This window comes from Accipiter gentilis, chromosome 26 (genome assembly GCF_929443795.1).
Source record: "Accipiter gentilis chromosome 26, bAccGen1.1, whole genome shotgun sequence".
In the NCBI taxonomy this organism is placed as follows: domain Eukaryota; kingdom Metazoa; phylum Chordata; class Aves; order Accipitriformes; family Accipitridae; genus Astur; species Astur gentilis.
This window is the reverse complement of record NC_064905.1, coordinates 21,195,830-21,310,568: the sequence shown is the minus strand read 5'-3', so window position 1 is coordinate 21,310,568 and position 114,739 is coordinate 21,195,830. Positions and strand designations below refer to the sequence as shown.

General features: G+C 46.3%; 2 protein-coding genes and 2 long non-coding RNA genes across 6 annotated transcripts; 1 reads left to right on the top strand and 3 right to left on the bottom strand.

Annotated features, from left to right (window-relative positions):
* Positions 1 to 5,369: 5,369 nt before the first annotated feature.
* Positions 5,370 to 29,051, bottom strand: RAD50 (RAD50 double strand break repair protein). Of its 2 annotated transcripts, XM_049829611.1 has the most exons (26): positions 28,984 to 29,051; positions 27,780 to 27,959; positions 27,292 to 27,375; positions 26,898 to 27,049; positions 26,073 to 26,258; positions 25,709 to 25,913; positions 25,160 to 25,288; positions 24,222 to 24,387; positions 23,319 to 23,512; positions 22,534 to 22,740; positions 20,411 to 20,593; positions 20,049 to 20,206; positions 18,980 to 19,155; positions 18,042 to 18,279; positions 16,950 to 17,139; positions 15,895 to 16,021; positions 15,463 to 15,656; positions 15,157 to 15,267; positions 14,492 to 14,584; positions 14,293 to 14,406; positions 13,370 to 13,497; positions 12,326 to 12,550; positions 9,213 to 9,298; positions 8,646 to 8,788; positions 6,198 to 6,331; positions 5,370 to 5,844 (listed from the first exon to the last, which is right to left on the bottom strand). In XM_049829611.1, exons 2-26 carry the CDS (start codon positions 27,906 to 27,908, stop codon positions 5,658 to 5,660), a joined length of 3,939 nt encoding a protein of 1,312 aa, XP_049685568.1. In that variant the 5' UTR covers positions 27,909 to 27,959; positions 28,984 to 29,051; the 3' UTR covers positions 5,370 to 5,657. The 2 variants fall into 2 exon arrangements, 1 of the variants encoding a protein (XP_049685568.1); XR_007509697.1 differs by lacking the exon at positions 8,646 to 8,788 and having other exon boundaries at positions 5,709 to 5,844.
* A 28,788-nt stretch (positions 29,052 to 57,839) lies between these two features.
* Positions 57,840 to 60,613, bottom strand: LOC126050939 (uncharacterized). The gene is made up of 4 exons (XR_007509688.1): positions 59,323 to 60,613; positions 59,088 to 59,208; positions 58,588 to 58,692; positions 57,840 to 58,145 (listed from the first exon to the last, which is right to left on the bottom strand). It is a non-coding gene; the product is annotated as an uncharacterized LOC126050939 (long non-coding RNA).
* Positions 60,614 to 62,505: 1,892 nt separating this feature from the next.
* Positions 62,506 to 101,308, bottom strand: LOC126050828 (uncharacterized). 2 transcript variants are annotated; one of them, XR_007509660.1, is made up of 5 exons: positions 99,806 to 101,308; positions 99,016 to 99,368; positions 89,840 to 94,636; positions 65,837 to 66,016; positions 62,506 to 64,560 (listed from the first exon to the last, which is right to left on the bottom strand). It is a non-coding gene; the product is annotated as an uncharacterized LOC126050828 (long non-coding RNA). The 2 variants fall into 2 exon arrangements; XR_007509661.1 differs by lacking the exons at positions 62,506 to 64,560; positions 65,837 to 66,016 and having other exon boundaries at positions 92,192 to 94,636; positions 99,806 to 99,914; positions 100,013 to 101,308.
* On the top strand, positions 70,898 to 76,966 carry IRF1 (interferon regulatory factor 1). Its single transcript, XM_049829235.1, has 10 exons — positions 70,898 to 71,004; positions 72,213 to 72,304; positions 73,232 to 73,331; positions 73,528 to 73,704; positions 74,057 to 74,106; positions 74,232 to 74,367; positions 74,547 to 74,672; positions 75,470 to 75,513; positions 76,114 to 76,249; positions 76,746 to 76,966. Exons 2-10 carry the CDS (start codon positions 72,218 to 72,220, stop codon positions 76,844 to 76,846), a joined length of 957 nt encoding a protein of 318 aa, XP_049685192.1. The 5' UTR covers positions 70,898 to 71,004; positions 72,213 to 72,217; the 3' UTR covers positions 76,847 to 76,966.
* Positions 101,309 to 114,739: the final 13,431 nt, after the last annotated feature.

The window sequence follows — 114,739 nt, the reverse complement described above, 5'->3', positions numbered from 1 at the left end:
TGCACCCACCCCACCTTGCCACCCTGCCCTGCTCTTCATGCCTGATTTAAGCATGTTGGTCCTTAACCAATTTGGAAAAATGACCCAAGTGGTTAATTTAGGCGTTGCAATTTTCCCCATCAGGCTCCTCTTGCCCTCATATCGGGGCAAAGTGCACACTGGGCTGGCACCGGTCAGGCCTTTCCGTAGCTGAATCTCTGGATGATGACACCAGAAAACAGAGGACCCAGCTGAAGAGACCCTCAGTGCAACCAAACCCAGAAATTTTGCTTGGTTCTGTGTCCAAAGCCATGGCCTTTTTCTCTTTTTTTCCAGCAGCAAAGCCAAGGTTGGTTGCCCACAAGCATCACACACAAATGAAGAGCACGGTGCGGGGAGGCTGGAGCCGTGGCCACCACCAGCACAGGACGGCATTGGTGGACATGGATGGAATCAATGGAAATCCATGGAAAGAAGGAGATATGGCCGATGGCTAAGTCAGATTACAGGGCTACAGCTCTCTACGGCAGTGTCCCCTTCACTTTCCTGGCTCTGCAGAAAACAAGGGGACTGTGGTCCATAATTTTAGATGGGCTGAATTGGTGCCTTTCCAGTTAAATAGAAAGTAGCTTTGTCTCAGTACTGGGACGTCACAGCGGCAGTCGGGAGGAGCTGGAGGTTTCCCACCCAGCTGCATTTGGCCATCCCCGGCTCAGGATGGGGAGAGGACCCCGGCACCACAGGCAGCGAGGACACCCACTTCTCCGGGGCGATTCCCAGCACAGGGACGCCTTTTCTCCTCCCGCAGTTTCCCGGTTCCCTCGGCATCCCTCTTCCTGGCTGTTTTAGCAAAAGGAGGCAGCCGCGCCGCCTCCGCAACTTTGCTTTAGCCCCCGAGTTCAGCGCTACGGCAGTCCCAGCGGCACTGAGTCGTAGGTTTTGTGGAGGGACAGGATGGGATCATGCAATTAAGAAACAATGTCAGAACTCAAAAGGTCCAGTGGACACTTTAACTGAGGTGATATAAACAACTTCAGGTCTCTTCTATCATTTCTGAGGGCCTGATTTTGGACAACCTTACTAACCATTTTCTTGTTTCCAATACTACCCCAGCTTTGCTTTTTATTAAATCAGCACTGAGAAGCCACAACACCTTTTCCAGGCCATTTGCTCGTGTGCTGTTCCTTACTTTCAGAAGATGGTGGAGAAGTTAAATAAAACATTTTGTAATATGAAAAAAACCCCAACCCAAATGTGGGTCACTGTAATGTCTAGCATCAGCACATGTAATATCTCTTGAATCAGTGGCTGAGTTTACAAACTGTGAGTGTTTCAGACCCTGTGCTGGGATGGCACTGCAGCCTGGCAGGTGTGCTACAGCTACAGTAATTTAGTTTTTCTGCATAAATCAAATTACATGGAATAGGATGAAGTCGGATGAAGAATTTGCAAATTGCATCACACTTCCCGAAGGTGTCAATCTTGCAGTAAGTAGAAATAAGTGTTGGCTCCTGGCAGCTTGCCCCAGGGGGCTAGTAAACAAACTGTCATACTGAAATAGATTAGAAATGATATTTAGTGTGACATTTAAATGCTAACAAAGATACATGGAGACACTAAATGATTAAGCTTTTGAAAGCATCATCTATATTTATTGGTTTGGTTTGTGGTGTTTATTTGTAGATAATCACATCTCTTTGTTGTTTTTTGTTTGTTTTTTTTTTTTTTTTTTTTTTTTTTTAATTTTTAATCTTTAGGGCATGCAAAAGCTTTTTGCCTAAATATGGCATGCAGCAGGAAAACTGGACCTCCACCATTATAACGTTTATGGAGAAGTTGCTCCCGGAAGGAGCAAGTTACATGTTCTTTAAGTCACTTTTTTTACTTCAGGCAGGTCAGAAAGCAGTTTTGGTTGAAAAAAAAATAAAAATAAAACCCCAATGAATCCATCTTCTCTGAAGTTTTAAATACCCAAAGCACATCAGGCTGAGCAGCTGTAGCAGTCTGTAAGCAGACAGCACACTGTTGTACTGAGTAGTAGTGAAGGAAGCATCAGAAACTCAAAGTATTGGTTTTCCACTGCTAATACAAATTCCACTTAGAAACAAGACTGTTCAGACAGGGATGTCTTTAAGGCTTTTTTTTTTTTTTTCCCTAGTGAAAGTAGTTGCCACCTTGCTTACTATGTGCACATAAACCAAAAATAAGTTACATTACTGAAGAACTGAATGATGTGGCATAGAGGTGGGAGGAAAGTCATCTGAGCAGTGCATGCTGGAGCCCTCGATCTACTGCAGATTGCTGGCTCTAAGAGCATTCACCAGGGCTGAGGCTGCAGTCAGGCCCAAATCCCTTGGAAGGGATTTATACCCAACTAACCCCTTCCCGGGCTGACCTGCCAATGTTTGCCTGTACAGGCATGGGAAGCATTTAGTGCTCTCGGAGGGGAGCTGGGTGCCTGCTTGGGTATGAAATTCCCATCCCAAGCAACTGCCCGATTCTTGGCTCCTGAGCCTGCTGCAATCACGCTCACTGATAGCTCTGTGAAAGCATTTAGAATTATTTTTAGTTGTCATTTTTGGCTCTTAAATCATGGCATATCTAAGTGTCTGCCTGTGGCTGTGCGTTCCTTGTGGAGATGTGCGCGTGTATCGCTGTGTGCAGGATGGGTGCTGTGGAGCCGCTCTCCCACGCTGGCGTTTCTCTGCTGGCAATCCACCTCAGCTCCAACCAAAATGGCAAGCGGAGAGACGGTTTTCTTCACCGCTTTGTCACCTGCCCAGTGACTTACTGCAATAAATCTGTGCCTCACTTGCCTCAAAACATCTCTGCTTGGTTCTGCGCTAGAACTTTGTGTAGTACGACGTACGGGCGACAACCCCTTCCCCCTGATATTCCGCTCCTCTCGCCACCCTCACCTGCAGTCCTCCACCTGCACGATACAGCGGGAGAGGAGGCCGAGCCCGACCGAGCCGTCCCACCGGGACCGGAGGCAGCGGCCGTCTCCGTTGTGGCAAGGCAGGAAGCCGCGGCGGAGCAGGGATCCCCTTGACGCGGTGCTGGGGGCGGCTGACTGCGCCCATCTGCAGCAGCCCTGTTTCCTGTGGGTGCAGCAGGAGAGGCGGGCGGCAGCGAAGGCTCCTCCACGGCCGGTTGGAGCCGGGGCCCGTTTCCGTCCCCGCTCTCCCTGAGGTGCCTGCCAACAGCAGAAGATCATGGAAGTGTTGAAAAGTTTCTCCTACACTCGACTCACACAAGTGCGTTTTTTCTTTTTTTCATTGCCTGGTCCGTGTCAAAACCAGGGGGCTGGTGGAGTCTTTTCTACGCTGTTAGCTCTAGAGGAACCTATGGATTATTCAATATGTGGATTATTTTTTGTCATTTTAATACTGACACTTGACACAGGAGACTACATTTTCTGTATTTTTTCCAAGTTCTGGCAACAAGTTTAATCCCCAAAGTGTGCGTGAAGATAGACTTTGCAGCTGGGGAACAGAGAAGGGCTGATTAAGGCAAAAATGTGCCCAAACTACTTTATAGAGGAATTGCAAACCATGGCTTTAACTTGGGGCAAAAAAAAGGCACAGAATTCACAAAAGTTGGGGAGTTGCTTCTGAAGATAATGTAATTCTTCGTGAGCTGGGATGTATGTGTCATGCTAAACTAAACAGGTAGTACAGGAAAATTTGAAAATTCAGAGTCATTTTTTTTTCCTGTTGATTATATCTTTAAGAAAATTCCCCTTCAGGAAGTAGTACTAGAGTCAGTGAAGCTTCTTATTTAAAACTGCAAACGTAATGCACGTTAGTAGCATTTTCCTTTGCCTTCTCTTCCCCCTCCTCCCCGGTGTGGTGTTAATTGCTTTTTCAGGGGATTAGTGAAAGAACGTAATTGCTAGGAAGTCCCATTCATTCGCTTATCTTTGAGTGGTTTCCCGATGACTGGGGCCAACCTGACTCTAGTGACTTGCAGTTTCAGAAAATTCAGGTGGAAATAATCCTTAGTTCAAGCGCTCAGTTTCTGGCATTACCCTTTAAGGTACCTTCTGCCAAGTTCACTTAACTCTCCAGCCACGTAGAAGGCAGAACATCAGACCTGGGTTTTGTCTTTTTTGGTGCAGATGTCCAGACTCTTTAGCAGGTGGTGTGGGTGGTTGTATGATTTAACCAGGTGGCTCAGCAGAGCACAGCCCCTGCGCGCAGGCAGGGCCACGCTTCATCAGCCCCATGGGCAAAGGCCTCAGGGCCGGTCCCAGGGCTGCCTCTGTCCGTGGTGCTTAACCGGCCCCAGGCCCTGCCAGCACCTGCCAGGTTTGCCTGCACTCCTACCCCTGTCCTCACTTGCTTCGTCCCTGGGAAATTAGTAAAAAAGGGATTCCCGCATCCTGAAGCACCAGGAAGGCAGCATGCAGCTTTCTCACGCTCATCCCCGTATTTGCTAAAGACAAATGTCCTGAAGTTACAGAGATTAACCTTTTTTTTCATGGTGGTTTAAAGATTCTTCCTCCAAAGTTGAGCTTTGGTCACACGCTGTCTGCTAAGGAGGTTCAGCCTATCACTGCTGTCTGCAACGATTTAAGGAGCTGTAAGTCTGGTTTCTGCTTGCGGACGTGTAGCCAGTAGCCAGAGTTCAAGGTAGAAGAGGTGCCCCCTTACTTAGTTATGAAGAAACAGAGACCCAGAAATCGCATCCCTCAGGGCGTGCATGGCTTCAGAGGCAGCGAGGCATGTTGCTGAGGAACCCTTGTCTGAAATCTCAGGACTTGTGATGATTGGGTCCTTTGCACTTTGAAGCATGCCATCGCTGTTGGCTTTCCATTGTCATTCTGAGTGGCAGGTTCCCTTTGGCCTGCGTTCTGCCTGTCTGTCGGGTGTTGCTGTACCAAGAAGAGCTTCAGGAAGAACTCCAAGTGGTGCAGGTGAAGCTCAGCATCCACACAAATTAACTCTCTAAGGCATTTTTGAATCATTTTCACAGAACTTGATTGTATCTCGTGGAGAATCAGAATATGACATAACTCTCAAAAATGTCATCATCTTAAAGCAGCAGAGAGGTTACAAGCAAAGAGAACATGGTTAAAATATGCTTCTGTCATCCATTCACTCATTCACTTCCTCAGAGATGGGGCTTTCCTTTGTTCTAAAGAAAGCTTTTATACTTTGTGAAGATTCTGTCTTTGAACAGCCAGAGTAATGTTATCTTGTAGAGAAAGTAGTAAAAGCTCTCTTTGAAGCTTGTGAATTTTGTGTGGATGAGGCGGGTAGCTACAAACATGCCTTGACTAGAGATACAAATCAGTCCTGAACTTGCCATAATGCAGTGATGGAGAGTAAACCCTGTTCTATCGACAGAGCTGCAGCTGTTCCAAAGAACCTGTATCTGGACCTCCCTGGCAGGACATACACAAAGAACATTGCAACTTTATTTTCACTTTTAAAGCATAAAATACATGTAAAAGTTAACTGTGTTGTATTCATTTCAATTCTTCTAAATCATGGCAATCCTTAAACCCAGGCACAGAAATGCATAGAAAGATAGTTAGTTTAAAAGTCTAATAGTTTCAGATTCTAGCTAAAATTATTACAAATCTTCAGCAGTATATGATAGGAATGCCTTCATTTGAGCTCTATCAAGTTAGGCAGCTAAGCCAGTCTAGAATACGTAAATTACTTGAAATTCTAATGAATGTATGAGCCTAGGGAACTGACGCTGCATTTCATGATCTCAGAGCACTGGTCAACGTTCTTCTTTATCCTGTAGAATGTTTCCACGTATTCAGAACGGCCCAGAAGTTCAACAAAATCTTCATCATGAGTTATCACCAGAAGCTGAAAGTTACGCTGTTGTGAGCGGCTTTTTATTATCCTACAAAGAGATACAACTTAGTGTATGTTTATCTAAATTGCATTCTAGTTTTATAGAACTAGTAAATACACAGTACAAAAATATTTAACTACTGACAACAAATAACAGGAACTGTCAGGCAATCTAATGCAGATTAGCAACTCTCTTTACCCACGTAAAAAAATCCCCAAATTATTTAAGAAATATTTTTCCTCTTCCAGATAAAGGATAGGGAATCTAAAGCTACTACTTGTCATGTATATTTGCAGATGCCAACAAAGATATGCCATCTTAAAATATAATTCACTTCTGCCAACTACTTTTAACATTTGAAAATAATCCATCTTTAAGCTTCACAAGAAGAGATCACTTACTCCATAAGGGCATGTGCAAGAGACTCTATGTTTTCTCGATCAAGATTGGTAGTAGGCTCATCTAGTGCCAAAATGCCACAGTTGAGACAGAATGTTTCTGCTAGAGCAAGACGAATAATAAGAGAAGCAAGCACCTAAGAAGAAAAAAAAACCCACATCAAAATCTCACTCTTTGAAGTGTTTATAGAGGAACTACATGTAATGTCCTATTTTTAATGCCATTACAAACCATGACTAAAGTTTACATAACTATGTGCTGACAGTTCACAAAATGACAATAGCTAATTAGTTACTGAAAAACTACATTAAAACTTCAAGTTTGAATTGAAAGACCCATTCTACAAAATACCGTTGGAAAAACATCAGAGAAGTCAAATACTCAAAATTCAGGAGATATTGGAAGTAAGGATTCCATTCTGTGGTGAAGATGCTACGACATTGCCGTGTGCGTTACCCCTACTGCAGCGGGGATGGTGGAAATTTGTACGTGTACCACTAAGTTTTGAGTTACTGAACTCCTGACTACTTACTAAAACTGAAGATAGTAGGATTTACCACCTTACATGTTAGTTTTGTATTAACATGCCTAACCATATTGTTACTAGATCTCCTGAACTAGTGAAAACTACAGAACACTCGATGGAAACTGTGCTGCCAAAAATACTTTCCAATTATCACGACTGCTGGCATCGCAGTTCATGATCAAAGAATTCTCAGAATATAAGCTAAGAAACTGTGAACAAGTTTCACTCTCATTTACATAGGACTCAAACGTAACATCCTAGACTACTTTAGGAGAGGACATATTTTTTGCCTATACTGCTGTTTTATAAGAAGATTTGGATTTCCCCCTGAATTAGTATGGAATTTTCAAAACCAAGTACACATCTACACTCATGTGGGAATTAATTTGACAGCATTTTTCATACTCAAGCAACAATACAGTATTCATCTTCTCATGAAATACCTTTTCATGATTCTATTGCTGTACGCACTTAGAAATATTGTGTATCATTTTGTTTGATTCCTTGATTTCGTTTTCTACTATTGTCTGTAATATCTGGTTGTGGACAAGGCCTGGCTGCCAATGGACTAAGCAACAAAGTGGGAAATGCTACTCTGGAGGCAAGGAAGTAGGCAGTTTGTTCCTTCAGATAATGGCAATTCTTCCTCAACATCAGAGAGATCTAAATCTGTTGCCATCATAACCCTTTCAGCTACTGCAGAAGAAAGGGAGCCAGAAAGCTCCAGCTCCCACTGCAGAAGAGGAAGGAGAACATATCTCCCTCATACAACTGCAGTGTCCTTGGGCTAGGTTGTCACTGGCATCTTGCACAGACAGACTTAAGTGTCGGGAAGAGCTCTCCAGGTCTTCTATTTACAGTGCAGCAGGCACAAAGGACAGGCAGAAAGTGTTCCAGCAGGGAAGAAATAAGAGCAGCCTTGGCTGTATTTTTTGTCCCTTTCTACTATCTCTGCATTTAGGAAGATCACTTGTTCTAGTGGAAATGGTTCATCTAAGGAAGAAGCAGAGCTTCCTGCTGTAATACTGCAGGTAGGTTTGGTTGCCCAAGCTGCATAACCAATATGCCAATTGTCAGATGGCTACAAGTATTATGGTTTTTTCCCCATACCTCAGCTCTTCTAAAAAAGAGGAAAAAAAAAAAGTACAGATGGTGATTTTGGAAGCTGATGGTCAAGGCCAGTTCTTTTCTCTTGCTTAGGAATATTTTAGATGCTCTGTCATAACATAACAGACAGGTGGAAACAACTCTCAAGCCCCAACATGTGAAACAGAAGTGGTTAACTATGACAAACCTCTGATCACTTGTACCTTCAAGGCAGGTGTGATATCAGGCCACTTGGCCAGTGTGCATTATTAAAGTACTGAGACAGCTGAATGGCCAGACTGCAGGGCTGCTGGCTGACACCGATCAGACAGAATGATATGCAATGCCTGAAAGTGTGGCATGGTATATTTGGTGACATCAACTGAAAGGTTATATTCAGCAGCAGGGGAGAGTAGCATAGTTATCATCACACTTAGAGGTAGACGCAGTTGTGAAAAAAAGACCAAGGGCCAGTCCTCAGGAAGGCAAAAATATAGGAGCAAGTCAATAGACCCAAAGCTATGGGAACCTTAGTGGTAACTAGCAAGAGACAGACTAGGAGGATTTCAACTTGAGGAGAGAGGGAAGTTGCATCCTTCTCTCCTGCAGGCACTCAGATTGGTCCCCAACTGAAACAATGGATTTTGGCAAAACAAGTTTCAGAAGCATGTATTGCATACTGTCAGCACCAGGTATGGTGAAGGGAAGTTGTACAGAACTGTAAATCAGAGTTGGAGCCACCTGTTCTTCAGGGTCACTTCAGAACACGTTACTCTTTTGCATTCACCTGAGTCAGTTTTCAGAATCCTCTTTACTGCGTACTAAAAAATGCTATTACCTTTTGCCCAGCACTACATCTTCCTCGCATATCCAGTGCTGTATCTCCCTTTATCATTACTACTCTATAATTGTAACTTCTTCTTTTATCAGAGGCCGAGACATTCTCATCTGCATCAGAACGGATTTCTATATATTCAATATCTGAAAATGGGAAGGAGACAGTTTTCACATTATCAAAAATCTTTAAAGATATCACAGGATTAAACAGAGCTGAGAGGTATAATATGCAGCATCCATCAAAAATTCTCTTCAGAACTCCCATTAATAGATACTACTTTGAAATTAATTTTTCCAAAACTGAAGGAATGAACTTATACAGTTCCCCTGTCTCAAGGAAACCGTAACTTTGGAAAACATAGAAAAGGGAAAATTACCTCTATCTATCCTGTAACTAACTACATAATGTGTAATAAAGATCATAGTGGTGACCAACAGATGTAGCCTTTAGGATGGAGCCAACTGTTTTCAGATCCTGGATTTTCAATATTTTGAACAAACACTTTTCAGTATGCAGTGCTCAATATCAAATGGATACGTATGGGCAAAACTACAAAAAATTACATACCTTGTCCTCTGTAGGTGCTTCGCCAAAGGTCACGAATTATTTTGTTGATTTCTTCCATCTTCATGCTATGAAATGTCATTATTGCTCTAAAGAACAAAAACAAAAAGTGCAAATTGTCATAGGTGCAGCCATGGACTGCTATGGACTACAAGAGCTTTAAGGACAGCAGCAGCTCCCTTTCCATTCCCTAAATACTTTTACTAGAAACGTACTAGAAAGTACCTGTAAGTATCTAAAGATGAAACACACTATTGTGTTAATAATTCTACTCTCACAAACAGCTGCGTCTCAAGAAGTAGGAGAGTAATGAAGACAAAAAGATTTGCATTCAGTCACTCAATGGAGAACAAGTTTACCTGACTTTTTAAGAGATTTGTAATTTGTGTGTGAGGTGTATTTTCAGACTGACACCAAGAAGACAAATCTGATGTTAAGTCTTCCAAAGCAACAGTAGTGTTACTCATTGGCACAGTCTCCCAACAGTGATCCCAACAGCAGATAACTGGTAGGAAAGGAGAGCCTGTGAATTTTCCTCAGAGCAAAGAATTCTGTATCGAGAATATAATTTATAATTACCCAAACAGATGTTATGACTAGAACTACCTTTCTCTTCAGCAGCAAGAGTAACACAGGATGTCATTAATAATTTTCAATTTAATTTCCCTGATTAATATACTGACATGACTTCAGATCAATAACAGATGATTCCTTATGAAAGCATTCAAGAAAGGACAGGATGCTACATGTCTAATTTGGCTTTTTAAAGAAAAAGTACTCTAATGAAAAAAATGCTTGCTCAATTCATGCCAATGTCTTCTTTCAAAAAACATATGATGGAAATAAAATATACTTCTGAAAGGGACAGTTACATATACTCTTCCTTTCTCCCCTCTTACAGGAATTATTTCCACCTGTTCTGGGGAATGCTTAAGTATCAACTCTCATAGGGTTTGTTAAGTCTGAAGAAAGAAGAAAGTGCTTTCAACTATTTATTTAATTAAACCTAAGAATGCATTCCTCACCAATATTTATCATAAACTTCTAAATATTAAGTCAATAAAGATCAACTATAGCACAGAACACCCAAAATGTTGGTCTTCCCAGCTACAGATAACAGCTTTCAATCTCTGGCCATTAGAGTTAACGTTTCGTCTCACCGATTTTTCAGACGATTACCAATAAGTGATGCTTATCTATTTTTCTTGAAATTACAAGACTGATTTCCTGTTTTGCCTTAAATAGAAACAATAGATGATTTGATACCACACAAAAAGATTCTGAATTCTAAAAGGGAAATTCTTGGAGTGCATTTCCATTTAAGCTGAAAGGGGAGAATTATATATGCTCTAAAGAATTTAGATCTCCACAAAATAAATTTTGGATTAGCTTACATTCTGGTATTATGTTTAATTTTATTTATTTTATCATTAAAACTGCTTAAAACAGGGTTCCTCTAGACAGTCCTTTCAACTTGGAGAGTTCTCATCTATGTAGTTTCACTTCTTGACTGGTATGCTGTACCCTCAACCACATTATTGCTCTTCTGTGCTCCTTTTTCCAGCACTACTAGACCCTTTTAAATACAGGAGACCGAAATTCCATACTATATTCAAGACATGGATCCATTGGGAATTCATACAGTGGCCAAAATGTTTGTTTGTTTCTCTTTTTTGTTCTTACTATTCAATTTATCTTTCTGTCACTAAGCACCAGTTTCAGATTTCCTGAAACATATCCACTGATTCCAAGATCCTTCCCCATTGTCCATGAAGTTGCAATAGCTCACTGCAATTCAGTCATTATAACTGAACATACAGGGTTTTTTATGGAGCCATATGTTTTACTTTGTACATATTTACAAATTTTGAGATGCTATTTTTGCAGTCAGTCCAAGACTAGAAAACAAGCTTCCAGAGGAAGCAGAAACTATCACAAAGTTTACTACACTTTCCATCAAATGCAAGACATGTTTCTTTTGATCTTGCCTTCTCTAATACAAGCACAAATTGACACTCACTGGAAAAGGAGAAAAAACCCCCTCTATATTGTAATATTCTTTAATGAAAACACAATTGTTTACCCGAGAAGATCATCATGGGGAACAAGAAATCTACCTGACATATCTTATCCATGTTAAGATACAACCAGAAGATGCTAAAATATACTAATACAGAAATGAAAGTAGTATGAGAGACTATGCAAGAAAGACCTGGGTTAATAATGAAGAATTTAAACAGAGATTTCACTTTTCCTAAACTTGTGCTGTGGAGTTTATGTATTTGGAGATAATGAGAGAGACTTTTATGAAACACATTCTCCCAATTATGCATTGTGTATCCTGTAATACTTTCCTCTACTTCCCTCAAAAACCATCAAAATTACAGGAAGAAATGAAAACCATCAGCAGTTTTGGGAGACACACAAAAGCTTCCTAAAAATGCTTTCATGTGGAAAAAAAAAAGCTACAGAGGAATAGCGACAGAGGAACAGCCTGCAGCTCCACTGGCTTGTCCACATGTTTTCCTATGAAAACCAAAGTTAAATGTGTTTATCACCTGGACATTCTCTAACCGGTACAGGCAACACAGCAAAAGATTACTTCAGACCAGGAATTCAGCACAGAAGGTACAGGTGGATGATGTGTTGGGTTCACTCACTATTATCTCTTGACTTGAACTGTTGCATTGCAAATATGAGTCCTAACACATACAACCGTAACTGAAAATAGGCCCTACAGAGAATTGGGAATAAAATTATAGTGATCACTGGACTTACCTATGACTATATTAAACTCCAGTTATTAACATCAATACACTTACTGTATATATATTATATACATTAACTTACAAATTTCCTACATCCTACCAATCCTGTGCAGTTTGTAGTATATTTTCATTAGTTTATTTAAAAAGGCATGCCTTGTTATGTTATGTTAACATTTAAATGCCTGATTTTATAAAGAGAAATAATTATATATCTCAAAGAATTATATCAATTTACTATTTCTAAGTTACCCCCAGAAGTCTGAAATTGAAAGCTGCTTTTGCATCAAGGTTATCAATAGTAAAAAAGCCTGAAACATTTAAGAATTACCTTCATATGACAATACTTACTTATCAAGAGCCTTGTAATAAAGGTCCAGATCTTTGTTCACTAGCTCTGTTGTTCTCATAACAATCATCATCTCCCTGTACTTTTCCTCTGCATCTTTGAATTGTGACTCTCGAAGTTCCTTTTTAAACCGAACAATCTCTTCCTCAAATCCACGTTGTCGACCAAGTGCAACATGATGGTTTCTTTTCAGAGATTCTATTTTCTCCTCTAAATGTTTCTGTTCACTGTGAAACCATAATTGATATACAAGTCTTTTGTATTTAATGTTTCACAATTTTTTAATCAGGGTTCTAATTTTGGCTTTGTTAGACAGTAGCTCATTATATTGTAAATATAAAGTCTGTAACAGTTAAAAACATAGTACTAACATCACTGAAATTAAGAGATTATTGAAATAAAAATATTTTTAACTTTCTTAAGAACATATTCAAATCACTATTCTGAGAGGGAGAAGCAAGTTATCAAGTTCAAATGCCAAAGCGCTGTATGCAGAGACATGGAAAATAGTGAATTTCGTAGGTGGAATTAAATTAGGACACTGAGCAAAATAAGATGAATTAATTAGGTAACCTCTAGAAAACTAAATAAATAGTTCACACATAAGAACCAGCATAGGGCTAATTCCTTTTCAAAAGTGTTTATTATCAAAGCAACTAATATTAAATGACTGAAGTAAATACAAAATTTGCTGCTGAGACCTAAGTGAGCAGACTGAAATGGAAAACTAAATATTCTTATCCAGAGAATTATTTTTTAAACATGGATTTAGCAGGGGAAGTCATAAAAAAACAGATTAGATTGGTACAGGTATTGGCAGACATGCACATATATGTATTTCTAGCTAGAAGCACTATATAATTTCACTGAGTCATTTATGTTGTCGTCATGGGGATATTACGCAAACATGAGTTTGAAGGAGGAAGTGGTCTACAAGAATGGGGAGAAAGGTGGGCCAGGAAACACACTAAAACACAGTGAATATAATACTCAGATATTCGTGAATTCTTGTGCAAAACATGCTGTTCAGTTTTGAAGGTACTTACTTCTTTATTTGTGGGACTTTCATTTCTCCCATCTCCTTCACAAGTTGTCTTATATTGTCTTCAACTTCTTTTAGCTCTTCATTCCGTTTCCTCAAAGTAAGATTATCCTCTAGCCACCTTTCCTGTATCTATCTCCACAGAAAGTGAGAAGTTGTATGTTTCAGTATATTGATTCTCAATTACAAAGTATGAGTTCTGCAAAACTCCAAAACATGCTGCAATCATAAAATAATTGACAACAACGAAAATTATCACAGTGAGAACTTATCTGGTGCTAGAAATAGGGTATAATGGAAATCAGCAGTATTATTTCAGATTGAAATCTGAAATAATACTTACAGTATTTATTGTCACAGGTGAACATAAGAGTGATCCTGTGTGCAAATATTAATCAAGGTTTCAAACAGGGCAAATAATTTAGGGTGAGATTTAACAAAGTCCCCCATCTCAGTTCTACAAGTTAGACAGTAAGTGGTGGGGTAGAATGGGGAAACACATCTTTCCTATAGAGAATGTAAACAGTATTTGAAATATATACACAAGGATTTAAAGTACGTGGCAAAATCTGGAGTAACCAGCAACTTTTGGTATCTGCAATTTGGTACCTTACTTCAGAAGGCAGGTATTCTCCACACAAAGATACTTTAGAAAATGCTGGCTACTATCCCAACAGACTTAACCCTTTTGGAAATAACACAAAATGATAGTTAAAATTTTTTTACAATGCATCTACTTTTGCATATACAAACCTCAAGACTTTCTTCAGCCTAATGCATGTATAGCAGCTATTCCGACTAACAACTGATTAAGTAAATTAGGAGGAGGCAAACTCTGCACCACTATGGACCTAGGCAGACTTAAACCAAAACCAGAAATTATTTCAACTGCACAAAATATACTTTACTGTAAAATAATATATCTACCTTTTGAGTGTCAATATCTTGTCGAATCATTTCCATCTCCTTACTTATCTTTTCCTTCTGTTTCTCACAGGCAGCTAACTGAGAATTTACTTCATCAAGTTCACACTCCTTTTGCTAAAGAAATAATAATAATAAAATTTCAAGATTTAAACACAAGAGTGCTTTTAATGTCAAATTTTATCGACTGTTTTTAGGTTACCTTTTTATAGTCGTCTTTTCCTTGTTGAATATAGTTTTCAATTTCTTTCACATACTTGTTTATATCCTTAACTTTCTCTTTTATGCCATTTATCTGCAGGGAAAAGATTTCAAATGAAATGCAGTCATATGTCCAAGAACTGATACACTCTGTAGCAACGATTAGATACTGGATAACACTATTGTCAAAGTACAATACCTTATCATAACTGCCTTTAATTCACTAACAAAACCTTCAGCTTTTGAAATCCAGATGCTCCTTATTACTATGAAAATGTTTTCCAAAACAAATGGTAAATCACTCATTTGTGCTTACACAAGAAGGCCACTTCACCTGAGAAAAACAGGTTTGTTTCTTGGCAAGGACAGGTTACAGTCATCCTTGCTATTTCTTTTAGATCTATTGGGAAGGGCTTTTAATACCATTGGTCACTAAATATTGCCAAATGTCCCTAGAAGCCTTTTGACAAGACTGTCAAAGGTTAATAACAACCGAGTTCATCTCCTAACTTGGTTATGTTCCTTTTCTTCCCCTAAAGTTGCACCAATCTAGAGTGTCTGCTGAGGTCACTGTTTCCTAAAAGCAAACTCATTGCCATGGCTTCCAGCCATGCCTGAAAACCAATACATAATCATATCTCCCAGCTATGCCAAAAGCAAACAAACCTTCTCTTGGGTTTCTTTATTACTTGCAGTCCTTTTGTTCATTAGTTCTTCCTTCTCCTGCTGCAGTTTTTCTAAAGTTGCATTCAAAGGAAATACCTGTTCTTTTGCTTCCTGAAAAGTAGTTGGAGAAAGTCCTTTTTTATTTTCCCATTCTGTTAAAGATCAACAATTTTTCATGTGGTAAAAAAAGTCATGTGGTTATTTGCTCAGATTACAGACAATGTTAAAGATTTATTATCCCGCCCCCCACCCACCCCCAACCAAGGACAACAAAGCTAAGGGTTAACAATTAAGAGTATTTCCTACCTTGATCTCTCTGCATAAGGACTGAACCTCAGTGGTTAATTCCACTGTTTGTTCCTCCAGTTGTCGACGATGCTGCATGCTGCTGGAAATCTGAAGTTTCTCTGCTTTAAGCTCATTAACTGCACTCTTTAGCTGCTGAATCTGATTCTGCTGGTCTTGCTTGAGTTTTTGATTTAACTCAATTTTACCAGTAACTGCAGATGAAAACAAACACAGAATGAAATAGTCAATCTTTTATTAAAAACATTTATTGTCTTCCTTATGAAAATTTAACTCTAAATTAAGCTAGTATGACCCCCCAAAATCAAAACAACAAACTATTAGAATACAGTTATTTCAGAATGTAAAATAGGTAAACTAAAATTTTAATGGCAGGAAGTTTGGAACATTATTTTCAATATAAAAATGAAATACCAGTTTTGTATGACCTACCTGTATCCCACAAGTGCTTTTTCTCTTGTTTTTCATGGCTTACTTGTAGAACAGTTCTACTTAAATCGACCCCTAGCAGCTTAGCCTCCTGCTGAGCAATTTTTCGTTCAACATCCCTAATATCAGTCTGAAAGTATGAGGGAAAGTACTATTACTTTTGTGTTGGTGTTTAATAATGTATTTTTTATCTTTGGCACACAAGAATAAGCTTGGGGCTTGAGGCACACATGATTCAAAAGACCTTCAAATTTATCTCCTCTGCTGGAGCAATGTCACGTCCTTAGCAGTAAGGTTATGTCAGCCCACAAGCTGCTATAAACTGGAAAACCTAACTGGTATACAGGATATCACTCAATATGGACGGATGGGCTTTTGACATCCCCAGCCCACCTCAGAACAGTTAACATGTGCTACCTGTCCCTGTGACAATGGAACTGTTGAAGCCTCAGTAGCTGCTGCCATCTCCCACCCATGAAATGCTCTCAGTCCTTTGCCTGGCCCCAGGTTCTCTGCATAACTGTCCCTCTCACGGTTCTTGGTCAAGCAAAGATTTTATGTTGGTAATAAAGGCATCAAGACTGTTCAAAATGGCCTCCTATGTCAGAATAATAAAAAGTGTAGGATATCCATTCCCCTTTACCATATATTTAGATGGCACAGAACAAGGAAGCACACCTGACAAGATTCCAGAAAGTACTCAGAGCAGCTGCTGAGAATACACTGAGCTATAATGACTATGAAGACTGAAAAACACTTTGGTGCACCTGTGGTTATGCTCAAGTTCTGGATTATACATCTTTTCCTAGTTACTATAGCACAGAATTGAATGAGAACTCAAGGGACATTGTGGTCCCCAAAAGAAAAAAATCATTACATAAAACTTCAAGTTTTGTTAGTACCAAGATCACCTATGTAATGCTGCCTTTTAAAGTATTTTTACTTTTCCTGAATAGACTTAAGACCTCAAAGTTTTGTCGTATGATTGAATAACTACATATTGAAATGCTAGCAAGTAAGCATCACTTTATATATTAAAAGAAATTACCAAAGCATACCTGGTACCTCTCCATTAGTGTTATATCCTGTAAACATGCCTTGGCACCATCCTCCTGAGACAAAGCTTTCTGCAAGAATGATTGCTGTTCTTCTATCTCACTCTTCAGGCCTGTTAAATCCCTGTTTGCATTCTGTATCTTGCTCCTCAAGTCTGGTATGTCCCTATCTTGGAGTTCAACTACAGTTCGCCTTAAATAAAATAGAAATCCGTAAAATTTCCTTTGTCAAAACCAGCAGCATGAGTTCAAGACATTCAAGATAACAAGATCTGTAATATGTTTTAATAGTGGAAGACTAAATTTAGCCAAAATTGTAGCCCCTTAACCTTGCTCACATTCGATTACACTTATGTTGTATACCCAGCTAAGGTAATACATCCCTCATTATAGACAGGCGAGATGAAACAAACAAGCAGACAAAATCTCTTTTGGTTTTTAACTTAATTACAGCAAGTGATCATGAGAGGGTCTAAATCCATGGTACAAGAGTGCCCTCTTGTGAAGGAAAGGTCTACCCTCTAACATACTTTCACCAAATTCAGAACAATGGTCTGCAAATTTCCTGAGACTAGAGCCTCTTCACTACTGGCAGGAAACCTGTATACTCTAGTCTTACTTTTAATGCTGTTTGTACACTACAGAAAAAAAACCCAACAGGACACTTGACAAAAACTCTTTAGGTCTCGTGTTATTTGTTAATGTTTTGGAGGGAGGCAACAGGTAAACATTTCGGTAACAACAAAACCAGCCTGTCCATTTTAAATTACAATGATAAGCAACAAGGAAGGGAACTGTGCCTGTATAGTGTAAATTATCAGTAGAAAAGTAAGTATATAACCACTTTTTCTGCCTCATTCTCATGAGAAGCTCCAAAGGACCAGAAATACCAAAAATATAAAATAGCTAATATTAAAGTCCAAATAAGCAAAGAACAAATGCTAGCAAAATATTTATCTCCACAATAAGATTTTTTAAATGAATTAGCTAGCCCTAAAATAAAGCCTCTTTGATGTCTGCATTATTTTTAATAATCAGAAAACAAGCATTTGAAAGAAAACAGCTTGCAACAATATGGTTAACTAAGTACTTTACCTAAGTGGTTTAAGACTCATCATTTCATCACGTTTTTTCTCTTTTCTTTTAAGCTCAGACTCTGTTGACTTCAGTTTGTCTGGAGCAAGACGCAGCTTAGACTGCAGATCACTGATGACATCTTGCAGTTCGGCCTCTGTTTGAAAAACTCTTTGACAAACTGGACAACATGACTGGTTCTCCTCTGTCAGTTGTGTAATAAACTGTGAATAAACTGCAGTGGCTCCAGCAAGCACAGCTGGTTTAAAAAGAAACAAAAAACTTTGTTATATGAATAGTGCATAATCAGTTCTAAACTAGGTATGTATTTACCATAAATAAAGCAAAGTTACAACCCACAAAATCACAAAGATAGGAACCTAACATGGCCCTAAGCGACCTGGTCTGAATTCAGTGCTGCCCCTGCTTTCAGCAGGTTGCCCTTAAATCACCTCCTCAAATCCTTGTCAACCTGAATTTTTCTACAAGTCTGTTTTTTAAACCATGCTCATCCCTCTGTAATTAACAGTGGAAGCGAGTACTTCCTTCAGAAATTACTTTCTTTTAGTTAGTAGTAGGCCCTGTGGGCCAAACCCACACCGAACAGCTGGTTCTGTACTTGTCCTCACACCTGGCAGATCCAAATACTCAAAGCATTTCCTTAGGTTTGAGAAGGTCATGATCTGCATACACAGTAAGCCAAAGCAGAAACTTCACTTACACATAATAAGAGAATTAGCTGAAAGAATTAAAACCACTGATCCTGCTTAAATGTAAGACATAAATAGTAGTAAAGATAAGGAAAATTTATTAAAAAATAGTAAGATTCAGTAATAATCTCCCTTAAGTCAGTTTCTGTGTCTATTGTTTGTCCTGCACAAGCAACAGACTGTCTCAGTATCTGTGGCTTACATTTAAAAAAGCTTTAGGGAAAAAAGTAGAGCTATAGATAAATTTACCTCGCTGTTTTGAACTCTTTTCAATTTCATCCTGAAGCTTGTTCAGGTCACTGTCAAAATCTTGACTTCCACAAACATCAAAAAGTTTTGCTTCATGAAGGGACAACTGCTCTTCTTTTTTTTTTAGCTCATTACCGACATAAGTTTTATGATATTCTACTGATGCCAGTCGTTTGCTGAAACATCAATGCATAAACTCTTTTATTACAAAAACCCAAAGATTTCAAACTATTTAAGCAAAAACAAAAATATGGGAAGTTAATCTGAAATTGATATTACAGACCTGTTCACCAGTTCTTCTTTAATGATTTTTCAGGAAATTACTATAGAGTCAAGTCTTTATTTCTTTAAGTACAGCACAAATTGTTTAATTTTAATTCCCTTTTGTTTTCTAGATGCTTACTGACAAGAAACTAATTTCTAACGACAAAGCCATACAAAACTTTATAGAATAATACAATCAACTTTTTTCCCCTACAGCAATTATTGCTTAGATTATTGAGCCTCTTATGCAAAGAATGTTAGCATACTTCTACTCATGTTTCATACTTTTGATTTATGCAGTATTCTTATACTTAAAATCTTGGGTTTTTTTGTTTTGTGGAAGTTTAATGTGTATCACCGTGTAGTGTGCTGATGTTACCTACTCCTTCTAACAACTTGTTTTATATAATCAAATGAAATCAGGAACAGATAATCACATGTGAACTTGATACAGCCACTAACCACTCTGTGACTTACAAGAAAGTCAGAAGACCAGCAATTTCCACCCCAGAAGCACATTCATTCAGCTAGGATTAGTATAAACAATTAAGGATGTTCCAAACCAATATTTTGCTATCTTTTTTCATGCTGCCTTTGACATACTACAAATGTTGTGATTTTATTAACTAGCACAAACTATGTCAGCTACACATTACATAAATTCTGCAGGATGCTTTGATTTTGCAGATACCCAAATAAACAATAATGAATTAAATTAACAAGCATGTTAAGCATATTAACCTTTCTAACATTTAAATTCATAATTGCATAAATACTTATGGTGACATAATCAATTAATACTTACTTAAGGTCAGCAAGATTATCCCTTGTCTGATTAATCTTTCTATTTTGAACATGAAGCCAGTCTTCAAGTTGGTTTTTATTTGGAAAGTATCCCAACAGTGACTTCAGTTCATCAGAATGCCTTGATTTTACTTTTCTGATCTGCTCTTCTTTGTCTGCCTGGGAAAATAAAGCATTTTAAATTATTTTTTTCATATCTTCAAGTTTATGTCACTCAGTGCGTTCATGGAGTTAATGGCTTCTATGGAATCAGACAGAAGCTTTACATATGATTGTTGATAAACACCTGAAAAATACACAAATCTTGAAGGGACTGTATTAATTTCATGTCCCTCTCTTATGAGATGATGATAGAAAAATTACTTTGTCTTTCTTCAGCATCTCCATTTGGGTAATTGTCATAGTATGTAGATTCAACTGTTCCATCTCTTGATCCAACTTCCTAAGAGCTTTGTCCAGGTTTATTTTCTCATTTTGCAGAGTTCGTACTTCTACTTCAAGTGTTTCTACATTGCTGTTCTTCTCAGCCTTCTCCAGCTCATGTTCCTAAACAAAAATAAAAGCCCAGAAGACTTAAATGATTACACTAATCAATAAAGCTCTAACTAAAGGAAACAGAAGAAAGCTCTTAAGCTGCTGGTAGCAGTATTGTTACCTGTTACCGGAATGACACAGGATTTGTAAAGAATACATGAAAAAGGACAAAGGCTGTGATGTTGGCATGGCAAAAATAAAGCAGATACTGGATGCACTGTTCTGAAATGTAGTACTCCCCCAACTTGCTCATGCTTCTACCATAAGGCATAACCACATGACTTAGCTTCAGGAGGCTCACTCGTATTGAGTTTGCGTGGCAGGTTTTGGTAGCGGGGGGGCTACAGGGGTGACTTCTGTGAGAAGCTGCTAGAAGCTTCCCCTATGTCTGACAGCCAGTGCCAGCCGGCTCCAAGACGGACCTGCCACTGGCCAAGGCCGAGCCCAGCAGCGATGGTGGTAGTGCCTCTGGGAAAACAGATTTAAGAAGGGGGGAAAAATCCCTGCACAATGGCAGCTGCAGAGAGGAGTGAGAATATGCGAGAGAAACAACTGCGCAGACCCCCAGGTCAGTGAAGAAGGAGGGGGAAGAGGTGCTCCAGGTGCCAGAGCAGAGATTTCCCTGCAGCCCATGGGGAAGACCACGGTGAGGCAGGCTGTCCCTCTGTAGCCTATGGAGGTCCAGGGTGGAGCAGATATCCACCTGCAGCCCATGGAGGAGCCCATGCCGGAGCAGGTGAGTGCCCAAAGGAGGCTGCGACCCTGTGGGAAGCCCGTGCTGGAGCAGGCTCCTGGCAGGACCTGTGGCCCTGTGGAGAGAGAAGCCCAGGCTGGAGCAGGTTTGCTGGCAGGGCTTGTGACACCACGGGCAACCCACGCTGGAGCAGTTTGTGAAGAACTGCAGCCCGTGGGAAGGACTCATGTTGGAGAAGTTTGTGGAGGACTGTCTGCTGTGGGAGGGACCCCACACTGGAGCAGGGGAAGAGTGAGGAGTCCTCCCCCTGAGGAGGAAGGAGCGGCAGAGACAAGGTGTGATGAACCGACCCCAATCCCCATTCCCCGTCCCCCTGCGCCACTAGGGGGGAAGAAGTAGAGAAAATCGAGAGTGGAGTTGAGCCAGGAAGGAGGGAAGGGTCAGGGAACCTATTTTAAGATTTGGTTTTATTTCTCACTACCCTACTCTGATCTGATTGGTAATAAGTTAAATTAATTTTCCGCAAGTCAAGTCTGGTTTTCCCATGATGGTAATTGGTGAGTGATCTCCCTTTCTCTTTATCTCAACCAAAGAGCCTTTCATTACATTTTTTCTCCCGTGACCAGCTGAGGAGGGGAGTGATAGAGCAGCTTTGGTGGACTCCTGGCTGCTCTACTGTACATTGAATTCTGTAATGTACATTTACTGTACATTAAATTTGGGATTATCCTAGTGAGGAGTCTAGAAGAAACACTGTCCAGCACTGAATTCATACACAGCTAACAAACGTAAAATATTTGGCTACAAAGGCATAACCAGCTGTTCAACTGGGACGTAAAATGCTTGTAACTTTATAATAATTCATCAGATAAACTGCTTATAACCAACTAGCCCATCTCACACACAAGTTATCTCGAAAAAATACACGTAGTATAGCACTTTAGGTCACATTTTTCTGGCCCAAGAATTTAAGGCTGACTAATCTTATGATATCACCAGCTGTGGTTATTACCCTATTTATAACTCACCAAGCAGAATCGGCATATTCTGTGCATGCACTGTCCAAAAACAAAGAGTGAATAGTCCCTGCCCCAAAGGCTGCACCATTTAAACAGACAAAGCACAGAAAAGGTATTAAAAGGGCAAAAATGCAGCAGATGGAGTAAAGGTCAAGGGTTTTCTTTGGTTTTTCTTTTAATGATAAAGCCAAAAGTTTTTACTTCAAACTTCTATAAATTTTTCAATAACAGGAACTTACTGTCTTGACAATCTCCTGATCCAACTCCAGAATTCTGTCTGAAAAACCCTCCAACTGCTGCAATTCACATTTTACATTCTTCAGCTCAGCTTGTTTCTTATTTTGAATATCTAATTTCAGGTCAATGGTTCTTTCTAATCCAGTTTTCTTGTCTCTTATTTCATCTATCTGTTTTTGTTTCATTGCTTCTTTTTGTGCAAATTCTCTCTGAAAGAAGTCAGCAATAATATACTCATCATTTTTTTCATAGGAAAACAACATTTAAAAACACTACTTCACAGTAGCTTACAAATATTTACCACTGTAGTACAAGACATTGAGATACTTAGATAACTAGAACTTGTCAAAAATTTTCTGCTGAAATATTTCAACAGGAAAATGTAGATGCATCATACTGGTAGTGTTCTGTGAAAGCAACTCCATTTTGAAGATGACTTCAGCAAAACGTTGCTTATTTTTAAACCAGTTGCCCACTGTAATTCTTCCTCAGGCTTTTTAGCTTGTCAGTGATCCACCTGCATGCGAGGGCTGCTGAGAAAAACCTCTCTGAAGAACTGCCTGTTCAATAACTTTGGCAATTCAGATCACTTGATGACCACTCTTAGTTCCAAAACTAATTTCCATGGAAAGATTCAGGCAACCCATAACAAAGAATTCTAGATGAAAAAAAATGGCATTGGTTTCCCCCACAACATTCTTCCTCCCAGCACCATAAAGACACATATGGACCAATAACACACTAATAACCAATACTAACTACATGACTAAACCAACAAAATTCTTACCATCAAACGATTTGCAGCTTCTGTATCTCTTTCTTGTCTCTCCTTCAACAACCTGTGAAAACTGGTAACGTGCCTTTCATTAAAAGGTGCTCGCTCAAAACCATCTAATTCCAGCTGTGCTGCCAAAGACTGAATTAATGAATCCCTCATTGTGATGTGTTCTTGGTGACGATCTGCTTGCAGTTGAAGACGACCTTCACAAAAAGAAAATGTGACATTTAAAATGTGAAATTAAATGTGAATTTAAAAGGAAGCCTCTTAAAACACTAAAAATATTATTCTGATTAACAAAGAAAGCCCAAACATATTTTATGTAAGCATATACTCTGTCTCAACTACTACAGCTTTACTGAAATTCCCATAGTCCATCGAAAAGAGAATACACAATGTATGAAAGAATATTATCCTAAAGCCCTCTGACTAGTCTCCAGCCCCCACCCGAGACACCGAGCATACTGAGCATTCTGCTTTCACGTTTTTCTTGGTTAAAACACACTTACACAATCACATCTGGTTAGCAGACATTTTCATCACCCAAAGCAGTACAAGCTCAGACAGTGAAAACAATGGTGGCGTAAACTGCTAGGCTGATGTTGATCTATGCCACCGTAAGTTATCTATTTGGAATATCTTTATAAAGAATGGTCCATTTACAAACAAAGGTATTACATGTTGTAATTATAGCTCAGAACAACAAGTGCACATTAGAAACTCCATGAGAAGAACGCTAAGACCTGTCCACCTGTGAGAGTCTCTTAGCATACTGTGCAGCCCACTCCAAACTCATACACTTTTCAGGGGTTTCGTCTAGTTCAAATCCCTTAAACTCTTATCAGCAGTTCCATTTCAGATCTTAATTACGTTAAAAAATAAATACAAGGTTATAGATGAAGTCTAAAATACCTCGTTCAATAAGTAGTTCTGATTTCTCACTGTTAAATCTCTGGCATTCTTTAGTGGCTCTATCTAATTCACGCTTACAGTCTGATAATCTCTTCTCTTTCTCCCTCACCGTTCTCTGGTGGTTCTGGTATCTATCCCTTAGTTGTTCATCTGTTCCTTGAAAAACCTGTACACCAAATAAAATACAGAATAAAGTTAGCTTTTTAACTAATTTATAAGCTAATTAATGATGTTTTAAGACAGAATCGTTTCTACTGTAACAGAATTCAAGAAATAAGACATAAACACCTCCCACGTGGAATTTCTATATTAAGACACATATGAAGAAAAATTAAATATGCTACAAGCAAAAGTGGAAAAAGAAAAATCTATTTTTCTTAGGCTGATAAAACAAATGAATTTAAATTTTTACCTTTAAGGAATTTCTTTCCGTTTTTCAAAATAGTTTTAAATGCCTTGTCACAATCACAACAGAAGACTGACAATTATTTCTTATTTTAAGAGAAAGAAATAAAAAGTCTCCAGGGAGATGAATAGTATTAACATCAAGAGCCATCCCATACTGGTCAAAACAAGTGCTGGCTATCATCAACATACAGCAAGAGGTTGATATTTTCAAGTTGCACACAACAAGGCATTGTTACCAATAATTATCACTTTTATGAAAACTTCTGTCAGTATTTGCCTTCCTGGCAAGCTAGTCTATGGTGAAGGGAAAAGTTACAAATAGCAATTTAACCCAAATTACATAGAAACTAATATAGCTTTATTGAGCCATATTTGCCATATCTGGTAATATCAAGCAAGCTACATGGGCTATGAAAATGTTCTTTACCAACATCTAATGCGTAATAAAATATATACGTAGTTCACAGGGTAGCAAAAGACAGACTGCTTTTTCAATAGAAAGGATGTCAGCATGGAATTTAAAAGGCAACCTTTTCCATCTTCTGTTGCAAATCTTGATTATCCTTCTCCATCTGCCTCCTCCTGCTCTCCAAGGCTTTTACATCGTTGTCCAGCCTCATTACTTTCATGAGATTCTGTTCAACTGCTGCCAGAGAACTCTGCAAATAAAAGAATGCTGTAAGTGAAATATCTCACCAGCTTATGAAACCCATAATCAATTGTTCTATAGTTAGTTTAGCTTTTGTTTTAGTTACAGTTTATAATAGTTTTAGTTACCAGCTAAGTTTGAGAGAGATTTTTAAATTAAGCTACACAACCCCAATGCTGCTACAAGAATTTCACAACCTATGTTCTTAAACCTCCAATGACTGTTTACAGATTAGACCACCATCTGCCAGCTTTGTTGAGGTATGCTTGATTCCGCTTCAGAGCAAAGGATTAGATAACACAACAAAAGTGTAAGATTGTAATCAAGAAATTCGTCTAGCTTTCGCATTTTGCTGCGTTCTTTAGTACTCATGTATTGTTTTGTACTAAAGTCTGTATTAAAGTCTTAACATAATTGTAATGCAAATTACCTTTAGAGGATCAAGTTGACTCTCAATAGATTTTACATTCTCCTTAGAAGCAGCCAGTTGAGCCTCTCTGTTGCTAAGATGATTCTGGATTTCCTGTGCTTTTTCTTTATTCTGTTTTAGGTATTTCAGTTCTGTCTGGCACTCTTTTACTTTCAAGCTTTGTTTCAGTCGTACCTGACGGAGAGTTTCGAGTGCTTTAATATACCTTAAAAAAAACCCAAAACCAACAACGTTTCAGATCCTATTGGCAATATAGCAATACTGATGTATGAAACAATGCCTTAGACATTTTTATTAAACCTACATTATAAGAGAAGACATTTTCTTACTTCTTTTTTATTTAAACTACAGTAAAGAGAAAAACCTTGTTGCTGAAAAGATCTCATCAAATTTTTGTTTCAGGGCCTTCCCTTCACTTAATGGCCAGTTGGATTCTTCTTGGTGGCAGAAAATGACATTGTTAATCACTGATTTGGAAACACCAAGGGCGCTGATCATCTCTCTATCAATTTCTGCACACTTGGAACTGAGACTGACCTTCTCGCCATGCCTATGTAGCACAGATAAAGAAAATCCACAAAGAAGTTACTAGCAAGTTCTTTTAAAAGAAGTAAACTGCATTTTTAACAGTATAATCTCATTATAACATACTGAGTCAAAAACTTAACGAGTAACCATTTTTAAACATTTAATTACCTTGTTCAACACATGCATTCAACACTGTCAATATTTGTAGTCAAGACTGTTACACATTTTAAGACTATGCAGAATAACCAGAGGGAGCAAAAATGATCTTGAATGAAGTTAAGTGAATATGACTCTTACATAGTGGAGATTGGAGTTAAACATGGGCCAACAATGATCTGAAACTGAAAATGGTGCTAAAGGAAGTAAAGCCTACATACTCCACACAATGCTACTTTCAAACCATGTCATTATTAATACAATTTTCAAATAAATGCAAGTTAACAGATATAAGTAGTTCTTAAAGTAGTGGCTATCAAACGTAGGATTTTTGAATCAACTAATAGATAAAGTGATGAAACTACATAGCTTTAATCTAAAAGCACTGGTAGCTACTTCAAGGAATACATTATGAAGTTTTCTCTTGTCTTATACTTAAAAATATACAAAACCCAAACCAATCTTCATGCCAAAGTAAGAAAAAAAACCAACCATGACAACTTACTTTGTTCTAGTAATGACAGATTCAAGTGTTTTAAATTCTGTTTTCTTGCCTTTCTGGGTACACACCATGGATCGCTGGACAGCTACGAGCTCACCGTTTACATCACGAAACTGTAATCGAATCTGAGCTCTAACATCTGTTTCATTGGCAACCTTTAATAGAAACAAAGAAACTGAATAAGGGAAATTCTTCGCAATGTCCAAATGAATATGTGCCTTCCCAGCTGTAGGTAATGTTCTAATGTCCCCCAACTCTCCGTTTTTCCTGAAACAATACAGTCAGCTCATGTTTGCCTAGGACCTGAACATCCTTGTCTTCATCACAACCCTGAGTGCAGTTAAGTATTTTTACTTAGGAGTGAACACACCTTAAATCTAGTCGCCATGACTTTTACCTTTGGATCATGAACAAATGAGTTCCCTTTGGTGCCAGGAGGAAAATCTCCAGTGGATATGTATTTAAGACATTCAATGATAGTCTAAGAAAACAGAAATAAGTATACAGTTATAATGGCAATTTAGAATAAACAAGATGGACTACAGGCAAAACCAGTAACAGCCCAAATATTTACAAATGAGTTAAATATGTGAGGAGAGAGAAATAAGAAATAACATTTTATTTTTTAAGTATCATGAGACTATGGTACATTGCAAAATCAGTTTTAATCAGGATCTGGATCAATTTCCTGTGAAAAATATCAGCCAGAGCTCTGCAAAATCCAGGCGTGAAAGCAGATCTCTAATAATGCAAAACAACACAATATTTACAGTGAACAGCAAGATTTCTGTGATATTATTAATACCTTTCTGTAAATCATTATTCATGTTTTGAGGCCTTTCAGACCTATTTACAGTTCAAAACCAAACATATAGTAAGCCTTACCGTTTTTCCTGCACCATTTGGTCCCACCAAAATAGTTAATGGATGAAAGAAAGTGATAATTTGTTTGTCTTTATCCTCTACCCCAAAGCTCCTCACTCCGAGGATACTCATCTTCTCAATCTTCGACATTTCTGCAGAAGGTATTCTCTCCCAAAGTCAGAAGTGTAAACGTTATAAATCCTGTAAAATAAAGCTTCGTGAAAAATCTAGAAGGCAAAAATCACAGCACATCACTGAAAGCTCACAACGCATCTATACAAGCACAAAATATGCTTAACAGCTTTAAAAACACAGCTAAGGCTCTTCAGTCATGGCTCAAGGTACAGAACATATGAAGGCAAAAACTCATGTTTTAAACTGAGAAGCGAGTCAACTCCAGGTTAAGAGAAGTGCCATACTATTTATCATTAACTCAAACCCAAAAAATAACCCTTTATTCCACATCACAAAACCCACGCACACGCTTTCAGAATGCCCCCCACGCAACAGAGGCCCAGATATTTTTTCCCCTTTAAAAATCCAGTCGCCCTGCAATACCCAACACTGTGCCAGCTTCCCCACCGCCTCTGTTTCTCACAGGACCGCTTTCCAATTTGAAGGGGACACCCAGCATTACCTTTGTCTTGATATGAGGGGGAAGAAAAAAAAAAACCCCAAACAAAAAAGCAGGAGACTTCGCAGGCAGGGCCCAAGGCCTGTGCACGGGTGGGAGCTCCCACGGGCTGGGTAACTGATGGAGGCAACTCCTACCCTAAGGCCCGTTACTGACCCGCGGTAAACACGTGTATTTCAAGCGTTTAGGTATGTGTATTTCAGAGATGTTTCCTATGGCCGAAAGAGCGTCGCTCGGTGCGCTCCCACTCTCCCCTCAGGGCTCCCCCCTGCCCTCCCCCGGGCCCAGCTGCCGCCTCAGGGGAGGCCCAGCCGGGCTCGGCCCCGCCAGGCCACCGCTGCGGTTGGAGGCAGGCGGCAGCGGTGTCGTGTGTGAGTGTGGTGGTGGTGGTGGGGGGGGGGGCCGGGTGGCAAAAGGGCATTTCCCGGAGAAACCCCGCCGCCGGGGCAGAGGTGGGCAGCGGGAGTTTCCCACCCGGAGCCCCGGCGCTGCAGCGGGGGTGGGACATTTTCCAGGGAGAGGCGATGGCACCGCGGGGGCGGCCCTTCCCCTCCCTGCCCGCCGCCTGCCCCGCTCCCCCAGCCCGGTCACCTCAGCTCGCTGCTGCTGCTGCTGCTGCTCCCGCCGCCGTCCCCGCGCCCCGGCAGCCACTGCGCCCGCCGCCACGCCCCGGTAATGGCGGGCCCCGCCCGCCCCGGCCCGGGCTCACTACCGCCCCCCCACCCCGCTGGAGACCCCCGGGATTGGAGCGGCCGCGTCGCTTTCCCCGGCTCCTCCGCCCGCTCTTCTTCTTCGGTTCTCCGTTTCGGCCACAGGCCGTGTGTAGGCGAGGCGGGAAAGGGGGCAACCATGAGCAAACCCCGCTCCGGCTCTTCCCCACGGTCCCCTCCTCATCCCCGGGACCCTCTCCTCATCCCCACTGCCCCTCTCCTCATCCCTTCTCATCCCCATGGCCCCTCTCCTCATCGCTTCTCATCCCTGCACCCCTCTCCTCATCCCCCATCCCTTCTCCTCATCCTTTCTCATCCCCATGGCCCCTCTCCTCATCCCCGGGCCCCTCTCCTCATTGCCATGGCCCTTCTCCTCATCCCCATGGCCCTTCTCCTCATCCCCCAGCCCCTCTCCTCATCCCCACTGACCCTCTCCTCATCCCTTCTCATCCCTGGGCCCCTCTCTTCATCCCCATGGCCCCTCTCCTCATCCCTGGGCCCTTCTCCTCATCGCCATGGCCCTTCTCCTCATCCCCCAGCCCCTCTCCTCATCCCCACTGACCCTCTCCTCATCCCTTCTCATCCCCGGGCCCCTCTCTTCATCCCCATGGCCCCTCTCCTCATCCCTGGGCCCGTCTCCTCATCGCCATGGCCCTTCTCCTCATTGCCATGGCCCTTCTCCTCATCCCCATGGCCTCTCTCCTCATCCCCATGGCCCTTCTCCTCATCCCCCAGCCCCTCTCTTCATCCCTTCTCATCCCTGCGCCCTCTCCTCATCCCCCATCCCTTCTCCTCATCCTTTCTCATCCCCATGGCCCTTCTCATCCCTGGGCCCATCTCGTCTGCCCCATTACCCCTCTCCTCAGCCCTCAGCCCTTCTCATCCCCATGGCCCCTCTCTTCATCCCCCCCAGCCCCTCTCCCCCATCCTCTCCTCCCTGCCCTATCCTGGGGACACACAGTGTCACCCAGACATCTTCCCCCCCGCCCCGAGGAGCCGTTAGCACTTCTATTAAAAAACACAAAACAATTGTGAAATAATAATTTCAGGTGGTTTTAAAATGGTGTTTCCAGCCTGCTGCCATGGCTCGGTGCCCCCACAGTGCTGGTACGGCAGCTATGGCAGTGGAAAACTCCAGCTGGCCCCAGCTCCAGCCGTCGCCCTCAGAGGAGACAGGTTGCCTGTTGGAAGACAAATCTTCCAGCCCCGTCGTCAAACAGAGCCAAGTGACAACGGATCATCCCGCAGATAAGCCCCCTTTTTCTGACAGTCTGGTTAAGTGATGAAGAGACCCTGGGGGTAATTGAGTTGGGGGGAGCGTGAGGCTGTACTGCTGAGCCCTGCTTTTAAGGCAAATCTGCAGATCCCCACAACAGTCCAGCTCAGGCAGTTCTGTCTCAGAAACCACATTTCCGATGCTGGCTTTGATGTCCGCTCATTCTGCCCATTACGTGCAGTTGAATCAGAGCCAGCTCAGGATTAACGACCGGTGTGCAAAAAGGTGGCACAGCATCGTTGGAGCTGCCGCAGTTACCTGGCTGGCTGTGGCGATGCCAGTCCTGTTAGTAACTCCGTGTGTGTGCTCGTGTATTTCCAGCATGAGTCCTCGGGGCTGTGGGTGAGTGGTGGTTCACCATGACGCTGTCAGTAGTGTGAGTGTGATGCATCCCTCTCTCGCAGCGACAGATGAGAGTCAGGAAATGGTTTACAAGTCTGAGTTGTTATGTGGTCTGGTAATTCACCTTCCTTAGTAGGAAGTCTAGAATACAAACTGCAGAAATTCCACATCAATCTCTTTGTGCTCAGTGCAGGGAGAGGATGAAGTGTAGTCATATATCTGATTGTAGGATTAGCTCCATGTAGGTTTAATTTGAAGGGAACTTTCCTTCAAATCCATATGAAAAATAGGGAAAGAATGACTAACCCAAGTGGTATAAGATATTTTTGAAATTAACATCTTAAGCAGGACTCAAAAAGCATTGGGCATACAGAGAAGCACTGTTAGAGCAGATGAAATGTGTGAGGACCCTCTGCCACATCCTCCCAAGGAGAACAGCTTCTCTTGCACAGGGGAGCTCTGGTGAGGCACTAGCCCTTGTACTTCAGCTTCCTATTTTAGAAATTTAATACAGGTCATTCTGATCATTCAAATACCATTCTGATGCACGGAGTGTCAAATCCAGACAGGTGGCCTCTCATTAAGTAGAAATGTTTTATTTAATGGCATATAGCATTCTTTTCTGCATTTTACACCTGCCTACAAAAATTGTTGTAAATAATAGAATATAAGCTGTTTGTAAGGAAACAATAATACCTTCATTGCCAAACCTACTTTTTATTTGCTCACAATTTTCTGCAAATCTGTCTTGTGGACTGACAGCTGTCATGCACAAGGGTGAATTTTACTGGACTTACCAAAACATGAAAATAAATTGCAGCAGCTTTTAACATTAAATGCAAACAGTTTCCATTGTTCCACAGACGGCTCAATGACTGCTGACCAAAGCAACTTCATGCTTCTAGGTCAGTGACTCCAGAAACCCAAAGAAAAACTCAGTTTCCTAATTAAATTAGAACAAAATTAGAAAGCATTCAGAAATGCCTCCTATACGTATCTGAAGGGAGATTGCTAAATAATGTAGTCAAAATTCCATGCAGTTTTTTGCCACTAAGTCTACCTGTTTTATGTACTTTCTTAGTCACAGTGCTAAGCCTGATTTTTTTTTTTTTTTAAATAAGAGGAAACAAGAAAAAATGAAACCAGACATAATACCTTTAGCAAGGGTGCATGTTTTATACCACTTGGTAGGTAGTATAACGCAGATCCTGCTCTCAACAGCAAAACAGGTAGTTACAAAACTGGCACGAAATAATACAACTGAAACAGTTAAACAAGAAATCAGTGGATAATATGCATGTCTGTTATTGGATAACCACTTTCCCTGCAGTACAAAAAAAATGAGCTGTTTCTGGTTAAGTCCTCAACCATTATCTATCCTTTTCTGTATACCAGTGAAAACGAAACTCCTAACACTGCTGATTTTCTGACATGTATGATCTTAGCATAGTTTGTTAAATACTTTCAACGTTCCAGTCTGTGCTGGAAAAGAATCTCAGGAAAAATCGTGGACATTAGAAAAGTCCGAAATTCTAAGCCAAATCTGGAGTTTTGCAACTGAACTTTACTTCTGTAATGAGAAAGTCAATCTCTCACAATTTTAGTTCACCAAATAACATTGTTAATAATGATTGTGTGCACAAAGCACATTAAGAACTCGCCTAATAGAGCATTATAAGGATACCACAGTGTTGCAAGAGCTGTATATCATCAGATCTAGAAGATGTGGTCTGTGGACTCCAGCTATTGCACAGCTAGTGCCATTGGGCACTGTTTAATCAGAGATTACTCACTTCATAGATGCTTTGGGATCTACCAAGGGGTTGGAAAGGAGTACTGGAATTTTAAGGCAGTTTGGGGGACTGCAGGAAGGTTCCAGCTGATTAAGAGTAGGAAAAAGGATCTCTCCCTTTGGCTGCTCAAGTTAATTTCTTTCTAGGGCCCACACACTTCCTCGCTCCCGTGTACCAGTCTTCTCCAATATCTGTTGCAAGAAGCCACTCTTCCTCTTTTCTCCATAGCCCCTACTCATCTTCCAGCTAGAAAAAAATCCAACCAGAACAAAAAAAGCTGGAGGACTGCTCCTTTCTCCCTTCTCTGGGGCTTTCTTGTCCTACTCCTGAGGACCAGGAGTCCCTCCAGCACTAACTGCAGGGACAGGCTGCCGGCTGCGGATGCCGTGGACACCCTCACCTCTGCCTGGCAGCCCCTGGCTGGGTGGGAGTCATCTCGGGTTCACCTGTCGGTAAACCGGACAAGCTGCCAGTCTTGGGAATCTAATTTGCTTACGCCTTCAGCCAACTCCAAAATTGATGAGTAACTTTACCAGCATATTTTAGTGCTTACTGTGCTTCCTCTATGAAGGGAAACAAAGCAGCCAGTCTTGTATCAGGTCAAGTTCATCGTTAGGTAAAAGAGGCAAACTTTGGAAAACAGCCCTTTGTACTCGATCTCAGCATCATCTGTCATTAAAATGAGAAACACACAAATGATAGGTAAAGTAAGCCTGGACCTTATCGTAAGCTGGCAGCCAGCAGGTGGTTTTGTGGCTAACAATTCAGGCTTTCTCTATGATCGTAGTCTGGTGATAATCCTATTTTCTATGAGCGCAAAAAAGGTTCACAAAATGTGAGCTATGGCTGCTACAGATCTTAAGAAGAGGCTAGTATTCACCTCACTGAGCGGTTACTGGCACAGCAGGATGTAAGAATATTGCCAAAGTCAAAGATAAAATTCATACCCATCTTTCAGAAGCAAATACAGCTCCTCTAGATAGATGTTACTAGATTATACTCCATTTGTGCGTTGTCTCCTGCCCTGTAGCTGCCTTGTTATGACTCAGTTGTTCATGAGCACACTGCCATTAGTCTCTGCTGTTGCTGCTTTCTCTATGGCAACACTTTTCCATGTTGCTGTTGGATGATGCACAGACTGTGTCCTGACTCTGCAACCAGTCTGACCTCTGGAATATTCTCCAAAAGTCATCGATTAGGAGACTTAGTTATTGGTGGTGTTTCTGGTAAGAGTTTTCTGTTTCACACACACTATTTTTGCACCAGTATGAAATCTATTCTCTAAATCAGTGTTTATGCTACTCTGGGATGGTTTAGTGGGAATGATTTCTTGACTTGTGGTCTATCTCCTTTGACTGACACTCAGCACAGTTACCAGCCTTTCAGAGTATATAAATCTCTGAATGTGAAAGTATGAACGTGAAAGGCTGAGGAGGAGAACTACCTGAGTCACTGTTTCCAGTCTCCTGCAATGCATACTATTGTGTCGTCCCGTCTAGAAATCTGTCAACGCTCCTTTATAAAACTGGTTGGAACATTAGGTAGAAGAACAACTAGCGGTTACAAACTTTTATAAATTTCCAGCCTAAATGTCTGGTGGCTGGAGTGTTCCCCATTTGAATTTGTCTGAACATCGTCCTGCATCTAAGGTGCCTTCTTCCTGCTCTTATCTCAATTTGTTTATAGACTGCACATATTCTCAGCCCTCATTTTCCTAGATAATCAAGCCAAGTTCTTCCACTGAGTTCTTTGTTCAGATGATCAATGACGTTGTTAATGACAGTAGGACATAGACTGCATCTTGAGGCCATTCATTAGTTACCTACTTCAGCCTAATAACTTTCCTTTTCAACACGACTCTTAACATAGCCCAGTAAACTATTCATCTGCCTTAATACTTTCACATCTTCTCCAGATTAACCAATAAGTTATTGTCTGACACAGTGCTTTACTAAACCCCAGATATCTAGAATCCTTGTCTTCTTATAGGATGAACTCTTATCAAACAAGGATATCTGGTCACTCTGGCATGATCCATCTTCAGCAATCAATGTTACATTTTGCCTTATTCTACCATTTACTTCTATGTCTTTAGCGCACATTTCTTTCCAAACTTGTTCTAAAGGCCAACACATCAGAAGAGCCAGCCTTCGCCAGTCCAGCTTGCTTTTTATGTGTAACCTAATGCACCACTTTATAGAGAATTGGGGGAATGTAGATTTTATCATCCCCTGATTTGAAAATGCAGTTCAGCTCCAGGTCAGGCCTGGAGGAATGCCACAGACACGTGACTGTCTCCCCAAGAGCTGCTGACCCTGCCAAATAATTTTGTCTTCCTTCTCATTTTTTTGCAGTCCACTCCATCATTTCAGATGCTGCTCTTCACTCACTGCACCGCCTATCTCACAATACCTTATATCAGTATTTTTCCTTCAACTGCCAGTCCTTCCTTGACACTTTTCTAACCACTAAGATATCTTCATTCACTTGATTTTTTTTCTTAATTCCTATGTACGGTCAGTTCGGATTTCACTCTACCCTACAGAATAAGTACAGATGCAAAGTCTGATAGACAAGATATTTGCACTCAAATGGGAAGTGGAACCTTACATATTGATCTCATTTGTTTCTGCTGTAGTTGGGTGCATGGCATTTTACTGGGAGACACTTATCCTATGTTGCCTTCATACATTTTTTCCATTCTACTCCCACGTACCTCCCGTAATGTCACAACTCCTTCTTTATTCAAACTCTGCAAGACTCATTGATGCTGTGATGCAAAGAACTGCCATGGTTCTATCCATGGATGATGGACAGAAGTCTTCCGTTATTAAAAATCATTTGCATCTTGTTCCTCTCCCAAGTCATACCTAGGTGGTGTGTCACCATGGGTGTGATCAGTTTGGAGCAAAATTTTTCATTATTTCAAAACTGGCTAAGACATTGTTGATGATTCAGATCCTGGTGACAGCCCCAAAAGATTAGATTTTTGGCCAATATGGCAAGAAACATTTACTCCTCTAATTCTTGTTAAATATGACAAAATATATACTCTATTAGCACATCATATCATAAACATGCTAATGTCTATACTAATAATTTTTAATAAGACTACCACTATTTGTGAAATGTTACAAAATGCTTGCTTTATATCCACACTGTGGGAAAGGGAAACCTTTCAGAAGATCTGCTTTTCTTCTACCTAGTTTACCATAGATGTTTTTTATCCCTTTCCTTCTAGGAAAGAGTGGCTGTACCAGGTCAGGCAAAAGGCCATCTTACTCGGCGTCCTGGCTCTAAGAGTAGTCAAATGCTGATTTCTGTGGAGGAATGTAAGTATATGTTGTGTTATTCCCTGCGTGCTCTTCCAGGATCCAAACATTTTCAGCTGTGGGCCTCTGGTGTTTCTTTGGATGCGCTGACAACAGGATGCTCAATGAGCCTAGTGTTAAAAGGTTTTTCAGGAGCTTTTCAGTTAGGATCAAAAGATCCTTTCAAGAGGGGTTTTTTTAACCTCTCGTTATACTTATCTTGCTGAATTTTAGGACAGGAATAGGTATTTTAATATTAAAAAAAATTAAGTTTAGTTTAGCAGTGTTTTCAACAAGACTTAAACAGATCTGTTCATAAAATTATGTATTAAGAAATTAATTATTTGATGTGCACAAGGTCTCCTTTGTTTCTGTGACTCTCAAGCAGATAGCTATGGGAAACCAGATGACTCCTCTCATATCATTGAGTGATTTGTCTGATTTTGCTGGAAAATTGTAACCTTTTAGTGAGTGACTCTTACCCTCTCAGAAGCCCTTGCCAGGCATCTGAAAGTAGTTTTTAGCCATTTATAAGCACTTCAGTATTTTTCAGTACATAGAGTTTTTCCACTAACGTTGATGCCAGGACTGCTAATTTCTGCCATTAGTGCCTACCATGCTTTTGCTATTTGGCTGTTGCTAATTAAACCCATGCTATTCCCAGCTATGTATTATATGCTGAGTTTCGCAGAACATCCAGGGTGAAGGAAGAAGGCTAAATAAGTCATACTGGTTAAGTGATGTTAGGGTCTGTGTAATAGCAAATAATTTGCTATTATTTTTTACTACATCTAGAACTGCAGCTTATGTTAGAAAATCCTATTGAACAAAGGATGTCATATTACTGAGTGGAATATAAGAACTACTTAGGTTTCCAGATCTCCATCTATCTGATTACGTGATGCAAAAGTAAGAATAGAACCACATAAAGATGTGTGTTATACAAGGAATACTCCTATTTCCTGTGATGAGTTTTTGATATCGTGTAAGAAAATGACATCTCTTATCTACAAAGGTATTTTCCCCTTATTTGATGTCAGAGGGAAGGAAACCCCCAACCTGTCCCCACTGAGGCATCCCACAGTGCCTATACTAATTCACACTATTTCTTGTGCCTTTTCCTATGTGAGAAAACTTTCCCTTCGATTTAATATTCAAGGTGTACATGAGTATATATAGGCAGCATGTGGTATTAAAAAGGCATAAATCAAACGTAGCTTTCCTGGAAGCAAAAATGCTGTTGCTTTTTATCTTCTTATTGAGTAGCAGCTTACCTGGCTCAATGGGCAGTGCAATAGAAGAATTTCAAGCAAACTTCAAAGCTCTAGTGGATCTAGCAGGCAAGGAGGTGGGTCATTATCTTTTCTTCTTCATTTTCTACAGTTCTTTTGATGGAAGTATAAAATCAAGTCTGGGCTAGTTTCAGCTCTAGTTTGCATGTCCTGTGTTTTGTTTGCTAAACTTGAGATGCTGAAGGCACTGCATGTCAACCTCTCCTCAGAAGTTGGCGCTGCAATTGTTTCCCCAAAGGAAGTTCAGAAATAGAAAACCTGATGAAGACGATATGTAGTTAGAGATGCTTAACGATGTGGCAGTCACTTAGAAGATAAATACCTTTTAACACTATTTTATTTTTTTAAATTTTAGAGCTTTCTTCCAGTACCTGTCGGGAAATTTCAGGTAATATTTTTAAAACTTCTTTAATACTGCTGTTGTTAATAATTTGAAAAATGATGATGCTTTGCAGCAGATCTTGAGAGAAAGAGAGTTAGACTACTAAAAAAAGACTGAATCTCACAAAAAGGGAATACACATGCTAACGATATGTTCATGAGCAGTTCTATAAAATTCAGTTAAGTTCCTTGTATGCAAAAAGTTATGGAAATAAATAGCCAATTCTGAGACCAGGGTCTCTGAGACTTGGTTAGACTCCTACTGAAGGCAATCGCAGGAGATCTCGCAGAGAGCTTAACATCAAGGCTGTTCTCAACATTACTATATGATATGCAGACCCTGAATGTGACCTGCTGTCATTTAGAACAGAAGGTGGTGAATACGGGTAGTACTGGGAACACTAAAATGTTCTTACCTCTTGGCAAACAGACGAGTTGAATGTTACAAAGCGTAATGGAGGTTGTCTCCGAAGGAAGCAATTTGGAGGCATGACAAGTTATCGCACACAGCCTTGTTGATTAGTGTTTTTCAGCCTGTGGTCTGCAGATTTCTCAGGCTCTGTGAACTGAAAAAAGGTTCATGAAAAATAAATAAGAAGAGGCGTCCTGTCGTTGGGAGGCCTTATCTTTAGCGGAAAAAAACCCGTTTAGAGTTTTCAGCTTTAAAGAAGGCGAGAAGCAGCACTTTATAGACAGAAGAGTACGGTGCTTCTGTCTTTCTGCACAGAGATGGTAGCTGTGAAAGGCAATTAGCAGATCTAACCTCCTTGGACTCCATGTGATTTTGATAAAACTGCAACCCCAATGGATTTTATTCCTCTTTTACAACCCTTTTCCCTGTTTTTCCTTTATAATGATTTTTTTAAATGTCATATACTTTTTTAATTATCCTGCTGTAGATTTTTATCAAATCCAAGAAAATATAGGAAAGTACCTCTTTCCCTAATTGTACAGTAACAGAGTAGACAATAGGTAATTTCTATTTCTGCTGTGCATGCAGTTAGTTATTGAATTCAATGAAAAATAGAATCTAACTCATTTGGCAGAATATAATTTTGCTGTTGTTTGATATATTTTTTAGTGCAACCTTGTTTCCTGCCACCTTGAAAGAACCGTAGAACAGCTGAAAGTTTACTTTAAGAATGATCAAATGAGAACACATGTTTCTCTGATGGAGAAAAACATGGACCGCATAATATCAACTTTAAACAAAGCACATACAGTAAGTTTCTCATCAGTTATTTATAGTGATTAAAAAGGTAAAAATTTGAAATTACTGTGAATAGACTGCTCATTTGTTTTGAAAACACACGAAATTAAGCAACCCAGCATCCTGGTCAACTAAAGTCAATAGCAAAATTTTGATGCCACCTCCATACGGTCTTAATTTCGCACTGTTGAGCATTATGGCTGCCACTCAGCAATGGTTTTATAAGAAACGCTTACCTGAAATTCATGGAGTGTGGATGGAAGTTACAGTTTTCTAAAAGATGCATCACCCTTAGACAAATCCTGGACTTGTCATTAGCCAGGAGATTAATGAGAAAAGGCCCTAAGCCACATCTCAGTAAGCAAAGTCAGCCAGGAAAAAGTATTCCTGATTTTTAAAAGTTTTCTCTCTGTTCATTCATGACGATCTATCTTTACTTGTGATTAAATATCGCCTTGAACAACCACTGATAACTCCACAGTAATATGCTCTTTTTATTCTCTCTGTTATTATCACAATTACCTGTTGTTATTATTATTATTATTCTAGAAACGCGAGAAAGACGGTTCCTGTCGGATTGCCGAGTTGTCCCCGCAGAATGCCCTTAAGCACTACAAGAGGTTCTTTCAAAAGCTGCACGAGAAGTGCTAGAAACCCTGCTGATGGGTGCTGGCAACCCAGCTAGTCGACTTTTAGCCAACACTAGAGCTGGTTCTGACGGAATACTGCGAAGCTGCCACAGAGTGCCACGGAGAGACAGCACAACATAAACACGAATGTTTTATATGTGTATTATCAGATATTTATGTCTTATTGCAGGTATTAACATATTTATTTAATTTATAGAAATCTTTTATATTTCTACAGGGTCCTAATGTTCAAAGTGATAATGAATAAAAGAACTTAAAATTATTGATTCTACTGTCAGTTTTGTGCACTATAATAATTAGAATATATATCAAGGCTTCAATAAAACTACGTGAGTGAAATTAAAAAAATAAAGGTTAGAAGGCAGATCCATTAATGTGTTCTCCTGCAGGCATTTACAAAATTGGCAGAATCTTTATTTTCTGAAGACAGGAGAAAAAAATTATAAAAAGCTATCTTATAAATATGTGCATAATTAAATTTGAAATCTGCATGTTTTCCTGAAATTCTATGACAGAATTGAAGTGCAGTATATCTGCGTGATACACATTCTTTATTTATTTAATATATTTATTGTAACAGGAGATCGTATTTATTTTAATATTACTCTAAACTTATTTTCAACCTATGTTATCTTCAAACTTCGGAGCAAAGAGTGAGGAATTTGTGTTTGTTGGGTCAGTGCCAGGCCAAAATGAGACCTTGAGCAGATTGCTCAGGTTTTTGCTGTAGAAATACGGTAATGATAATTGTAACAACAGAAACAACGGTGGTAGCAAAGGATTTCTAATTTAGGCTGGATTTGTCTTTTCTCTCAGGATTGCCTTAAGCTATATTTTTCATGAAGTAAAGAATGTATTTCGTAAATAAATATATTACATTTTTCTAGAATCTGAGGTGTCAGAAGAAAATTACACCTTTGCTAATGTATGGAAGTGTACATTGGTTTCCAAATGAAATGCAGTGGATTCACCGAGCTGGCTTTTGGGGCATGAAGTAGTTTGAGGATCTGCCTAGCTAGGTGTTGCTTAAGTTTTAAGTCAAAGGTACTTGGCATAGACGTATTTTTGGGAAGTCATAGACCCTTGCCAATTAAGTAAACCACGTGAATAAGTAATTGAGCATAATTATGTCCAAGGAACCAGCAGGTTTGTGAAGATCGTAACAGCTAGAGATGTGACAAGTAAAGAAATGAAAGGGTGCACAGCAAAGCGATTCCCATCTCGGTGTCTCAGAAAAGCCAGGATGAAACCAGACACTGCTATTAGCAGTGTAACAGTGGCTAATCCATTGGGTTGTGAAACTAATAAACCTTAGCCAGAGTGAATATATACAGCAGTAAAGAGGAAATGCAAAGGACACTGTCCCACAAGCCAATGCCTGTGCCGTTAGTCGCTGCCGGAGGTTTAGCAAGAACAGGCAACAGCAAAACATTGACTTTTGAAAGAACCAAACATGAGACGGTACCTCTCTAAACAGTGCTCCTCTGACGCAGCTCCGAAGGACAGCACATTCCTGGAGATGCAATAAGTCAGGAAACCTGGCCCATACAGAGGAGGGTATTACGTACTTGAACAACAGCTACCGCAAGTAACTGTGAATGATGCACAACTGCTAAAATTGATGCAAGGCTGGAGAGCATCAGTTTTTTATTGTATGGTTCATTCCAGCTTTCTGCATAAAACTGAAAAGTAGCAGCAAAGTTGGCATTTTAGCACATTTGCAGAAATGATATAATCTTCATCAAAACAAAACAATAAAATTTCTTTCAACCAGCCATTGCTGAGTGACTGTAACGTTACTACAGGTCATGCTAAAACCTCACCTTTCCTTCCAAACCATGCTAAAACATGTTAAAAGTGTCAGCTATAACGTGATGTACCTATGGGTGGGGACGATATTGCTCACCCATGGCAAGCTAAACCTCAGGAGGCAAGCACAGACAAATGCTACTGACTGCTTAAAAGACCACACTGGAGCTTAATTAACTAATTAAGCAGAAGAGACCTCTAATCACAGCATATTTTAATGCAACCTTGTGTAAGCTCAGCTCATACCTACAAGCACATTCTTTCACTATTCCTTCGCATTACCTTGCGGTGCATCCATCCATGCATCCAGAGCACAGGGAAAACTGTTGCCTTTCCATTTTGCTGTTCTGGAAGCATTTTACTTCCTTCATTAGTACAGGTTAACAGGGTTTGGAGCACCTGTAATTCTCATTTTATGCTGTCTGCTCTTCAGGAAGACTAGCGCCAGGATGATAAGGCGGTTTAGAGTCCTTGGGAGCATTTTGAAATACCCTGAGTGGGACAAATGGATTTTCAGTGTGCTGCCAACGCAGTGCATCATCCGTTTGCCATCTGGCCAACCTACCGAAAAGTCATTTCTGAAGAGAAAGGAAAGGTGCTGTTTCAAACCAGAGTCATCAAGGCACATGAATGAGGTTTCTAGGAGTCCTGGGAGGGAAAGGCTGTACGCGCAAGGGCAGAGGAAGTTACGAGGTTGGCTGTGCAACCTTTAAAATTCACATTCAACATACACAATGCTATTCACCCTGTGAGGGAAGAACAAAAGCCTTAAGGCTTTCATTTTCAAGATGTATAGGCAAAAAAAAAAATCAAACTCGGGCAGAGCCTGCGCTGGGGAAGGTCTCTCGCTGAATGCAGAGGGCACCCCGCACAGAGGCAGAGCATGATGTGGGGTGTGGGAACTGAAACCCAGCACATCGCTTCCATGATAAAAATCAGAAAACAAAACCCCCAAAAGCTATAGACCAATATACTGAATTGTTTAAGCTGAAAGAACTATAATCACAGGTTTCTGAGCTCCTGCCAGTTTCATTTTCTGGCCGAGGAAGCCAAAGGACTTTAGAAACCAGCAAAGCTGTTAAAGCTGCCAGAAGGAATTGCTGAGATCCGAAGAGGTGAGCATCCCACCACTGCTCCTCTGCCTTGTCACTTCAGGGAGTCACAGGACAATGGTTTAGATTGTTTTTTAACTATTCTGGCTACTATTCCCACTGCCATTTCCCATGATGCTGAAAAGCTTTCTAGTACAGCCTGGGCCGGCGGGTGGGTGCTCCAGAGCGGGGCAGGGAGCGAGCAGCAGATGACATCTGTATTTCCATTCGTTTTGGCTGAGCCTTGAGCAACAGCTGGCTCCTCTATGTCACCTTCCTTTCCCTGGCTTTCCTCTTCTCTTCTGCCTTTCTTTTTCTCTATAGGAAGCGTCCCACTTTGTGCAGCAGCTCAGTCAACAGAGTCCCACTGAGAACAGTGTCTGGTACTAGACAGGAACTGTGCTGCTCTCCTCACCTGCCTGAGCAAGTTCTGCCCGGGCTCACCTTTAAGAAGCAGCAATAGTGGACTGCAAATAAAGAAGTCAAGGTCATCTGGCCCACAGTTTCTCTTTTCTTCCAGGTGTCTTTAACACCACCGAGGACCCTGGCAAAACCAGGCATTTCTTGCTAAGGGTCACTTTGTCCGGAAAAAGGGAAAATCCGTGAATATAAAAGCCTTGGTTAGTCCTTGCATTTAAAACAATTTATGCTTTTGTGGTGATTTCGGTAATACGTAATAAATTACGTATACTAAGTAATTAGTACATACTTAATAAACCTTACATAAACTACCACCATAAAAACCAGTCAGAGCACCGCCCCCAGTGTTCCCCTGACTCAGACCACCTCTGCGTGGCAGGCTCTGATCTCCACTAGCAGTGTTAAAACCTCTCTCCCCCGAAAAAAATGGTCAGATATTCTGCATGTTGTTTCCAGAAAGCACTTACTCCCACAGGCTGTTACAGAACTGTAAACAACATTCCTCCTAACAGCCCGTTTCCTAAGAAAAGATTTTTACTTCTGTGTAATTTAGGTCAAGACCAGTCTTTACAAAATTTCTCAATTTCCCTGGCTTGGGACTGGCCTTTGAACAAGCACCAGAGCAGTTTCTGCAGCAGAGGTGCTCCAGGAACTGCACTACGGAGCTGCACTACTACGGGACGCTCTTCTAGCAGGAACAAAGTCCAGGGGTTTATCTTTTATCTCCATTGCACGAAGCAGGATTTCTGCTCACTGCTGGTTTTGCACATGCGTATGCACCTCGCTTTACCAGCTGCCCTAACAAGGGGCACACACTGGTGGAAGGCAGCAAATAGCTGCGTATTCATTCCCTAAATTCTGTGAATATGAGTCGAGGCCCCCTGCTAGTGACCTGCTTTTTGCACTCACCTGGCTTTTCTCTGTTGCTCTCTGTTAGATGTGAGAGTATAACTAAAGGTTAAAACAGTCTCTACAACCCCAGGAGATGGGTCGGTTTGGGGGCAGAAAATTTGCCAGCATAAGAGAAAACTCCATTTCAGCTGGGTGGCTTTAAACTAAGCCCCCAGCACAAAATATTGAAATGTAACCACTGTGAAAAAGCATTTCAGAGCACTTCTGCACGTTAGTAAACGCATATTCATACTCCAATAGACAGGGCAGCAGGTGGCGGAGCCCTCCTGGCCCCACCAAGACACCTGCTTGTCTCTGGGCATTGGGCTGGATCCAGCTCAGGAGGCAAACCCTGAGCGGCTCTGCTTTCCTAGGATTGGGGCGAAGAGCCGCTCAGGAGGGGTTCCCACAAACCACGGTTGCAGCTTTTTATGTGGCCAAATACGCGGCGCTGGCTGCAGCTGAAATCCATATGGGGCCACAGAGCATCTGCTTAGGTGAGACATCACCGCCACTTCAGAGATGCCCAGGAAACACTTATCTTCAACAAATGAGATGGAACGTTTACTCATGAGGTTAACTGATGAAATGTAATTTCCATGTGTGAGATTACATTAGTCAAAAGCTGCCCATTTATTAGGGAAGATTTAAAAAACGAGATATGGTTTCCAAAGCCCCGTGATCTTCTCATATATCTAGCCTGCCCTTTCAGATAAGGGAGGAAAAGGACAGAGCGCAGAGTCTCTCACAAATGTCACTCTGCCCTAGGGTTCCATTTACCACCATACATTTTTCCCATTTACCACCAAAACGCCCACACACCATTTTGTAGCCGTGTCCCCTCGACAGCGCCCGTGGGCTGCACGCCCCGGTCAGCAGCGCTGGGGCACCAGAGGACGCCCCTCGGACACCCCTCGGACAGACACCCCTCGGACAGACACCCCTCGCTCCTGACACCTCAGGACAGGAGGGTCGAGGGGGAGGAATCGCAGAGGACCCCTCACCCCGAAGCACCCCGGGCATTACCTGCACCCTGCCGCGCTGCTCCGACCGACTCCTCCACCTCTCCTCGGACCTGCCCCGGCAGAGGAGCGCAGGTGGCTTCGAGGAGCCATTGCCGTCTTCAGGGGAAAGGCGGTCTGGGAAATGGAGTCTGTTCCCTGATTTTCAGAAATTTCCATTTTCTTGAGCCTGGCAGGCTGGAGAGGCACAAGCTACTGCACCATATCCATGCTGCATTACGTACTTGCACCATTAAAGCAACCTTATCTGAGCATCATAACTTTATGCTTATCTAGATGAAGGAGCAAAATGAGCTACTGCAAAGGGTTGCAGCTTCCAGCTAATGATGCTGGCAAAAAGATACGAAGGTGACAGTAGCATACAGTAGCTTGCTAGTTCCTGTGTGCCACTTTAGGTCCACCTCCCCCGGGCACCGCGGTGTTTCAAGCTGCCATGGTTTCTGCAGGGGCTTCGTGGCACTACTACAGCCAGGGGGGATCAATCCTGCGCCGGGGACCAGACAGCAAGTGCTGAGCAGCTCCCACAGCTGTCCAGGTGCTGGAATGCAACTGAGCCACAAGTAGGTTCAGAAAAGCTCATGCTTAAGCAAGCTCAGCAGTAGTCTTGACTGTTAAGGGCTTGGTGAGGACGCTGCGGTGGCAGACCGACTCGCCCAATTCTTATGAGGCATTCGCCAAGTCTAGCAAACCTGTTAACGCAGGGACGTACCCGTGGGAATCGCCATTTCTCGATGCAGAGAAGCCCTTGTCCAGGGTGGTGATCCTGGCTTGCAGCTCTGGCATCAGCAGCATCTTGCACGGTTTTTAGGATAGCTTTGTTTTCACATTCATAGCATCACCTGATTCTTTTTTCAATAATATTCCTAAATCAGCCATAACGTGAACATTGGTTATCACACGCTGAATCCTACTGAAATACCTATTTCATTAGTATCAGAATTCATGAATTCACTAATTAATTACATTATTTATTCACGTCCACACTCCCGATCATTCCAAATTCAAACTGAGTCAATTTGGATTAATCAAACAGTTTGGATTTATCCAACAGTTTGGATTTCCACTTACTTTTCCTCCAGCCTCCAGAGTTTCTTCAGAAATATTTTCTTTGCTTATTCTTATTCTTATTCTTATTTCTATTCCTATTCCTACCAATTCTATCAGTGTTTGTGGTGCCTTTGACCATACTCACAGATCAGACAAATTGCAGAGCTAGAAGGACCAAAAGTGTACAGCATCGAGGTCAGGACCTGTCGCTTATGTTGCCTTATTTTGTTCTTACATTGTCCTTCAGCTTCTTAACCCTGCATTCACATTTAAAAAAAATAACAAACCACCTGAACAATAAAAAAAACTGAGGCTGGAAGATGGGACTAGTTTGTGTAGGGACACGGAGCCAGCTTAGAGAGAAAAACAAGCACTTGAGCAGTTCTGTTATCTCAGGCAGAAGAGGAAAAAAGGCGAGGGGGGAGAAGGAAAAGAAGAAAACCCCTGCGTTGCAAAGTCTAATGATTTTGGAGTCTGTTACAAGAAGGCAGAGTGGTCAGACACTGGTGAAGAACCAATCTTGGTCCTTTGGGAGCTAGCCAAAGCCCTCCTGAAAGACCAGCTTGTGCTACTGATAACATGCAATAAAAAAACCCTGTAATTCTTGGGAACTGAGAATTATCTTCTGACCACAAAAAAAATCAAAATTTGCCAAGGGAAAAAAAACCCTCAAAACATACAGTTCATACAAGGTTCTGGGACAGTGCTAGGATTCTACAGAAGTGATCGAAAATCCCAAATGCAAAAGGGAGGAAAACGAAATGCCTGAGACATAAAATCTGTTGGCAGTTGTGCCGGCCAGGAACAGAAGTGGAGACAGATGTGCTCTCTGCCATGAGCAGCCCCCAGCGCGGGGAGACCTGAGGTGGGAGCGATCGCGGCAGGCGGCTCCGTGGGCGATCCCTCATGGCGGTGATTGGAACCACTGCGGTACGGGATGGACCAACCATTGGGAGAGAAAAAGGTCAAAAAGAAAGATTTCCCATTACCAACCTTGAGGTCCCGCAGCAATTCAATACCCAGGTGTCCACGGAGGTCTCCAGTGGTGGGGTCAAACCTCAGCCCGGCTGGCAGGGACAGCCCAGGTGCCAGCCAAAGGGGAGAGGAGGCTTTGCCCAAAAAATCAGTGTGAGTTTGTGGGAAACCAAAAGAAACAAGCTGTTATATGCCAAAACCACAGCGGTCCAAGAACAGGGCTTAATATTTTCAGGTGCATGACTTACAAATTCAGCCTGAGGGCAGCTGGTAGTGCCAGGCATGTTCTCCACAGAGCTCCCAGCGATGCGCTGGCACAGAGTCCGTGTTCCTGCAAGGGTACGATCCTTGGAGCTGCATGATGCGAAAGCTCTACAAATAAGCATGCAGCATGAAAAAACCAAAACTATTCCTGTTAGAGATGACAAGCTGGGTGTAGTGAAGTGGGCAGCGATCAGCTTGCAGGTTAGCTTAAGCTAAACCACACAACCAGTACTGACTTTTGACTTCCCCCATTCAAAGTTTTGAGATATTGAGGCGCTTACTCATAACTGCTGCGACATCGGGCTGCGGGCCACCGGGCCACGCAGAGTGGAGCCAGCAGATCTGCCCCTGCCCAGCAGAAACGGAGCTGGACTGCCTGCTCCCGGGCTGCTGCCCTCGCCGGAACCCGCAAGCAGAAAAGCAACGATAGCAATTTTTGAAAAATGACACCATTCTTTCTGAAAAGGAATCAAAAAGGGCTTTTTCCAGCTTCCAGGAAAGGAGGAAACACAAGTCACTGAGTTGGCTAATTTGGCCAGATAACAAGCGAAAATGCCTTCAATGAATTAAGACCTCAGGCGCAAATCTTGCAAACCCACTGGGCTTTCCCCTTGCCAGCTCCCAGCCGGCAAGTGGAACAGCAAGAGCATGAAATCAGCTCCCCGGTCCCAGCTGTGCCCGCGGGGTCCGGGCCGACACGCTCGGGGCATCCTGCATCCCTCCTTCCCCACCCGAAAGAGCCGCTTCGCTGTGCCCGTCCCCGGGGCTGCCCTCCCGCCCCAGCGTGTGCTCCAGGGCAGCGGCTTCCCCTGCTGTAAATTAAGTAATTCTTACAGAATACCTGCGTTTTGACAAAACTTTTCCACAAGTATTGCGCAAATGCTGTCATTTTCTCTTTCTAGGCAGCAGTCCGCATATTTTCTGTGGGTTTTGTTGGGTTGGTTTTTTTCTCTTGCACCACAGTCTCTTTCCTATCGCCTATCAGAAGATCGCCTGCTGTTATCAGAGAAGCTCCGATTTCTAGAGAAGTGCCGTGGAGACAGCAACTGCTTGGTCATGCTTTTGGGCATTTTATGTCTTACTGATTTTAAAATTGAAAGGCCACATCCTTAGAAGTTTATTACCTACTTCTGTGGAAATGCTGACTGGGTAAGGGGTGTCCTCCAAGGTTAAGCCAATTTACTGGAACCTTTCTCTTCCAGAAAGTCTCAACAAATGGCCTTTTTTCTATCAGTTTCAAAAGTCAACCTAACCTGTTATTTCCTTCTGGAGAGACCATAAAATGGTAGAGGACTGGTCCAGAAGCACTTACAGGTTCTCCGAGCACATCAGGAGGATGAAGATCCATCTCTACATTCTTTTGCTGGCTGCAAGCATCTCTGCTGCTCCCCAGATGAGCAACATGGCTGAGTTACAGATATTATTACAGCAAATGTGTGAGTCAATGACAAAGGACAGTTGGGTAAGTTCAATTTTCACTTTTCTAATCTAAAATTTGATATACTGAAACCTCTTGTTCTTGAATATTTAACTTTTTTGAAAGTCAAAAAATCTATTTATGTGAATTTTTACTAGTCTTAATGAAGATGATATTTGAAAGACTTAATTAATATATTATTATTTTTCAGAATCTGAGGATTGAAACTCCAGACAATATAGATGTAAGTTAAACTCCTTTCTTCAAAATGAAATTAACTTTTTCATAAATTTAGTGATTGGAAATTGAGATAGTTTTAAAATTGTTATCTCCTAAAATACTCTATTTGTATTTAAGAGCAAACAAGTACTTTAAATGTAGCTATTGTAAGATATAAAAGTCATTAAAGATATAAAATGTTATTGTAAGATATAAAATGTTATTAAAAACAATCAAATGTTGAGTCAGAGAAAAATATGCTATGATGCAAAAGTAGCCAAGGACAGCAATTATTCTTGTCCTGTTTTTCTAAAACAACTGCAGAACACACACACGCAGAGTGATTATTTTCTGAATCAGCTTTTTAAACGAAGGACAGTTAAAAAGGGAAGAACAAACTCGTTCACATTCCTTGCTCATCCATCTGCAAAAATACTTCTTTTTAGTCTACTTTTAGACTTTCCATTACTTTCCATTACTTTTAGAAATGGCTTTTTATACCTTTACCATCAATAAGGGGATTAAATAGTTGTATTACCACATCTTGTCTGAAGGATGGTGTTAATGCCCCAGGGAACAAGACACCGGCCACCGCGTGTCTATGAATGAGGTCTGTCTCAGAGATCAAGATCTTTATGCGTCTGCCATCTTCTTTTGCACCTCAGATAAATTTCTGCCGTTCCCCCTCAGCCTAAAGGCTCTTTTCTTTGCGAGCTGACTTTAAAGGACTTCCTCCTGATGCGAACGCTGTTTTTTTTCCTGCTGTGCATCAACTGGAAACTTGGTTTCACCATGAGATCACAGCCCAGCACAGAGCTCGTTAGAGAATATCATGGCCAGATGGCTATTTGTGCGAATGCAATCCGAGTCATTAATTTATTCAAGGAGCAGGATCATTCATATTTGTGCCATAAGCAAGCTGCAGGACGGTGGGGTTGTTTTGGTGGCAAATCCAGCCCATTCCTTGCAAACTAGGTGTGAAGTTTCCAGCGCTGTCACTCCTCTCTGGATCCTGTCTGGAAGAGCTCTCTTCCCAGGCTGGGGCTTGGGCCGGGTTTAACCCGGGGGTTTTGATAAGGAAACCAGACCCGGAATCAGCGGTGCCGAACGCCGCCAGCTCGCTCGTCCCTTTCCCTGCTGAGGTCCCCGGCGGTGCCACTGCGGCCCAGCAGTGGGGAGAAGAGCTGCTTCGCTTCCACCTGTGCTTCGGATAGAGAGGACGGAGAATTTCCCAGCGTCTCTGCGTTCGTCGTTCGTCAGTGGCAGGAGCGAGCAGCTTCCCAAGCAAGGTCGTGGGAAAAATTATCTTCTTTGTCATACAGCATCCAGGAACGACTAACGGGAGACCACGCGTTGGTCCAGAACATCATGGGCGTGACGCTGTCCGCATTTGCTCTGATCTTCGCTGATTAGTTTTTGCTTCATTTTTCGTCACTTTCTTCTCCCATAACACTTCAGCCTGTTCCCGCTGCTGACGGTCATGTCCTCTCCTTCCTTCCTTCTCCATGTGTTTAGCTGATCTCTTCCAAAACAACCCCGCGCTGGCAAGTGCAACCATCATCACTCTTTGCTCTGCTTCCACCGCCCGTCCCCTCTAACCCTCCGGGCCGCCTTGCCCGGACCATCAGGTCTCGGAGACAAATGCCAGCTACTGGTTTGTGGAAGAGGACCAGCGTGCCTGGTGCGTGGCTGCCCTTGGGACAGGACAAGGCAAACAGGGCTGTGAGATGAGAAGGTCGCCGCTGTCCCCACCTCTCCTGGCATGCAGATGTCAGCTGTCGCGGAGATTAATGTTTGCAGTAGTTTCAAGTTCATTTATTTTCTTCCTCTCGTGTTCAGAGAGCTGTAACTTCTGCGGCCAAAAGCGTCTCACATCCAGACTGAAGATGTAAACCAGAATTATCAGCTGTCACGAGCAGATGGAAGAAATCAAACTGGTCTTCAGATAGCTGCAGAACAGATAGGACTAAGTCTTTAGATAATTATATGGTCATCTGGACATTACAAAACATACGCTAGCAGAAACTATCATCTGCCAGCTTTCTGCCCGCAGAGTAAACAAACGTGCGCGTCAGTTGAGCACGTTTGCCTAAGTCATTTGCAAATACAAGCCCAAGTCAGTAACGATTTATTTGCCACCCAGGCAGCTGGATGTAACTCAAGATGATTTTTTTAATAAACTTATTGTAGTTCATGGTTACAAATTCTTGTGTCTCAGTTTTGCTATTTCTTCCATCTTAGGATGTGAATTGTATCAGCACAATCTTTGAAGGAACGGAACAGCTGAAAACTAATCCAGCTATGAAAAAATTCAGTGTTTTTTTCCAAAAATTTGAAAGGCTGAAGCAATTACTCACACCACGCCTGGCAAAAGAGGTAAGAATTTGTTTCCTGTCTAACAGAGATCACACAGCAGAGATGTGATAAAATGTGATCCATAATTCGTAACTAAGCCCTTAAGTCTACAAGAGAGAGAATAATTTTTGTACTCACTTGTGTTGAGTACATGGAAGGAGAAATCCTGGTATTATTTCACATGTCTACCCTTCCCTTGTTCTAGTCTTCAGCTTGACCCACCTCTAAAATGAGGATTCATGTGTGTCAGCATATTTAAGATTTAAGGAAAATTTTATCATTTACAAAATGATTTCAAGATGAAAAAGCTCTACATAATGGTTAAGTGTTACGTAATTTCTTTTTCTTAATTAACTTTTCAGGGGAAATGTGATACAGAAAGAAAGAATGCAACAATATTTCTAGAAAAACTGATGACATTCATCCGAAAAGTATCAAAAACTGCAAGACCATAGAGTTGTAAGTTTCTAGAATGGCTGTAAATTTAAACAAGCAGTAAAATGTTATTTGTTTTAAAAGTACTCCTCTGTGTTAAAACCTGGCAGGGCACATCTTCAGTTTCAGTGGTACTGTACTGGTTCATGTTTGGCATGTAATCTCTGAAAGTATTGATGGCAAAATGCCATTCGTAGTTCTAGATGAAAATTTAAATGCTTGATAAAGCAAATCATGCAGGGGATTGTGGAAGGACACAACTAGGCATAAAACTTTTGGGTTTCTCACGAGAAGGTCAAGTTAATTTCTGAACAGTCACAGCGAGACTTAATATATAGATGGATGTGACCAAAAGCAGCTGGTTCACACCAGGCATCTTATCCAACCATCGCCGTGGGTTTCACACGCTGTGCCATAAACACTGAGTGATATATCAATATGTGCTATGAATATATTTCCTTTGCCTTTCTTTAAGACCGGGGTGGACCAGTGTAGGGGGGGACGGCATGGGCTCTAGCGATACCTGCTGTGAATCTTGTAACTTTTCGGGTTTAAGGTCAACTTTCTGCTGGAAAGTTTTGCTGGTATCACATAACCTCAGCAGAAAGGGTATTATTCTTGAAAACATGTCCAGAAGCGCAAGAACCTGTGTATAGACCATTAAACCAGTACACAACTGCTGCTGCTGAAATAGATAATTTTACTCAGGGAACTGGTATGGCTATACAGGGAAAATCTCAATGTTGTGATATCCATCTACAGTAAAGAGGATTAATTAATACAGTTATACCAGCAAAACTTACCTAGTGCAGAGCTAGCTTTGCCACTGCTTTGAAGCCAGATGAGTATGAACAGCAAAAGTCATATTCACGCAATATTGCACCTCTTAAGCTCTGCCTGAGCTTCGCTGTATATATGTATATCGCTTATCAGCAAGGAGCACCAGAACGTTGCGCTCACGCGTACAGGATCACCTTGATTTAGTATGCTTAGCACTCTGCCCAGAAACCTTCACAAGCACTGAGAAACACAGCCTGAGATTTTCCCCTACCTGCAGCTTTGGTAGATCAGTGTACATTTGGCAACTAAAGATTTATAAGGATCTGGGCATATGGCACTTGGAGAATGAATGTTTTTTCTAAAGCTAATGGTGATGATAGGAGTGTTTAGATCTGTGTGGATTTATTTCTATCATGTCAATTAAATTATAAGACATTTTGTAGATATATGTATTTTGGAGAAAATATTTATTCTGTATTTTTACTACTTTTAATAAAATGAATAAATACTTGTCTCTGCCTTTTCTTCCCCACAAATTTATTCCAAGCTATTTTTACACTTGAGCAAATCTAGTTAAAATCCCTGATTGTCAAGAGAATTAGGTCCTTGAGGTGAGTGAGCAAGTGTGTTGCTAGAAGCTGTTTCTAACGATGCACAAATTAAAAAACAGAGACCATTAAGGTGTGCACCTCTGACGGAGCTGAGCTTTCACGTTTGGTTTTACCTTAACAGAGCTATTGAGGAGCCTGGGATAGCACATGGGCTGATGGGCCATGGACACCTAAGTGGCTGGTCATAGAAAAGCTTACTGGTCTCTCTCCCTCCTTTTCAACAATTCAGATAGAAAGGGAGAGAATCCAAGTGACAGTCTAACTGTACAACCTGCTCCAGTTGGTGGCAATGTCTGAGACTCGAAGCTGAACAGTTTTTTAGTGCTTATTCTCAGATGCAGGTACCTGCCAGCATCTGAACAAGCATCCTATGAACGGATTGTCTGACTTAGCCTGAGTAACTCCAGGCAATGGGGATAAACGTGCTGCAAACAGAGGAAGAAACAGCTGGGGATGTTCCTAATCGAAAATAAAGACCTTCAAAATAAATAAGCAAGAGAAATAACAGCCCTTGCCATTCACAAATAAACATTTGCAAAGAAAATGCCTTTGGTGGAGAATGTTTTCACACTCCTCCTGGAAGCTGGAGGCTGCCGCGACGAGAGCATCCCCAGAGCTGTCCTGATCCCCACCTCTGGAGCCCCCCAAGCAGAACCCCCCCAAAGACCAAAACGCCGTAGCAGACCTCTATTGCTCTCATAGCTCAAAAGGAAATCCCAGTCTGCATACCCCCCAGATGGTAGCCCTGCACTTTGCAGCCTGCCTATTAAAAATAGAAGAAATAGGATGTTGTAATGAAGGACACGTAATAAAGCAGAGAATGCAGAAGCTGGATGCTGGCCGAAGGTTCCTCCTGTGCTAAGTGTACGTCATCCAGAACACGGGCAGATCTCCCAAACCCTACCGAGGGTTTTAGACACCCAGCTACGGTCAGCTCTCCAAGCAGGCAGGGAAAAATAATACCAATTAGAAATGATTGGGACGGGGGGATGGACGGACCAGAAGATGTTTTCCAGCATTTCAGCCTGAACTGGGATAAGACAAAAATCTCTAAATATTTCACATGAATGAAAACTAAGGAAAGATCTGATTCAAAGGGTCAGCGGCTTGCCTTGCAGGCTCAGCTCCGCTCTCCTGCACAACAAATCCCACCAGACCCCAGAGGGCCCTCCATCAGCATTTTAGCACTTTCTGTGCCCCGCTTCTGGTTTTCCCCGTTTGCCCCCGCTCCGGAGCAGGCAGCGGGGTTGGTCCGGAGCAGGCAGCCAGCACCACAGGCTCGCTGTGCTCTCCAGCATTACGGCTGGGACGCCCACGGTACAAGGATCTGCATTTCTTTCTTTCGTTTTGGGCTGCGTCCAGTCCGGGGCATGAGCTCCCATTGCTGGCTGTCCCTGGGGAGGCTGCAGGTGCTGAAAAATAATTTATCCTTCCCCCCCCCCCAAATTATTCCTTAGTCTCTTTTAGCTTGCACAATGGTGATTTTGCCTTTTTTTCTGCCTGATGACTGCCTGGATGCCATCTGGAGACAGTTTCAGCCTTCTGAAGACGCTTTCTAGCTTTGAGTGTTGTCCCCTGCCCTGCTGTATAGTTTTCCTGGATTTCTTTCACATTTTCGCAAGATATTTTGCTACACAAGCACTTGCATACTGACTTCAAAATAAACGTTGTCAAACAGCCTCCTGACCACCTGCAAAAGTTTGGGCACAAGCAGATAAAAGAAATGTTTCTGATACTTGTATTAGAAGTATCAGCTCCTAGGAGGCACAGCTGGTTGGAGAATCCTAAACATCAAATCAGGCTTTACAGAAAACCTGAAACTGGGGGAATCTTTGGCACATTCATCCTCCTTCAGCTCTGCAGATGGGACAAAGCCACTCCAAAATCTCCAGCCAAAGCAGGTTTCTCACAGAACACACCTGCAGGCTTGTGGCTTGTAGGGTGGGTCTGCCCTTAACCCTAAAATCCCTCTTAGCTGGCACCTCAGATTAGTAGAACCAGCAATTTCACCTCTGCAAGAGCAGCTCCAAACCTGGTTAGCAGCTATTACAGTTGTGGGAGATGCATCTCATCCCAGAAAACCCTTGTGTCAGGTGCCTCAAATAAACTTGCCTCTTGTGTTCGTTTCTGCTTCTCAATCAGAATAAAACCAGATTGTATAATATATTGAAAAAAAAAACAAAACCAAAACTTTCTGTGAACCTGAAATCTAGTTTTCATTTTCAGCGCAGACTCCCTAATTCTCACAAGCTATTTCTGAGCTTGGGGCAGCAAAAAATGGGCAGGTACTCACAGGGACAATCCCATCCACTGCTGCAGGTTGGTTCCAAACCAGCCTGAAATAGAACAAACAGCCAGAATCCCGACTCTGGCAGAGCGTGGAGGAGGCAGGACACCGATAATACCATCACTCCGTAACACCGGTGCCAGATATATTTAAAATCCTGATATTACCCTGGTATTGGTCTATCTTCATGCCAAATTTAATTCGTCACTGGAAGAAAGGCTTTGATTTCAGCCAGAGAACACAAAAGCAGAATTCCAGAGACACATTCGGGCTGCCTTATGAATGGGTTTCCCCTAGCGCCCTGGATGATGCTTGCATTTTTTGCTATAAATATCCCAGTGTAAATTAGTTCCTTAAAAAGAGTTTTAAATATAGGAGAAAGGAATGAGAAGCAAATCGAGAGGAGATTTTTGGTGAGAGAGAGAGAGGTGGTTCCCTCTGGTGTCCTTCTAACCACAGAAGAATCTTCTTGCAAAACTTACCAATCTTGGCATCGTAAAAAAAAAAAGAAGCTGAGCAACTGAGCAAGGCACTTGTAGTCATGGTGTTCCCAAGCATTTGATTTCATTTGTTCTGAATTCCTGGGTCAGACATGTCCTGATACAACCTGTCAGCATTACTACTCCTTTTTCGGGTGCATCCCCAGCGACCCTCGCTGAAGCATGAGCAAGAATCCTGTGGTACCAGAAAAAATACGCAGAGGTAAAACATGTTTTTGTCACATCAGTACTGATTTTCCAGCTGTTTTCAAGTGTTGTCATCCAACTTTTATGAAAGAAAAATAGTTTTTCACAGTACAGCTCCATATGATGGGGGGAGCAGGCACAGTTGCTGGTGTAACAAGGGTTAAATCAGCAAAATTGTTATTTATAAATTAGTTGTGCAGACATCGATCTGTAAGACTTTTTACTCTCCCTGCCTGCAATCCAGTCTCCAAACCGCAGCAGCCAGGGCAGCCTCCCATAAAGGAGCAGGAGAAAGGCGTCCGGGCGGCTGACGGCAGGTGGCAACAGGAGACCAGAAATGCAAGATGCATTTGGCATAAATCCTCGGGTAAGGTTTTTGAGCAGGGAAAAAAAAAAAAAAAAAAAAAATCACAGACAGGCATTTCCTTCTGATGGGCACAGAGCCAGCGCTGTTCACGGAAAACGAATGATGCCCGGCTGCCCTCCAGTAAGGACGAGGCTCAGTCTCCATCCCTGGGGCAAAGCCTTGTGCGGCTCAAAGCATCGCGGGGTGCCCACTGCCCATCCTTGGCAGGGACCCCCCACCCGACTGCACCCCAGGGTGATCCCCTTCTGAAGCAGCACCGGCTGCCCATCAGGTCAGCCCTTCCCAGGCTGGTCCGCGTGAGACGTGACTCCAAAACACGTCTCCCTCTCCCCCGCTGCCTCTCGGAAGCCAGCCTTTTCCCTGAAACGGCCTTTGAAGTCCAAGCCAGCTACTGAAGGTAGAGAAGAGCCAGAACCAGACCCTCCGACCCTGCCTCTCCTCCTGCCCTGGCAATCCCCGTGCCCCGCTGCAGGCTGTACCCAGGCTCAGAGCATCGCCATACAAACCCACGGACGCCAGCACCTGCGAGCAAACGCCGCCGTCTCGAACCGCTTCTCCTGTTTCGGCAGCACGCCGTCCCCTCGACACCTCCTGCCCCGCAGACCGAATCCAAGGCTCGCTCTCCACCTCCCGGCTCTGGCTTGGGCTTCGCATGGCTGCCGTGCTCCCCCCTGGGCTGCCGTGCCCCCCCCGTATTCAGGGCTGTGACCCCTCCATATGACCAAGGGGGATGGTGCTGGCCCCGGCGCTCAGCCCCACGCTGGGTTTGCTGGGAGGTGCGGGGCTCCTTCCCAGGGACCCAGGGCATTGAACCAGCCTCAAGGCACCTGGCAACCCACGATATCCCTGGGACGTGGCGGATAAACATCACCCCCTGGCAGCTGGAGTGATGCCAGGCATGAGTGGTATCCAGCAGGCAAAGGTTTTGCTTTCCAGCAGGACCTGTCATATGGATGCAACCGCTTGGCACCTCAGGGAATGGGCTGGAAAAGGCTGCCGGCACTCCCGGCCACTGGCTCATCCGTGCATAGGAATCCTCAGGTATCCTGGACTCTCTGGAAAAGACGGGAGGTGGGAGGCTGTGTGCTGGCACCCCGGGCACGAGTTGAACAGGAACGGCCCCTGCGGGCACAGCCACACCAGAGCCAGCCCCTTCCCACCGGTGCTTGTTTTCCATCTCCGCAGCCAACACGGGTGCAAGAGACACACGCACGGCTCCTGGACGGTGTCGGGGGGGTCAGGGCTGATGGCGAGGTGGGGTCCTCCGGCCACCACCCGGCACGCGGAGGGTGGCCAAGCAAACAGACGGGGTCAATCACCCACCCAGGAGGGTCGGACCGGACACCCGCGTGGGACGTGTCAGGAGAGAAAACCGTCAATGCTGTAACAACACGCGCGTGCTGGGCTCTCAAAGCCACGCGTTCCCCGGAGCTCACCAAAACCCTTCCAAAGGGTTTCAGTAATGCAAATGCCTGCTGACACCCAACAACAAACCTTCAAGCGCTTTGCAATACAGTACACCGACCGGAACACTCGTACCGAGATGGGAAAAGTGGGACCGCGGCACGTCCCGCAACCGGTTTCTAAGGAGTACTCCAGAGGATGTATAGACAGCCCAGCAAAATGTCAAGCACAGCACAAGAAAACCTCTAAAAGAAGTTCCTAATGACACTGTCTCTTTTAATATCTTAATTTTTTCCATATTTTTATTATTTTCCATATTATTTTTCGTCACCGAATGAGATAATATTCAAAGATCCGACTGCACTGAATGCTGTGCCAGCACAGGAGGCTGTTCTTGCCACATTTTCACATAGCTAACACGCTTATTTTTCTTCCTGCTACCTTTTATTCAACGATGTCTTCCTGTAACACAGGTAAACACTATTATAGCCCTGCCCCTGGCTGCAGGCAGAGGAACAAACCTGCAGGGAGCTCCAAGCAGAAGCCGGCAGAGCACTGGGATGCACTGGCTCGGTCTCTCCGGCTCCGGCTGCTGGACCACTCCTGCCTCCGTGACCAAGTGTTCTCATCACAGCGGGCTGAGATGGTCCTCGGTGGGATACCCGGGCACATCCTGAGGGCTCAGCCCAGCAGTTTTGTGTGTTAGAACTAAGAAGAAAAGGTAAAGGAAGAAAAAATCAAAACGTCTTCCCTCATTTACTTACATTTTCCTTCTATGAAAGAATGATGCTGTCGTGCTCCTTTAACGCAACGGCCCCATTTCACAGCGATTCTGATTTCTTAGAGGACCCAGAGTCCCGTTCGCGTTCAGCACATCACCACAGCAATCACCGCCTCCCCCAGCCCGCCCGGTGCCCACGCTGCCGGGCCAAAACTGCGGCAGCTCCAGAGGAGGACAGTGCCGGTGGGATGCGAGCCACCGGCTTCGTCCCTATGAACCTTTTGCCTCAGGTGTAACTGGAGCAGGAAGGACGTGTCAGCCAAAAATATAAAGTCATTGAGTAGAAAACAAGTGGGCTTTAGCACAACAAGTGTAACCCCTCAGTACAGCTGTGGCGTAAAAGTTAAATATACACATACGAATCCTTACTGAAACGATCCTGGGTCAGATTTCACCGGGTTCGGTGTGCGCGCTTCCGACGGGGTGGAGAGGTGGAGAGAAGGAAGGGCCTGACCTGCCTGCGGCTCTACAAGGCTGTGGAAAATACCGCGGGAATGACAAGAAATGAGAGTGGAAAGAACGGAAAAAGTCATGATAAAACTACCTGTGACAAAGAGACCAAACCATTCTCCATCGCTTGCACGAGTCAAGCAGCACAAGGTCGGTACCACCAAAATAAAGGAACTTTTTGACTTTAAAGCAGCCAGTAGCTCTGCCTGGAAAGCAGCCCGCTAGTCATTCTGCCCCAAAATACCCCCTCAGCTCCCTGCCCCCCCCAATCCACCTGGATCCTTTTCCAGATGTAAGCAGTTCCAGCTGGATTTTAAATATTAACTTCGACCTTACATAGAAAGTTCAAAATAATCAATCTCTCCCAGCATGCCCAGGAAAAATCAGCATATACTTAACGAAAAACAACGTTCTTTTACCTTAATTAACCTTTTAATGCTTTACTCTTATGCTTTAATTGACCCTGGTAAGCATAGTATTCTTCATTTCCAGAGAGCGATTTGATATTTCTTCTTCTCATCATCATTATTATGACTTCTGCTGCAAATACAGAAGCGGTCTATAAAATCACGCTTTCAGAAGCCCCGTGTGGCTCGGAGAGGGCGGAGAGGGGTGGGTTGACCACAGACTCTTCCAGCAGGGACCCGGGCTCACCGACCACCGCTCGCTCCCAACGGGCAGCGTTGTCCGTGCGCTGCCTCCTCTGCCTGACGCCAGAGCAGGAACGACCCTTCTCGCCTCCCCATCGCGTCTCCGTCCAGTCCTGCCCGGCTAACTCGTGGGCAAAGGGGGCTGCGAGCCCCAGACAAGACTGGTCTGGTTTAACCCCAGCTGGTAACTAGGCATCACGCTGCTCGCTCACCCCCCCACCCCCAGTGGGATGGGGGAGAGAATTGGGGGAAAAAAAAAAAAAGGTAAAACTTGTGGGTTGAGATAAGAACAGTTTGATAGAACAGAAAGGAAGAAAATAATAATGATAGTAGTAACAATAATAAAAATAAAAGGATTAGAATATATAAAACAAGTGATGCACAACGCAATTGCTCACCACCCACCAACCGATGCCCAGTTAGTTCCCGAGCCGTCCCCCCAGGCCCACTCCCCCCAGTTTATATACTGGGCACAACGTCCCATGGTCTGGAATACCCCTTTGGCCAGTTTGGGTCAGCTGTCCTGGCTGTGTCCCCTCCCAACTCCTTGTGCCCCTCCAGCCTTCTTGCTGGCTGGGCAGGAGAAGCTGAAAAATCCTTGACTTTAGACTAAACACTACTGAGCAACCACTGAAACCAGCAGCGTTATCAACGTTCTTCTCATACCAACCCCAAAACACAACGCTCTACCAACCGCTTGGAAAGAAAATTAACTCTATCCCCGCCGAAACCAGGGTGAAGACGCCCGTTCTCCAGCGGCGGTGACCTCCGCCGTCAGCCCTTGCTCGGGGGCTTCCGTCCCCCCCTCGCCGCGGCAGGCCGGCCCTGCGGAGGGGCGATGGAGAAAGCAGCTCCATCGCGGGTCAAACACGGCATCCGAACCCGCCCGGGGCTCCGCTGGCGTTTTCCAGAAGTCGGGCTCCTCACCGCTCCTTCCAGAACACAATTAACCGGCAAAAGTCGAACCTCCGGGACGTGCCCTGCGGGTATCGCACCATCGGGGCGTGACGGACGGGGAGCTGCGGATCCGGCTGAAGGTTCCCATCTCCGGAGAGAATCTCCAGCAAAATTAGTCCGAAGGTGCCGGGAGGGGTTTCTGGAGCAGCCGGAGCACGGCCGAGATCCCAGCGCAGGAGGAGCTGGGAGCGGGGTGTTGGAGTCGAAGGCCACAACCCTGCCTCGGTCTATAAATGTTTTTCCCAGCATCTTTATTTTGGGGAACTCACGAGACCCCCCCCCCCCCAGCCCCGTAGCGTCGCTCTGGGCACAAAGCTTCTTGGGGGGAAACAAGTGAAAAGGTTCAAGGGGGTTTGGGGGCATCTCCCGGTGCGGGGGGGGGCACCCATGGGTGCCTTCGCTTCGTTTCAACCTGCAACTTCGCCTCTGAGATTTGTGAAAAAATTCAGAGACTCGAGGGGAGGGAGCGGGAGGCCGGGGGGGGGGGCGCGGGGGGGTCATTCCTCTGTTTTGGCTGTGGGGGCTCGGGGGGGGGGGGGGAGTGTTGGGGTTTGGGGTGGTTTTGGGGTTTTTTGGTGGTTTTTTTTTTTTGGGTTGGCTCCGGGGAGGCGGGGATGGAGACGGTGCCGGTGTGTCCCCCCCCCCCCCCCGGGGGTTGGGGTGGGGGGGTGAGGGGGGGTCACCGCACCGGCATCCAGGTGCCCGGGGGGGGGGGGGTTGGGGGGGTTTCCCGGGGCGGGCGGGTTTTCCCGGTGGGGCGGCTGGAAGTCCCGCCGCATTCCTGCCCCTGACTCACGGCCGGGCACGGGCTTCCCCCGGACCCCCCCCTCCCGGGGTGTGTGTCCCCCCCCACCTCCCGTCCCGTCCCCCGTCCCCCCCTCCCCGGGGGTGGGACGCCCCCCCGCGGCCGCGCGCGGCACCGCCGATTCCCGGAAGCGGCTCGCGCCGCCCGCGCCGCTCCTCCCGCGGGAAACCGAAACTGGGGGGGGGGGGGGGGGGAACGGGATGGGGGGGGGGGCACCGCGCGGGGCGGCGTTTGGGGAGGAAATCCCGCCGTCAATCAGGGGAGGGGGGACAGCGACGGCCACAGACACCCCCCAAAAATAAAAAAAAGAAGAGGAAAAAGAATAGGCAAACGGGGGGGGCAAAGGGAAAAGGTCAGGTAAGGGGAAAGACGGGCAGAAGGCAAACAGAGGGAAAAGCGGGCAAAAAAAATAAAAAGGGGCAAATAAGGGGAAAAAGGGAAATAAGGGGGAAAGGGCAAAAAATAAAGGGGGCAAACGAGGGGAAAACCGGGCAAAAAAACAGGGGGGGGACAAAAAAATGGGCAGGGGAAAAAGGGGGGGGAAAGAAGGAGAAAAGGGGGGGGGAAAGAAGGAGAAAAGGGGGGGGAAAGAAGGAGAAAAGGGGGGGGAAAAGAAGGAGAAAAGGGGGGGGGAAAAGAAGGAGAAAAGGGGGGGGAAAAGAAGGAGAAAAGGGGGGGAAAAGAAGGAGAAAAGGGGGGGGAAAAGAAGGAGAAAAGGGGGGGGAAAGAAGGAGAAAAGGGGGGGAAGAAGGAGAAAAGGGGGGGAAAGAAGGAGAAAAGGGGGGGAAAGAAGGAGAAAAGGGGGGGAAAGAAGGAGAAAAGGGGGAAAAAGAAAAGAAAAGGGGGAAAGAAAAGAAAAGGGGGAAAAAGAAAAGAAAAGGGGGGAAAAAGAAAAGAAAAGGGGGAAAAAGAAAAGAAAAGGGGGAAAAAGAAAAGAAAAGGGGGAAAAGAAAAGAAAGGGGGAAAAAGAAGAAAGGGGGAAAAAGAAAAAAGGGGAAAAAGAAAAAAAAAGGGGGAAAAAAAAGGGGGAAAAAGAAAAAAGGGGGAAAAGAAAAAAGGGGGAAAAAGAAAAAAAGGGGGGAAAAGAAAAAAGGGGGAAAAGAAAAAAAAGGGGGAAAAGAAAAAAAGGGGGAAAAGAAAAAAGGGGGAAAAAGAAAAAAGGGGGGAAAAGAAAAAAAGGGGGGAAAAGAAAAAAGGGGGGAAAAGAAAAAAGGGGGGAAAGAAAAAAAAGGGGGAAAAAGAAAAAAAAGGGGGAAAAAGAAAAAAAGGCAGAAAAAAAAAGGCAGGGGAAAAAAAAGGCAGGGAAAAAAACCCCAAAGGGGGCAACTTCTCCGTTCTTCCCCCCCCAAGTTGCGCTTCGGTGGGGACAGGCAGCAGGGAGCCACGCGTGCCCGCAGCGAGCGGGGGCACGGCTGCCCCGCATGGCCACTGGCTTGGGTGGCAAACGGGGCCGAAAGGAGGCGAAGGCGGCGGGACGGCCACGCTTGCTCCCAGATCTCAGCCACGGAAGGCGAGTCGATGGGCTGGGGGTCTCCTTCGGGGCATCAGAGGGTGTTAAAAAATAATAAGACAAGAAACCTGCGCTTCTTCCAGAAGAAATGGCATCCCCGGCAGGGGAAGGGGACGGGTTTGGACAGGGGAGCCGCGTGGGACAGCGGTTCCCTGCAAGGTGTCCCCTCTCCTGGGGGTCCCTCCCGGCTGGTGGGCGCCACCGGGGGGTCCCCCCGTTCCCCGGTGGGGAGAAGGCTGCGAGGGGTCCTTCCCCCTGCTGCGGATCCACCGCCGCCCCTTCAGCAGACGGTCACCCCAGCTACGATGACCTCTCCGGCTGGACACGTCACTTAGCTTTTCCCTTTTCTTTTTTTTTTGGTGGGGGGGAGACCAGTGCGTACGGCACCCCCTTTCAGAGCACCCGAAAGCGACAGCCGTGACGGGTCCGAGCCAAGCCCAGCAGGAGCGGACCTGCCTCGGTGCGGGGCCGAGGCTGCGCTGCCTGCCGCGCTGAAACGACGCCGAGTATTTTTCAAGCACCAAATTTGACTCTTGCTTATGGAAATGGCATTATTATATCAAATGAGGCTGCCGTTCTCACCTGTGGTCTGTGTTTGGACTGAGATGTTTGCAGTCTGCTCCAAGGTTAATAGCCAATACATAATAATAAAAAAATAGGGAATGAGACTCGGATGTTTTAGCGCCTGTTGCTCGCAGCACATGATTTTCACTGTTTGCTAGGGTCACCCTACGAGGTCCTCGGTACCAACCCGGTGCCCTCCCAGTGCCCGGGCCCAGGCCTGCCAGCACAACCAGAGCTCCCGTTGTGCCGCGCACCAGCAGAATCTGTCCCGGCTGAGGCAGCAGCTGGGCGCGAGCCGCCTTCCCAGCACATCCCACCTTGGCTCTCCCATCCCTTGGCTCCCAACGGCACTAACGTGACAAACCCAACAGCGCTTTTCGGCGCCTCCCAAGAGCTTCCTTTTCGGCAGCCCCTTTGCACGAGGATGGGACGGAGTATTTCAATCAAAGCGGGGGTTGTTGATGTTCTTCCCGAGGCAGAGCCGAGGTGAAAGACTCGCGGGTCGCTGTGCTGCAGTTTCCCGATGGAGATGTCTTTTCCTGGAGGAAGTTCCCAGGGGCTCTCTGCCTCCGTGCCCGCAGGTACCCTGGCACGCTCGAGCTGCCAGGCTCGGCTGGTAGGCGACAGCAGGGTGCGGGCAGGAGCTCGGGGCAGGGGCTGGCCAGGGGGCCGGTGGTGGCCCCAGTAAGCCCCCAGCCCAAGCACTGGGCGAGCCGGACCCTGCCGACACCTGTGACGGGCTGGAGGCACAGCACCACGCCGCGGCGGGCAGCCTCCGGCCGCTGGCTCGGCTGGCCAGTCCTTCCCCTTCCGACAGCTGGGAAGTTTGATGCCTTTTCCGATCAGTCCAGGAAAAGAAAACCCTCCCAGCCCGGAGCCAGACAAGAAGCACAACCAGCCTTGGCCGCCACTGCGCTGCTTGTCCTGCAGGCTGTGGCTCCCTTTGGATTAACTCCTGCTCTTCAGGGGCGGGTTAGGCAAGGGGGTTCATTCGGACCTATTACCTTCAGACGGATACTCTAAGGGCGTATAAAAGGAAAAATCTTTAATACACAACTCACCTGTTTTCTGCTGATACCAGCCCCAGCTGCGCTGGTGGGACTTCAGCAGCGTAAAATGAATGGTCTCCCCATTCGACTTCATGTGGGTTAGCTCCCGGGATGCCGGCACCCCCGGGGACCCCAGGTCAGCGTGGCCCCACGGCAGAGCAGCTCGGGGGGAGGAAGGCTGCTGGCTCCCGTGTGCGCCGGGAGAGGATTGAGTCTCTCTGACCTTTGGCAGGGAGGCTCAGGCTGCTGCAGGTCTGCACCCTCGTTAGGTAAACTCGTCACAGCTGCCAGGTGCCTGCCGCTCTCAGGACTTTCCTTTGCAAAGAATTCACGAGAGGTCTGTGTCCTCCTGCAAGGCTGAGAGAAAAGTAAGGAGCAGGGAAAGTCCAGGGACAGAAGTCAAATTCCTGGAATTTCCTTGTTTCCCACCAAAGCAAGCCCAGAATCTCATTTGGGTTTACTTTAAAAATTCACCGTGCCATCAGTGGAGAGAACTGAATTGATTTCGGGTCCTGAGATAGGTCTTTCCATTTCCAGGAAACCGTAAGCAGCCCATCCCAGGATATATTTGTTTGTAGCCCACAGATCAGAGCACTCGCTAGTATTACCTCATGCCATCTGGGCAGAGTTTCAACATTTATGACATTATTCATTCTCCTGCATGTGCTTCAACCAAACTTCCTTTTTGTAAGAAAGGCATTTATAAGAAATGGAAACAGCTTGCAGCAAGTCCAGCACTCGCAGAGCTACTGGCTCAGAAGCAGCTATTTTCTTACGCTAGCCTTTGCAGGTTTTAAGGGTGATCCTCCGTCTCTGCTCCTTAAAAGCCTGCTCTGCGTTAACCCCTTCCGGCCCAGAGAGCCCCACGCAGCGGCACGACACTGTGACAGTTGTCGGGTACTCGTTAGCGGGCAACCGTGACATTCCCCAGGTGACAGCGAACGCTCCGCACCCATTTTATATGCCCCAGTTAGCCGCTCCAAAAAGACGGAATTGTTTCTGAGTTTGACGGGGAAAGGGGAGGGAGGCAAGTGGGGGAGAAAATGAGAAAGGGCTTGCGTTAGAGCAGGTTTCCCTTAAAACAGGTAGAAAGGAGGAACAAACCCTGGCAGAGCAGGGGCTGGAAGGGCTGTTGAGCGCTGGTGGGCATGGAAAGGTCATGATGGAAGGAAGCAGCCAGGGCCGCGAGGAAGCAGATAAGAGGCTCTCTCTCACCATGCTCCCCGTCTTCCCCTCCACAAACCCCCGCTCCATCCTGTGCTTGTTCACTCCCCTCACCCAAATACGGCCCCGGCGTGCAGGCCTGGGGCTCTGCTCCCTGCCAGAGGCAGATTTCCATGGCAGCCCCCGTCCCCATCTCCCCATCACCTCCCTATCATCTCCCCATCATCTCCCCACCACTGGAGCAGGGATTCCCCACTGCAGAGCTTCTCCCCTGGTTGGATTCAGAGTCCCAGGGAGGAGGGAAAATCTTCAAAGACCGCCATCAACACTTGCCGTGTTGCACGAGCAGCTCTTTCACCCCCAAGACACCTTAGGGATTTAAAACTCGGGGGTCATCTGCCCTATCCACACCTCCCGTTTGGCACCGGCTGAGTGCAGGACCAGCGCATCGGCTGCCATATATGCTTACCTGGAGGTTATCGGAGCTCTGGAGTGAGCAGCCGCTTCTGCACCTATGGCTGCACCGGAGCGTGCTGGTTTTCTCCCCTTCACCCCCCAGCTCCTCGAAAAGCGTTTCTGGATGTTTGGAGCCTCACAAGTTTGCTTGGGGGTAACGCACAGAAGGTCTCATCCCCACTCGAGGGTAATTCTGCAAGGAGCGAGGAAGGAAGAGCATTGCAAAGATAAGGGGGGAAAAGGTGCTCCTTCTGGAGTGCCAGAAAAACAACGTGCTCCGAGCAGCCCCGGCACCAGGCTGGGTACCCACGGACGAGAAAGTCTGTGCCACTTGTCACTAGGGAGGAGGCAGCCGGGCCTTCAGCTGGAGGCAGCAGCTTTGCCTGGCCGGTACACAACACTGCTGGCTGGAAGCTGCCCGTTTCACATCACACAGGGTTCAATATTAACAATTATTTACTTTATACAGTACGGGAGCGAAGCCATCCCGAGCTGCTTAACCAAGCATAGCAGTGAAGACGGAACAAAGAACCACATTAGAGCCTGTATGCCCAGTTCATAACCCTCCCTCCTTGTGGGCTACACCAGGAGCTCTGTAGTTGGTGCCACGCAGGTCATGGTTTTTTAGCGGTACTTGAAATAGTCTTCCTAGGAGCACCTTGTTTCAGGGCACTCCTGACGGAAACGGAGATGTGCCCATTATAGAATAACCTATAACACTTGCTGGAGCATCAGCTGGGGATTTGATTTGGTTTTAAATAAAAGTGTTATTAATATTTCCTCTGCATTAGGAAAACAATCCCAGACTTGGGATCTCCCTGGATCGGGTAAATGGGATAAAATATTTTAGGGAATCTGTTTCTCTGTGTCTCAGTTTACCATTAAAACAGGAGAACTGGCAAATCACGGGGGGAATATGAAAAAGGGGGACCCTTAGAGGGTGTTCAGAGTCAAAAGGCCAAGCAGCTGTCCAAGATAAGACTGCTGCGAAATACAGCTGGAGCGGGGCTGCAACCCAGCAGAGCATCGGTGGTGGCATTCATGGAAATTCTTGCTGGGTGATAAACTGGGTGGAGCAGAAGGGTTTTATGGCCAGCCTTTTATTGACTCCTTCAGTTGTGCGGATTATTATTTGTTCATACTTTTATACAAGTACATGTCCAATTTAAGTGCATATTCTTGCTGCTGAAACGATTGTTAGTGTCGTGGTACAAACGGGAGGAAGGAGTCGGTTTTCTAAGGAGAAGGCTTTGTAGCCGTAGCGTTAGGACAACCTCACGCACAGGAACGTCAGGGAGAGACGAGTTGTTATTTCCGTGTTTCAGCTGAGAGATAACAAAGAAGCAAACATAAGGCATCCCTGCTTGGGCAGGTCCTGCTCCACGAAACTTGCTGTGCAGATATGGGACAGAACATACATGTAGAGGTCAGTGAACTTCCACTGAGGAGGATCTGTATGCGTTTAAACCAGAGGAAAGAAGTGGAGATTTAGGGCTGAGACTGTTAACCTTCCTTTGTGCATTTCTATTCTAGCTCTATATGTTTGGTGCCTGGTGCCCATTCCTGATGATAATACAGACTATAAATAGCCCGTAAGGATCCTAACAGTGCTGATGTCATATATCAAACAAGTCACTGTTGAAAATGTAGTCACTTAAAGTATTGAAGGTGCATTTGGTGTATGCACATATTGGCCCATCAGACCAGGAAGCTCAGAACTCATTTTTCTCAAAGCTGGCTGAGGGGGGTAAAAACAAACTGTGGAAGGTTGGAGCTTGAAAGGAACAACAGCATGATCTTTTTTGTCAATATTTAGGTTGTATAAGAGGTATCGTGACTATTTTTGTAGATGACATTTGCACTGGAACCTGAAATACCTTCTGTCATCTCTTTTTCAGGCTACTGCTATGTTACCTGTTATTACTCTAGGTTACTGGACACCTTCTGCCGAGGAGTGAACCCGTGCCCCCTCACAGACAATGAACTATGAACGTCCTAGTGCTGTCCCCACCTTCGCTGGGTACCACTCTCCTTCTCTGATTATTTGTTTCATTTGCCTGGTATGTTATATCTTTCTCTACACAGAAAGCTCACTGGTGAATGGTGCCTCACCCAGCACAAAGACCTGACTGCAGGACACTACCACAGTATAAAGTGACAAGCAGACAAAAAAAAAAAAGTTTAGAGAAAGCATGGGACACCTACAGGGTGTTTTTCTGCAGTTAAATCCAAGTTTGGGCCTTTTCTTTAATCTTTATGTTTAAAAAAGGAGAAAACTTGGCAGTGCAGGCAGGCAGTGCGATAGTGTCCCACTGCTCGTCCAGGCTGCCCACGCATCTTTCCACCGCTCTCCCAATATACCTTCCTGTTGCGTATGACATCAAACCTGCCTTTAAAGTATTGAAAAGGAAATAACTAAAAATACGCTGATATTCTGCTGGATTGAAAGCACCTTAAAGACATTGGATGCAAATCTAATCTCACCGTCATCCAGATCCAGTGGATTGGAGAGAAATCCCAATGATTTCAGTAGCCTTCTATCATGCCGTCATTTCCCTTCCGCAGCTTCATCCGTGAGCGGTAGGAGAGGACAATACCAGTGGGCACCCTTTATGTGTCCTAACAGTTATTTCAGATCAGCCCAACCCGACACACAGCCCAGGTCAGGGGAAGATGGGAGAAAAAAACATTCCCAGGTTTTGCAAAATGCTCTCATTGCCCTTTTGCCATTTACGCTGAGAGCGGGTGCTAGGCAGTACATCTCTTACTATAAGCTATTGCACAACCTATGGCAAATGTGTGCTGTGAAATCAGAGTGTCTGAACGTCTTAAACTCCTGCATCAAAGTGACTGAGACCGGATCTCGGCTGGAAACTTGATGTGGAAAAAGCACTGAAAACAGACTACGTTACAGCTGTAGCTAGGTTGAGGAATCCCGTTGACTGTCGAGGCTCTCAAACCAAGGACAGAGCAAGGCCGGGCAGTGTCTGTACTACTGCTCCTCACCAGAAAAGCGGTCTGCAGAGGCCGGGGGGGACCTGGTCACACGCCGGTCCCCTGCCTTAGGTGCCCTGTGATGTGCCCAGGAATTGCTCTGGTGACTCTACCCAGCCGTTTCTTCCAGCCGTGCACTTAACGAGCATTCAACACTGGAATGCAGCAGCACACTCTTTACATCTACTTGCATCACTGGGAGGATTCATGCTGGCACCGGAGAACTCGTTGTGTAATGACCTCTACATGCCATGAAAGCATAAATGCAGAGGAGGTAGTCAGGAGCGTCACTCACAATCTTCAACTATTTTCCTTTTCTCTTGACTTTCTTTCTACCACCCGTGACGGTTCCTATTACTCCAGGCCCTACCGCATCCTTTCTGCAAGCTGCTAACACTGAGTAAATGAAAATGCAGTTTTGGCGCTCCCTGTTCGTTAGTCCTGATGTCAACAGCAAAAGCGTTCCCTTTGGAGCCGGAACCAGCTCAGGGGAGCTGGGCTGCTCGGGGGTGGCACCGGGGCCCGTTCCTCCACACTCCGCAGCGAGTGGAGTGGGAGCAGCCCGACCGCTGCCTGAGCTCCCACCCCACTCAGAAGAGCCTCACCTAGACCCTGCGTTTCACGCACTTCCTTTCCAGAATTACGGGGGTTGCTATGGGCTGGCAGAAAGTTTGGGACTCTACATGCTGGGATCACCGTGCTGGCTCCGGCTGCCCGGGCTGTGCGTGAACAGCGGCTGCGCAGGGGGAGCACGGGCTGGGGCTGAGCCCCTCGGTGGGACAGGGCCTGGATCCCTCTGTGGGGACGAGGGCTGGATCCCTTGGTGGGATCGGTCTGGATCCCTCGGTGGGGACAGGGGCTGGACCCCTTGGTGAGATCAGTCTGGATCCCTCGGTGGGGACAGGGGCTGGATGCCTCGGTGAGATCAGTCTGGATCCCTCGGTGGGATCAGTCTGGATACCTCAGTGGGATGGGGGTTGGATCCCTTGGTGGGGACAGGGGTTGGATCCCTCGGTGGGATCAGTCTGGATCCCTCAGTGGGATGGGGGTTGGATCCCTCGGTGGGGACAGGGGTTGGATCCCTCGGTGGGATCAGTCTGGATCCCTCAGTGGGATGGGGGTTGGATCCCTCGGTGGGGACAGGGGTTGGATCCCTCGGTGGGATCAGTCTGGATCCCTCAGTGGGATGGGGGTTGGATCCCTCGGTGGGGACAGGGGCTGGATGCCTCGGTGAGATCAGTCTGGATCCCTCGGTGGGACAGGGGTTGGATCCCTCGGGTGGGATCAGTCTGGATCCCTCGGTGGGGACAGGGGCTGGATCCCTTGGTAGGACAGGGGTTGGATCCCTCGGTGGGGACACGGGCTGGACCCCTTGGTGGGATCAGTCTGGATCCCTCGGTGGGGTGGGGGTTGGATCCCTCGGTGGGGACAGGGGTTGGATCCCTCGGTGGGATCAGTCTGGATCCCTCGGTGGGACAGGGGTTGGATCCCTTGGTGAGATCAGTCTGGATCCCTCGGTGGGGACAGGGGCTGGATGCCTCGGTGAGATCAGTCTGGATCCCTCGGTGGGATCAGTCGTTGGATCCCTCGGTGGGGACAGGCGCTGGATCCCTCAGTGGGACAGGGGTTGGATCCCTCGGGTGGGATCAGTCCGGATCCCTCGGTGGGGCCAGGGGCAGGACCCCCGGTGGGGGCGAGGGCTGGATCCCCGCGGCGGGACGGGGCCCGGATCCCCGCGGGGACGTGAGCCAGGCTGGGACGGGGTCGGAGCCGCTCGGCAGGCCCCGAGCCGAGCCCCCCGCTGGCGCATCCCGCACCCACGCAGGACCGCGGCGGCGCGGGGAGGGGAGGGGCGGGGGGCGGGGCCGTGGCGCGCGGCGCGGGGGGGCGGGGTGGGGGAGAGGGGGGCGGGCGCTCCCCCCGCGCCGCTGGTGCTACAACAGCGTGATTTCCCCGAAGTGATGCTGGAGGCGGTAGCCAATGGGAGGCGCGGCCGCCCCCCACGGCGACGCTGATTGGTCAAAACGCAGCCGGGCCCGGGGCGGCGGGGAATCCCGGGCGCCGCCGCGTTATACCCGAGGGCGCGCCCCGCGGGCGGCAGAGGCGGGTCGGCGGGCAGCGGGCGCGGACGGCTCGGCTCGGTTTAGCACGGCTCGGCACGGCTGGGGCACCGCACGGCACAGCGAGGTGGGTCGCGGTGTGTCTCGTCTCGTCTCGTCTCGTCCCGTCCCGTGGCGGAGTTCGTCCCCTGCTTTGCACGGCACCGGGACTCCGGGTGAAGGCGCCCCGCGGGGTCCGTGGGAACGGCCCCGGGGACACGGCACGGCACGGCTTTGCTCGCCAAGACGGGGCAGCGCCGGCTTTCGCCGTGCGGAGGCGGTTTGGGGGAGCGGGGCTTATCGCGCCGGCAGCCTCCGGGTGGGTACCGGGCATCCCTCCGGAGGGCGGCGGTCGCGGTCCCTTACACAACGCGCGGGAGGGGACCGGGACCGGGACCGGGACCGGGACCGGGATCGGGACCGGGCGGGATGTCACGTCCCCCCGCGGGGCCGGGCATGTCCGGGGGCGGCTGCCGCTCCGCGGGCTCAGCCGGAGGCTTCGCTCCGCCGTTGAGCGTGTGCCAGCGCCGAGCCCCGGGGCCGGATCCCGCAGCCCGGAGCCGCGTTCCCGGCGGGGGGTAGCCCTGGCTGACCTCCCCCCGTCCCGTCCCTTCCCTTCCCGTTCCCCCCGTCCCGTCCCGTCCCCCCCCAGCCCGGGGCGGGCACTCTCCGGGCCGTCGTCCCGCCGCCCAGCTCGTTGCTGGTGAAAGTCAGAAATGTATTGTTTGGGAAATCTTGGGCTGTCTTGGGGGGGGGGGGGGGGGGGAAGAAAAAAAATAAACCACCGCAAACAGGAAATTATTTCTGCAGAGGAAGGGCTGGGAGGGCCGCGCCGGGGCCGGCGGTTTGCCGGGGCCGATGGCGGTGCTAACTGGGGAGATTGCCCCCCTCCCCCCCCCCCCCGCTCCCTTGCGCAATTTAATTAATAATAAACTTTTAAGAAGACGACCGTGCCCGCGGGGAGACACCCGCTCCCACTCCCGGGAAAACTGCGCGGGTGCTGGCGGGGGGGGGGGGTGTCCCCCTCCCGGGCTGCCCCGTCCCACGCCAAGCTGAGCAGCCCACTTCCAGAATTTGGAAGCCGAGAGGTGGTTTTGGGGGAGAGCGGGATGTGCTGCCCTCCAGGAGCAGGGGGAAGATACCGAAAAAAAGTTCCAGACCCTGGAAAAGCAGTTTTGGTTGCCCCCATAGTGTTAGGGGTAATGGTGACGGAAGGGAGGGTCAGGGAGGGGGGTGATGTTGCAGAATGGTTAAAATAGCGATGAGGTTTTTGCTGACCTGTTATTTCTTTCATAGACAACATGCCAGTGTCAAGAATGCGCATGAGGCCCTGGTTGGAAATGCAGATTAATTCCAATCAAATACCAGGGCTGATATGGATTAACAAGGTGAGGGTCATTTGTTACTGTTACTAGCATTATTATTATTATTATTACTTCTGTATCGTTAATCATCCTTATTCTCAGAGGACACTAAACATAAGTCAAGATCATAAAGGAAAGGAGGACATGGAGAAAACTTGCAAGCATGATGTTTAAAACCCAACTATTTTTGTTTTCAGAAAAGGTAGCTCTGGTCAGTACAGAATGTAGTAGTTCCATTTTTTTTTCTGGGAAAATTCCCAGGAGGAAAATGATAAATTAAAATAAAAGCAATTTGAACATGATGGAGAACCAAGAAAACTCCAGGACCTTTTCACTCCTGCTGCCCACTTGAGCCAAGTCGCTTCCTGCCCCAGTTGAGTAGCAGTTACTCAACACTCCCAGTTGCTCCCAGTTTTAAGATTTGGCCTGAAAGAAACACTGTATTTTTTGGTCTGGAAGGCACATCCCTGTACCTGTAGCACAGGGTGAGATCACCAGGCTTATTGAACCAGGTCTCTTTTCTCTGAAGCTTCTGTATCCAGCCTGAGGTGATATTTAAGCTGGAACATGTTTTTCTTAAGATTCCTGCAGGGTCTTACGGGCAACTTTAAAAAGGGATTCTCTACCAAAGTGTACCTAGAAAATATACTGTAGCTTATGACACACTAACAGATTAGCTGCAATGCTTTTAAATGATTCTGCGATAAAATTGGCGATATTGCTTACTTCTACTGTACCATACCGCATGCGGCCTTCCCAGTTTCAGAACGCTTAAAAAGTCTTGTATGCATTGAACAAAACAGATGTACAATGGGTGCTCAGTTAAGATAGAGGGCAGAGGGTTTATGAAGTTTCTGAGCTGCTGCTGAGAATTCTTTGATTAAAGCCATCGTTCCAAACTGGCACGCGATGCTTCTTTTTTAATTCAAGTCTCTATTGATTTAACTTCAGGATAAGATGATGTTTCAAATCCCATGGAAACATGCAGCTAAGCACGGCTGGGACATGGAGAAAGACGCCTGCCTTTTCCGGAGCTGGGCCATTCATACAGGTCTGTGCTGGCTTTACATTTCCATCAGTCATACGAATTATCTCAAACGCGGCATTCTTTTGTCTTGACTTACACCTCAGCTAGTTATATTAACTACTAGTATATATGTCAGAGAAAATAGAAAAAGAAATTTTTTTTTTTGTGGGAAGAAGTAGCACTGAAAAGTCTAAACACTCACCCCATCTCTTATTTATAGGAAGATATAAAGTAGGTGAGAAAGACCCTGATCCGAAAACCTGGAAGGCAAACTTCCGCTGTGCTATGAATTCACTGCCTGACATCGAAGAAGTGAAGGATAAAAGCATCAACAAAGGCTCCAGCGCTGTCAGGGTTTACAGGATGCTGCCTCCCCTGACGAAGGATCAGAAGAAAGGTAACCCCTCAGCAGTCCAGCCGGGGTTACGCAGCTTCCACCACTGCGCTTAAACACCGCTTAAATTTCCTGCTCGGCGTAGGCAGGGGTAGAACAGACCTGTTGGTAGCACCGGTGCTACTGGGGTCAGTCACTGGTTCTTGCCATTGGTAACGCTTTGTACAAGCGGTTCATTTTATCCCAAATTCTTCAAATGTGCTTAAAGGCATCATTAGGAGGCAACGGGGACTCGCTGCTGCTGACAGCAGTAGCAGAGCTTGCTGAGCAGGGCTCAAAGCTGCAAGAGCTCACGCTCACCTAAAATGTCACCCATGCAGCCCTTTCTCACGTTTGTCTTATTTTTATTTAACAGAAAGGAAGTCAAAGTCTTCAAGAGAGGCAAGAAACAGGAGCAAGAGAAAGGTATGTGGCTGTAGAGGCAGCTGAAGAAGCTAGAGGTTTTGGTGGTTTTCATGGTTAATTTTTTTTCATATGGGAGCTCGTGCATTCTTAGACAAGTCTTTCATCCTTTGCCCTTATTTTTGTAGTCGTACGAAGACATGAGGACGGAGGAGTCGGCAGAAAGACTAACCAACACTCCTCTGCCAGATGACCACAGCAGCTACACCGTTCATGACTACGCGGGGCAGGAAGTGGAGGTTGAGAGCTCGTCCATCACCTTAGGTGAGACTCAGTTTTTAGCTCCCTGAGCAGAGTGGAAAGTGCCGTTTGCGCTAAACCCACAGTCTCTGCGCCAAAAGACAAAGATGACTCTTGGGGCTGAGCCGTCAGACGGGCAGGGAGGAAATGGAGGTGGTTGTGTCTCTCCTGTGAATGCCAACTCCTCCTGGTGCATCCCGCAGACCTCTCGCCGTGCGAGGTGAGCGGCTCGCTGACCGACTGGAGGCCGCCGATGGAAATCACCATGGCTGACAGCACCAACGACCTCTACCAGCTCCAGGTGTCTCCCCTGGCTTCGTCCTCAGAAGGTGGGTGTTTCTTTTTTCCTGCCCCGGTCTTTCATCGGTCTATTGGAAGCAAGCTGGAGGCAAGGCAGTGGGATGAAGAAGTGCCTGGGGGATCAGGAGAAGCAAGAGTTGTCTTGTAGAAAAAAACCAAACACACCTCCACTTGATGGATTTGGGTGTCTGGAGCTACCAAACCGGCCAGGTTACAGAAGGGGCATGAGCCACCTGCAGAAGTAGTTGCTGATGGGCGAAAGGCTCTGAAATACCATTTGCTTTGCACATGTGAGCAAAGGGGCAGGCTTTGTCTCGCAGGCTCAACGCGATGGCACGGACAGGTCGGCCTGTAAAGAGGAGGAGAGTTTTCCGAGCCGGGAGGGTGGGATTGGGACAGCTGGAAGGAGGAGATGCAGAAGCAGGACAGCGTTGGGGACAGTAGTGACAGTGGAGGACACCATGCTTCCCAGGGGTTCTTCACTCGGGGCAAATCATCTCGCTCCCGCGTACCAAGCGGGCTCTGCTTTGGAGACTCTCGGGGAAGCATCTGAGCTCCTGGAGCCTTGCACGCCAACGTGCCCTTGTTGAAGAGCACCCGAGATGAAGGTCTGGGGGGAGCCTGGGGCACGGAGGTGCTGGGGGGCCTCCCTGCCTCCAAGCCCTGAGCCCCTCCTCGGTGTCAGCCGTAGGGAGGGGGAAGTAAAAGGTAGTGGTGTTTTGTGACAAGAGAATACGAAGCGGGTTGTGTGGTGAAGAAGCAGAAGTGTGAAAAGTTGACATCTATGTCTGTTTTCTTCTCTTCTTTTTATGTGCTTACAAAACAGTCACGGACGAAGATGAAGAGGAAATAAATTCGGAGATTTTTAAGGTAAAACCAGCCCTTCTGGTCAGAATAAAATTGGCCAAAGTTGCTGTTTGCACCAAGAGAGGAAGGGAAGCAGCTATCTGATCCAGTCCTCTATGAGCTGGACGTACAGTTATGTAATCCAAGACCCTTATTTAATGAGGAAGCCTGAAAAATTCAATATAAAAAGGCAGCTACTTTGCAAACATGAGCTGGAGAGGACACATCCATGGAAATATTTACTCTTCATGTGAAAGTCAGAGAAAGCTATTGAGTACTCCTAGAAGTAGAGGTTGCTTTGCTAGAGTCTGCAAAGGTTCTCTAAACTGTTTTATTTTGCCCTTCCCTCCACCTCTGACATGTGGCGCTTAATCTGAGTTTCCAGACATGTCACGCTCATCCCACTGATAAGATGGGGGTTTCATCACCGAAGGTGCTCCAGCCCTCCCTGTTTTGCACTAACTTTTTTTTTTAACTGGGAGTAAAACAAGTTTTATATAACATAGCATGAGGAGATATAATATGATCTTTTTTGCTTACCTGCCTTCTAATTAAGGGGAAGGAATAAAACATTGCACCCACAGAAAAAAGAGCAGTTTTTACCATCTCCTTATTCTCTTACAGCTGCTTGAACCAGCCCAAGATTGGCACACCACCAGCGTTGGGGGGAAAGGCTTTCTCACCAACGAGCCGGGCACCCAGAGCATATGCAGCACTTACAGCTACAAGGAGCAGGATGGGGAGATCGACACAACTTCGGGTACAGACTTCTCAGTTATCACTGATGGTCATTGCCACAGGATGATGCAGCCAAGGGTTTTCATGCAAGACACTAATTGGGAGGGAGCAAAACAAATAGGGGATTCACACGTCCCTGTGTTCTGAGATTTCCAAGTAGCCTGCTGGAGGGCTGTAAGGAATTTGTTGATAAAAAGGAAAAGGTGAAAAATCTCTCCTGTAAGAGTATACTAGAGATTTGTCCTAGGGTTATACACATCTAAGTTATGTCAGCTTTCAGAAACTCCTTGCAATGTAACTGAAGAATTTCCATAAGCAATAGCTTAAACAGGACGGTTTAACAGAGAGTTTTTGAAGTATTTTAGCAAAACATTAGTCTAAGGTATTTACTCACATCTGAGAAATCTTTCCATTTTTGATATTTTTTCTGTGTGTATATATATATGTACACACACGTATACGCTATTTTGCTCTTGCTGTATGTGATTCAGTACTCATTCTTGTTTTATTTTGTCTAGGAGAGCTGGAGTTCAGGTTCTTAGACCAGAAAAGCAGTCTAGACTTCTCCTGGCTGGAGACAGTGAGACCTACCATGCAAGTCATTCCCTGTGGCTTGTAAAGCCCTGGCTTCCTCTGACCACAAACTGCTTTTGGGTAGAAGCTTTGGCAAGCCTGAAGAGAATGGAAGAAGTTGTTTGTTACTGACTGAACAAAGACCATAGCTTTTATATTCCGTTTAGCAAGAAAAACTCCATTATAAAAAAAAAAGAGAAAAAAAAAAAAGACTCCCATCTCACTAGCAGGACTCCTGGCACCAAAGATGCTCAGCCACAGCACGCACCTTGTCATTGCTTTGGAGGTGAAGCTTTTGCTGGGGGGTTGCCGACGTGCTGTGGGGTCTGACCTGGCGGGTACCACTGACCGTGTGCCAGAGGAGGACGTTACCGTCCTCCCAGCGTGAGATGTGATGAGCACTTTACCCATGGAGTGCTTAGGAGAGACACTGCAAATGAGTCTCCTACCTGTTAGTTTGGGTTGCTGCTTACTTGTGCAACACTGGTGATATTGAGCTTAACGACTGTCATTATACTTAGAAAAATTGCACTAATTGGCCCTCTCTTCTTTGATTTACTCCATCACGTGGCTCATCTTTCAGATCTTTCAACTTTAAACTGTGTAAATAGTTTAGACCAATAAAATGTGAAAATTCAGTTTAGGCTTTGCTTCTACATAGTACAGTTACCCAGACCCACCCATAGGATGTTACCTGCTCCTAGGCATGCCGTATCTATTTCCATAGAATAGTTGAAGAGCTGCCGCATGAAACAATTTTTGCACTGATGGGGCAGAGCTCTTTATTTATACCATGCCTTTCTGAGATGCCTTCTACCACTCTACCAGGATACCTACAGTACTGTACGCCGTCACGGGAGCTGTAACGCCCTGCAGACCCACCCTGGGCCAGTGTGTGCAGGAGGAGAGTGCAGGGTGGAAGAGGTTCTAGTTTGTGTGTAATACATAGGAATCAAATCACTAAGCTGTTATAGACTATTTTCCTGTACATTTTATTTTTGTATATAACACATTGTATATTTGTTTTAATAAAGATGTTTTATATATGACATGTTTACTTTTTCTCATGGGAGAGCTCTGAGAATGCATTCCGGATTCCTTGAAAATACCCAAACAGATGTGACGGAGACAGTTGGAGGGGGTTTTTTTTCATGAGTCATGAAAGCACAGGGAATTTAGTACAGCTTGCTCTTGTTTTCCACCCCCCCTGCCAGTGCAGCTGATGGGTGGAATCCTGCTTGCCCTGGGAAGGGAAGCCCCAGTCCTGTGCACGTGTAGGGTAGATGGTTTCTATCTGCCGTCATCTGCAACTGTCAGACCTAACTTACAGCAGGGTTAAAGGCTATGCTATTAAAAACCTTACGCACCACCAAGTCCCTGCTATGGATGTCCCTATCAGCAACACTTCCAGCTTCTGTGATAACAGCAGCGAAGACCTAGCCAAATAACTCCAGTTTGCCTAAAAAGAAAGTGTACGCACAATTCAGAAGGCAAAGGGAAAGCAAGCTGGGTTTCCCCTCTATATTTTATTCATTTGCCATAGTTTCAGGCTGGAAAGGTCTGACATTGCATCGTCTGGGCTGGGAGACGAGAGACAAGCGTGGCTGAGAGAACGTGTCTCCAGCTGCAGCCACCAGCACCTGACAGTGCCTGGAAAGCCCCCGTACTGGACAAAGCTGGGTCACGCTGGCCTTTGGGGAATAACTTCATTCACTGAGCAAGAGCGAGGAGCATATCAGGCTGTGGGAGAGGAAGACCCAACCGAAAGGACAGGAACAAAGCGGACATTTCCTACCGCTTTTGGCAGAGGCTCCGCTGTGACTCGAACTGCACACACGTGGGGACAGATGTGGGGTTTACCGAGGGAAAAAATAAGGAAGCAGGTGGTGGCGAGTCTCAAATCCAGCACAGTTTGGATACGGCACAGCAAGGCGGACGGGCAGCCCGGGGAGGGAGAGGCTGGGCAGGGTTCTTGCGGTGCCTGTTAGTCATTAACTGGCCCTATCTCCGAGACGGCCCAAAGCCGGCAGCGGCAGGCAGCACCCTTCCAGGTGGCACCAGGCAGAGAGCAGCTTCCTACGCCTCATCCTGGCTCTGCGTGGGTGGCAGCCTCGGGGGGTGATGTCCTTGCTCTCCCCCGGCGGTCACAATCCCTGGCAGGGTATCTGCCCCAAGGGTCCACCTCCCAAGAAGGGATCCGGCCAGCCAGCATCCCCCCCGGGTACCAGGGCCACGGGCTGCCTCTGATCGCACCCGCCTAAAATCCTGCTCCCCGATGCAGATCTAGAGCAGGAACGTTTTGTGCACGAGCAAAGAAATCACCCACCAGACCAGATTTCTGCCCCGGCCAGCTGCAGCAGCAGCTACGGCCAAGGAGGGAGCGTGGGGCTGCGGGGTCCAGAGCCACCGCTGTACGCCCGGGAAGGGACACCCGCTCAGCACCCTCCACGCAACCAGGGGAAATCGGTTTTGTTTAGGAACTGCTGCAAGTCTGTTACACATGGGGGGAGGAGGCGGGAGGGAGAAGGGAAACTTTCTACGATGCGAACGGTGCTAAAAATAAGGTAGGCATTAATCTGTCCATTCATGCATTAAAAGGAGCAAGTTTTTCACAGTTATGCTCAGATACAAAAAAACAGCACTTAAGTTCTCACAGATAAAATGATTTGACCAAGATCTGAGGACAGAAGAAAAGAGCAGCTAGTATGTGTCACCCAGGGATCACAGACACGCTCCAAGTGTGTTTTTACCAGGACAGAAGAGATGCTTTCCTTCATCACCTGCCAAGGTACCTGCCTGACCGACTGCACTTTAGGTATTTTGCCACTGAAAAGCGGCGAAGTCCCATGACAGGGTGGCATTTATCCATCCAGTTGCTTCACTGGGTGAGTAACTGCCAAATTCAAAGTAATTTGTTGTTGTTTCTGTTGTTTTGAACTCTTTGGGAGGAGGGGGAAAAAAAGAAAAAAAAAAAAAGAAACAGCAGAGTTGAGCTCTCCAGCTCAAGAGGGATGTGACTTGCCAAAGCCCAGTGAGACTCAGAGGCTGCTGCACCGTGTTGATGCCTGACTGGCTCCTCCATCACCTCCGGGGCAGACGGGGGTTCTAGAAGCGATATTTCTTCTCCCAGTGCCAACTAAGAGACCTTTAGGCTGCTTCTACCCAGAGAAGCATCATGAGCTCTTTAGGATAAGCCTCCTACATAGGCTATGCAATGAAAACAGTTTTAAAACCTTGACATTGACTTCTTCTGCATTTGCCTATCCTAATCGAGCTCTTCATACCCAGTAAACTTCAGCTGGCTATCCTGTGTTGGAGTAAGAGTTGTTTTCACCTTTAACATGCACGCAGCTACATTGAGCTGGGAAGTAATTACATACCAGGAGAGCAGGTCATGGGAGAGAGCTCACCCCTGCCAAACCCAGGGAAAGCAATAAAAGGAAAGTTTTTATGGGCAGGGCTCGAAGGGCAAGTGGCTCTTTCTTGTGCCATGAACCTTGCCTGGCAGTGAGAAAGATCTACAGGCAATGCAACTGTTGTAAAAATAGAGATCACCTCTCTATGGTGGAAAAGAAAAAGGAGTTGTATCAGTCATCGTTTGGGAAACGAATGGAGCTAACGCTGCAGGCTTGGCAGGCTGCTGGAGCAGAGGCTCTCCATCATTTACACCATACTTAAACCATCGCTGGCTGCAGCTTACTTGCAAACCTTGAAACCATTTAAAAACAAATCCAAGATTTTCCTTATTGAGTTTTAGAGTTTTAGGACGTCAACAGGACAAAACCTCCTGAAAAATAACACGACAGTCTCAGAAACAGTCCCACAACCTGAACCTGGGAAAGCCCTACAGCAACTCAGGCACAGATTTTGCTGCTGCAGCATCCTGCACCGAGGTGGCAGACAACCGCCTCGGTCTTGCCAATAGAGATTTTCAGTGCTGCAGAGGCAAGGCTATCACACATCTGTTAATTGCAGTTTTTCCTAGTAAAACCCCTTGACCTACAAATAGAGAGTTGTTGCTTTTCCCTTGACCTTTGTCCAAATGGATTGTTAAAATGCCCTTCCATAATTAGAGGGGAACATAACTTCCTCCCCTGTGGTCTGCTTTGCACATTGCTTGTAATTTAATCACTCATTAGGGGCAACCTGTGAGCAGCTCAACACCTAAAGTTGCTGCCTAAAGGAGCCTTTTGCTCTTGGCTGCCCAGAGCGGTGGCACCTTGCGTGAGCTTTGCCAGCCAGGCAGCAGAGCCTGCAATTAGTGTTTCACCTTTATTTGCCATCGTGATTGAATCCTGATAGTTGGACACATTTCCAGGCAGTCACATGATTTACGGTATCACACCTATAAAGGATAGCAGTGCTTTGGACCAAAGGTATGAATTTATAACTGCAAAAAATAGTGGAATATTTGTTTGTGGTGCAAAGGCAAACTATTGCTTAGATAGCAACCAAATATCTTGGACTGCAAACATTATTTATCTGCTGTTGTGCTGGATCATTCCTCCTCTCCGGTTCCCCAAGGGTCCATTCCCCCCCCCCTCCCCATGTTTGTACATACAACACAAGGAGGACAGAAACTTCTGCAGGACAGAAACCTCTCCCAGAGGCTTGGGAAGGCCAAGGGAAGAAGTATTGTCTGTAGAAAAGTCAGTTTTAGAGTTAGATGGGGAAAAGTTTTCCCTAGAAAGGGAGGAAAGTCACATTTTCATGGACAAATGGCATCTAAGTTGTATTTTCTCTTGCAACCAAGTGCTTCAGTCGACTCTGTACCCGCTTCCACCACAGCACAGCGCTGCACTTCAGAGCTCCTTTCCCTCCCACATTTTCCCCATCCTCTTCATTACTTCTCTCACCATTAAACTCACCCCCGTCCCTCCCCAGCCTTCTCATGTGCGAAACAAACAATAACAAAAGCACGTTCACGCAGGCAGCACGCTGCGCGTAGCTCAAGCTACTTGCACACCATGTCACTCTGCTCTAACCTTTGGTCTCTTCTGTTCCAATAACATCAGGATGAAAATTCCGCCCGTGTAGTTCCCTGCCACGTTGGGCTGCGGGTGGCCACCCCGAGCCGCTGGGATGGGATGGGGAGATCTTCCCATGGCCCCTTCCAGAGTTCAAACAAGAGCATGGCACGCACTGCCACTGAGCGGAACACTCACAGGCCACATGAACCTGAGCCAGCAGAAGCCAAAAATCGCCCAAAACCTAGAAAACCTGCTCATCCCGCTGGCAGACGTATTTGGTCACCAGCTGGATGCAAGCAGAGGTGTCAACCCACAGTATTAAGGACCGGGGGCTGCCAGGCACAGACAGTCATACGCTCATTCCACTAATTGCCTTGCTGACCACGGTGAAGAGCAGTGCCCGACCGCAGACAGCACGACAGGAGTAACAAGGAGGACAGGGAAGCCAGGAGGGTCTGTAGCCACAGAGCTAGGAGACGATGAGGACCAGGGGGTGGGCGAGGGGGGCAGATCTCATCACCCCCCCATCCCAGACCAGTGCGGGCTGGGACCCGGGTGCCAGAAGTTACCAGGGTCTGCCTCTGCATGAGTACAAAGGCAGTTAATCATCCCTTCTGGTATATCAGGCTGGTAAACAAAGTCCGGCGAGGGATGCTGGGTTAGGGGCGAGACACCAGCACAGCCCCCGCAGCGCAGACCTGCCTCTCGCAGCTCACCAGCATCTCCTCAGCTGCCAAAAACCAGAGAGGAGGAGAAGGCTGAGCTGGTGGCACAGCAGGTTGCCGGTGGCTCTTCCCCTGGCAAGCGGCACCCGGATCCTGGGCCAGAACAGCAGCAACGCGCGTTACTTCTACAACACGTATACATACTGTGTACAGGATACTTACACAGCACCGTGAAGGATGCTGACTGTCGATGCCTGCGCAGAGGATGCTCAGCCAGCGCAGATGAACTCGCAGCCTATTTCGGTATAGGAAATTTCACGCTGCCTGTTGTACATTGTTCCCCACTGCACGGCTGCGACACGCTACGCTGCGGACACGTGGCCGCAGCATCAAAGCACAGAAACGCTGGGGCAAGCTGAGATGCGTGCAGCAGCTTCTGGGGATCTTCCAGGGGAATTCAACCTCGCCAGCTTTACGTGACTGCCTTAGCAGAAACAGATGCCTCGTCAGACAGTGGCAAGGGGAAGGACTTTGTTTTCTCTGTTTGCATGGAGCAATGGTTAAAAATACAAAAGCAAGGGAATGGTTAAAAGGCAGGTTTCACTGGGAGGAAGACAGGATAATGGTTGAGGAGCTCTGGGCAACCGGAAAGTAGATGGAGGTTTTGCTCCTCTCCAAGCATGCAGTGGTTTAGCAGTGATAGCACAGAGAATGAAGGACGGAAAAGAGCATAAGGATGCTGGCCCTAATTCAAAATGAATCTAGCACAAGCATTACGCATATTAGCTATTTGCAAGCAGGGCTATTAAATAACAAGACCCAGGCTAACCACAGGCATAAACACTGAACATGCCCAGTTTTAACATCTGCATTGAAAGAATATGTTTCACTGTTTGTTCTGTCATGATCTAAACACTATAAAGACTTCACCAACAGTCTTCAGGCAGAAGTTAATTGGGAAGCCAAGTCCAGACAGGTACAACTTTGTTTTCACAAACTTCATTGCTGAAGAAAGAAGAGGGATTAGAGAGCGGAGTGTGGACTATGCTGGCTGGTTCCTAGCCTTGTGGCTGGGTTTTAGGATATTTTTACAAACTCCTGGAGGGCGATGGCACAGATTACCAGTGGCATTATTTGAAATCAGCAGGTGAACCATGTTAGCATATACACATTTCACACGGAAATAATAATAATTCAGTATTATATCTAGCGACTGCCATTCCTGTCCGGAGCAATCCTTTGCCATCAGCTTTGGAAGACCTTCACTGGGGTTTCTCCTGCTCCGCGTGCTGCACCCCACACTTCTGGAAGCCCACGGACAGACTTTCCCAGGGGGGTACCAGGGCGACTTACCTCGGTGCGAGCGATTCATGCCACTGTTTGCTCTGCCCCGTAGCTCCACATGGCTCCTGCCCTCACCCCACGACGAGGTCCCAGCTCACCCAGTGCAGGCTGGGTCCACAGCAAAGCTGTGCTTCATTTGCCTAATGTTCATGTGATAGCTGTATCATCTCAGGCTGCACGCCAAAATCCCAGCACAAGCCACATCACATCAAGAAACCTCATGTAGTTTGTATCCACTAATGCATAACATCCATCAAGCTCACACCAACAATCAACAACTGCATCTGAGCCATAGCAAAAGCATCTTAGATGCTGCCTACAAAATATTATCTGAACCACGAGAGCTGTAAATGTTTTACAACAATTGGCTGCGTCAGAAACAAGCTGCTTCCCAGCTGCCATGCATAATGCTACCAGGCTATTCCAGGGGAATGGTCCAAACCAGCACTGCTCACCGATGCTACCCGCACAATTTCCACGCACGGGTGATCAGCCCGTCTCATTGATAGGCTTTTTCTCCATGAGGCAGAGAGAGGACAGCTATCATCAACAAGAGGAAGAGGATTTAAAAACCCCACAGCAATTAATAGGGATGTTCTTGGACCTATTTTTAATTTACATCTTGTGACTGACCAGATTTCAGATTGCCGGTGTGTTTAATTAAGGCGCTATTACCAAAACTGGCCTTTCTTAGCTGACTTGGTGTTATCTTCCCTTAGAGCTAAAGGCAACAGGAGCTTTTTCCATTGATTTTAAAAGGCTTGGGCCCACCTAGGTTATACCCTTGCCCAGCTGTGTGCAAAGATGACTAAATTCTGGGCCTTAATTCCCAGATCCCGTTTGCTGCTGGGTTCATCCCAACAGTTCAGAACCCGATGCCGTCCCTGCAGCTGAACACCTCCCGCACCTCCGCTCCGAGGCAGGTAGCGGCACATGAAAGCCACGTGCGTGCACTGGTAGCAAAGCCAAGGCAAAGCCTGAATATAATTCCTGTCTTCAGGAAAATTCCCCTTCCTCAAAACAGCAATTCCTCATGGAGAAGCATGGAGAGCTTTGCTGGAAGCATAGGCTGAGCCCCTCATCCCCATCCCTGATGAACAGCTCAGCAGGGGAAAGACCCCAGCTGACGTTCCTCCGGGGTTTTACTCATGATAAACAGGTAGCAAATCTTCTACCTCATTAGCACCTTGAGAAAAGCAACTCATTGCAGTGTTTTGATTACAGTGCGTGCGCCTTTACGTAACACGAGCTTAGGGAGTGTAGGCAGCCCTCGAACTGCGCATAGGTATGAGGAAGCCTCGGCAAAACATTTTCCTGTGTTCCACATCGGGGTGCCATCCCCTGCTGCCATGGAGGAGCACAGCCAGGCTGAGCAGGTGGCCTTGCAAGGCATTCTCCCCAGGAACGACTCTGCTTTTGCCCCTTTTGCAGGGACTGCAGCCCCCGCAGCAGGAACCCCGCAGCGGGACGGTGGCAGGACCCTGCCTGGGTCAGGGAGCCGCACACAGCGCCCCACGGCTGATGCTCGACTGTTCCCAGTGCTGAGGCTGCAGCGTTGATGCTCTGTCACGTATGTGCATTGCACGGTACCTTACAGTCAAGCAAAATTTCTGTATTTCAGGGAAAGCGGCTAACTGCCCTGGGGAAGGTTCTTGCCATGAACAAGAGTAACTTATACTCCGAGCCCCGTTTAAAGGCTGTGGGGATCACTTTGCAGCAGAGGTGTTTCCCTGCCACATGCTGTCCTGTACCCTGTGGGAGAGGCACGGGTGGGCTACGCTCCCCTTTTAGCAACCAGCTCCTTTTCACTGCTTGGCTGCTGCAGGGATTTTGCATCCCTGGCCGTCTCAAACGGGCTGGCTGAAGGCCACCTGCGCAGAGCCCCAGCTCGCCTGCAATGCCCCAGCTCCACAACTCTCCCGGGTTCTCAGTGTTCACCAAACCCACGTCAAGCGCTTCAGAAATTAGGTCTCTGCAGCCACAGAAGCGGTGGGAGCAGCCGTGCTGGCAGACAACGGGGACCTGTGCTCCAGCCTCCCCGGAGCCCTTGGCTGGAAGGAGCCGCTCCATCATTTCCATGACCTTTCCACATGGCTCTTGTAAAGGTGAGGAGAAAGATGCTGGTCCTCCAACTCGTTTCTTTTTGCTTTCAGTGCAGGACCCGGCAAGTTGTGAGACAGAGGAGCCAGGTGTTGTCCTTACCACGGCTCTCTCCTCAAAATTGAGAGGATGGTGCAGAAAACCCACCGCTGCCCTCCCAGCCGTGGGATGGGCAAAGCATCCACTCAGCGCAGCCCTGCGCTTACCTCCCGACTTCTTGCTAAGGGCCTGGAAGGGATTGACTTGGCCCCACTTTACAGAATAACAACGCAGGGGCGGCTGGAGCCACTTCGGTGGCACAGTTTCACAATGAACTCGCTGCGGTTCAGCAAACCTCAGGCACCTTGTGTCTGAGGAACAGGAACTCGGTGACTGAGGTCTGCAGGACGCAAGCCCAGCCCTGCAGGAAAACGAACTTGCTACGGTGTCAAAAACCCAACAAAACACTCGGGAGCTTGGGACGTGTCCCCCGCGGCGGGTGTCCCGAGCCTGCGCGTCCCACCTGGGCTACACCACTGCCCTTTGTGTGGAGTCCAGTCCAGCCTTCTGCTCTGGAAAACAAACTCACTAAATCGAGAAAAACTACGAGAAAGGCTAATGTTATACTTGATAACAACTTGCTGCCTCCTGCACCTCTGCTGAACAAACCACTATTTCCTGAATTGAGGTGTCAGGCATGAAATATTTCACATGCTGGAGCAACCGTCACCATCTGCTAAGCGACAAACAGAACTTAAGCTTTTCCTGGTATTTAATGCATAAATCAGGGTGCGTCCTGTGTGGCTGTTTGCGATTCTGTAATTGAAAACTCCCCGTCTTGCTTGGGGAGGTGGCAGTAAAAATGCTTGTACAGCCAGTGTAGATTTAGTCTAAACCACTTTCTATCAACGTCTCTCTATAGCATGCCTAACTGGAGTGCGCAGTCTAATGCTACTGCAGCAGGAGCGTTGCCAGCAGTGCCTGTGGGCATCAGGTAAGGCCATACCTGAAGAACCAAGAATTTGCTTCCTTGGATAGCCTCTTTTCCCTACAGCTAATACGGATCTAGCCTTTCCTTCTGCTCCACATCTCACCACCTGGGTGAGAAATAACTCGACCATTACTCGTGACCCCACAGATCTGGCAGGCTGATCATTGCATAAGCATTTATTTTCACTCACAGCCCTCCAGGCACTCAATTATCCCACCAAGTCCGTACCCAACAAGCACCCAGCAGACTGCGTTGCCTGGGGTCACCAGGCCACGTGCAGCAGAGACAAGACGACAGACCTCCACGCTGGGAGAGCATTGGCTTTGCACGGGAACCCCCTGCCCACAAGAGCTCCTGGGAGGTCTCCTGTGCAAAAGCCACACCTTATATAGTGTCACTTAAAAATACGCTTCACCAACATTAATTGCAACACTTGCAAGAAGCACAGAGCAAAGGCTGATGCTGCTGTCAGTCACCAGCACAGGAGGGTTAGTGCCGCGGGGGCACGGGCGCAGCTCCAGCCCCATCTGCTGCAGTTGCGGGAACACCAAATTCAGCGTGGCTGTGATTTGTGCCCCAATTCAGCACTTCCCCGGCTCTGCTCTCCACCTCAGAGCACCAGGTCACATCCTGCTCTGGTCTCCAGTTCACACAGGCTCGTCTACTCAGACCTCCCCATCGATACACACAAACAGAAGGAGACCCAGTAGGTCGAAGGAAGGGGTTATCCCCTCCACCCAGCACTCGGTAGATCACACCTAGAATACCACATCCAGTTTTGAGTATCCCCAGTATGAGAAAGCCATCGACAAACTGGAGCAACAAGCCCCAAAAGCTTGAAGCCACCAGCACGGCCAGGGGCAGAGAGCCCTTGCTGGGAGACAAGGGGGGCTTGTTCTGCTGGAGGAGAGGCTTTGGGGGGGCTCACGGAGAAAGCGGAGCCAGGCTCTTCTGAGGGTGCACGGTAGGAGCACAAGAGACAAGGGGAAAAAGCTGAAATGAGGGGTTCAGCCTGGATATCGGGGGATTTTTTTTTTTCCTGCAAGGACAGCCCAGCAGTGGGACAGGTCACCCAGGGAGGTTTCCATCCAAGACTGGAAACAACCCAGGACAACTCGATATGACTTCGTGACCGACCCTGCTTGAGCAGGAGGTTGGACTAGAGTTCTCCCGAAGTCCCTGCCCACAGGAATTATCCTACAAGACTACTCTGCTATGTTCTTCCAACAGCAAGCAGATTGTTGCAGGTGGTACAGCTCGTAAGAAGCTCTTTGCTTTCTCCTCCTGCTTAGTGCCCTGATTTACCACCTGTTTATCACCTTTATTTAATCAGCAGCTGGCTTCCAGACCACGCTTCCAGGAAAGCTCTTTTCTTGTTAAGTTTTGATTAAGTTTCAGTTAAGGTCTGGTAGTAAGTCTCCTGTTCTTCCACACCTCACAGCTATTGGTGGCTATTTCCTCACTTGTGTGAGGTTTTCCTGCTGCACAGAAGGGCAACGGCATAATAAAGCTCCCAGGTGAAACCATCTATAATCCGCTTCAAAAGCAGAGGTGAATCCCTATCAGACTTTACATGCCCTTTCTACCACAGCCTTTCACACTAGCTATGGCATTCTACGCACTGAGGTGCTGCCTTTATATTTGCTTCATCAAACTCCAAAAAAAAAAAAAAAAAAAAAGACTTTAAACTTACTGAGGAAAGCTGAATCATCAATAGACACTCCCCCCACCCCCCTGAACCAAGAAATATCAGAGCAAAAGCTTTCACTGAAGTGGAAGGGGGGAATAACCTTCCCGGGCTGGTGCTGCTGGCAGACACGGAGGTCCATCTGCTCACCCCTGTTTCCATCTCCAGAGGAACACCGAGGAGAGCACGACCAGCAATTCCACCAAGTCTTGGGAAGCCCTGCCTGCCCTAGGCTTTGGTTGTATTGCAGCTGTGCTCACAAGCGCTTTTATTTTCTCAGGAAATCTCTCAAAATAATCTAGGTGCAGAAGACTAAAGCACAAGGGATCCCTTGCCCTCTATACAATAGAGAAAGCTTCTCTGAAGGCACTTTTAATGTGCATCATTACTACAATAAGGCACAGTAGACAACTCCTCATTTCCTACTGAAGTATACAGGAACAGAAGGCAATTGGCACCAACAGGTCAGGAAGAGGCATTCAGTGCCTTGGAAGTTCTTTCCTTGTTTGCATGAAATCCCCATTCACACAGGGGCAGAAGCGTGGCCCCATCCAGAGCATTGCAACAGGGCGACAGGAGAAATATGCAGAACTGTCCTGGACAGTGGAAACAAAGAAAAGAACAGGTGCAGTGAAAGAAAGAGAGGAAAATCCAGAAATACTGATTAAAGAAAAAAAGAGAAAAGGAAAACCTAGAGCCAGTAGAGTTTGGCTTCTACTGTGAATGAACAAAAAAACCAAAACCCAACCAAAACCCAAAAAACCAACACCCAAACGAAACAGTTTCATTTTGTCTTAAAATGCAACACTCTTAATGTGCTAGAGACACATCCGAGCAGGCAGCTCCAGTAATGTTTTCCTGTCCTTTTCAGGGCACTCAGTAATGCTCTTCAATCATTTTGATTCATGCCAATCAATGATAGCCCACAGCACCCACTGCATGGAAATAATTATATTTATTTACTGATCTTCTAAGGATAAAATGGAATTAAACCCAAGAACAACTGCAGCATTTTTAAACCATGTGTAGTTCAAACAATAAGATGCAAAATTCCTTAGCTATGTTTCTAAAACAGGCATCGGAAACCCCAGATCGATGTAATTATTAAACCCCAGACCCTGTAGTTTACCTGCCCTTATGCTTCAACCCAGTGTCGCAGTAAATTAGCTTGGGGTCTCCTCTCTAACCCCAGGATATCAGCAAACCAGCCCATGCCCGCCATCAGGACCACACTCCTGGTTTCTCTCAACCACTCCTATCCTTAGGAAACAAGCAATAAATATTTCAAATGATATCAGAGTACCTGGTACAAAGAGGAGCTCATGTGACGCAGGCTCCCAGCCTGGCTCTGCTGCTCATCGCTGCAGGGACAGATCCTGCTCAGCCTACAGCCAGGGCTTTGTAGAGCTGGTCCTGCTGCCCCAGGAGCCCTGCTTTCAGATAAATGGATCTACTGGCTCCTTTCCTTCCTCCCTGGGCTAAATAACATCCCTGTAAAGCCCTTGCTGATAGCAGGATGCAGCCACTGAGAAAACCCAGAGAAACCCCAGAGCATGGGAGGGTGCTGAGCTCCGGCGAGGAGCTACAGCTGCTGCTGCCAGCACCCAAATGCACATGGAAACGCAAAACACCTGCAAGGTACAGAGCAAGGCTGAGCATACCAGAGCCCAGCAGTGTAGAAAAACATAGAAAATTATAGTGTAGAAAATTACAGCAGCCAGCTCTACTTCCTATTTCCTTTTCCTTGCAGCTCTGAAAAGAATAGCTCCAAAGGTCAGGGCTGGGGCCAGTTGCTGGTAACCACGCAGCTGAGGCTGGTGCTGCTGCAGAGCCAGCTGAGCACACTCAGGGTCCCAAATTCCCACCGTTTCCAGCCTGAGCTTTCCTCCTGCTTTCCCACCCGGTTTACCATCAGGGTGCAGAAGCTGGTTGGGGTGGGGAGGGACCAGCTCGGTGATGCAGGGTTGGGCTGTCAGAGCCCAAAGGTGGTTTGGGTCCAAATCTGCTCCTTTCTGGTAGTGCCTCGTGAGGAGTGTCTGGGAAACAAGCAAATTCTTACTGAATTTTTATGTTGAAGAGTGCTTCCTGGCCAAAATTGAATTGAATTAGCTTCTACACAGATAGGAGGTGTGTTCGGTCTAACAGCCTGGGGGAGAGAAAGCACAGGCACCTTCGGAGCAAGAGTTAACACCCAGCCCTTGGGTGCGTGTTCCACTACGAGGAGAAGCGCTGTCTTCCTCCTCCTCCTCCTCACTACTGTGCTCTACCATCCCAGAACAGCAGCACCATCTGCGCTGGAAAACACCCCTGGGCACTGTGGTGAAACCAGCACTAATTAAGTACCACCAAACCTACAAACTTGCAGAAGCAGCGATACAGCGAGGAGATGACGGGAGCGTGACTGCAGGTATCCCTCCGTCAGCTCCGCTCTGATTCACTGCAAGTAGGCGAGCAATTTTCTAATGGTGTGAGACTGACAAATTTTACAGAGTATTTGAGATGCAAGTGGGTGTCCGGTTTAATATTAAAGGACAGGGAAGTGGGACGAGGTTTGATAAAAGAGAAAGCTGGCAGAAGGGTCTAGCTAAAAGGAAGAGTGGGGAAAAGTCAGGTGTAGGCAAGAGGAGAGGAGGACAGAGATTATTTCTGTGGCCAGAGCCTTGCAGAAAGCATGGTGTATCTTACTCTAGTTTGTATTGCTAGAAAGGAGGGAAAAATTTTGTGGAAAGGATGATAAATGCCCATTTGAAGACAAAATGCAATAGGAATATCAAAGATTTCATTTAAAATAGCTGAAGAATGTCTTGGTCCAAGGCTCAGAAATCCTTGGCAAGCAAGTGGTGAAAAGGGCCTGAAGCCGATGAAAGAGGCAGTGTTAGGAAATGGGAACTGAAGCAATATCTACTGATGGGAAAAGAGAAGTGGCCGGGATATTTCTCAGCTGGTTTCACATCCAGGCACCTCCTTTCACGCACAATCACTCCCACTTTATAACAAGTGGGAAAGCGAGATGTGGAAGCCAGACTCCGGGCTGCCGAGGGTATCGGGGTGACAATGGAAACCCACCGTCGTGTGGGGACTGAGTCACGGGGCACTTCTTGATGGCATTTTCCCTCTTCTGCAAACACCGCACGAGGGAAAGTAACCTCTCAGTTGCAAAGACTGGTGAGAAAATACTAAAACCAGAAGGATCTGTTACTTGTGCTAGGTTTTAAGGACTATTTTGGTGTAGCAAGTGACTGTGTAACGATAGAAGCAAGATGCAGAGTAAAGAGCATTGCAGGTCCAGGTGACACGTCGCAGTTTGGTGCCCAAACACAGATGGATGCCAGGAGGAGTTGCCAAAGTGCTGGTGCAAATTGGCACCAAACTCCAACCCAGCAGTGCAGCTCCCTGGCTAAGGTACCCGACGTACGCCTAAAGCACCAAGAGTTGCTTTGGGATAGGGGTGCATACCGGGTTTGCACGTGGGGGTGACGGGACACCCCCAGAATAACGCAACCCCAGGCTCGTACCCACGGGGACAGCTCAGGCCGGCGCAGCAGGCTGCGAGCAGGGACGCTTGCACTTGTTACGGTTGTGGCATCTGCATTACTTCCCTCCAAATACGTGGTTGTGTGGGTTTATTTTAGAATAGCCAAGTACACCGGAGGGCTTATGTTTCTGCTTTCTTATATTTACATACAAATAAAACACACCAATATATCCCAGCATCACAACAACCAACCGCACGCAACGAGCCAGCAGCCGACAGCCCTGGCTGTACCCAGAGAGACCGGCTTTGGTTTAATTTCTAACGTAACTCTGCCAAACGGGGACTCCCCACTTCTTCCCATTGTAACTCACGGCGATTTACGTTGTTTAAAGACACATATAGAGAGGCTGTTTTATTGCAAGCATTTCTGCAGCACCAGTTTGTAACTCGTGTTCTCACCTATCAGCTGCTTCATCTCAATCTGCTTCAGATTTTGGCAATGGAGTTTAATGAGGTTAAAGTAAAACCTCTCAGTGATTAAGAAGGAAAAAGCTCTTTGTATTTTGGAAAGAAAGGGGTTTAAAGAGTGGTTGCGCAGTTCGGGGCACCGGCAGTGGGAAAGTGAAGGGCTGTTCTAGGATTTCTCGCTTCAGACCGGTCTCACACCACTCGAACGCTTGTAGCTGAGGGGGGTCCTGTGCGCAGCGGCTGGGGACTTCCACCCAGAAGGGAAGGGCTCGGGGCCTATTTAAGCTTTTTTTTATCTTCCACCAAAGCGAAATCTGGTGTCTCCATGGCCGCTAGCTAATGCAAAATCTCTAGCGCAAAGGAGGAAAACAGCAGGGCTGGAGACGCGGCGTTACGCAACGAAATCGCGACAGAGCGCAGCGGGTTTGCACCCACCGGCGGCTGCTGCAGGGATGGAGGAGGAGGAGTGCGAGGGAAGGCTGAGCGTGACCCAGACACCCAGGTTGCGTTGTGTCCCCATCTTACAACACATAACGAGGATGATGCGATTTACCGCAGGTCCATTTTTCACAGTCTTTTATCAGAGTCATCTAGAAACACCGGCAGAGACTGGTGAAGCAGCAGTGCGACGACTGAACTTACGCTCACCTCTAAGCAGCCTGGGAAATATTAACCACAAACTTGAAGTGAATATATCCAAAGCCACAGGGTTTTTTCTTTTCTTTTCTTTTTTTTTTTTCTTTCTTTTTTTTAGCTCATGAGCCACGATACTTTATAAAGGCATTTGTAATGCTGCAGAAAAGAAGAACTGAAAATTCCAGAGGTGCATTTTATGCAGTTTGAAATATGTTCTCCTCCAGTTTCATATCTTAAATGTGGCTTTTGCTGTATCCCAGTATAATATTCCACTTGAAAGAAGCTGTATAATGGCATAGATGAACAAATATGTTGCATGTACAAAGGCAAAATTAATCCTGCCAACATCTCTGAGGAAATTTAAATTTGAAATCTGAATTAAAATAGGTATCTTCAAAGATTTTTTTTTTCCCCAAACCTGTTTTCTTTACACTCCTATTTAACACCCTTAATTTAATTTTCAGTGCAGCAGATGTTACTTACCAAATAATCTCTAAATAATATCTGATTAGTGTATGGCACTATATTTGAGGTCAGGAAATCTATATGGAGTTGCCCAGTTAGGTAAAAGTGAGGACGCAATGCCTTGTGTGAGGTTAAACTGGTCCCCGTTTCAAGGCTCCTTCAAAAAGTCTGACAACCCCAGAAGACCAGATTATTAAGACACAATATACACATTCATTCCACCACATCCCCACGTGCCTGTGGGAATATGAGCTCTACATTTCTAGTACATTCAAAAGCCGATTTCTAATGAACCAGGTGGTTCCAGGAAGGCAAAGAGACCTCCTGAAGAGAGGGATTAAAGTGGGATGAATTAGTTCAGCAGAGGTTGGTCTTTATTTTGTGTTAGGCAGAGGAAGCCCTTGCTGGGGGCCCCTGCTTTGAGAGCTTGGCCACTGAAATCCAGAGCCGGTCTGATAATGATCTTGGTGCGGTCAGAGTCTGAACGTTAGTGAAGATAAATCAAGCAGTAACAAACACGAGAGCAAGGTCAAAACCTCCGACAGCAAGACGATGTAAGGTGGAAACCGTCCTCCTCCATCACAGCATGGCTGAGTGCCGGGGCGGTCGGCTGGTCCGTCGGAATGAATCCACCTTTCTGGAAGAAGTGACCTAAAAATACACACCCGGCACACCAGCGTTCCCAAGGCTCTTGCACAGAGCAGACACGGGGCCGTGTTCTGGCCGCAGAATGCACAAGAAATGCCAAAATTAAGATCTTAATCTTTACCAGTTGCAAAGCACGTGGCTGTGAACCTGAATTCAGATTCAGGACTAACTCCACCGTCTTTCGTCCACTTTTCCCTGCCGTGTCCCCTTGTCACATTAGAGACCCGACAGCCGCCGGACGGCCACAGCTTTCCCACAGCCATCACCCAGCCGCCGGCCAGAGCTGCTGGGTATGCCGACCATCAACTGCTGCTCCGTGAGAATCCGCATCCCGGCTTCCAAAGGAGGAGGTTTCCCAGCCTTGGCTTCATCCCGTGCCTCTTCTGGCTATAAACCATGTATCAAGCGCTGTAAGGAAAGGGACAATGTTAATATATTGAATATTACTGTATTTCTAGATCAGCTGATAGAAAGTATTCTTTCTTTGCCGAAGTGTATTCATTTCCTCACATGCTGATATCCACTCTCCCTGCAAGTGTTGTGTGTGTATATATATACATACACGTATAATATATATATAACACATATATAAGTTTTTACAACACTGGCACCAAGATAGCTGACAGCGTGTTACCTTTGGTATATTTTATGAAGCTCTTCTCCAAACACCATCACCGAAGCAGCTGCTGGCAGGTTTGCCCAAACCCTGCCAACCACCCTCCCATCTCACAGCCTTATTCTGGCTCTATTCCCTTACAGTGGGAAAGCGCCGTCGTCTCCCTCATGCTAGAAACCATCCCATGTGAGGGGGACAGCAGGGTCTGCCCTGCAGAAGGCTTCAGCATGGCAAGATGTGAAGATGGAGAACTGCATTTTTTCTAATACCCTAAAGTCATTTCCCAGACAAAAATTCTGTCCTTGTAGTCCAGCTGGAAGATGAAAACTTAGACCGGAGAGCCTAAAATTTTTGTAGCCTTCCACCAGCATCTGTGGGATTCCTCGGCACAGTCTCTGCTTCCTAAAAGTTTATCCATTCCATCCTGCCCAGCTTACCACGAAAAATAATTTCCCATATTCCTCAACTCCTGCACTGTCTTAAGGTGCTTTAACTGTCTAAGATCTGCTTTCCCCATGACCCGAGACAGCATTTAATGCCTGGACAGGACACGCCATGCACACCGTCCAGCTTGTAATGAGAACCAGCTGGAGGTGTCCGACCGCGCTGGGACTCGCAGGCTTTCCACCGCCTCCTCCTGTGCGATGGCTTGGAGCATCACCAAGTGACTAATGCAGGGCTTGCTGCTGGCTAGAAATAGAGCGGGGAGGTATCTGAAGCTCTGGAGTTTATGGCTACCTAAGGAAGGAAACTCAAGCAAGTTGTGTATAATGAGAAATACGAACCAAGATGGGGAATTCTGCACCACTGAAGACCCGAGAGACGGCTCTGGCATGGGGATAAGCTCCAGCCTGTGGCTGATCACTTCCCAGATACTCTACTAAACAAGGTGCAGCACCCAGACGTGCGTTTAAATGAAAACGAGGGCCGGGGTGTCAGAGACGAAGGCACAGCGATGGTGCCACCCAAACCCCGAGTCCCCCCAGGAGCTGCAGCTCATCTGCAGGGCGGCTTCTGCGGTTTCGTGCGGTTCCACCTCAGGACATCCCCTCTCCAGCAAGCCCCCTCCTGCAGCAGCTTTTTCGAGGCGCCACTTACTTCTCCAGTTCCCACCTTTCCCACAAGCCGTTTCCCCTCGCGGAGCACGGCGCAGCACGCGGGGCTCCGCTTCGACATGCAAATCCACCACTGAAGCTTGAAGTTCCCCTACCTACGAGCAAGGAAGCTGTGATTGCCCCGCATGAGGATGGCTGGGGACGGAGATGCAAAGAGACGGAGTGATTTGCTTGAAAGTCGCGTAGGATGTCGGGTTGGGTTGGTTGTCCCTCCTGGGCAATAATTCTCATTTTCTCCCCAAACAAACAGATCTAAGTTGTTGCTGGAATGATTCTGTCCCCTAACAAGGAGGCAGTGTAAAAGGGCTCAGAAAAATGAGGGTGCTTGTGGAGGAAAAAGAGCAGATGTGAGAGAAATTTTCACCTTGCCTCCAAAGGAAAAAAAAACCAAACAAATGATACCTGGCTTTCTTCAGCAGAAAAGAGAAAAACTTTGTCTGCAAAGTGTAGAAAAAGTTGTTTGGATGAGAAGAGGGAGGAAGCCGTGCAGAGGAGAAAGAAGAGAGAAAAGCAGTTTTCCATAACTCACAAAAAAATGGGCAATTTCTGTGGAAAGCAGAAAATTTATACTAATATTTTTGTTTGCTTTCAACCCCCTCTAATCCCTTATATTTTGAAATCAAATGTAAGATGAAAAACTTCACAGGAAGTTTTCTCTGCTCCAAAAAAATCACAAATGAATAATTTTCTCTTTGTTAATGCAGAATGTTATGAAGTACACTGCATAGGAAGATGAACTTTGGAAAGATTATGGGGAAGTATTACCCCCTCCATCAGGACCAGTGGGACAGAGAACACAGCAACCAAATCAGATGTCATTTTTTGGAAAGTCCCACATCACACACACTATTTTCAATTAGAAAAGTAAAGGTTGATTACCCAACAATGAACTTTAATTAAAATAAAAGTAGGAAGTTCTTTGCTTCCAGGAGCCAGAATATTTAAAGGCTGGAGCATCTCATAATATTTTTTTACCCGAGGTGAGTGAAGTGTTTTGGATATCTGTGTCTTACTCAGATCAAAAAGCGAATTTCCCTTTACCTGCTTACAAGCTTGAAAAAAAAGAGACTTCAGCTTAGAAAGATCAGAAATGCTTCTCCACATTTCCTGGTCTGGGTCAGAATGAGAAATTAGAAATCCTATCCTTTCGCTTCCGATTCTAGCCAAACCAAACAGCAAGTCCTAGAAATCAAGGTGAGCTGGGGAGAGGTGGATGGGACACAAGGTCTCTGTGTGAAATTTTCTACATTTTTGTGGTTTTTTGACGCACCAGCAATGTTCAAAAGGCTCAGATAACCTTCAACCAAGCCAAGAACAAAATTCGGCCTCCAAGTCCTTCTTGGATATCTGGTCAGTTCCAGTGGCTCCAAAGTAGCATATTCAAGAGGCAGCACTGAGGTTTGATTTCAGGTCACCTCCGGTGTCGGATGCGTTTGGACACATCTCCTTGCCAAGGAGATACCTCTTGCAGGAAGCTCATTTCCCACAACCCGGACGACACAAAGGCTTGTGCTGTGCAAGACGTTTGAGCCGTGCTTTGTCCCTCTTGCTCCCTGCCGCGTCGAAGGCTTTGCTTAGCAGGTGAAAAGATGGGAAAAGTATTGGAGAAGCCCGTGGAGAAGCGGCACACCTGCCAGGGTGTCTCCAGGCACCCCGGGTACCGCGCAACTAAACCATTTCAGACCCTTTGGGATATCCATCATTTCGCACGCTTAGAGAATACCATCTTAGCGGTTTTGCCCCCTGCCCCCCCAGTGAAATTTCTGGCTCCAAACGCCATCCTGCCCGGTTTGCTGAGGATGTCTCTGCCACTTGGCTCCCCTCCCGCCGTGTAGGGACCTCCTGACCTAACTCTTAGCCGAGCTAAAGGTGGACTCCGGGATCTCGTTGCCATCCGGCAGAAACACAAACCTGCTCTAACGTGAAATGAGCCAGAAGCACTCGCGCAGGCAGGGATGACCTGAGCTCTTGGTGGTCTCAGTCGTGGATTGCCCAAGCCCAGGACCACATCTGAACTTTCCCTTTTGAACTCTTGCAACATCTCCACGTGAGCCGTGTCTAATGTGGGAAGCAGAACTAGAGAAGAGCCTGACATTTAACAGCAGAAGTCACCATTGCCTGCACAGCATCTGCAGAGAGAGGACTTGGCCTCGAAACAACCCCTCCTAGTGCAATCCTCGAACTGCTCTGCGCCACATCAGATGGACTCATCTTCATGACCACAAGATCAGGGTAATCAAATTTATCATACTCTTGCAAAACAAGATAAATCTGTATTATTCTGAGACTCCTTGCCGACTGAATAAACCGTTCTGTTATTCCAGACAAAAATGAAATGGGCCCAACACTGTCCTATTTTTTCCTCATCTAAGTGAGAATTAATTTAAGTGGTGTAATTAAGATTACTTCAGTCCAAAGTGAGTAAAAAATAACATCAGAATCCAAAAGTCTGTCCTTACTCCATGACAAACACTGTGATGATGGATGGCCACTTGAAAATACCCCATATTTGTGATAAATTTCTAAATTCTGTTGTATGGAGCCATGAAGTTCAGCACTAGCATGATGGAAAACTCATACTTTGAAGAACAGCTGTATGAAGTAGATGGAACATACTATCGAGATACAAATATAAACCTGAACAACTAAATCAATAGACTTCAAATTAAAATTACACATTACAGCCATAAGTCACCCCAAGTCTTTATGTCTTGTTATCTTCCACATTAAAAACCCAAATACAAATTTTTTTTCTTGCTCAGCAATGTCTGCTCATGCGTGACTTTGGAGGAACAGACTGGAAACAGTCCAACAGCGGATGTATCTGTAGTGTTTACATGGGGGCCCAATCCAAAATGCAAGGAGACAGAAGAGGGGTAATGATACAGATACTCTCCCCACCACCTCAAAGACAGCTTAATGTTAGTCTCTGAAGATGTGCACTGTTCATCTCCAGTAATCAAGGCTTTTTTTTTTTTTTTTTTTTTTTTTTTAGCATATGCACAGAACTTGATTTAAAGTGTTTTACTTGATGGAGGAAAAACCCAGTTTCATACCTGCCTCCTCTCCAGCCCATGGGACCACTGACGTGACGGGGCAGACGGACGCACTCCTCACCGACCGACAGACACTATTCGAGACGGTCCATGCAGCTGCGCGCACGTCTCCCAAAATTCATTGATTAGACTCTGATGTCTCAAACCAAAGTCCTGGTGAACCGCCGGACCACGAACGCTTCAGGAACCGGTTCCAGCTTTGGCCGCTCCCTGCGACAGCGGCTGAGCGGACCAGCCCCCAGCTTTGCCAGCAGCCCCTTCCCAGGGCAGATTTCTACAAATTTGAAATTCAGTCCGTAAAACCACTGGAAATTCTGCAAAGTAGCTCCTCTCCTTTATTTCTGGCATTTTCACTCTCTAGAAAAAGGAATGTAAATAACAAGTAGTAAGTCAGATTGTTCTGGTCCTCCACAAACTTTGTATTTAGTATGCATTTCAGATTATTTTCTTTAATACATGTGAAGGCACTGCTTAGTGGTATCCTGTCAATAGTCAGCTGGACCTTCCCCCTCTAACACAAACCCCACCCTTTGAACTATCCAAAATTCCTTGAACAATATTAATAAGCAACAATCATCAGGCAGAATAACACCGGAAAAATAAAAGAACAAACTCCTGCAAAGCCTCCAGTCAGTGATGTTGGGATAATGATTTTGACGAGTGGCATAAAAAAGCAACCCCTTCTCTAAGGTCTCTTTTTGTAACAGTATTTCCAAAGCCGGTGCGTGCACCGCCCGTTTAAACAAGGTCTTTTAAACCCAAAGTGATCGTTTTCAGGACACTTTCGTACATATCTGCCATGCGTGGACACAGAGGTCCCTACAGCACACGCACATTCCTTGGTTTCCTCAGCCCAGCTCCTTTTCCTCTTGTCCTCTATATCAGAATTACCCATACTCCTGTTTCGTAAGTTATTTACCTATACAAAATGTTTAGAGATGAAAGCCAATATGTCTGCTACTTAAAGGACAGACTTCAAGACTTTAAGCTGCAATACCTGTAAAGATGGCTCATGACAGCAGATGGACTTTCCTCAGTCACAAGGTGAACAAAGTATATATGTATTTTATTTATTTATTATTTTTTGCTAGTTGGAGTAGTTACTCTGCCAGTAACAAAATGCACAGCCACTAAAAAGAAGGTTGGAAATAGCTGATGTAAACTCCAGGACAAGCCCTGGCAGAAGCTTGATCACTTCTCAGCCACTTGCGTTCGGCTGGAGTTGACTCATGCATTGTCCTGGGAAGCAGCTGCATTTGTATCCCGTATTTACAGGGCTTCAGAACATGTTTAAGCTGAATTTCCCTGTACAACAGTGATGACTGGTGGCCATCCTACTTGTTTATGTACCTAGTGGAAAGTCACATAAACCAGCATTGCTCTCCTGGTGTCTGCCACCTGCACCTTGTACCCAGCCAGCACTGGTTACTGGCAATAAAAAGCACATGAACGTATGGGGATCACTCAGTTACATCATGAAACAAGATGAAATCAAACACTTCAATATGCAGGGCATTGCTTGTCATGAATAACTAAAAGAAATGTTGAAATATGGGTTGTTCAGAACTTTCTCACTTTCTCATCACAGCACTTTTGTCTCAGAAAATACGATTTAGATCAAAAGGGAATTTCCCACAAGTACATTTGAATTTTGCTTAAGTCACCCCATATAAGTATAAAATAAAAAGAAAATGTTTCAGTTGTGTTTATTAACAAAACCCCCAAACCTCCACAAAGAACAGCTGTCTTGTTGAAATGAGCTGAAATATTTAATTTTTGCTCAGCCTGACTGTGACCTGTGTCCACCTGAGCTACCTTCAAGCCATGAAGTTTCTAAGTAATTTTTGCACCTCCTGACTCCACTTCCGTGGTCAGAGTCCTTAGCCAGACTACATCACAGAATTTCACCTTTAATTAAATCCTGGTGCAACCCCAGGAGACCATTCGCAGGGGATGAAACCCTCTTCTGATGCACCCTGCCCTGTTTCAGTGTTACGGAGCACCGCGGTGGGTGACTGCCCAGTGGAGACCCTTCTTACGTTGTATGTGGAAAGGGTGACTGAAAAACCTGAAAATCTGGATTTTCAGCTTCGTACTTGACAAATTCTTTTATCTCCATTAATGCCCAGTAGCATGGTCACAAGCCACGAAGAAAGCATCAAGACCAACAGTTACATAATATGGCTAATATTAATAAGCTGAGTCACAGTAATTATGTCAAAATTTCCTGTGGAGATTGTGTTTCATTTGCTTATGTTTTGGTTTTTGGTTTTGTTTTTTTTTTTAAGTTCATGCAAATACCTTTTGAGCACATCCAAAACCAAGCCAATAAATGCAAGTTGACCTCCCAACGTGCACGATGCTAAAGCAGGTGAATTCCTCAAGCCAGAGCGAGCCCCCGCCGTGAGATGTGGCATCACCTTCCTCCTGCCACCCCCTGCTCCTCACGCTTCAGCAGAAGCCGCAGCTCTCTGAAGCTTTGCTCGCCACGATGCAGCCTGGGGTTTTTTTTGCAGCTATTTTCGGCACCGCCACTGTACAGCGGCCAAGTTCACAGACATATTTGTGTGATTTTTCATAACTTCCTCCAAGTGGGTCTTTTTTTTTATTTTCCATACTAAGCTCAACATTTTTACTCTTCCTAGGTCAACCAAAAGGCATCTTGCCTTGGCATTGCGCCTATCTGCCCAGCCCAGTCGCAGCATTTCTTATGAACGGTGCCAGCTCCCAGGGCGGGTGCAAGGAGGGGGGGGACCTGACTTATTTACTAAAAGCTCATCCAAAACTATCTCTGTAGAGCAGACTCAGCTCCTTCAGAGCTAAAAGGGCAAGGATTTGGGTGCCTCCCCATGGGAAGGCAGTTCCCAGGCAACTTTCCACTGGGTACATGCTTTGGGGACCGAAGGCAATGCTAATTTTCATCCATTTTTACGCCCACTGTTGAGCCCGCGTTGGGTTCCCTGTCCTGCTGGGGACTTCACCAAGCACCTGGTATGCGCCAAGGCTCTGAGCTATTGCCCTGCTTGAAACCAGAGGGGAAGACGGAGGAAATGACACCGGCGGGGTGTTAGCGCAGAAGCGCCGAGAGCAGACACACGCTGCGGACATACGCTAACAACATCCTGCCCGGCGCAGAAAGCCCCATTTGCCGACAGCGCTACAGATCTCCAACTCCAACCCTGCGGTACCCAAGCTCCACGCAAGAGTCTTGCATGCACATCAAGCGAGTGCAAATATTACGCTTACGTGTGCCGGTTTCCAACAGCAGAGGATTGACCTCTTTAATCTTCCACTCTCGTACATTAATAAAGCACCGAGCGTAGGTTCAAAGGGGGTTGGAGGAGCTCGGTGCTGCTGGAAGCACCATGGCTGAACTCAGGCTCTGAAACCAGCTCTGGGTCCCGACGGCTGTGGATGAGGAGCTGCTCCTGGGGCTTTTCCCACATGCTAATTCACCCCGTGGGATCCAGAGCTGCCCCGAGCTCTGGCCGAGGCTGCAGCTCCCCACCCTGGAGATCCCACCGGGTAGTTCAAGTTCAGAGGTTATTAATACGACACACACAAGGGGACGGCGGAAGGTGAACGTACTTGTGGGATGGAAACAACCAGGCTGAAACGCTTAGAGCATCAAATTTGACATACTCAAGTGTTTTTCTTCCCTTTTTCAATCGTTGCTTTGATTCTTTGACTTTTTCTTTTTTTTTTTTTTTTGACATGCAAATGTTACTTCAAGCTCTTCCTGTTCTCATGTCAGGTGTATGCAGTCAGCTTTCTCACAGCAAAATTGCCCAAAAAGCTTTAAAACCTAAAAGACGGGGGATTGCCAAGGGGGAGAGACTTCATATGCACCCTTGCCTGACATCCTCAGCTCCAGAACACCCCGGAGGCTCCCGAACCAGCTTGGCCCAGCCTCCAGCATGGCCAGCAGCCAACAGCCCCTTTCCAGAAATGTGGATGAGGCATTTGCTTTTGAGGATAGACCGCAGAAGACTAATTCTCAGCTGATCCCCAAAACTCGCTTCCTCATCCGTGTTAACCAGTTTGCCAGCTGCAAAAAAAAATCTGCTTTTCTTGGACTTACACCACTTGGCCACCAACCCCCCACAAAAACCAGAGCTTTCCAGTTCAATGACACTGAAACCAGTGCGTAACCCTGGTCTCAGCCCCAGCTCCTCCAGACCGCTGTTGCCCCACGCACCCCCCAGCATGTGCAATCCCACCCACGCATCCTTCCCACGCAAACAAAACGGCCATGAAATTCTACGGGTATGAACACTACTTGTGAGAAGTTCATCGCGATGCTATTGGAAAGGCGGTATGGTTATCCTGCTACCAAAAATAAATGACCAAAAAATTGAAATGCAGATACTGGTGTCAAGGCTTGTGCAGCCCATGATACTCAAGAGTAACTGGTAGGTGGATCAAAGAGCTCAAGAATCGCCCGCCTGGTAACAGCCCCACAGACCTGCGGTACCCACGCTTTACTTCCAGCTTCCTAAGAGATGTGCTGGGCAAAGCTTTGGCAGTCCCCGACGATGCCCTTCCAGCTCTCAGGTGGCTGAATCTCAATATTCAGTTATATTATTGAATTTTGGCCCCTCGAGCTCCCGGCCCAGGCTCAGCCCCGGGTGAAGTCCCGCTGTCGCCTGGCAGCAGGGCAGGGCTGCAGAGGGAAGGGGCAGCACCAGCAGCTATTACAGCCCCGAGAAATAGCCGAGTCAGCCTTACACGTGATAAATTATTGACTCATATTTTCAGTTTCCTGTTTTTAATTGAAATGCATCTGTTGCAAACTCTTGCAATGCCATGCCCTCCCACAACCACCCCCCCATCCCACCCTGCGATGGATTTGCATCCTTTGGAGTAAACCCCATCTGCCTCCCTTATTACCTAATTACCTTAAAATGTTCATTGCAGTGTTTCTCAACCGCAAGTGCAATTCCTAAGGTCGCATTTTCCAAAAGAGCCCAGATACCTAGCGAGGATGAGCTAAAGCCATCGCTCACAGCTCGGGCAGTCCGAGCACCCCGCGAGCAGGGACACCTCAGCCCTGCGCTTCTGAAGGCGCAGAAGAAAGCAAGAAGCAATTCAAAGGCAATTACATGAGAATAATTAATCAGGAATGGGAAATGGCACACATCGAGGCAGTTAACCGCAGGAACATGCCTTCAGCACTACCCGCCAGGATTACAAATGCCAGCAGGTGAGCTGGAAAATCAGCGTGTTGCTAGAAGCCTCCACCAGCTTCACGGCACTTGCTCCTTTATCCGTAGTACTTTGCCATATGGGTATGATCCAACACACACACATATATGTTCTCCTGCTTCCCTAGCAGCTTTGTTTCTATTTTTTGAGGATGTAAATGGCTTACAATCCCTGCGTGTACCAACGTGGACGAAAGTCCTGACTCTGAAGAAATCGCTACCTGGGTGCTTCCCACGCTCCTCTGCCGTGCTCAGCATCAGCTCCTGTTAGAAATTTCCAACAACTCCCAGGAGTTTCCCAGCTAGCTGCTGCTTCTGCAGGCTACAGGAGATGATGGGCAACAGCACGTTCTGCGAGGCTGCTTGACGAGCTGTCGGCGGTGCCTATTTGCGGGTGCACCTGGATGTCCGAAAGCATCCAGCTCCCATTTTTCCCACGCAACGTACCGTTTATTTTTCAACTGTCTGAGATTTTCTGTAGGAATAGTGCTTCATCTCAGGAAGACCTGAATATCTAATTATCACCTTAGTCAAGGCTTGATTCATTCTAGCAATTAAATTAAAACAACAAAGCAAAACCAAGAGTATGGAAACATCTAGGCCGCCTGACCATCTAGCTAAGTAACTCCTGATAATTTCATTCACCTAAATCATGTGAATCAACGATATAATGAAGGTCATCGGCGGAACTGCTCTGCATCAACAGGAAGCGCGATGCAATGCTTAAAGCAGAAGATTAGGATCAGGAAACCTGCCAATATTCGCTTTACCTCTGTATTCTGTACGTCCATCACCTATAAAACAGGAATATTGACATCTTTCCTAGCCTATAGATCATATGAAACCACTTCATTAATGTTTATGGGGCCACTGGAGAGGTTCAGATGAAAAGGGCTGAAGATATGAAACCACAAAAGCTTGTGAGTGATTCAGAAGAGCCGGTGCCCTGGGAAGCGGTGAGGCGCGGCGTGAGCGTGGGTTGCAGGATTCCTCTGCAGGCAACGCAGAGGCCACGGCGGGTGTAAAAATAAGCACCAAACCAGGGGAGGAAAGTGCTCTGGAAACAAATGAGAGAAGGCAAAAAGCTACGGCTAAGTACCTCGGAAGGTGTCCCAACCGAATAGTCCTTTTCAAATTTATTATGTTGCAACACTGTTAGAGATCCGTAATGGGAAGGCTTTATTTCCCCCTCACTGCTTAGAAGTCAGACTCACTTGGGCCATTTCTTCCTGTCGCTGTGGTCTGGGACAGGAAAAGATGCTCCACATGGCAGCTGGAAGGATTATTACAGGGTTAAAATAGTAAGACTATAATAAAACTAAATTATATAAGTTAAGTCTAAGAGATATTGGCTGTAACACAACTCCATAACCAAAGTGCTAGCCAGATTTGTTAAATAGTCACAATTAAATCAAATATATCTCCATTAGCAACTTATTATGCTGTAGAGCAGGATTAATTTAGCAAGATTGCTCAAATTTTTTATGAGTCCATTTTATAATACCTGGACATCAGAGCAGTTCTCTGTGTACACAGTCCAGCAGTCAAAATTATCATTGCTATTAGCCTGCAATTAATTGGGTACAAAGCACTCTGCCCAATTTGTTATGTAAGCATGAGGACGAGCCAAAACTTTCCTGTCAATCTGCTTTTTTTTAATAGCAGAAAACTGAGGTTTTGACAAAACAGTTTGCTTGCAGCCATTATTTGCTTTCCAAGGAATTTCCCTCAGCGATGTTTTTAATTTTCAGTGGGTTAAATGTTGTCACAGCTTTCGGTAAGAGAATTAAAATAATTTTGTTTTGCCAGTTTTCTGGCAGGCGGGTGTGCACTTGTACCCCACTTTGGGCTTAGTTGCTGTCTTTATCGAGAGCAGCCTGAAACAGCCTCTGTCAGGCTCTTTGCCACCCAGCTCTGCGTGCCTCTGCTGCTTCACCCTGATTTATGGGAAGCAATATTTTACATCCTGATGACTCAGGGTTCGCTCAGCACATCATAACTTATTTATGGCACGGCCACCCTTTACCAGCGATACGCGGCACTACCTGCCCTGGCAGGTTTAAAGTGACCGTGGACGCTCCTGGTCACAATAACCCTGATAAGCACCGTTGGGTTTGTTCCTCCAAACCAAAGGATTTACTCCCAGGGTGTATAATTCCTGCTTAATTCAGCCTCCCCCATCGCTGTGGCCAGGCTTCCACAGCAGAACTGGTGTGACCGCGGCAGCGTGGCGTTCTGCCGACCCGCCGCGGCACAGGCTCGCACGAGTAGCTCCAGCCCCCTGCACGCACCATTTCTCGTTCACTTATTGCCACGTTTCTGTGTCTTCCAAGTTACACTGAAGCTACGCAGGACTTGATTACGTACTTCAAGATACAACAGGGATAACGACCAGATCATGGGAGCAGGAACCAATGACCCAGCAGCGGTAATCCCAGCTCCGTCACCTCGCCCGCCTCCTGCCAGCTCCCTGTGCTTTTATGTTAGATTTGCTGATCAGCTTCAAACCAACATTAAAGCCAACACAGCATACCTCTTCATCTGTTTTTTTCTCCTTCTTTTTTTCCCCATTCCCCCCCCCCCCCCTTTTTTCTTCTTTCTTTAGCAGGGTGTTTTTCCCAAGATCGTAACAGCAACAAAGGAAAGCTTCTGCTAACACGGACTCGGTCATCAGGGCTGTCTCTGCATCGCAATGCAATCTGTTCTCAGAAACAGCAGTGCCAAGAAGAAACCAGACACGTTCACAAATACGTGTCCAAATCAAGTATGTCAACATTACAAGCCCTAACAAACAAAAACCTCACTTGGAAGCTACAATCCTTCCTGCTCAAGGCCATAATACAGTCATGTTCTTGGGCTCACCTTCACCAGGCTCAAAATAGCCCCAAAGTCCCCACCTCACTGCAGCCGATGCCAGAGCCCAGTCCGCACCAGCAGCACCAGCCCGGCTATCGCGGTGAGGCCATACGGCGCGTCGGGAAGGCAAAACTCATCCCGGAGCGCGCGTAGGGTCAGAAACACGGCTGCGAGGGCCGCCAAGCCAGCCAGCCTTTAAGTTGAGTGTATTGATAAGGTGGTCTGGTGAGCCTGGCCCCGCTTCTCCAGCTGTCTCCGTTTTGGATGGAGTCCTGGATGCTCCAATCCAGCCCAAATGCCCTCTGATGGAAAGCAGGGCGTGAGGTTAAGGGGGACAGGGCAATGGGGCACACCTCTGCCTTGACATGAAGGAGACCTAAGACCAGGAGTCCCACAGCCCGGAGTGTACAGCGAGGAGCAGCTACAGACACGACTCCTAATCCAAAAGTTTATCCATATTCCAGCTGTAGTGCTTAAATAAAAAAAAATAGTATTAGCCACCAGGGATATTTTTTTCTTTTTCCCATCATGTTTCCAAGGCGAAAGAACAGACATTATCAAGCAGGTTTGCTGACTATAATAGAGAAAAATCATATTATTGAACACTCACACAGGCTTTTTTGTCCCTTGCCCCATGTATGATCTTGGTTCTAAACAAAGGACAACAGGCAAGATAAATTAGACAGGAAGATGTACTTCAACAAATAGATATACTTCTTTTTTTTCTAAAACTGTCTCGATTCTGTTTATACTGTCTAGGAGACAGCATCCCCCATTCTTCTCAAACATACCAAACAAAACCCAAGCTAATGACGTGATTCCCGTAATCAAGGTCATAGGCCTGCTTTTGCTGGAGCGTGCAGCCGAATGTTACATCCAGGGTAGAACTCAAAACTTCATTTAAAATGGGCTGAGGATCAACAACTTAAAGAATTTGCTTAAGAGGAGGAAAAGCACTTAGGGAATGCTTTTCTCTCAAAAGCAAAGAGGCAAGTTGGAAAGCTTGTGGGTCCTCTTGAAGGCTTCACCTAGAGGAAGCTGCAGGGAAGCTGGGATGCTCCTAAAGTCAAGGGCAAAGCTCCTCTCCACCTGGGTGAAACTGGGATTTTGCTCCATCTCTTTTGGGCTACACCCAACCAGGAAGGAGAACAGTTCAAAGAGCGAAAGGATGGCTCACTGCTCAAACCCACCTGCCAAAACACCCAAAGTCACTTCCCAGCTGAGAAACTCACCTGGGGCATCAGTGCCTTAAAATAGCAGCTGTGACTCTGCCACCGCAAACAGCGGCCGCTCCCTGCGCGCGCTGCACGCGAGGGATGCACGCCGCGGCGTACGGGCAATTTCTCCCTAAACAAGGAAACCAACGTAAAAGGAGAACTTGCAGGTCGGGCTGTTGACACAAGAAAACCCGCTTTAGCTCCTAAGTCTATAGTTTGCTTGACACAGAAGAAAACAAACTGGGTTTGAAGCGAGCAGTCCTGGTGATAAGGCTCAGCGGCTTGGCTGGGACAGCTTGGGGTGCGGACGGAGCGCGGTGCCCGGGGCTTTGCACCGTGGATGCTTGGAAAACCTGCAAACACGAGTCCTTCCCTCCTTTCCTGCCCGACTCCGCCACGCGTGCCGGCTGGAGAGGGATGCCTGGGACTGGTGGGAGCTTTTGGGGAGGAGAGAGGGCAACGGCTCTTCTGCAGGTGATTCCAGCTTAAAGTGTTTGTGAAACCTTGGCACCGGGCAGCGGTGGCTGTTTTTTCTCGAGGTGAGCTTGCATGAATCACACGAGGAAATACAGCGATATAAAACTGGCAAAGCTGAAACTACTGCAGAGAGGACAGCTTTTTCAAAGATGGGTATCTGGTCCTCTGCTCCTAGATCCACGCTGGGGGCTGAGTGACAGCAGCGGGATAGTCCCACCCTGAGCGCTCTGCAGAAAACCACAGAGGCACCGCAGAGCTCATCGCCTCTGACGAGCAAGGCTGCGCTCATTTAGGTGAAGAGTGTGCAACTGCTGACTCTCCTCTTCAAGGCAAGAGACATTTGCTCTGCTCTCCCTGATAGACTTTGGTCACGAGGAATAACAAGGGAACACAGAAGATTTGAGTCATCTCCACTGATCCATCATTCAGGGGGAGAACCAGCTTTCTTTTCATTGCTGTATGCAGCAGGAAAGACAAGCAGAAGAAAAAGAAAAGCTACGGGGAATCCCACATGACTTTCTTATAGTGCACTGTACTTCATCTATTGAAACTAATAAAACCAGTTACAGCTGCAGGGTGTATACTCACACAGCTGGATATAAAGTAACACAGCACTATTAGAATGGGCTGCATTTTCTTTTCAGACTAGCTTCTACCTCTTCAAATAATCCAGACGGACGTGCAGGAGCAGCCCCTAAAGCAGGTCCCGTAGCCTGTCCAGCTCACGCCTGGGTGCATGTGCTACATCCACGCGTCGCCTGGCTGTGCCTGCAATGCTTTCTGCACAGCACGAGCTGGTCTTACTTGCGCTGTATATTTGATAGAAAGCTCTTCTAGAGACGGCTCTTCCAGGGTACCTTCACGTGCTGAGGGACCTCCCATATTTATGCTTGTTATCGCTGGCTTGTCACACACTACTACACTTTTATTAACCACAATACTTGTTCAGAGGAAGATGATGCAAAGGCTGCATGGGAAGTGTCAGCTATTTTGTACAATGCTGTTTATTGTTTCAGAAAAGAGACTTTCAAAATAGAATGGTTGCTGCCACGTTTACTGAGCTCCTCAAGAAGGCTTTTGGCTGTGCCTTTTCTTTCCTGAAAGGAAGGCAAAAATATCAGGATGCAAAAAATAGCGCATGTCGGTGAAGCGGTGAAATCAAGCAGTACCGGCCCTGAGCCCTGAGCCCCCTCCTCTGCACCCGCGCCGTTTTTTCCTGGGGGCTGAACTCCAAGGGTTGAGCGGATAAGACAATCCTTTTCCTCTATCATCTAATCCCTTCTCCGCTGCATTATCTCAGCACGAACACGCGTTGGTTTCTCCACCGCTCAGTTGCACTCTCTCGGCGGGAGCAGCAGCCGTGGCACTGCCTGGGGTGCAGACAGGGCTGGGCGAGCTGGTCCCTCCTGCGTCGCACGCTGCTGCCAAGGAGCCGAGGCGGCACTGCTCTCCCCGGGAGAGGATCGCCCAGGAGAACTTTGATCCATGCAAATAACACGTGTGGAATTAAAATGTCTGCCTGTTTTCTCTTATGTAGCTTGCAGTTACCCTTCTGTCATAAGGGGCAAGAAATCAGCTCAGCTTCGTCGGTTCCAGCCACCGTCATCATTGCTGACCTCATAGGAGCTTGCTGCGTCCACGCGTATTACATCATACGACAACAAAGGAAGGACTTAAACCACAACATAATATATTGACAAAACCAGACAGAGGTGATAAATAGTAACTGATGATCGTGCCTTAAAAGCAGGTGCGTAAGACAATAATGAATCACTAGAAGCAAAATTATTCTATCCGCCGACCCGCAGCAGGGCCGCTCCACAAAGTCATCTGCTTGGCGGCAGAAAGCGGCATCTCGAGGCGAGCACCGCGGCGTAAAAGAGCTGGCAGGCACGCTGCCGCGCCGGTGGCATTAAATAGTCGGTAACGTAACCTTTCCACTCTACGGCCTGTCTGGGAGCCATTATCTTTTATTGCCCTCTGGAAATCATTAGCTCTACATCCAAAAGTCTATGCAGACAGAAGCAGGATAAATGGAGACTGATAAAACTCAATTTTCTACAGATTAAAACTAAATCAATTTTTCAGACTTTGAGTGTACTCTCACTCTCAAAAGTGAGATTGTGTGGTTGCCCTTCACCCAGCAGCTGCTCAGTAACTCCTACTATATGCAAAAATCACAATTAGCCACGGAGACCTGGCTGCAGGTGCACGCTGCCTGCAGGACCCGCTGGCAGCCCCAGCGGGACTTGGACTCCTGCGGACACACATTCCTGCAGCACCTCGCTGGGTTTTGGTCCAGACACGCAAGGATGGCTAGAGTCAAATTAATGAAGGCACACTGACATCACCTTAAAACCAATTTCACGCTTCTAGAAAGCAACCTCAAGCCAGCTCAGTGCTTCCCATCAGTGGGCGTCACTGCTTCTATAATGACACGAGGGTAATTAGCAGGCTGTCCAAGCCCACATGCTGGGGACTGGCAGGACCCTGTCCCCTGTCCCCCTGCCCCAGCGTCACACCTCAGCAGGATTCGGGCAGGGTGAAACCCAGGACCCGTGCCTCTTGAATTTCCAAGGCTCCTGGCCCACATTCCCCAGGGAGGAACAATGCCATTTTCGAAGCTTGCAGAACCGCAGCGCACTGCAGGATGTGGAGGTTACCGTATTTCAGTAATCCTGCAGGTTAAGTGCTTTAGGCAGACAGAGTACAACGAATGCTTTTCTCTGGGTATTTTGGGAAACCCAGAGAAAAGAAAGCAGAGGCTCAAAGTTTGCCACCGCCGGATTTCCCCGTTCCACACCTTCCACCATCAGATGAGGCAAAGGCAAAAGCTGTTTCATCTGCAGAGCCAAGAGCCAGACAAAGCTGCTCAGTCGCATCCCGGCGACAGCAGACACCTCTGATTCACACAACACTGCCTTATGAGAATCTCATATTTAAGACCATCCCTTTCCTGTAAAAGAGTGGCAGAACTGGTTTTGCAGCCCTTTGGTCATGCTAATTTGCTGATGGAAAACAAGGTGCTTGTAAGGGAAAGCAAGCAAGCAAGTGAGCTTTATGCAGCTTAATCACTGGGTTAATTAACTGTATACCAAATGAACACCACTTGAGTTGTGTAACTAGTGAAAAACCTCCTTAAGTAGGGTTCACTTAAAACAAGAGCCTTTCACCCATGAAACCACAGCCTTCTCTCCAAAAGCAGGTGACTGTTGCTCCCAGCAGCCGGTAGGGGTAAAGAGGAGAGGAGAAGCTGCCCTGAGGCTTTTCACCAGGACCCCCGAGGTCAATAAAGTCACACAAGGTGTTGCCCTTTCTCCAGTCTTAGCTGGGAGAGACTTGTGTGGGCTCTTACACTTAGCAGCATAAGAATCAGTTGTGGCCGTATTTTGCTAAAATAAATGCAAAGGCTCTATAAGGCAAAGGGGACTGACCCCAACTCCTCTGAAGTCACTGAGCACTTTTACCAGCAGCTCCTCTGCCCCTCAGGTGAGGGAACCCCACCTCGCCCCGCAGATTTGCCTTTCACAGCGAAGGAAACAGCTACGAGCATTATGAGCTGATCGGGGAAAACTAAACCACAGTCCGTATTGGGGGTTTAGCAGGACATCGCCTACAGCAAAAAATCCTAAAGCAAACCAGCACAGACCGTGCTACGCCGAAGATTTCTCGGTTGTTCTCCCAGCCCTAGAAAGAGTACAGACTCCTCCATGGCTGTGTGGGAATGGCTGTTTGGAGGACTAATAGATCACGTATTGATGAATTACTGGGGATTGACAGGCTCATTAGCAGAGTAATTTAATGTGCTCATGAATGCGACTTCTATGCTGCACAACATGAACTGGGCAGCGAAACGGCAGTTGTAGGAGTTCTGTATCTTAATGAATTCATCTCAAACCAGCAGCTGGATGGCATCTATGTAAATAGAGCTTCCTTTGTGTGGCCTCAGATACTGGCCCAGCAGGAAGATATGGCAGAAGGCGATCCCGCAAGGCAGGCGACAGTTCTGCTCCGCCGGACCTCTGCAAACCTTGCAGCAGTGCCTGGCAGCGAGGGCCTGGCCTGGCCAGTAACGGCACGGTAACGAATGGGAGTAATTTTTATTAATCCACTAAAGAATGACTGCCCAGCGAGCGTATCCGAGCTAGAGAGGAAAGAACCTGCTCTCCCCTTCCTCAACCACAGCGTGCCAGCGAGGGCGTACAGTGCTTGACATCTCCTTTGCCTGTTTCCTCAATCAAATCCACCTGTATTTTCTCCGCCAGACCCAGCCCACTTCTGCAAACCCCTCTTCTGCATCTCTCTTCTGCAAATAAACCCTCTTCCAGGTTTCCTCCCGTCTCCCAGGTGGCAGAGCTCTGCCCGCTTTCCGTGTCCAGCGATTTCCCCACAACGCTCCACAGCAGCCACGCCGAAAAGCCTGGAGCATTTTAAAAAATGACTGTATTTGCTTTTTTTTCAGCTATTGTAGCTGAGCCGGCTCCAGGATGGGGCTGTATTTGGCAGATGTCCATGGCTGCTGTGAAGCGATAAGTGTGGCTGCCCCAGCAGCTTGCCTTCCCCTGCAGCAGCTCGAGATGAGACAGGAAAGGGTGGGATGGGTGTCAGCTCGAGAACAAGCTGTGACAAACATGAGGCAGGAGACTGAAACTCCTGACACACCAGAGATGCTGAAAAGGCAACCGCAGACCTCCTGGGCCACAAAGGAAAGGAAGCCCCACAGAGCTGCCCGGCACACGTTACGCGTCCCGGAGTGGTACAGATCCAAAGCCGGTTGTGTTTTTCATGTTTTCACACATCTTTCTCTCCAGCCATGCTGCAGCCTACGTAAAAGCTCTTTGCTGTCACACCGTAGACCTGAACTTGACCTCTAGCCCTGGGGATAAACTCAACATGGGGGTGAAGCCAATGGTTTCTGTGCAGGGGTCCCAGGACAACTAGGAGATGTGGTTCCCACGCTGCAGCTCAAAGCCGCTGCTGGAGGCTGGCTTTGGCTTCCAGAGGAAAAAAAAACGGGCAGAAACAAAACGGAACCATGCCCAGGCTTTGCGAACCGGGGGCTGGCAGCTGGAGGTCTGCGCCCCAAGGTTTGGGCACAAGCTTGGCAGGGGCTTAGGGAGGATGGCAGACACTCCCTTGTGCCTGTCAGACCGCAGGGCCATTGTGTACAGCAATTATTGGGATTAAATAAGAACGGAGAAACATTCTGTTGAGGAGGAGTGACCACTGCAAGCTGCACTTCCAGCAGATGAGAGAAGAGGAGATGAGTAAAATGAAGTGCAGAGAAGGGCAAAGAGACTGGCAGTAAACCAAATCCTCTTCCAAGTGCTCAAGGCAAAGCTCTGGCACAAGGTTTTGATCCCAGACTGATAAAACAGAACTCAGTGCATTCATTTCTTCCTGACAGCTCTGATAGGACCAGCAGCTCTCCACCCTCAACCTGAGATGCTCCTCCAAGACCTCTTGGAGCTGCTGCTCTTCTCCCAGGACTCCTCAGGAGCTGGAAGCTCTTCAGAGTGCCCACGCCCCCCCCAAGCAGCAAGTGTTGGGGTCTCCTAGCTGAGCCCCCCGCTTCGAACCCCTCCTCCAGATGCAGATGTGGAGGCTACTCTGAAGTGTCAGATGAAGGTGGGTGTCCAAGGTCTGAGACCACATGGTGCTGACCTTCACCGGGGCTGTTTCTCATTCCTGTGGAAGGCTGACTCTGTCCGCCGTCAGGGCGGCGTAAGGGAAGCATCACGGCGGTGGTCACTTGTGTCTTGTCTTGAGTGGACGTTCCCCACGGCCACGGCCAGGAGGGATGGCAGCACAGAGCCTGGGGACACCAGGGCAGCCCCCGAGAGCCACCCGCAAACCAGCATGCAGTCACTCGCAGGGACACGCTGCAGAGCAAGGCAATCCAGGCTGAAAGACGGAGCCCAGCAAGGGATGCCTCGACCAGCATTGCCGCCCAGGACAATCCCAGGACTC

Excerpts from the sequence above, each read along its gene's own strand:
- RAD50 (XM_049829611.1), bottom strand. The coding sequence starts at position 27,908 with ATGTCGAAGATTGAGAAGATGAGTATCCTCGGAGTGAGGAGCTTTGGG. Across the intron at positions 20,594-22,533 it reads ATCAGGAGATTGTCAAGACA|GAACATGAGCTGGAGAAGGC; the intron begins GTAAGTTCCTGT and ends ATTTTTGTTTAG. Across the intron at positions 14,407-14,491 it reads GAAAAGACGACTATAAAAAG|CAAAAGGAGTGTGAACTTGA; the intron begins GTAACCTAAAAA and ends TTATTTCTTTAG.
- IRF1 (XM_049829235.1), top strand. The coding sequence starts at position 72,218 with ATGCCAGTGTCAAGAATGCGCATGAGGCCCTGGTTGGAAATGCAGATT. Across the intron at positions 74,368-74,546 it reads GAGCTCGTCCATCACCTTAG|ACCTCTCGCCGTGCGAGGTG; the intron begins GTGAGACTCAGT and ends TGCATCCCGCAG. Across the intron at positions 74,673-75,469 it reads CCTGGCTTCGTCCTCAGAAG|TCACGGACGAAGATGAAGAG; the intron begins GTGGGTGTTTCT and ends CTTACAAAACAG.